Source organism: Amblyomma americanum, chromosome 7 (assembly GCF_052857255.1).
Source record: "Amblyomma americanum isolate KBUSLIRL-KWMA chromosome 7, ASM5285725v1, whole genome shotgun sequence".
NCBI classification, from domain to species: Eukaryota; Metazoa; Arthropoda; class Arachnida; order Ixodida; family Ixodidae; genus Amblyomma; species Amblyomma americanum.
In genome coordinates, this window is record NC_135503.1 from 134,850,065 (window position 1) to 134,994,243 (window position 144,179).

Below are 144,179 nucleotides of genomic sequence, written 5' to 3' on the forward strand. Positions count from 1 at the left end.
GGAACTGCCTGTAAACTTTAAGAACGGAGTACTCTTTCAATCTGATACATTGGAATGAAAAAAAGGAGGCTATAGCTGATCACAAGGAGAGTGCTTAGATCCCTGGCTTTAGATATTCATGCAGATACGGTTGCCGCAAACCAAAGAACATGCTTACTTAGATTCCATACAGGCATGTGTGACAGTTAGTCAGAATGCTTTCAACCTTGTACATTTGCGCTTCATTCTGAAGCAACAATTTCTGATTTTTTCTTATAATCAAGAAATGCAAACAAGCCTATTGTTTTTCCACACACTCATTCCACAGCCTGCCGAACAATGCTATTCCACGGTTGAATGCCTGTTGCTGCTGGCCTAGTGTGGCGCCGGCATATGGTCGCATGAGGAGGGGACATAAAGGATAGGCGGGATCGCCATATGCCGTGAAGGTGGAGCCTTGCACCAAATCCACAAACTTTCCGCACAGGCCACTGTAACGAAGGATGCCTAAATTTTGCCAATGTAGAAGACTGGGCGAGTTGGTATGTACTCATACTGAAAAAACAGCGCACACAAACAGCGACGAAGAAATGAAACGACAACACGAGCGCTGACTTGCAACTGACCTTTATTGGGCAACATGCGCACAATATATAGGAAGGGAGAAAGTAGCAGATGCAATCAGAAGCAGTCAACGTCAGGTGTAAATGGCCATAAAAGCGATAAAAACGTAGAAGGGTGGTATGGATAAAACAAGATGAAATCTCAAAAGAGATGGTAACGGTGACGAAGCACTATGGTTACTACGTAGCGAATAATGTCATAAGGTGTAAAGAGCCATAAAAACGAAAAATACATGAAAAAAACAAAAAAATCGACAAAATCTAACAGGTGGCTGGATATGAAGGTGAGAAGGTTATGCTGACAACGGCCCTACCTTATTAAAAGAGTAAAAGATAACATGGTTGAACAAGGCATGCGCAAACAAATTTAACAAATTTTATAGAAGGCAAGTTTACTCTCATTCAACGGTTTTTGACATGTTACATGCACATTGACACGCTTGCATAAGGAATTAACAAGCACATGTTTTCACATTTTATCTTCTTCCTTTTTTTCGAAAGGAACGTCACTTCTTTGTCTGATAAGATTATAGACGGCGCAGTGATACAGGTATATTTATTAGATTTTATGTTGAAGGCTTCAATCACTTCCCTGGTTAGTTGATCAGCGTGGCGTCCTATGACATTGCATTGTTTGATTTCTGGCTGATAGGCACTGCAGTTTTTTACATGGGCTGCTATATGTCCTTGTTCTCCTTTTTCCACATCTTTGTCATGTTCACGTAACCGGTCATTAATGCATCTACCTGTCTGCCCAATGTATTTGTCACCGCATGTTAAGGGGATTGAGTAAATCACTTCCTTATCACATGGGACGAACTGTTTTTGATGTTTGGTTCTGCATGTTCTTCCTGTATTGGAAGAAGAGTCAACATGATTGCAGATATTAGCCAACTTTTCGGGTGCTGAAAACACCACCTTTACTTTTACATGATTCGTAATCTTTTTGAGATTATGGGACAGAGCGTGGCAGTGTGGAATGACTTCGACTTTTTGTTTCTTTCTGTCCTTATTCTCAAATAACTTCTTCAATTTACCTGCCCTTTCTTTTCATCTGCTTTTGAAGCCTCTGGGCAACGGAAATTAAAAGTGATTGAAGCCTTCAACATAAAATATAATAAATAAACCTGTGTCAGTGCGCCGTCTATAATCTTATCAGACAAAGAAATGATGTTCCTTTTGAAAAAAGGAACAAGAAAAAGATAAAAATGTGAGAACATGTGCTTGTTAATTCCTTATGCAAGCGTGTCAATGTGCATGTAACATGTCAAACACCGTAACACCGTTGAATGAGAGTGAACTTGCATTCTAGAAGATTTGTTAAGTTTGTTTGCGCATGCCTAATTCAACCATGTTATCTTTTTTGTCTTTTAATAAGGTAGTGCAGTCGTCAGCATAACCTTGTCACCTTAATATCCATCCACTTGTTAGATTTTATCAATTTTTGGTTTTTCATGTATTTTTCGTTTTTATGGCTCTTTACACCTTATGACATTGTTCGCTATGTAGTCAACCATAGTGCTTCGTCACCGTTACCATCTCTTTTGAGATTTCATCTTGTTTTATCCTTACCACCCTTTTATGTTTTTATCGCTTTTATGGCCATATACACCGGACGTTGACTGCTTCTGATTGCATCTGCTACTTCCTATATATTGTGCACACACTGCTCAGAAAAAATCAGTTGCAAGTCAGCGATCGTGTTGTCGTTTCCTTTCTTTGTACCTGTTTGTGTGCGCTGTTCTTTCAGTATGCCTGAAAAATACGGTAACTAATAAATGCTCGTCTTGCATTAAGACATATGTGAGGAATATAACAATAAAATTCTTAATTGTGAAACTAGCACATTGAGTGCCATGAAATTTAACCTAGAGAAGAAGGTTGTTGAGTTCTATATACAGATTTTTTATATGCTACGGCACCTGCCTAATATGCAACAAAACTACTATGCCTTGCTATGTTAAAGCAAACACGCAGCACAAAAAAGAACATATTAAAAGAAGAAAGAAGGCACATAATACTTCATGCATATAAACGAAATATATCTACGGTGCACCCAAGCCATACTTCCCGAATAAAACTGGCGCGAGACTTGCTTTTAAACTCGGCACCATAACGCTACATATATATGAAACTCAAAAAGTATTGATGTCTACAATGACTACAGTTTTGGCGCTGTGGTAACCATAGGGGATGTTGTTAAAAAATTTTCTGGCAAATTTAAAGAAATTGACTTTTCATGCTTTTTGTAGAAGCTGATTACTAATAATAAAGTAAATCAAAAAGATAACCGCATGCCACCGGCGCAAATGGATCCCCCACTGTCTGAGTATGCGTCTTGTGGTCTAATTAACTGAGCTACGGTGATGGCTGTCTTTCCTTTCTTTGAAAAATCACTACTTCATTTTTTCTTGCAGTTCATTTAGCGCTACAAAATATGCAAAGCGAAAAAAAACAACAACGTAGACAGGACTGGGCACTATTTCCTGTCTTTTTTTGTTGAACAAGCTGCATGTGTTTTTTACTTCCTCACCGAATACATACAAAAGCACACAGCTCTGCTTACTGCCGCTCCCCATTTAGAATACATATCTTGCCCTTTTATAATGTAAGTCGCGAAAGGCGTGAATGTTTCATTTCCTACATTTGTTTAGATTAGATTATCTGATAGCTTTTAGTCTTTGCAGCAAGATTGTTCAGTGGAATAAATGCCTAATATATACTGGTGTGTGTGATATTCTCTAACTACAACTAGATATTTTCACAATCTACGTAAGTCTGTCTAGTAGCTACACACCTATAATGTAAAGGCTTTAAGGTACGGATCTTGTCCTGGCAGAGCAAACGTGCATGCCAGTATGAATATTTCCACATTTTACATAAACCGAACTCTTCACATGACCCAAGTACCCAAGTATTGTTGAAAGCCTGTTATGTTTCAGAAGTCCTTTCTTTATCCCTTTGAATTATGCATACAGCCCTAGTAACAGTAGGAACTAGGTTAAGCAGCATGAATTACGAGCAATTTTGTAATAGCACTCTTGCTCTCTGACAGCGCATGAAAGGCAGAACAACATGACGTCACACTCTACTGGCATGGCAATGTGTCACATGTTCTGCCAGTGGCACTGCCAACCAGTCCGTAAATCACCCAATTCATGACATTTTTGCGGGCAGAATTGGGGAAACAAAGTACGCAGCTGAAACATCCCTAGTAAACAAATCGGATAAAGTGTTGAAATTTCAAATTTAATGTCTATTCAGGAGCATTTAGGATTCTGAACACATCCTCAGTAATTAGTTTATTTCTCGAAGTTTTTCACATACCTAATTACAGAATATTTGCATTATGTTTATTCCAAATTGCAAAAATTAAACACGTTTCACTCACCAGCATCATGCCTTTGACCAGGGTACTGCCCATCAATCTCACATATGATGAAGCTATCACACATTATTGCTTGATACTTCACAACATGTTGCCTTTTGTGCGCAGAGAAATAGATCGTCTGGTTTGTTGTTGGTCTACAAATAAGCTTGCCCGTGCCGTCCACAAATCCCCAGGAGTTGGAAAGCGGGGCACCCCTACGGTGAACAGCCTGCAACATAACAAGGATGTTCCTATTTTGATTTTTCTTTTAATATACCGTATTTCATTTCATTTATTCCCATGTACTAAGGACATATCCGGCCCTTGCATATAACCCATTGCCGTAATTTGGAACCCCATAAAAAAATAAAACTGGCCTCAAGCTAGGAAGCTACAGGGGCCCTTGAGTGCACTTGAAAGTTATCTCACGGTTCCGTTTTTAACGGGCCTCAGCAGACGCAGGTGCTTTTTTCAGGAACATACATGCAACCGCAGCCGCGAGGGGCCAGTTACCCACTCCATTCGTATTCTTTTGTTTCTTTTTCTTTAGCACGGCGCCCCAGCACACAAGCGCGTACGTTTTTTTTTGCCTTCTTTTTTTATCATGAAATGCGCAGCCGGGAAGGACCCCAGAAGGGGAACAGCGGTTTTTAACAATGGGAGGTCGGAACCTCTTCCGCTTCGTACAGGAGCGCGTATTGCTTGATGTGTACTATCGGGGACAAAAGTAGTATACTCCACGCAGCGGGAGCCGGAGCAACGGAAAACTGCATCGTAAGGCCAACTACAGGCGGCATCTGGGATCGAGACACCCAATGGGAGCCCTTTATTATCTGCAGGCATGTCGCTTAACTCGTTTCAATGTTTCGTGCTTCAGCTCGCCAAATGCCGTGCGGCGCCGCACCAGTAGCAATCTCGTGGCCCTCTTTTTATTTTGTGTCTTCTTTTCTTCCCAGCGCGCGCATTTTATCGCATCATGCAGGTGCGCGCGCCGGCTCAAGCCATATCTCGAACGTACAGTCCTGGTCAAAAAACTTAAGGCCGCTGTGAACGGCCGGGGAGCGGCTGCCGCCACCGGCGCGCGCCGCCGCTCGCTTGCGCCGAGGATAAAGAGGGCGAGGGAAGCATGCCTCTCACTCTCAAAGCCTCCTCTGGTAACAGCGCTCGTGAAAAACTAGAGCGGCGCTCGTTATGCCAGCTCGTCTTGCCGGCGCCGTGACAGGGCGCTTCGTGCGACTAAATTCGGTTTCCTGGGCGAAGCTACCAGCGCATAACAGTACAAAAGTTACCCTAATCATTGCAGTTTTCCATAACAATTTTATCTTGCACATTCAAAGAGGAGAGCGTTCGCATTATGCTTTTAGGTATACATTTCGAATGCGTATCGCAGCGCGGTGAAAATAAAAGATAAAATATAAACCTGACTCCTCTGAGTGCTCCCTAGCGCTGTGCCAAGTTGCATATTGTAATATACGGGCAATTCACTCATTCTTCTTTTAAAAAAGGACGAGAAGCAGTAATGTCTACTACAAAGGCTGTCTTAGGAAAGGGCCTGTGACTCCCGCCACAATTTTTCAAGTACGTAGACCACACTTCTTCACTAAGGAATGACCGCACGTGTGTGTTCGACGTTGAAGTTCATTAAATAAGCCAACATTGAGATTATGAAAACAATTTGGAACTAGAGGACGCCTGTCTGGCCTGAGTAGCCGATTGAGTTAAAGCCTTTCTCGGCAATTTGGAAAATGCCCACTTCTTGGCCTCGTTTCATGTCATAGTGCATGCTGCCTCATTGTCGTTAGGGCTCACTTTCAAGCAGACATGACACCAGCGTAAGTGCATTCCACTTCAACTGGACACCACGCGTACGAGACATTTGAATCGTGAAAAATACACCACGGCCAAAAGATTATAACGTGCTCATCCTGCCTTCTCATAACGAGTGCTGCCCATGCCCATGTCTTATAGATGCAGCCATCCGCAAAGTTTTCGTGATGTTCTGCACAAGAAAGCGCATCAAAGTAGACGATCAGAATACAAAAAAATAAAAATGCAAAAAAATCAGTCAGGGCACAGCAACTGGTCGCAAAGTAAGCTTGCTTAAATGCGCTCGGCTTAACCTTGGCATCGTTTCCATACAACAGAAACTGCGTTTCGGGAAGGCAGCAACGCGCGAAAATGCTAGCTCCGGATGCCTAGGTTTCGATGGTGTTGGTCATTTTGGACTAGGAAGTTGACTTAGACGAAAAATTATTAACTATTTTCCTTAAGTATTGTTTCAGTGATAAATTGGTTGTGCTATTGTTATATTACTGTTTTGTAAAGAAAAATGTTTTGCATAACATATATCTTTTCTACTACCTTTTCTTTTATTCGTCATGGCGATGCGTGCAAACGACAAAAAGCGACCGCTTGCGACCCTGTCCTTGTTCCGCTAATGCTATGTGTGTGCAGATAGGGTCACTCTATGAGCGGTGACGCAATACTAAAACTCTTTAATGTAATGAGTGGACATGAGTGTAAGTGAATGGCAGTGTGAGTGGTCATAAGTGCAACTGAGTGGATGTGAGTGGATGTGAGTGTAACTGGAAATGAGTGCCAGTGTGAGTGAGTGGTTGTGAGTGAGAGTGGTCGTGAGCATGACTCGATATGAGTGCGAATGCGAGTGAGGGGTGGTGAGTGTGACTGGGGCATGAGTGTGAGTACGAGTGTGTAGATGTAAGTGCGAGTGGTCGTGAGTGTAAGTGTGAAGGAGCCGCCCCTCATGGCGCCGAGGTATGAGCGGAACGCTAGATTAGGGGGAAACCAGCTCCCGTACCGACCCGGCGACTGCGCGCGCGTGGTCACGTGATGGGAGGACACATTTTACTGACCTCAAATTTCCGGCCGCCGTGTCTTTTAATCTCGGACGGATGAGAAATGTTCAGATGCTAGTAGTAAGAGCTGGCTCTCTTAAAAGGAAGCGTCTATGCATTCGCGAAAATGGAGCCTTGCATGACGAAGGGCGGGGTCGCAATAAAACAAGGTCCTCAGCGGCAGCCAGAAGCTGTGCTGTCCAATTAACCAGAAGCCATAAAGAGGTTGTCTCTGTTCATTGCCTATTGGGAGCAACCTGATCCCGTAGCAAAATATTTTAAGTTTATTTTACATTTTTCGGGAGAGGCAGGGGAACTCCCTCGTTCAGGGTGCCCGCTAACACTGGTCTCACTTTAGTAGCAACCCGCTGAGAATAGATATCAAAACTTCGGTTCATTCCAGGCCACAGAATAAAACCCAAAGGTACGACACAACTGCTAGTGAAGTTTTCATAATACTTCACAATGTACTGCCACTACGGTTTGAATGCTCGATGTGATTTTTATTGCAACATGATTTAATTAAGCATGATTTTCAATGCAATGAATTTTGCAACAGGAAGTCAGATATCTCGTTTAAGAAGGGCCGGTCTTGAACATATCAAGTACCATGAAACGGCTTTCATGCCAAAATTTTCTGCACTGTGCAGCTGTTGCCAACAGCTGTTTCATCGTCTACTGAGCTGAGCCAAATCCAGTGCGGCAGCGATGGCTGGAGTTGCAGAAATGAAGTTCGCAAAATGTAGTATGCTTGAAGCCGCCGCGAGGCTTGAAAAGAACATGCATGACATGTGTTTAGGGAAAGCCGGTTATTAATTCTCAAAAATATGGTTTTTAAGATAGAGAAATTTTTGCGACCAATGCTGGTGAGCGTCAAAACAGAAGCGAATCAATTTTAACTAGTCAGAAAATTAACTACATTCTAATGATTAACTTTTTAACTATTATCGATAGGTGCCTGAGTGCAATTAGATATTTCTAGCCGGTGGTAAGTAATAGCCACATCAGTTTTTATGATTTAAAAAACGCGATCACCCTCGCCGCGGTGGCTCAACAAATTTGGGTCAATTCCAACACCGGTCGGAAACAGTGCGCGTGCGGGGAGCACAAAGTGACGTCCATCAAATCGCGGCACTCCGCGGCGACGTATACCAAGACACAATCGCTGCCTCACCCGCGCTGGAGCCGCGAAATGGCGAAGAGCGATTTCTTGCATGCCGTGCTGACGTTCCAAATTTTCACCCAGTTTTGTGGCACCAGTACATGTCTGTAAATTTTTCCCACAAGTCAGGAAACAAAAATTGACCCTGTAATTTTTTTTTCTTTTTTGCAATTATTCTGCACGCGATTTCTGTAAAATCTGTAATCGGTGCAGGAATGTACTGATTCGCTGAATAGCATATCTGCAGAATGTTTGGATGTCGGTACGAACTCCTTATGCAGTCTGTATACAGATGCATGCAGTGAAACAAAATATACCATCCTTGTCTCATACCTGTTTATTTCGCTTAGTACCTTTATAAAGCCTCGCGGCAATATGTAATGCAGAACAAGGCAGTGCTACAACCAGAATATTTGACCAGCGCCAACCACATAAACAAACACACACCTGGTTAACAAACCTGTCCTGGTTAACACACACCTTCTTAAACATGCATTGAAGTGCACTCCACTACAACGAGCAGCATTGTGTACTCCTTGAAATCAGTCAGATGGATTAGACTGAGGCAGCAGAATATTAAGCGCTGCTTTAAAGAGAGAGACCTCACCGAGAAGCTAGAACACCGTTCTTCATTTTTGTTATAGCAGCCGTTTTGTGAGGCCTAAGTTTTCGTACAAAAGACTTCATTTTTGAGCCTCGTTTGCAGCCTTGAGGGAATTATCAGTCAGTCCTGAAAAAAAGCATTCAAAAAGCACACGGAAAATATAAGGACACTGTAGCGATGGTCTTGCCTCACACCCATACTTTTCCAAGTGCCCGCTGCAGAAAGTTTTCCCCTTAAGGCGGGGTTTATGGGTCCCCTTCAATTTTTCGACTGACTGTTCTTCTGTGCCTGTCTAATTCATTGAATATGCTTTGCACTTCATCTCCTGGGTGACTTATCAAGACAATGTCATCTGAGAATCGCAAATTACTTAAACATTCTTCATTAACACTTATCCGCAACTGTTCCCAAGCCAATTCTCGGAACACCTCTAGTAAGCAGGTGGTTCATCGTGTGGAAACCGCACTGTACTAAAACAAACAAGACACACTACAAGGAGGAAAGACGAAGCGCGCTTCGTCTGTGGTCCTTACAGTGTGTCTTGTTTGTTCATGTCCAGCGCGGTTTCCACACGATGAACCACCAGCCAGCCCCTGTAGTTGCTCTCTAAACAGATGGCGAAAAGCATTGGGAAGATCAGGTCTCGCTGCCTGACTCTCTTTATTGGAATTTTATTGCTGTCTTTATGGAGGACAACGGTAGTTGTGAAAACGTTGTGGATATCTTCCAGTATTTTGATCAAATGTATAGCGGAATCCACCAATTGGAGTAAATTTGTAAGAAGGGAGTAATTACTCATTGCCATCCATCCAAGCGCAGCCTTACGGCTACAAAAGAAAGCTACAGAGCTTCATCAGCAACTTTGTAGTTAAAAAAAATTCTTCCTGGTCATGGGTTCGGAGCCAGGACCACCGCTTAATCGGAGCAGTCGCTCTACCAACTGAGCTAACCGGGACGGCTAGCACATGGTACGGCGAGAGAGAATTGATCAATAATTCGAAGTGGGAACTGTGTGTGTCCGATGGGTTGAGAGAATTCCCTAAGGTGCAGCAAATTTGCAATAACGGAGCAAATTATTCATCGGCATCCACCCAAGCGCAGCCATTAGGCTACAAAGGAATGCTATACAGCTTCCTCAGAAAGCTGTATAGCCTTCCTTTGTAGCCGTATGACTGCGCTTGGGTGCATGCCGATGACTAATTTCCCCTCTTATTACTTCCAGTAATTTCACATAAAACTGTTCTACTCCCTGATTTTGCACTACCTACGTGACTGGTGAGGTGTCCACTGGGAGTCAATGCTCTCGCCTAATCAGTGAAGGTTATATATAGGGGTTGGTTATGTTGTGTGTATTTCTCTACCGCCTGGCTAGTAGTGAGATAATGATCTCATTGTCCAGTATGCTTTAGGTGCTTGATCATTTCGTTGATTGAATCCTAAGGTGGTCCTGACTGTGTCAGCGATTGCATTAGTAAATAATTTGTTGGGAAAGGACAGTAAGCTGATCGACCTGCTCTTTTTCAAGTCCTTGGCGACTTTTCTCGTGTGAATTAAGACAATGTTAGCGTTCTTCCATGCTTCTGGTACGCTCGAGGTCACAAGGCATTGCGTATATAGGATGACTAGTTATTTTAGCACTACCTCCCCTCCGTCCTTAAACAGATGTGCTTTTACCTGAACGTCACCAGCTGCTTTTTTTCTTTGCATTACTCCTAAGGCTTTCTTACTTCCGCTTCCGTTAATTCAGGATGTCGCACTGCTGTGCGGCACTGCCTCCCTCATAACTGTTGTGATTAAAATGGCTACTGCATAGATTTTTGCAGAAGTCTTCGGCCACTTTAACGATCTTATCCATGTTGCTACGACAATGCCCTCTTTGTCTCTTAACGCATCTGGTTTTTACCTATGCCTGATTTTCTCTTCACTGCTTTTAGACTACCTCTGTTCTTTAGAGCTTGCTCAATTCATTCCAGATTAAACTTCGTTAAGTCGGTTACCTTGCACTTTGATAGCTCTGCCAGTTATATTCTGTGTGTAGAGGTTTATTGCCCTGAAAAAATAAAATTTACTTTTATAGCTTGACTTTCATTCTGCAGAGTGTTTACTAAAGTGTCACCTAAATCCTGTTGTTTTGTTTGCCTTGCGAGGCGATTATGAAAAACTACCTCTATCAGGTACCCCTTCATCTCGTCATCGCTGTGGCCTGTAACGACACTAAAATGAGCAGTCAGCCAGATACGTGTAGACATAAACAGTCTTTTATCCCAGCCACAGATAAAGAAGGCACAGTACGGCGAACTGTAATCAGAAATCGAGGAGCTCGAGAATGAAATCTTTTTTTCAGGACGTTTTCTCTGAGCAAGCTCTAATAAACTATGCTGGTTCCGCATGGACTTTGTTTTCTGGTCGTTTAATCACTGAGGCTTTATGGCTGGCTGTCCCATTGCCAGTGTTTCAGTTACTCAGGTCTGGCAGCATGCACACAAATGCTTTCCATAGGAGCTTTTTATTCCGTTTTGTTCCTGGCTCGATGTGGTTTCATGTGAACGATAAAAATGAGAAAAACATCCAACAGGCATAAGGCAGCTTCAAATACATCAAAGAATGCCTTTTGAACATTTAAGGCGCCAGCATTATGGGTCCCGATTAACAATGTTGCGGTGATGAGGCGTTCGTTCGAATGAATGGGCCGTATGCAAGTTAGCAGCGGCCGCTTTGAAACCGGACCATGGCAGTTGCCACCACTATCAGCTTTTGGCTTCTTTATATTTCCTTAAGGAACCCGTGAACTTTACCAGTATTGTCTATGTATTCGCGATTTTTTTAATACAGAGTTTATTCCTGAAAATGTAACCTTGCATCACAGCACTCTTTTTGGTCCACCAATTTTCCGATCGCTTTCTGCTAACTTCTAGCGCAGGTCATTCACATGGGCTTTGTGTTCTCTAATAGTACCGCCTCAGAGAGAGTGACTGTGCCTGCATCAACATCTGAATAGATACCGCCGCATATATTCAATTGTTTATATAGGTTTGCCACACACCATACTTGCGTCCTCTTCTTGGCTGAATTCCTTTTTGTTGCTTTATGTTCTAAGACACCTTTATCTAGCTACAATGAGTAGTGAGCTACATTTTGAATCATCATGGAAACGCCTCTTTTCTGATTTGCCTTTTTCCAATTTATATACAGTTGTATAGTTTGGTTCTTTGCTGCCATCACCCCAGCGCCCCTAGCGGTACGTAACTGAATTAGCGCTTGTGCCGGAATATTGCCTTGGGAAGTGCAAGTAGGAGGCACTTAGGGCAGAGCGAACCAGACTGTCTTTTTGGATGACTAAGTCGCCTTAGCGCCTCACCTAAATGTCTCATGACCCGCGCGGAACTTAGTCATTCTAGACTTTGCGCTTGCAGGGGATGCTCCGACACTCGACTAGCAAAGACGTTGCGGAAAGCAAGCTTTTTCAGCCTGCCGAATTGCGGAGGCCTTCTAAGAGAGAGCAGCAGCAGCGGTGCGGAAAGTCGCATTTGAAGGAATGCGCACAACACTTGAACATGAAGTGGAGGCGAGATATTTGACGTCATGCTGACCCAGATTTGTTGCGTCACATTCATTTGTTTTAAGTGGTCGTTACATGTCCTTTACATGCGAAGGCTTTATACGAAGATTATTATAAAAGGAATAATTACGAATTATGCTCGTCGCATGACTAAGGCAGGTTTTCCTACAGAGCTGGTGGCGTCGGTCGCTGAAGGCCTCATAGAGAGGATGAAAACTGGGGAACCAACACAGACAACTGAGAAACAAGTTGATGAACGGGCTAGGTGTGTGGCACTGCCCTATGTTGCCCAGCTTACGCGCCGCATTATAAAACGTAGCGATGTAAGGCAACGACAAAGTTGTGTTTAGAGCACCGAACAAAATCGGCAAACTCTGCACAGCTGTTAATGATGTATCCAACAGAAAACTGCCACGTCTAACCAAAGATAAAAAGCCTTCTTGGCCTACAGAACCAATGTGGTCTATCAATTTCCGCTATCATGCGGAAAACGTTACATCGGCGAAATTGTCGATCTAACACAGATAGCAATCGAAGTTGGCCTCACGGAGCATACTACTCTTGCAGCAGCTATATCAGGCCTTGGACACTTGGCGGCACGTTTCAAAGGGTGTGAACATGATGAAAAAGATTGTAACCCATTTTTTGAGCAGGCACGTTTGTTATCTGTAAGTGCGGACCAGAAAGAGCGAGTAGTGCTGGAACCGTTTCTTATTCACGTGAAAAAGCACTCGTGCGTGAGGAAACCAAATGGCTCTCTTTATGTCAAGAAATTGAAATTTTTTATTCGGAGGTGCTGTCGCATATGCGGTCTAATTGTAGACCCTTTTGTGGCATCTGATAATCGCCTATAAATGCGTGGTATTGAAGAATAAAATCAGTTGATGGACTACCGCTTGTATTGTCTTCTTTCCTTTCGTCCGTATTATTTAGCGCTACTACTATGTCCTCTCAATCTAAACAAGAACTGTACTACCCTTCTGCTTTAAATGCCTTGCTTTCTAATACATTTGGCCCTGTCTTCCCTCCATCTTTATGTGTCAATCTTCCAGATAGCCTCGCCATTATGATCGCTGTGATGAATTGCCAGGCAAGGAGGCTCAGCTTTTCGCTCAACAATGGTCTTGTACCGATAAGAATCCAAGCTTTGTTTTCACCGCGCCTTCCCGCCATGCGGCATGCCAAGGGGATCATCAAGATTGAGCGGTCGGAGCTCTGGTGGTAGCTCCCCATCTACAGTTCAGCCTGCGTCTACTTGGTGCGATCAGAACAGCTACCCAGGAAGGCGGTGATGCAGTGTTCAGCACATGGAACAGGAATGTCATGCGTGTGACTGTATTCCTTTCAAAAGATAGTCTGAAGAAGCTGTGTGCATCTAGGATTACAACGGGAGAGCTCAACACTGATGAGGGTGCTGTTACTTGCCTTGAGGGGTGTGATCTGTTCCACAGGACATAACGAGTGTTCTGTATCTCGGACATATGTATTTCACAGAGCCTAGAGGGACGGCAAAAGGCCTTGTTTCAACGGTTAAGACGATCACCAGTCTGACTGATGAGAAGGTGAACGGACTTTGCACTAACGAAGGTGCTCATAGTGTCATCAGGTATGATTAGCACTCCGGGAAGTCCAATTTGAGTGTAAAAACCACTGTTAATTACCTGCAATCTAATGAACTAAGGTTACTAGTATCGGACAAGGGAGGCGGGTTTCTGATCATGCCGCAAAAAATTTCACTCAAAAAGGATAATGAGGCAATTACGAAGACATTTGCCCAAACGCAGTCAGCAGGGCGGGAATGAAGAATCGGGCTCTTACGCTCTGTTGTAAGATAACCAGACTAATCTCTAAAAAAGGAATAAAGGCGGAGCAAAACTTGGCCTGACGGTGCTATTTTCGCCTACAACATACAAAGCGCATGTTCCTCTGGGCGCTATTGTTGCTTAAGTATAATCTTGGCAACGTGTCCTTTCCAGGTTTCACCAAAATAGCATCAAGCTCCTTCCAGGTATCGACACATTTACGGCGGGTAACTCGAAGGAAGTAATTGAATTCTTCTCACAGGAAGGCCTTTCTTCGGGGGCTCAGCTGGTCTTCTGGACTGACATTGAAAATGTTTTCTACTTAATTCACGAAAATGATATTTTAATACCAGTGAGGGACAGCATATAAATTAAAGGGACTGCAGGGTTTCACAATCATGTAGGAATTTGAAAGGGACATTTTTTAACGCTTTTTGTGTTTGATCTTTCTAGAACTGTTGTTAATTTTGAGTGTGGCAAGATTGATCAGCTCGTGGGCGTCTGCAGAGTCTTGTGCATTGCTGCGTTGCCTGGTGAACATTTTTTAAGCCAGTTTTGAGAAACGCTTTCAAACGCGCCTCAATGACAACACAATTGTAAAGAACTTTAGATATAGGGGACGACTTCCTTGAAGTTGGAAAACCTCAAGAGTACAGAAATGAGGATGTAGTCCATCATATTTTAGAGCTTTTCAAGTGCTGTGGCTGTTTTGAAAATTCAGCCCATGAACATGACAATAACGGTAGCGTACAGTTTCTGGATGTTAATTTCTTTGGCGAATCACACGATTTCCGCATCTATCAGCCACAGTCGAAAAAGGAATTTTTAATTTTTAGTCGGCCCACTCCAAATTGTTAAAAAGAGGCATTGCTAAGTTATGCATTTTTGCTGCTCTCGAGAAGTTGCTCGCACAAGGTGCTTAAATTAAACCAAAGCAGGCTCATCGCATGGCTAAGTCCGGTTTTCCTATAGAGCTGGTGGTGTCGGTCGCTGCGAGTGGAATAAACAAGATAAAATAAAATTTCCGTTGGTATCGCTGTGGTTCAACCTGGAGTGACGCGATAACTAGAGCTGACCGATTGGAACTTGATCAGTTGAACTGCAAAGTCAGCCCTTCACCGCACCGTTTCGCTCGGCGTTCATTCATATTCGTCCCACTTGACATGGTGCATGTGCACAGCTGTGGCAGCTCAGTTTCGCCGGCGAGCGGCGCGTTCGGCAGCTGCTCCGCACCACGTGACCAACCACGTGACAGCGTGGCGGCGCAGCCACGCTGAAGGCTCAAAATCCTACCGTAGTGTAGCTATCGGTACAAAACCAGGGAAAAAATGCAGGTTACTGAGCGACAATCTCTTGAACGATGTAGATGCGTGGGACTACCCTTTGTTCATTAGCTTACACACTGCACTAAACAGGTGGCGACGAAAGACAATGCCAGAGTTATGCTTACTGCACCGAACAAACTCGGCAAACTATGCAGAGTTGTTAATGATGTCTCCGACAGAAAACTGCCATACCCCATGAAACATGGAAAGCTGTTTTTAGCCTGCAGGACCAATCCGCTCTATCGGTTTATGCTATCAAGCGGAAAATGCTACATCGGCTAAATGACCGCTGCGTCAACATTCGTCTCATGGAGCACAAGACTCTTGCAGCGACTATATCAGGCTCTGGACACTTGGCGGCACATTGCAAATTGCGTGAACACGGTGTATAAGATTGTACCCCATTTTTGACCGGACACGTGTGATATCTGTGAATGCGGACCAGAAGGAGCGGCAGGTACAGGAACCCTTCTTTATGCACGGACGGCAATCATGCTAGAGACAGCCAAATATTTATCTTTCTGCCTAGGAACCGAAGTTCTTGTATGTGGAGATGCCGTCGCGTCATGCGGGTTGATAGTTGACTGTTTTTGGCGGCTGATCGTCGCTTGCGAATGCGTTGCATTTCTGAGAATAAAACCAATTGAAGTCTTGTGCTTGTGTTGTCTTGTTCTCTCCTTTCCTCCCTGTTATATAGCTCTACTACTATGTCCTCTCAATCTAAAGACCAACTATTCCTGATTTCTGCCTTAAACACCCGTTGACTATTTCTTCCGTGCCGTCCTACGCTTATCATTTTTTTTTCTGAGCAGTGATGTCTGCACAGTCATAATGTGCTTCCTAGTGTTTTTTGTCATTGGCATAAATGAAGCTTGGGCTCCTGGTCGTTTCTTGTACTGCACTGTTTGTTTTGATAATAAAAACATTGAAAATGCAAACGAATTCAGCGATACAAGCAAATAGGAACTAAATCATTAGTATTCGCGCATAATGCTCTGAAAAAAAATTGCATTCTTCGTACGTTCATGTCGGTAGTGCAGTTCAGTGCTGGTAATCAAGGGGACAAGACAACGCGGTAAAAACGGAAAGATACCGCAACCAGGCAATGGTCGCAAATGTCTAAGAGCGACGCAGCCAGGTCGACTGTGAACATGAGCAGAGGTACGTTGGGCGCTTTTTAAGCAAAAAAGCCAGCCGGAGTAGTGCACTCAGTTCACAGCTTCTAATCATTAGGCTAGAGTCAGACAGCAAGCTGCTCGATGAGCAGCTTCCTGGAAATGCACGGAAACTTTTTTTCGGAAGTCAATCTATGTAAGACTATAGGCACTTGCACATGTAGCGATGGTCCCTTAGAGCATCTTTTAATTCATTGCGCATCCACTTAAAGCTAGTTGAAGCTTGACGGTAGCCTCAAGATCCGTATTAAACCATAACCGGAACAGCTGCTCTTCCAAGATTTTTTTAGTAATATCCAAAAACACTTGGCACGGTTTTGACACACGGACGAAGCAAGCCGTCAAAAAGCTCATGTGCAGGCAGTGCACTTGTGTATGCTCCTTGTTCGGAGTTCTCTCCAACGTTACCGAAGCATTTCGTCAGTTTCAAAGCGCGTGTCAGCCGCCTTCAGTTTCGCTAATCTGCTATTGCTAGGCCAACATCCACTTTTACTTGTCTATTCGCATCCACGCATCTTACAGCGGTTTGCTTGCATGCACCACACCTCGCCATCCTGATGATATACACGTTGAATCACCTAAGAATTTACGCAATTTTTAAAAATAAGTATTTTGAGTTACAAGATTGCTTTCTTCCGCACAGCATTGTCAGCGGTGTAGTTCGTCGTAATACGCTTAGGTGTGCTGACTAGCACGTGTGTTAATTAATAATAAATACTGAAATTTTTATTTATTACTCTAAGGCCTCTTTATTATTGACAGGCGTGTAGCCCGCCTTAAATAATATGTATATCAGTTTTTAGAGTTTCGCAATTGCGGTTACCCTCGCCACTCTGCTCGAACAAATGTTGGCTACATCGCACCAAATTGCATGCGCTTTTGAGAAACTTTCAGCCAAAGCAACCTCTTCAACGCACGTAACTCGTCGAAATAGCCAAAATTTGTTCGGCCACAGCGCGTAGTGTAGCCGCTTTCCGAAATTGTAAAAACAATATGGATAGTACTTATGGTAGACTACACGCCTGTAAAATAATTAAGAAGCGTAACAGCAATAACATAAATCAAGTAATCAATAAAATTTAACCGGCCTGCTAGATATCGCATCTTAGCCATATTCCGATGTACTACACCACTGACAGTGCTATGCCGAAAAAAGCGTTCTTCTATCTCATAGAGCCTATTTTTAAAAATTGTGTAAAATCTTAGGTGAAGCACCCTGTATACACTGCACGTAAAGCCCAAGGGCGCTCTCTCCAGCCCCGACGGCGTTATACGATAAAGCATTGAAAAAAAAATATCGAGACCAACCAGCCATACTTGAGGAATTACAAGCGAAATAATTGAAACAAAGTATCTCCATGTGACGACGACGCCGGCTTTGTGGTGACGTCGACACAAGTAGTACTTATCATAGGGAACAAAGAGCTACTTATGACCAGCAGAGGGGAAAAAAAGCGCTCGATTTAATGACGTTTATTCTCTGATTTAGACCATTGCATTTTAAACGCACTGCGTTGTAGATATCTCATCACGCATGCGGGCCAGTCAACTTCTAAAGTCATAACAGAAAGAGTGCAGCAAGACTTGTTTATCTAGACTCAATGCAAGACTACATCGTTTACATCCGTAAAGGAACGGCTTTTCTTCTTGGCCCCTTTCACAATGTGTACGTCATGTTGTGAAGAACAAATAAAAATGAATGAATATGTTTTGATTGTGTGACTTTGAAGCGTTCTTTGATTTTTTTTTTCCTGCACCTTACCTAAGCCGTACTCAAGGAAGGGCGGTTTATCACATTAAGGAATGGATGTGCTTATAAATGGGGGGTAAATGTCCGATTGCTTTTGTGATGCGAACTGTTCGAAATATATCGCATGTTCTTAAAAAGCTATAATTATATAAAAGCAACCAGGGCCACAAATTTTCCACTGCTAAAATCGTTATGCTGTGTGTGCTTCCTTTCCGACTGCGAGAGAGAATAATTTCCAGTGATATTCACAAAGATACTGCATTCTTGAGGCAGCTTTGTTTATTATTACTTTGCTGCATTGTTCTCGTATTTCTTAAACTATTCGGTCCGACTTTTTCACTTTCATTGTATTCCATCTTGCCAGCTATTTCTACGTTGGTACTTTTGACCGCCGAAGTGGCTTAACAATTCTATTCGGCTAACAACAAACGCTTTTGCTTAATTGAACTGTATAGAAATCTCTCAAGAGACTCCCATTCTACGACCACCTTAGCTCCTCATCTAATACAAAGCCTAAACACGGCTGAAGAGTTGGAGGACCGCCAATTCCTTCTCATGAGAACCTTGACTTCAAGTGCCTTTCGTGGATAACACTCTCTGTTTTAGGGAGCACAGATTGTGATTCACGGGATTTATTTTTGCAATTAAAGCTTACAGGTGACCTCACCCGTGTGGATGGTTAAACGTGGAACACGGAGGAAAATGATAGTAGGTGCGTCTCAATGCCGGACCAGTTGTATTGCATGACACCACATTTTTCACAATTGATATATTTGTGGCGCTGCCCTTGCAATGTAGAGGCCAAAGTCAATTCTCCTTTAAAAAGACCGCTTTCATTTTATAGTTATCCGGTAAACATGATGTGAACTCATGACGCCTGAAACTAGAGCCCATTCCAGAAGTGAGCTCACTTTTAATATAGTACAAAAGTGAGCTCAAAAGTGAGTTTCAGCCGTTATGACTTCAGGCGTCATGTTCGGTTGGCTAAGACTAAACCGCTTTCACTTAAGGGCTTAACGCCCATGAGTTCGGATCTTGTTGGCTAGGCGTATATAAGTTACTTGAGCATCGCGAGTAAGGCCTTATATTTTATTCCAGGAAAATTTCTAGCTGTAAACACATAATGTTGTTTATGTTCTTTTCACGCGCACCGTTTACAAGGGGTGGCCGGAGCGAAACTCTTTTGATATGGGCAACGAAAAAGCTATAAGGGCGGTCTTATGTGGTAATTACGCGTACACTGGACACGAATCCACCTACATCACAGTGAACGGTCTGTCCGCTAGTGTACTCCCCTATCGAGGCTCGATATACTCGGTTAAATGTGGCGTTGATATTCACCTCAGGAAATACAGAGAACTTACGGTTAGCAACATGAACGAATTTGGGGCACATTTTGATCCCAAATAATATGTCGTGCTGATAGTTGGCAACTGGAGGAGATATTCCACCAAACTGTGCCCTTTATCCGGTTAATAACCATGGCGGTTGCCAATACTTTTAGTTTCGACTGCAGTTAGTAGTCACAAAAAGCACATCACGGTTATATGCCTCGTTTCGTTTCCGTAGAGTAAGCTGATAAGCTTGGTGCCGTGGCGGCGGCATTGTGTTCATGCATGACGCCACGGTGTCGCCACAACGACATCCAGGATGATGCGGGGAGGACAGCGGTTCGAAGCGCATTCCTGCATGACGCTTCCACTGTTTCTTACAGCGCTTGTGCAACTGCTGACGACAGAGGCAGAACGGTGGTAGTTGGTATATCACACCTATTAAGTAGTTTATATAGCGTTTTCTAATTACGAAAAAAGAGGCAATCAAACCTCACGTGTTTGACATACCCACTAGCACCCTCCCGCTTTTATCACTACGAAATCGTGCTTTATGGAACAGGTCCAAACGCTATTGTCGTGAATCGGAAGCGCGTCCCCGACTTTCCGAAAGGGTTACTGATCTGGAGTTCCCGGGTTCGAACCCGTCCGCGGCGGCTGCGTTTTTATGGAGGAAAAACGCTAAGGCGCCCGTGTGCTCTGCGATGTCAGTGCACGTAAAAAATCCCCAGGTGGTCGAAATTATTCCGGAGCCCTCCACTATGGCACCTAATTCTTCCTTTCTTCTTTCACTCCCTCTCTTATCCCTTCCCTTACGGCGCGGTTCAAATGTCCAACGATATATGAGACAGATACTGCGCCATTTCCTTTCCCCTAAAAAAACAAATTATTATTATTATTTCCAAAGGGGAATATGCTATCGCGTGCAGGTAGGAACAAGAGAAGAGAACAAAGAGATTAATAAAAAAACGAAGCCGTATTTAGAATTTAAAGGAAAATAGCCAATTAGAAAGGAAAACACCAAGAAAAACACACACACTACACGCGTACAACACTACAGAACAAAGGAAAGTGTTCGCGAGGAACGTGTTCGCCTCGCACACACCTTTTGCACGAGCGCACGCGCAACGCTGGGATGGCACGCGCAGCGCTCCGCTGTCCGACGCACCACTATCGACGCACCGTGCGTGTTTACAAACCCTCCGAGGATATTTTGTGCACCTCACAGCTATGCAGGGTGTTTCACGTAAGAATTAAAAATAAAAAAACAGGCTTCTGCAATTAGAACAGCCCTTGTTTTGGCACAACATTGTCAACGGTGTAGTACATCAGGATACAGCTCAGACGTGCTAACTAACACGCTGGCTAACTATTGTTGAATAGTTACCTTTACTATATACTGTTGAATAGTAATAGTTAACTATTAACGTTCGGCTCCTTAATTACTGAGAGCCGTGCAGCCCAGCGTGAGTAATATCCTAATCAGTTTTTATAATTTCGAAAATGCGGCTACTCTTGGTGCTGTGGCCCAAAAAGATTTGGCTATTAATAATAATAATTGGTTTTGGGGGAAAGGAAATGGCGCAGTATTTGTCTCATATATCTTTGGACACCTGAACCGCGCCGTAAGGGAAGGGATAAAGGAGGGAGTGAAAGAAGAAAGGAAGAAGAGGTGCCGTAGTGGAGGGCTCCGGAATAATTTCGACCACCTGGGGATCTTTAACGTGCACTGACATCGCACAGCACACGGGCGCCTTAGCGTTTTTCCTCCATAAAAACGCAGCCGCCGCGATTCCGACTTGTTATTTGCTCTGGACGAGTTGCATGGCCTGAAAGCTTCTCGAAAGCGCATGTATTTTGGCTAGATATTTCCGAAATTTTCTGGGCCACAGCGCGGAAGGTAACCGCGTTTTCGAAATTATAAAAACTGGTACGGATATTACTTATGGTGTGCTACATTCCTCTCAGTAAGTAAGGTGCATAACCATAATAGTTATGAAGTTATTTGTTGAGTATTAGTTAACCAGCCTGCTAGTTAGCCGACAATGCTATGCTGTAAAAAGCGCTCCTCTCAACAGAAAACAGCCTACTTGTAAAACTCATGTAAAGTCATAGGTGAAACACCCTGCATACAAAAGCGCATCGGACCGCGCGCTCTGCCTTTGCCTCCTTCTCCTGGATGCGTAGATGGCGGGAACGTAGCGCCTTGCATACACACAAAAGGTTTAGGACAGCAGGAACTTCAGGAACCATGTAAAAGACACATACGCATTCACGCGCATTCACATAAAATAAACACGGCATATCTAAACGGAACACACTAAATATTTGAAGGCCAGCTCGCTACACAAAGTTTCTGAGCGCAGAAACACACGTTAACAAACTATTTCTTGGAGTCTACAGCGACAATTTAGTGCAACAGTCATAAGCAATGAAAAATAAAATGAGAATACAGCAATGAGAATGAATGATTAGATTGAAAGCACTTGCAAATATGTACGCTTGCATTTCAATCAAACTAAGAAATAATGGTGAATGCCTAAACGAAAAGAACGTGTGAACCAGGTTTTGCCTTGAGTTGGGGCACTACTAACAAAAAATAAGCACATGATGAAAGGACCAAGTACAACGAGCATACGCATTCTGTATGACGAGAATAAAAGCACTCATAAATTTCGCATAATGAGAAAATGAAGTATAACGTTCAAAAATAGGTTCTCATGTCAACCGACCAACATAAAGGACTTATTAATTGTTGAATAAATAAATAATGTAATTTTGTGTGTGAAAACATATTTCCATCCAATCCGCTATCACTATAAAATATTTTTCTTCGTTGCAGAAGATAAGGATGACGTACATACAGAAAAAATTAAACCGATCTGACAGTGTTTCCAACATGCTGCCAGACCTAGAGAGAGATTTTAATGAATACAGGACAGTGTCACATATAATAGGAAGTCTAAAATAAAATTATGAAGGAAAGAGACGTGACGAAGACGACGTGAATTAACCGAAGATGTTTCGGCGGCTACGCCGGCATCCCTCCCGAGTGCTGCTAGTAAGAATCATTCCATGTCGCCTCCTACCGTGCCCCAAGTACCGCCTGCCAACAGCGCTCCTGACAGTGTCGCTCACGTAGATCCTTGTAGTATGGACGTTGAAATGCTCACCACTTCCCAGAAGCGTCGAGCTTCTTCCTCACCCTCGAAGTCAGCTGTTCCGCAAGTCAAAGCAAAGAAAGGACCCCCCAAATTAATTCCCCAGACTGATGTGCTGAAGGAGGCTGTTGATGCCTCTTTAACCAGTCGATAATCATGGCGGGTCTAAAAGTTATGCAGTGGAATTGTCGTTCCGTACTTTCTTCTTTACCGGATCTTGAATTACTTCTTCATAAACATAATCCAGATATTGTGATTTTACAAGAAACGTGGCTCCCACCACTTAAATCATTCACATTTAAAAAATTTCGTGTTTTCAGGGTAGATCGCATTAATGGCAGGGGTGGTGGGTTAATAACTATGATCTCTACGAAAATATGTCACCGGGCATCCATCTCGCAGACAGTTATGCGCCCTGACTGTGAGTTGTTGGCGGTTGAAATCTCCCTTCCACAGTGCGCCAAAGTCACTATTGCTAACGTCTACTTCCCAATCGGTGTTCACAGGACAGACTGTTTGGACACCTTACTGAGCGGCGCAAACAGCACAGTCATCGCAGGAGATTTTAATTCGCACCACAGTGCCTGGGATAGTCGCTCTGACTCCTGCGGCCAGCTTCTGTGGTCCTGGATGTCAATGAATGCAGTGCGCTGCTGTAATTCCGGAGCAGTAACCTTTATGCGTGGAGGATCCCGTTCAATCATAGATTTAACATTAGCATCTCGTGGGGTTGGCGTATCTGCATGGTCAACTGAAGAATCAGGTACATCTAGTGACCACTTTCCAATAACCTTTTCTATTATATCCTCGCCTATCAGAAAAGGTGGTGCAACCATGAAATTTCTAAACCACATTATGTACAAAAAATTGGTATCTGCCTCACTCCCCTCCATAGTTAGCTCAGGTCGAGCACAAAGAGCTCAGCGGACAATTACCTTTCTGCAAGATGCTGCTGAGAGTTCTGTATTCTCGGTGTGCACTACTGCTCCTGCCAGACAGCCGTCTCCTTGGTGGACGGAGGAGTGCGAGAAAGCTTATCGTCGTAGAAAAGCAGCCTGGAAAAGCCTTTCCTATAATCAGAGCCCAGGTAATTGGATAAATTATAAGTTCTTCTCTGCATGTTTCAAACGAACTGTTAAAAAGGCAAAGGAGGATTATAATCAAAATTTAAACACGTATCTCTCAAAACCCCAGAATAAGAAGGCTCTCTATAGATTCATGGCGCAGAATAACAGCTCTCCGGCCTCCAATCGCATAAGGTCAATGGTAATGTCTCCGCAGGAGGCTAAGCAAAACCTTGAACGCATCGCGCAGGGGCTGGCCTTACGTTTCCAGGTACAGAAAGCAGAACCTTTGCACACTCTCACCCCCAGCTCGGACTATCCTGAGGTCGACGTGTCGGAGCTCCTGCAAATTGTTTCCTCGATGCACTCTGCTGCTCCGGGATCTGACGGGATTACTGTGGGCATGTTAAAGATTTTAGCGCACGACTTTCCAACTCACCTTCTAGATATTGTAAATGCGTCATTGGAAACCTCTTGGATTCCTCACAGTTGGAAAATTGCGAAAATAATTTTACTTTTAAAAAATGCAGACAATGGATTTCAATTAGACAATATTCGGCCGATTGCTTTAACCTCAAATTTAGTAAAGCTAATAGAAAGAGTAGTACACAGTCGCCTCACAAAGCATGTTCATCATATTAACGGCCTCAGCCCCGCACAGATTGGCTTTCGTCGCGGTTGTTCCATATGGTCCGCGCATGTGGATCTCGAGAGCCGAATACGACTCTCAATGCGCCAGAGAGAAGTTTCGGCCTTGGTGACGCTTGACGTTGCGAAGGCCTATGACAGCGTGGAGCACACAGTCCTCATTAACAAGCTTGCTCAACTACAACCACCGCATTACCTCTACGCCTGGATTTGTGAATTTCTAAAAGATAGATTTTTCTTCTGTACAGACGGATCTTTTTGTTCTAATACCTATGGTCAATCAAGAGGTGTGCCGCAAGGCTCTGTTCTTTCTCCGCTGCTTTTCAACATATTAGTTCGGGACATCCCCATTCATCCTAACGTTACAGTTTATGTATACGCAGATGATATAGCTTTTTTCGCATCAGCAAATGATATTCATGTGCTCTACGGGTATTTGCAGGCATATCTGAATGCTCTTGAAGTCTGGTTGGACCAAATCAATTTATCACTTAATGTCAGCAAATGCGGCGTGCTGGTATTTCCACCCGACGCTCCTATGTACATCTCGCTAGCCTACCGCTCCACTCCAATTCCGCAGGTGGAGTCGGTTAAATACCTAGGTGTTACTTATGACCAAAATTTGGACTGGCGACACCATATTAAGAATAATGTTATTAAAGGGGAACGTGCACTGGGCCGTTTGACCCGAGTTGGCAATAAAAAGTTTGGCATGCGTCGTGACACGCTACTGTTGCTCTATAAGGCTTATATGAGACCGATTCTGGAATTTGGTTGCCCCTTGTTCTCTGGTAGCGCGAACTACAAGCTGCAGCCATTAGCCTTACTGGAAAGACGTGCCCTACGGCTATGCCTCGGGCTCCCAAAATCAGCTTCCAACGCTGTCCTTTATCTGGAAGCGCGTATCCCCAACCTCTATTCGCGCTTCCAACTTCTAACAGTGCGTACTTTCCTCAAGTCTTTTGACCCGGCCCCAGGCGTTAGTGTTCCAATTTTTGTATCCCAACCACACCTTTTTTTGACTAATCACTGGCCACGTTATCAGCTTCCGCAAGTTAGGTTCACGCAGAATCTGTTAGCTCCGCTTCAGGTTGATCTGATCTCCTTGCAACGAGTTGCTGACACGCAGGCTGATCCCGTCTTCTATTACGACTTTATTTTCCCGTCCCATGCGAAGCATATGCCCGCACATACCCTAAATGGTCTTCTTTCTGAACACCTACAGAATTTTCCACATCATACTGTTCTCTCCACTGATGCCTCCGGCAGCTGTGAGAAGGCGGCGATTGGCATATATTCGCAGGATCTAGATTGGAGCTACTCCGTTCGTATCCCTGATTATACTCCTATATTCTTCGCAGAGTTTCTGGCCATTGGTTTGGCTCTTCTCAAAATTCCCAGACATGTCGCACGGGTTCTTATTCTCACAGACTGCCTTTCAGTTATTGTCTCTCTCCAAAATTCGGAAAAATCTTTCTTGACTCGTTCACTTAGGTTTTTTGTTCCGAGCACAGTGCGCGAGATCCGTTTGGTCTGGGTACCTGGGCATTCAGGCGTCTATTTTAACGAGGTGGCTGATTTATTGGCAAGGTCAGCTCTCAGCGCACCTGTAATATATCCCGTCCCTCACCTCATTCTGTTAGCAGCTTCACGTTTCCAGCGGTTCCAACATATTTCAGCCACTTTGAGTGATCCGTTGCTGAATACCGTGGACTTTCAACACCTAAAGTACCCATGGAATATCCGGTGGTGTAAGTCAAGGCTTTGTGAAGTGTCCATGACGCTCCTGCGATGTAGAATCCCTCACTTAAACTTGTACTTATGCAGGTGCGGGTTCGCTGCGACAAACCTTTGTGTATCATGTGGGCAAGTTGAATCAATCGATCATTTTCTCCTCTCTTGCCGGCGGTTCGCGGTTCAGAGAAAGCAATATCTGGAGGTTCCTCTTTCGAGACTAGGACTGCCTCTGTCTCTTACAGTTCTTCTATCGTTCGGTGCGAGTGCCAAGGGATTCCCGTTAAGCAGTGTATGCGGCTACCTTCACGATTACATAAGTGCAACTAATCGATTATCCTGTTAGCTATACACAAAATTCTTTCGCATGTCCAAAAAGGCTAGATTGATTCTATTCCGGATGACTCATACCTCTTGAATTCATTTTATTTTTCCCAATTTTTTTTATCTTGATTCAGTCTTCTGACGTTTCCTTCCCCGCGCAAATGCTTCATTGGCATTCTACCCTATACCTTGGCCAATCCCCCCACGTGGGTATGTGCCATATTACTTGAGGAGAAGAAGAAGAAGAAGAAGATTAAAGAAGATGAAGAAGAAGCATTCGGTGAGGTGCAGAGAGATGATTGGTGGAGAAGAGAAGAAGGAGAAGACGACGACAAGGCTTACGGTGACTAACGCCAAGGCTATAAAAGAGCGAGGGAGAGCGAAGCACGGGGAGGAAGAACAGAGAAGCGGAGGCTCCGGCGGGTCAGGGACGCTTCGCCTGGAAGAGAGCGACGCCGGCTACTGCTCCGGTGAGCTCGCGTTCTACGGCTCCTCTTCATGGACTTCCTGCCGTTCTTGAGCCCGTTCCGGGGAGTCAACTGAGAACGCTACCACCTGCTACGGCCAGTGATGTCTCGAGCGCTGTTGCCACCCATCCTGGTGGTGCCCCCAAAGCCAACAACACCGGCATCTTATCCACCGGCGCTTGAACCGGGAGCTTGTACGACGCAGCCAACGACGCCGCGCGACGCCAGCCCAAGCACGTCGAACGCCACCTCGACACCGCCTACTGGACCTACACAACGCCGCAGCCGCACCGAACCAACTGTGAGCACGAACACCGACCGCTAATAGTAGAACGCTAGTAGTAGACGCTGATAGCAGTGTTACTGGGTCGTGTGTATTTATAGTCTTTGTGTTTTGTGTTAGTTTTGTTAGTTTTGTGTTCTAGTGTGTGTCACGTACGGTTTATTAAATGTGCGTCTGTGAGGGCACACCTGTCGCCTAGTCCATTCTTTTGGTCCGAGTGTTCTCCGGGGAGATCTGACAAACAGGTCTCTCTGATCGTTAACCTGGCATGTTGTTCCAGAGGAGCGAGAAGGAAGAGGTTGCAAAATTGGCGGTGGTTTAGCTCTGGTTAATCCTGGAGTGACGCGATAGCTACAGCTGGGCGAGTGGAACTTGCTCAGTTGAATTGCAAAGTCAGTCTTTCGCCGCTCTGTGTTGCTTGACGTTCCTTCTTCATCTTCATCACACTTGACACGGCGCATGCGCACAGCTGTGGCAGCAGCAGCTGCTCTGCACCACGTGGCTGGTCACGTGACCAACCACGTGACGAACCACGTGATCAGCCACGGCGCCGCGCCGCCTACAGCTGCTCCGCATCACGTGACCAACCACGTGACAGCATGGCGGCGCGGCCACAGGGTGGCGGCGCCGCCATGCTGAAGGCTTGAAATGGTACCGTAACGTATGCAGCTATCGTTAGAAAGGAGGGGTCACATAAGCTCCGCCTTAATTAAGGGCATGACGGGATAAGGGAATGGAATAATTCTGACACATGCAGAAAGGCACCCTCCACTTTATATTCATAGATCCATGGGAGTCATCATTCCCCTCTTACCGCAGTTGTGCAGCGGTTAAGCGACGCGCCAGTGCTCTGCGATGGCAGGCGCTCCTGGTGGTGGGCGTCGTGCGACACAGGTTGCTCTTCGCGAGAGACGAATCAATAATTTCAGTGCCATTTGACACGCTGGGCAGTTTCCTCACTATCCGGTGGACATGCTGTTATGCCGCCGGAAGGTTACGTGACCTAGGTGACCCACCTGACAGAGCCATTCCCGTGATTTTGCGCTCAAAACGCCGATGCCGACAACGCCGACAATGGATTTTCTGTAGAACGGGGCCTCTAACAATATTTCGTTAAAAGGATTGTAAGACGGCTACGATAGTCGATAATGCGAAGTTAGAGAGCAGGTCTTCAAGAAATTTAAAGCGTGAGACTAAGTTGCCCCGCTGAGAGAAAGCGCGTCCGTGTGTGTGTGCGTGCATGGTGTCAGTCGAATGTACCCATAAAAGATGGCGTCCTCGTGTAAGCTGGCAGGTAGCGGTAAATTAATGATTGTTCGCGCCAGGTTGCTCTGGACAATCTCCATCGCTCAAGTCCCACAGCTGGCAGCACCTGCTATCGCCGGGCAGTGGCGCACCGCTTAATCGCAGCACCACTGCGCCAGGATTAGTATGACTCCCTGGGATCTATGAATGCTAAGTTGAAAAAAACCAATTCTGTATATACGGGAACTAACACATCGGCTATCGAATCATATCCTTAAGGCGGAGCGCGGCATGTGGTGCGACGGCGACATCTTCACGAATTAAGAGCGCAGGTCAGAAGAGGTGCGGTGGCGGCTACGTAGAGCCATGCAGAGGTAGAATTTGCAGCTGCGTGGCATCGGGTTACGTCATGGCGCAGCGCGCGGCGACTGCGATCTCAAAGTGAGCGGCCGGGCTTATATGCATTCTCATACTTTAGCATCGTTAAGTGTCTCTGCCGACTTCTTATTTTTTTAGCCCAAAATTCTCAGGTTCAAACCTGGAGGCAGTGGTCGTCATTTCGGTGGACGCGAATTCCTAGAGGCCCGTGCATTTTGCGATGTCAGTGCACGTGAAAGATCCCCAGTGGTCAAAATTTTTTAAAGCTCTCCATGACGGAGTCTCTTATAGCCTTAGTCTAACTGGGAAACACCGTAAAATCAAACCAAACCAATCCAATTATTTAGGTTTTCTCCCTTCCAGGTCTTCGTGTGGCAGCTGCCCATTGCTCCGCTTTCGCCGTGGACGGTGGCGCTTCGCTCTGTTACTGCCTGCCTGCCAGGTGACTGGGTGACAGGGTTACCGGTGACCTGTCCTTTGGCGTGTCACGCTGCTAGCCACCCTCCGGGATCTTCCCCTGGCAGCCATCTTATAGGTGACATTTTGCGCTGCTATTGGATAGCCGGTGGCGGCGATAGCGCCGATGACTTCAGCCTAACACGACGAGGAAGCCAGTAGCGGGCGCCTAAAAGCTGCGCTCTAAAAAAAGAAATAAAAGAAAAGGTGAAAGGTGACATTAAGCATACACAACACGAGCGCACTCAAAAACACAGAGAATCATCACAGAGTGTCTTTAATCCCGCGTCCCTGAGATACGCTATTAAAGGTTTTGACCCACGCGCAACCGAAGGCGCATCACTCGAGGGTTCAAAGACATTCGCCAGGCACAGGGAGCCACCCTGGCGGAGTCCTGAAGTACTTAGCAATGCCTTGTGGTCGGTACTGAAATTTTTTGAAAGCAGCAGAACCGGTCTTCGAGATCTACGGGAACGCCACATGTCGGGCAAAGAGGGCTGCTTGATGAACCAATTTTTTTAAGAGCGTATTTTGTGCAAGATACGTCCTAGCGAGTTAGGTGCTGGCAATTGAAGTCACACCTACCTAAATTATGTGGCATGCGAATGTCCCAAGTGCGGTCGATACGAAATACTGACGCTCCGGATCACACCGCAGAGAGCGTTGCGTCCGCCAGGATTCAGCTGCCGCAAGTCAGGCGCCATCACTACGGGAAAGGGGAATTGGACAGCAGCACCGAGGTATCGCCATGCGCCGCTTTCGCTGCCCCGCCAGCGGGATCGTTGCCTGCACGGCCGCAGTGAGGGGGCAACCACTGCAGCATAACACGGCGACGTAGCTCACAGACCTCGGTGTATAGCCTGTTCATGTCGACGACGAGCAGCTCCTGAATGCGCGATGAGTTTAACGATTGCAGTGCCGCGCGACAGGGGAGTGAAGATAACCCGCGCCGTTGGGTGTTCTTGCAGAATATAAGCAAAGGCTACTTGCACAGCAGCCAGGTTAGTAGCAGCAGCCGAAGTGGGGCGACTGTGTGTGGACAAAATTGTGGTGCGCTTTGATGCAATCCAAAGGCCAACTGCTGATAAGACGTGCATGACAGAGCTATCAGCGTAGGTCTGGCAGTGCGCACTGAAGCATAGAGAAATGCGCTCAAGTGCAAAGTATTTAGGTGCTTGTCCGAGAGTGTTCTTTTATTCCAGACTATTGTCCGCATTTGCCATGCAGCAAATTTCCAAGGTGGTGAGCAGGCCGTGACAGCGCGCTTGTAATGCGTCGGGAAAAGAACGGACTCTTTATTTATGCAGTACGTTGTGAGCGGATGGCTAGGTTCACGCGCGACAACCCGCACGTGGGCACGTAGCGCCTCCTGGGATAGCAGCATTGATAGAGATGTATATTCTCTGCTAGAGCACCCACTCTGGAGGTATTCTCGGGAATGCCGAGGCGAACTCTCAAGGTTTTAGCTTGCATGGCATCGAGGAGTTTGATGTTTCTCTGAGAGATACTCTGAAGAGCTAGGAGACTACAGGGCTGTAGGCCTTCACATAACGCTCCGAACAGCCATAGTAATGATTGTGTAGAGCAGCCTCTTCTGGTAGCCGATAGCATACAAAAGATAGAGGCGTATGAGCAGTTTGATTTCTAGCTGTTTTGCACGAGGAGACCATGAGAGCGCCTTGTCAAAGGTCACACCTATAAATTTCTGGCTTGTGGCATATGGTATCGGTGTGCCAGAATATGCAATTGCTGAGCACTGATCTGGGGATATTAAGAGGCCCCACTTACTTAAAAATAATTCAATACAGCCTATTGCTCTCTGCAGTTGTTCATGAAGAATGCGCCTCTTGCGTCCGGAGCACCACACACGGATGTTAACTGCGTAGACGGAGATTTCAACTGTATGTGGCAAGCATTTGTCCAAACCAACGAGAGGGATATTGAACAGTGTGGGACTAAACCCCCCCCCCCCCCCCCCTCAGTAACTCCACGAGGTATTTGATGCAGGGCTGTGTCGCCATCACATGTTGACATGAAAATCAATCTTTTATGAAGATGGTCACACAGCCAGTTATACAGTCATCCACCAGCGCCAATTGAGTGTAAGTATGAATGAATCGCTTAACGTGTGAAGTTATCAAAAGCGCCCTTAAATCAAAGAAAGCAGCAATGGCCACAGACCGCTCTGCTTTACTGTGTTTGAGCCATTTGGTAAGGCAAATAACTGCGAATGCTTCTGCGTCCTTTTTAAGTAGACAGACATGCTCGGCGGGTAAATTCTCCTATACCTCTGGTTAAGGCGGGAATGAGCTATTTTTTTTCTATCAGTTTTCTGACACAGCTTGGAAGTTCAATAGCGGGGAAGGCGTTTAAGTCGGCAGATGTCTTTCCAGGCTTGAAGACAGGTTTAACACGCGCTCGCCTCCAGCCCTTTTCAAGGTGGCCGGACTCCCACGAGGTGTTATAAACTGCGAGCAGCTGAGCCTATGCCTTACTTATTAGGTGAGAGAGGGCATCGTAGCTGCCTCCGTCCGGTCCCGGGCCGGACGAAGTCAGCTGATAGGACTCGTAACTGCCGGAATTGGTAAATGCCAGAAGCGCGTGGAGCTCTTCCGTAGTGAATGGTTCGCTAAGGAGGGCAATGGGCAGTGTTAGGAGAAGAGGTAAAGCTTATAAGACGAAGTGGCACCGATACGGATGTTAATGAAGAAATGATCTTGGAACAGAAAGCTTTCGCTGCGTCGAGACGACAAAAAAATAGTTGGCGGTTTAACATTGCTAAGCAAGAATATTGTGCAAAATCACATTTTTTCTGAAGATTGACACCACCGCCACGCAGCTGTAAGCTAGATACAAGTGTTCGCTTATCCACGGAGCCAGTTATGCTCGTCTTCAACTTTTTTATCATGAATGCCGATTTTCCCAATGTACGCCGGAGGCCTATGCGGCGCTTCTGTAGGAATGTTGTCAACGCCAATGCGTATTGCTCTAGTGCCATGTTTCTGCCACAGAATTGTACACTCCAACGCATGGCAGCGCTCATCTCTCTGTCACTATACCATCACGCAGCTCCAAGTGTGAATATTAGTTTGGTAGTAGTCGTTCTTTCTGAGTGATGAGAAGTGCTTTGTGATGCTGTGGGTATGTGTTGGAGACTACGTGGTCGATTAATTTACGCGTAGATGTGCTAAGACGTAGACTCAGCGCCGTCTTATATGCCTTCGATAGCATACGACCACGGGCAGCGCCTTACTCACACAACTAGACTAACCTGACAGCCACAAGAAGATTGAAGAGATGGAGGACCTACCGGGCGATATCAGGTCGAGTTACACAGTCCTACTGATACCTAGGCACATGCACCCAGAAGTGCACCAAGGCAGGAGGGAAGCAAGGGCTCGGATGTTGTAACAGCGCACCACTGGCAAAAAAAAATAATCCGTCTTTGTAGACGCGGCCATCTTTCCAAGACAGAGCCACGGTGGCAGCAGTAATTGACTACGCAGAGCAAGCTAGCGTCACCATAAGAGACTGTACCTCTACTAAAGCAAATAGAGGATACTACCAATTGCTCCCGCAGTCGTCAAAGGCAACAGAAGAGGCGAATCCCTTGTAATCATCTCGGACACGCAGACTGCCCATCGAAATTTTCTGAGGCAGGTTTGTAACGAATGGTCTTCACGTGTGCTGACCAAGATGGCTCAAGCGAAGAAAAACATTTCATCACGTCGGTACCGGTACATGCCGGCCAAGCCGGGAACCAAGCAGTGGAGGGCATCGCTCGAGGACATGCTATTCGAAGCGGCTGTTGCATTGGGACTCGAGCCATTTACCCAGGCGTACGGCGACATACTGGAACACGTTAGAAGACTAATGAGGATCCATCCTCCTCCCCGTAGCCGAATCAATAAAGAGCAGACTGTAAGGTGGAGGCAGCTCCAAAAAACTTATAATCATGCGTATTAATTTTGAATAAGATTCACCCCACTACATAAGGCCCGCATGCCCGCGGTGCGGAGAGACTGCCATACTATATTACACCACATGGGGATTCCAACATAACACTGCAGTCTTAGTCATACACAATGTCACGCTGTAGCAGTGGCTTGTAGCGCTGTCCATGCTGGGAACCCGGAGATCAGCTTTCACTCGTCGAACGTGCCCAAGCTGCCGCAGGAGTCCTGGACTAGGTACTCCATACATGAAGACTCCCATGCCCCTAGGAGCAATGCATCAACGTTTTATCTCTCTGTCTCTCTCTCTTTCTTGACAGTGGTATTAGTTTTTTTTTTATTCGGGAAGTGTGCCATGAGGCATAAGTTGAAAAAAGAAGGGGGGGGAAGGAATGCACGGGATTGAAAGTTAAAAGAAGGAGTGAAGAACCGTTGCGCTGAGGTAGTCGCAGAGGTTGCTAATGAAACGGTTGTCCATAGTCCACTTCACGTAGTGGTATTAGTTGTAGAAGAAGACGTGTTCAATGCACAGCGTGAGAGTTTGTTACGGTTGACACGAGGCGTGATCGGTTGGGGCGATAGCCTCATTGCTCAAGACCTGATATCGAGCGTTTCAATTGACCTTTCCCGAGTTTCGTGTGGGATTCGTCTTTTGAATAAATGAGACGTGACAACCTTTTCCTGCCTGTAAGCGCTGGCGGCTTTGTTATAGTGCACCTGTATGTCCAAAAGTTTGTTTCCCGTTCATGTTTTTCCGAGACAATGTACACACCCAATAGTGCGTGCATTTTGCAAGGAAATTTATTTCATTCTTTACCGAGCCTCATTTTGTACTCTTATGTTTCTGATCGTCTGTGTTTGTGGGCATTCATGCACGAGCTTTATTTGGCTGTTCGTTTCCTTCTTGTTTCTTTTCCCCCTTAGTTTTCAAGAACCACGTTGAGCATTCAAAAGAGACAAACACAAGAAAGCCCAAGAAGACGGAAAGAGCGCAAACTACCAACTGAGTTTATTTGTGTGAAGGTGCCTTATATATGCAGAATCGCAGAAAAGAGACAAGGATAATGAGAGAGGGGGGGGGGGGGGTGAAGCCAGTCATCTCCTGATCAACAACACGTGCGCCTGTGCCTGTCTTGTGGGTTCTGTATTCGCATGAATGAACACGAGTACAGAACCCACAAGACAGGCACATGGGAATCTGGGGCTGCATTGTCGCGAATGGAAACACGAAGATCAAGATTCTGGCATCGAGAGCCAGTGCGAACCGGACTTTGTACGTCAGCTGTTGCGTGATCTGCAGGCACTCGAACCAGATAGTGCCGGAGACTGTGAAGGCTGCGGAGATATCCACGCTGGATGATAATTGTGTTAGTGCCCCTTCCGTCGCCCTGACAAATGCAGGGTTTCGTTTCTTGACGAGGTGATACCCATGCATGTAACGTATTTTTCTTGGTTATTTTTGACAGCAATATATAAGTAGCTATCTCATCTAATAAAAGTCAGTTGGAAGTCAGCACTTGTTTGTCAACTTGTCTCTGTTTTCCTCTTTTGCTCTGTTGCGCTGCTATTCTTCATGGCGCGTTGAAAGCTGCTCATACGTTACGCTCACAATATTTCCTCTAGTACGGTAATTAAGCGTACGAAAAGGTGCCATTTCAAACTGACTATCTTAGAAGATGTTCTATTGCCGTCAGTTTTTCTTTTGCGATATTATGTACTAGTGCTAGTGTGCTAGTGAAATGAAAACAAACACTAGCGGCCTCGCAGAGTGTTGAACATGGATGCTTTTAGAAATCATGTTAAGCTCTGGTGTCATATCGCAGTGCTTTCAAAAAGGGCACATTTGAGGATTTCGGCACTGGATTCCTAAATACTCCTAGAAAGTTATTATTCGCCCCGTCCCCCCTCACCTTGATTTAATCTGCTCAGGCGTCAGTAACTGACCAAATTCCTGTGGTTCCTCAGAATATAAATTCGCTGAGCTTCCGACCATCTAATCAAAACTCTCGAGGAACTGCGCCCAAGGCTACTATGAGCTGTGCAGCATGCGGGTATTTTTAACTTGCGCTCGAAGACGCACTGTTGTTAGGCTAGGTAGCGGTCAGGTATTCCACATTGACTCGACGTCTAGGGGCCTTCAAAGCTCATGCAGCACACATGCGCTGTTGGGAAGCACGAGAAATGAGTAACAAGTAATCGGGCCTCGTTTTTCTTACCACAAGCACTTCGCGCATACCCGCAGTGGGCTCCTCATCCTTCAGAGACGTCGAAGATGCGACCACTCTCCTGCATCGCCTATATCTCTCTCTTACCTCTGTAGCGATATAAATATCCTTCGCTGGAAAACCCACAAAGACAAACCTCAGCCGTTAACTTGAGCCACAGTACTCGCAATGAGGGGTCAGCTTGGTCGGCAAAAGCGCGCCAACGTCGGGAAGCTCACCCAGCAGACTCCGCCGCTGTTTTCAAAAGCAGCCGCCAGAGGCATCTCCGTGGCGACGCTAGAGGCAGCACTCATGTCGTATAGAGCTGTCGGAATGGTGTGAGTGAAAGAAACGCATGCGTTCTTCATATAACAGCCAGCGCATTAAAGTGGTGTAACGACTAGTTAGTGCCAGGGTGAAATATTGAATGCTAGTCGTGCTTGCAAGCTTGCGTAGTTTAAATTAAGCCCATTTTCAGTAACTACCGCCAGATTAAGAAGCGCGATGAAGAAGCTGTAGCACCAAAGAACGGAATGCCGTCCTTGATAACCAGATAGTGCCGGAGACTGTGGAGGCTGCGGAGATATCCAGGACGGCTAGGACTTCGTCACCTGATTGATTCAGTGTTCTATTGTCCATAATTGGGAAGAAATGGAGCTGTATAAGTGTATGGCATTGAGTGGATGCTCATTGGTGGCCAAGTGTTTAAAGCGTTCGCCACGTAATCTGGGGGTGGTGAGCTCGTACGTCAGAGGTGGTACTCTTAGCAGTGGTGCCAAGGGTAAACTTACCTGTGGCCACCGGCGGTGAGCTTGCAGACGCTAATGCCAATGATGCATCTCTGAGCTAACATCTAAGACCAAGTGAAACTTTAATTACTGAGGCACTGCAGTGGGACCCAGAGATTTAAATATCCACCTCGTATGCGGAACGTGCTGGGCTCGCATGCCGTAGGTACATTTATACAGCGTTTGGGGAGCATCGAGGTGTATTTTTATTGGAGATATATGCATGCTCAGTGGTTGGCAGTGCGCACTGCGTCACGGACATCACCTTTTTTAGGACCGACCTCAGAACAGCTTATGCTGTAAAATATTTGCAAGGCACAATACTTTCCAAGCAGTCCTTATGGAAAGCGACGCAGCAGATATCACCACTTTCGGCAGAGCGTAGCTTGAAAGTTTAAAAGCTAAATTAACCAAAAATACATTTTTATCTAGAGGACAACGCAAAAAAAAAGAAATGGGAGGTGGCCTGTATTTATATGTAGAGGATACCACATTAGAATCACACAGAGATCACTCTCACACGAAACGAAGCTTTTACAAGCTACAAAATGCAGACAGAAAAAGTGGCCGCCACTGGGCAATTTCTGAAGTAAAATCCGCATTTTGGGCGCGGACTCAGAGGCTACGTAGTAGATCGCATACACGTCACAACAGCGGGAACCCGTCCTTTTCGGCAACAACGAGATCAGTTGAATCATCAAGCCAGAATGCTTTGAAATCCGAGTTTGTCGGCAACAAACCCGTCTTTTGATGGATAACAAATATCATCATATACAGATAGAGTCAGCGAATAATTTTTTTTAAATGATAACTGGATGAAGTATTTTAATGTTAAGTTCTTCATAGTCTGACTCTCAAAGACGGAACAGGGTACCGGATCTGAAGAGGCATTTTGGTCCGATTATTGTTATCACTCGATTATAACAGAGATATTGTGAATAAATTAATCCAGGTGAATGGTTTATGGGCTTAAGGGGTTTTAAAGTCCCAAAGTGAATCAGGCTATGAGTAACACCTTAGAAGAGGGCGCCTGGTAATGGTGACTGTCTGGGGATCTTCAATGCACCCTTACATCGCACAGGACACGCGCATTTAGCATTTAGCCATTGAAATTGGACCACCGCGGCCGGGATTGAACGCGCGTATTTGGGGTCAGCAGGCGAGCACCATAGCCACTGAGCCATCACGGCGGCTCAAATGAAAGCATGTAATCCAGCATATCTACAGACAAATTTCATCGAATCTTTCAAGAAAATTTTAATGACAGCACTTGTACCATGAGATGTCTTCAGATACGGAATCGAAGATGTGGCCGTTTCATCTAAAACGCATCATCTGGAGCCAACACTGCACGTTATTGTCTACTGAGCAGTAAAAGGCTTTCAAGCGCTACCCGCGGTAGCCTTGAGCAGCCCACGCGAAGCCCCAGGCTCACCGTCAAAGACTCCTGGACAAGCTTTGGATAGATGAAGGTGGATGGCATCGCGGGCTGTGCAGTTGAAAGCCTTCGCGAAATGCTGAGAAAGCGCAGCAGACAGGTCGCAGTGCCGCAAGCTATGCGCCGTCGTCATCGCTCCGCGGCAGCGGCAGCTCGCCACGAAGAACGCCTGTCTCCGGCTGAGCCCCGGAAGGGTCGATGAACGCGACTCATCCAAGTCCGGATCTTCGCGACTGAGAGCTGCATGCATTACGCTCATTGCCATCGAGTGAGATAGCGTCTCCTGCGCACTGCTACCCTGAGTTGCACCGAGGCTCTCCGTAACCCTTTCTATGGCGTTCAGGCATCGACCAATGTTGTCTTGAAATTGTTGGCTTACGAGTTTATGTTGCCCCTGCTCTGAGTCGTGGCGAATCTGCACGACGTGTAGAGCGTACAACAGCAGTCGCTGTGCAGCATGAACGCCAAGCGAACCGAGCGCCACTTCGAGGGGCGCACCCACGCTAAGTAGGGGTTCTAGGTGTTGATACCACGGGAGGAGGATGTGACCAAATGCGAGTAGATGGTAACGCCGGTTATCGTGCAGCTGAGGAAGATGCGCGCTTGGACGCAAATGCTTCAGCCTTTGAGTGTAGTTTGCTGTGGCACTACAAAGCGCCAAGAAATCAGCGAAGAAGGGCCCCGCTACTGCAGGAAGGTGTTGGTAAGCAAGCTCGACCTCTTGCCAAGTGAATTGCACGTCGAGAGGATGTAGGGATACCGGAGCCACCAGACGCTCAAATATAGCCGCACTGCTTTTGTCCAGTTCTTCAATTTTTGCTACGATAGACCGTTTGGATTCTTGCAGGATACGCAGTCCTCTCCTCCTAGCTGATTCGCTTATCATTTCCGATATTGCCATCCAGGGCACCAAAGGCGCCGTATGTGAGACGAGATCAAGGCAACGCTCCAGCTGGTAAGACTTCAGCTGTGCTGGATGACCAGCGTCTTCCATGAGGTGTCTGGTCAGGCTAGAAGACGTGAATGGCAGCAGGTACCAGACGACGTAGGCTCCAAGGTAATCCATCATAGCGTCTTGGAGTGAGCTGTTTCGGACCAAGCCCCACAACTTCTCCATCCCAGGGTCTAACAGTTTTGCCATGCGGTCCGTGGGCCACTGCTGGAGCTCATCCGGGAGATGGCGATTCACCGCGCGTCGCAGAACGGAGTCACTAAGATCGACGGTGGAGTAGACGGTGTGACCCCCACGGTGAGGTTCAACGTCGCGGAGCACGAGGTCATGAGTCATCAGTACTGTCTCTATCATCTGCCGGTAGGAGAGACCTCCGCTGCCGACCTTCTCGGCGCAGCGACGTAGATAAAGGCGCACGTGTCTATGACGTGTCATGGCCTGCATGTGATGCACCCAGGTGTGAAAATTTTCGTCACTCGTCAGTAGCACCAGCGGCTTGATCAAGTTTCCAGGCCGGCGCGCGACCGAGAACTTCAAAAAGACCGGTACACCGTTACCGAGAGATATTCCTGTCAGGACATCCAGTACAGAAGACCCGTTCTTGCGAGGAGCTGAGTCTGGCCATGGAAGGTTATTGCGCATAAGGAACGCCCGCAGCAGGTCCCTATTTTCGTGAGGTCGGAAGCACGCTGCCAGGTGAGATGCAACCTTGTGCGCAGAGCCGCCTTTCGCCAGTCGGCGCGTCAGCACCACTCGCAGTACCGCTTCGGCAATGCGGCTTGCATGACGACTGTCCGGTGTCGCAAAATCAGGCTGCTTGTCCGACCAAGCCCCGCATGCGAAAGCGTACAAGCTCTGACAAGCATTGGAGCCAATGTCGAGACCTGCCCTGAGCTCCGAACTCAGGTTCTGGGCCATGGTGTGGTTTAAGCGCACTGACGTTGAAAAGAGGGTGAGGGGCACGGCCACGAAGACAAATACGGCTGGGCCTGAAAGGACACATGCCAGCCCGGCTCCCTTCCAGCAGTGATGTGCGGACTCGTAGTTTTGGGGTGAAGGCGGAGGCGTGTGAGTCGGCGATGCCCGCTCAGCAGCCAGCGGCGAAGCAAAGTTCGCATTGTAGATGCGCCGCATGGTGTAGCGACGGTGACTGCCATCCAAACTTCGGAGGATATGTGTTCGCTCCCTGGGAGACATCCAGGATGGCGAATATGCAGGCGTAGCCATAGAGAGCAGAATTGGAACAGCGTGGCAGATGGCAGCCGATTCTTCTTCATTATAGCTTGCTGCCTGCACGTGTACCGGCCTCAACCCGATGGTTTTTTTAGTAAATTTCTGAAAATATTAGTGTGCGTCTGAGCGTTGCAAGGCGTCTTCATATATCGCTTCTTTAGTGTAAACACTATTCCATTCGAACCATGGCCGATATCCAAATGCTGATATGATCTTTTAATCGCAGACGACAACAATGGTGCTAAAATTGCAGCGAAAGTTGGAGTCCTAAAGGTAAAAAAATTGCCAATTGAATCGGAAATTAAATTGGTGCTTTGATGAGCAGACTAAATTTGTGATGCACGGAGTCAGTTTGTACACGTAGATGTTCCTTTATTATCACCATCAGCTTAAGTATGCACAAGCAGAACAAAGATTTCTCGATGTCTTGCGTCACAAATTCAGCTTCTTCTTGTCCCTTAACCTGCCTTAGGAGTATATGAATGCTCCTTGGTGAGCTTTTCTCAGAGGATCACATACAATGCTGAACCACAAATGCAACAGATTTCATCATTCATTCTTCATCTGATGTAACAAACAAAACGGCGCTGTTCCGAAAAACCTTTAATGCGGCACCATTTAAGCTGTCGTCGAGACAGAATTCTAGTTTTCTGTTTTACGAAATTCAGTGACTGGTCTACAGAGTTGCGATGTCGTGAAGGTAACGTGACATCAAAGAAACACTCACATGATGGCGCCCAATTTAAAAATATATTCCCACCGGAGGAGCTGCGAGACAGAGGCAGTGTATGACAGGGTGCCAGACTGTCAGATTGGCGAAGGACGTAATATATAAATGTGCTCGTGATTGGGTTGCAAACACGTAGCTTGATCAGATCAGCTTCCCTGGACACTGCGTTAGAACATAGAACATTAGACCACCACCGCAGCATTTTTTTTATTGCATGAAAGTACAACACATCTCACTGGCTTCTAGCCATAGTTAACCAGCCCTCATCCTGTGAACCCGTCACACGTGGTAACGCCAGCATCCTGCTATCACTCTGCCCACACTTCAACATTCTGGGAGACAGACACATGCATCGAGTAAGGGCAGCCAGACAGAGGGCCGATCTTGCGTGCCAATTACCCCCCACACCAAAGCACAATTCTTTCTTAGCAGACACTTCAGAGACCATGGCGGCTCTGCGTGGTGATCTATCATTCGGGTGTTTTGCGGGCTGAACAGTCCCAAGAGTAGGAAGAGATCCAACGAACTTTAGAGACTACAACTGTACGGAGAGAGAGAAAAAAAAACTTTATTTGGTCCTTTAAGGACAACTGTACGGAAAAATGTTATAGTACAGGGCGTGATCTTAATGTTCTTCGTGAGATTCAGTTGTAGAATACCCCAAAAAAGACACGGCACGATGAAAAAACACGAAGCAATGGTCGATAGTCTCTGCCTGCTCGCACAGACGACAGTTCATTGACCATGGCACAAAAGTCTGCTTAGCACGCAACCACGTTCTGACGCTTAAGGTTGGCGTGTGCAGTTTCAAAAAGAAAGCCTTTGCGGCCTCTTGAACCGACAATCGTTGCACCCGCTTTAAGGCACAGTGTCTGGAAGGGCGAAGTAAGGCTGCCATTACGTCGGTACAGGGAATAACGCCTCAGAACTTTCGTCGCCGTAACTCAACATCCTGCATGTCTAACTAAATCTCCCACGCAGTGATTCGGATGTCGTCGTCTTCAACGTCCTTCATTCATGCGTAATGGGCCCACAAAGCACTGCAATCGCATTGCCCTCAGTGGGTAAGTAAAGCGGCCCCATGTTTTTTCGATAAGTTAAAAATTAAGTTAAAAAATTCTTTACATGTGAAAGAAAATATGGCGCCTGACCAATCAGCTACTTTAAACGTAGCTTGAGTAGGCCCGAAGCCCCTGGCAACACATGAAAAACTTGGCAGCAGACTGCATAAAATAATCATAATTAATAACACGCGCTGCGACTACATGGGCGACGCAAATTCATGCTCAAAAACAAACAACCAGATTCCTCCCTCCCGCGTAAGTCTGTAACGAAAGATCAAAATGCATTCTACGGTTCGTACAGTTTACAGCGCAGAAGCTGCACTTGCACTACGACGGACGTCATATCGAAGGGCTCAGTATTAAATTGGAGCATATGATGTCCTAAAAGTTAACAGTGATATCGCTCATCGTACCCGCGCTCATGGATTTGCTTATGCCAGCGAATCATCATGCCACCTCGTGTCGAGCTGTGAAGCACTATAGATCTGTAACCGCGAGAGGTTAAATGTCATTCACTTCCCTGAACAGGTATTTCATTAGTTAAATAAAAACACAAAAGAGTTTTTCGGAAAATTTTCATCGGTTCTGCATCTGCAATAAATACCCTTTTTTGGCATCCCTTCGATCACACGAAAACAAGTGCACTTACAAGTGGGTACGCTGGATAAGCGCCTTACACCCCCCCCCCCCTTCCTTCTTTACTTTGAGTTCTCAAGGAACTTATTTACTTCCGTATGTCTTCCATTAAAGGGACTAAGAAATGGCTTCAGAGACTGCTGGTAAATGAGTTCAATGTGTATAAGAATGCTTTTGAGCATTCGTTACGAGAGTTTGGAAATTTGATCCTTGGAACTTAATACACATTTTGGTTCAGATTAACTAGTTCATGTTGAACATTTAGAAAGAGCTTAAAGAAGACGTGGACGAAGAAAAGAGCACTGACAGGCAGGACGGGTGGTGACTACCAACTCATTTGTTTTAGCCATCTGGGCATATTTTATAGGTACAACCATCACCTGCGCACATCTATTACACAATCAAGCGATAAACTTGTTTTCTCCGTACGGTCATTCTTATTAACACCACATGCCACAGTTCCACCCAGCAAAAAAGGAAAGCTAGAAAACAAGCACAGAATCGGCTTATAACTTGTAAGAAACAACAACTAACTTGTTTATACAAACGAAGCGTAGTATATCTCTTTCCAGGTTGCGTCAAAAGAAAAAAATGGAAAAAGGCGAAAAGAAGACACCAGCGTAGACAGAACCATTTGTAGCAAAACACTGTCAAAAACTAAAAAACATGATCCGAGCCGAAAGGTAATCAAGGCACATGAAAAACGCGGAAAAGGTGGCAGGAAGCACCTTCCACAAAAAAAAAAAATCAACTTACAGATATCCGTCCAGAAATCACAGCTTTTTACCCAGGAGCGACACCTAGAATGGGCGGCCACACTTCTCTCCGGCTTTTGAAATAAGAAAAGCTTCGAGAAGACGCTGTAACGATGGGGCCGGAGAACACAAATCTAAAAAAAATGAATCCGGTGGTTTCTTAGCAGAACATTGTAAGATATGTGGCTCTAAACCGCCATTGAGCAGCAAGTTTCTTGCATACGGCGACGACCAATTGAAGCGAGATATTAGAGAGCTATAGCGTAATGTTCTCATGTTTACGGAACCGTTTACCGCGTTACTGAACGCTGGACGCAAGCCAGAGGGCGTTTTAGCACACCGTCTCTCACGTAACAAGTTATCGCACGGCTAAAACGAGTGATGATGATGGCAGATGGCCCCGCTTCTGTTGCACACAAAAATAAAGACGCACCGCAAGCATTTCTATGCAGTGAGAAGCTATACGTACTTTATTAGTATTTTTCTCTGCATATCACCAGCATCACGAGTGCAGTAGAAAATCCGCTTTAGCCGCATTTCAACTGCGCCCGTGATACTTGACATCTTGTCTACCCTGGCCAGTAGACAATTTTACTGCGCAGAACTCAGTACGCTGGCGTACGCAGCGCTCATTTCGTCGGGAACGGTGTAAAAAAACGCAACTACGATACCTTCTGTTTGCCGTACCGCAGCGTCGGTCCTTGGGATGTTTGGATGCATTGCATGGTTGTAAACACAGTGGCGACATCTAGTGACAGTAAGTCAAAGCGCCTCAACTCCGAGCTGAAGTAACTTTATTTTCCGCACTTGCTGATGAATATGGTAATAAAATTACCAGATTTTTTCTCCAAGGAAGAAAACTATGAATATATAGGAAAATATTAAAGGGGGCACAAAGGTGAACTGCACTGTTGTCGTTGCTCTTTTGCGTATGTACACAATAGCGCACCATATACAAGACATATAATTCGGCTTAGGTGCTGAAAAATCGCCAAATTATCGATAAATCATGGGGTAGTTGTTACTTAAACCTCGACGTACGAGTGACCGTATGTGAATTAAAAGCTAATGCCTTCATTTCTAGCGCGTTATTGCGCCGAATAATGCGGCGACTGCGCTGTATTTGGTCCGTAGCGGCTGTGCAGGGCGCCGCGAAGTTTGTGTACGAGCGAACGCTAACTCTCCGCAACGCTAAAAGAGATCCCGTAAAGTGCTAGTGGCCTGGTAATGGCGTTGCATGTGCAGATGTCGCAAGCCGGGACCGGTAAACGGTAACGCAAGCACGGTAACGATATGCTATAATTATCTGTTATACAAGCTTTTCTTATTTCTAAAGCGGGAGAGAAGTGTGCCACCATACGCTCGGTTTCACTCCTTGATATAGAGGTGCGATTTCTGGACAGACAAGTGAAGGCTGTCTTTTGTTTGTAGGAGGTAATTCACGCCGTTTTTTCTGTGTTTTTAATGTGTCTTGAATCGCGAAAGTAGTCTCCTCATGTTGCTGCGTGTACTTGACGGGTGCGCGCAAGCAGCGTCAATGACTTCCCGTGCGTGGTTAAGATTTTCCGCTGCCGCATTTTTCTCTCAGTAGCTCCAGAGTCATCAGCCGTGTACGCCTTGTGCGTCCGCTCCGGGTTCACTATAGTCAACAACCGACAAGAAAGTCGCGGAAAGACTAGAAAGGCTAAGGCCAAAGCAGGGGAAAGGGCGTGATAATCGGAAGCCGGTTAAACCAAGGGGGGGGGGGGGGGGGGGACCGATAATCTTTTCCTGGGTGGGGCCAGCAGGACGCAGGCCCCAAGGTTTTTTTTTTCTTTGGTATCTCAGCTTGTAAAGGTTGAGGGGCAACATAGGAGCGTCATTTTTAATCGCCGATATCTTCGGTTTTATTCAAGCCGGAGCAAAACTTATTGCTGCAGTGTCAAGTCTGATGGAATACTTAAAACTCACTTCGTTTACTTAACCTGGTTTGGTTTATGGGGGTTTAACGTCCAAAACCGACTCAGGAGGCTATGAGGGACGCCGTAGTGAAGGGCTCTGGAAAATTCGACCACCTGGGGTTATTTAACGTGCACTGACATCGCACAGCACACGAGCCTCTAGAATTTCGCCTCCGTCGAAATTCGACCGCCGCGGCCGAGATCGAACCCGCATCTTTCGTGCCGGCAGCAGAGCGCCATAACCACTCAGCCACCGCGGCGGCCTTTTTACTTAACCTGCGAAAGTATCATTTCGTAGTTATTTTAAATGCCGATGTTGCGGAATTGCCGCATGCGGATTTCAATCAGTGTACTCTTTTAGAGGTGGAGGTTGCATATAATTTTTGATGTAAGTACGTTCGCAGTGGGCACGAATGAGCGACTTTGAGCCAGCGCTGAAATCCTCCAATCTTATTTAGTGAAAAATGTTATGGGAAGAATACGAAAAAATATTCTTGCATAAAAAGGTGGATAATCTCACTAAGCCTTCGGTTTGCTGGTTGTGGTTCCTGCTTGGTAGGGAATTTACTGCGCATTGAAGGCACATTTTATTTCTTTAAGGAAATGTGTTGAAACACGTGGGGCTCTTCGGCCTCTGAGACATACAAACAGCGGTCTTTTTCCGCCAGCAAGCTGGAAGCGGGAGCAGCACCATTGCATATCACCAAACGGTTAGACACGATCAGTGGTGCTGGAAGCGCATTGTAGCGGCTGCAATGAGAGAGATTCGGCGAAAACTACCCGCAGCAAACACGTAAAGGTATTTCTTTCCATCGCACCCCCTTTATTTCCTCTTTTTCAGGCCAGCCGCAAATCAGGTGCTTCAGGATTCGATGGCAGATGCCGCGGCTAGCAGCATCATTTACTTCCTTTGTTTTATTGTTAGTAAAGAACCACTAACAATACTAATAGCCGCCGCAGTGGCTCAGTGGTTATGGCGCTCGGCTGCTGACTCTAAAGACACGGTCTCGATACCGGCCGGGGCGGTCGCATTTCGATGGAGGCGAAATGCTAGAAGCCTGTGATTGGTGCGATGTCAATGCACGTTAAAGAACTCCAGGTAGTCGAGTATTCTGGAGCCCTTCACTACAGCGTCCCTAATAGCCTGAGTCGCTTTGGGACGTTAAACACGCATAAAACCACTGACCTAATAATAGTAATAATAGTTAACACTTTAAGAATCCATTTTTTTGGGCAAGCCGGTCCTACATTCGTAAGTTAAGTATAGTTAAGTCGATCGTAAGTTAAGTATAGTTCACACTGCATCGGAGAGTCGGCGCCATCAGCGCTTGCGCGGCATCGAGCACAGGCCGTGGCCACCATGGCCGTCTGCGGATGCAAGTGTCTGGCGTTTTTTGTTTCCATTTAAAGCAAGCTGTGTGTCTGTGAGAGTTTTAAAGCGCAGCTCTTCAACGCCTGTTCGGGGTTTGAACGGCGTCTGCCTCATCGGAATAGCAGGCAGAAAGAACGAACTCCGCGGAGGAAGAAATATAGAACGCAGAGCGCAGCGGAAGATGAAAGCACGGAGATAAAGTGGTTTGGTAAGGAAAGAGAAGATCGATCGGCGCACGTAACTGTTCACCGAGCTAAGTGGTGTCACCGCAACTGCGCCAGGCTGCAGGGGTAGGCGGAGATGGGATTAAAAAAATATAAAGCACAGGCGAAGATGAGGGAGATTCTCAGCGTTGCATCGTGTACTTGCAACAGGCTCTATTTGACTAAGGTCGCTTATATAGGTTCATTTCTACATTTTTCACCATGGCACTGGCCCAAAACGTGTCACCAGATATGATTTAGCAGAATAAACCTTTAAACAGATATGAATCAAGAAGATGTATTACACGAGTTTACAGATATTTGTCATTAAACGACATATCACACCCGCGAAGCACAACAAAGGTATCACTGTTACAGTCGTTTCCTCGTTTCTTGGTATAAAACGCTTCTACTAGCTCTCGTGTTCTGACGCTGCTCTTCAGTCAGACAGTCGGAAAACCCAGCCCTTCCAGGCACCAAGCCAATCCAATGGCGAGAATAGTTGCTTTCTTCAAAGCGAGTGACCTCCAACTTACGCAAGCATACTAAGAGAGCGGTTTTACCGTAATGCCGTCAGGTCTCTTCAACGAAAAGGCAGCCGAAGAAGTGACAAATAACTTAAAGAACGTGATAGTGAAAACAACGCGCGTGAAGAACAGCACAGTGTCACTTTGCAAGGAACTGCAACTAGATAGACTGGCCATCGTCATTAGCAAGCCCGAAAAGAACTACGTTCCCTTTTTCGCCGTGAAAACGCACAAGGGCTAAATACCGCTTCGGACCATCGTAGGCAAAAGAAACACCTGGCAACGAGAAATCAGTCAGTTTCTACTCAAGCGCCTGGAGACACTACAAGTTGAAAACCTGTATGCTACTGAGAATTCTGATGAGGTGATAGCCTTTCTACCATGTGAGAGAAGCATTACGCCTGGTTTTTGATTGATGTACAAGATCTTTTTTACTCTATACCAAAACAGCGTCTCTTTACTCCTGTGCGTGATTGCATAGAAACGAATGGCATCACAGCCTTTCAAAACGCTACCGGTGTGAAAGTGGACAACTTCATGTATCTACTTGCGCTTTACCTCATGCCACTTTAATTGCTTTTAACAACCAGACGTATCTATAAAAAGAAGGAATTTGCATAGGCTCCTGTGTAGCCCCTGTCCTTTTTAATATCTTTTTATCTGACATTGACCGCTTTTTCAGCCAAGCCTTTGACAAAGGCCGTATAGCCCACGTCTTTAGATATGTCGATGATTGCCTAGCACTTTTAAATTGAAGCAATTGAACCTTTCCCCCACACATGCTGGCGGAGATACTGTTCATGCGCAAAGAAATATTTCCTACCATATCATTCTAATCAATCTAAGACTGTCAAGAGGGCTACCGCCTCTGAATGCAATTTATCCTCACTTACTACGTCCTGTCCCCAAGCTATGCACGCCAGCTTTATGTCACAAGCCTCCAGGCCGCAGAAGGTACATTTCCCGCCTCTCTTGTACTCGCTGTAACGCAGTCCTTTTTAAAAAATTAAAGGACCGCAAACAGAACAACCTTCCACAAGACGCAATGAAGCGAAGGTCGCACAGGAAGGTCGCACCTTACGTTCACCAAACCTGCCAAACCTAAGGCAGGTGACCAATATGTGCAGTGTAGAAATGATATTCTCTGGTCCGCGAAAGCTCGCTGGCCTGTGCTCGTGCATTGGTAGGAAATAATGAAAAGTGCAACAGTGCGGTGTAAAACACTAAAACCCCACGTAGCCTGCAGGAAATGAGTTGTTTATGAGTTCCCGTTTACATGCGCCAAGTTATAGTGGTGGGCTAACCGGACGATGTCTTAATGATCGGCTGCGTAAGCGGAAGAATTCACTATCAAAAAAAGTTCCCATCTATCAGACCACGGCCTAGCCTGCACGAAGAATAGTCGGGTAGTCTGCGGTCCTCGCTTATGGGATTGCAAAGTGTTACAGAAGAGCCCCGCTAAACAGAACGAGAGCTAGTAGCAGCATTTTATATCAAGAAACGAGAGGACAACTGTATCAGTGATACTTCCGTTCTGCTTCGCGGGAGTGAAAAGGCGTTACTTGACACATATCTGTGAACGCCTATAGTGGCCCCACTTCTTTATTCATATCTGCTGAAATGCTGATTCCGTTGATTCATAAATGGTAGCACGTTAGGGGGATGTGCCTTGATGCATGCATCGAAATGAAGCCATATATAAGCGATCTCAGTCAAATAAAGCATGGTGCAAGTGCTGCGCTTGTCTTATTACCTTACTAGGTCCATGCTCGCGTTTTGCGCTATACTGTGTCTTTTCTGGTTGGGAACTATCTCCCGGAGAGATTTAAAACTAGAAAAAAATAAAACTTCAACCAAAAATAACAAATAAATAAATAAATAAATAAATAAATAAATAAATAAATAAATAAATAAATAAATAAATAAATATACGAAAAGGCGGTAAGACTTCCGACGACTTAGCAGTGGGTGCTGGTGAGCCGAGCCGCAAGACCGGAATCGCTAAGAAACCAGAGCAAGCTTCGGAATGCCTGGATGTTGTATCGGTAGCTAAATCATCGTCCCGGAAGCCACGGGACATGCGCACACAGTCGGCTTCTCTGGGAGAGGAGGCCGCCCTTCTTTCCAGTAGTGGCTATAAAACTAGGGCGCAGTAAAGCCATAAGTTTCTTCCCCTGCACACGTGCTGTCATGTTTTATCGCCGGCAGCAGCCGATACATGGTGTCAGAAGTGGGATTCAAGTGGCATACAATATTCTAATTTGTTTTTAACCGAGCTTTCTTTCTTTTCTTCTTTCCAAACGAAGGAGGATGTTTCGGTAGCTAAATCATCGTCCCGGAAGCCACGGGACATGCGCACACACTCGGCTTCTCTAAGAGAGCAGGCCGCCCTTCTATCAAGTAGTGGCTATAAAACTAGCGCGCAATAAAGCGATAAGTTCCTTCCCCTGCACCCGTGCTGTCATGTTTCATCGGCTGCAACAGCCGATACAGATGTTGGAGGATAGGGAACCGCGCAGGGAGAGGATTTCTTCCTCCTTGGAGCAAGGAAGACCCAATCTCTTGCAGGATGCCACTGAAAACGCGACGATAGCCAAGAAAGCAACCCGCCGCGGTGGCTCAGTGGTTAGGGCGCTCGGCAACTGATCCGGAGTTGCCGGGTTCGAGCCCGACCGCGGCGGCTGCGTTTTTATGGAGGCAAGACGCTAAGGCGCCCGTGTGCTGTGCGATGTCAGTGAACGTTAGTTTCCCAGGTGGTCGAAATTATTCCGGAGCCCTCCACTGTTGTTGTTGTTGTTGTTGTTAGCCTATCAAAAGATGGCACATACCCACACTGGGGGATCGGCCAAGAATCGGGTGGCTATTCACCTGAACGCAGTTAACAAAAAAGAAAAGCGGCACCTTCTTTTCGTTTCTTCTTTCACTACCTCCCTTATTCCTTCCCTTACGGCGCGGTTCAGGTGTCCAACGATATATGAGACATACACTGCGCCATTTCCTTTCCCCAAAAACCAATCATTATTTTTATTATTTTAAGAAAGCACGAGGAGAAAAGCGGTGAAGGGTGATAGGGCGGTCGTGTCAAGACGGGGTCTGCATCGGCTACCCGCGGCGTGTGCTACTGCGTCGTCTATTTTACGATGACGTAATCGGTAGAGTATGCGGCGAGCGCGCTCAGAGTGGAACTTGTTGCTGCCGCTCTCTCAGAGATGGCACCAGAGTGTTGATCTCCATAGGGTGCCTCGATGGCAGCGCTGTCATCGAGGCACCCTAGATCTACGTAAGAAGGTTTAGCGCGCTGTAGGCTACCTCGAAAGGATGCTGCATCGAGATAGTGTTCCTGTATATGCTACAGAAACACTACATCGAGGCACACTAGCGCTCCGTCGTCCTACCATAAATACCTAGAGCTGCGCTCAAATTTCGCGTTACCGAATATCGTTATCGTCGGCAATTTTTTTTGCGTCCCATGCTGCTGTACAACGCGGACCACCTGCTTTTTGTGACAATGCCAAGGTTAAATGTGTTTTGTAGCGAAAGCTTTACTCTGCACTGAAACTCCCTCGGTCAAGTTTGGTTCGCGTATTACCTTGAGCCAGCGAAGCGGAGTTGTGGCAACTGACGTCATACCACGTGGCTCGCTGCGAATAGGCGCCGCAGCTGCGGTTGCTCGACGCCTCGCTGCTGCTGTACCAAAGACTTGCGGGGATATAACAGCTCCTTCGCTGACACTCGGTCGCTGTTTCGTCATGGATGGGGCGCGCGCCGGACTGACTCCAGCTACAAATCGCGCGTAACCATGCTTAACAGCGATTTCGCTCGTATCACTAGGTCCAGCAAGCGCGAAACCTACGCTAGTTTTTTTTTTTCGAGCTACGTGGCTTTTTAAGTACCTTAGGCTCAGCACGCCTGCCGGTGACAAAGTGAAGCCGGTGGTTGCGGCGCACATAGTATTGCATGGTATCCCACTAATTCTTACGGGGGTGACGTTTTTATGGCTCCAGCAGCGCATAACTTGTTTCGGTGATTTTTGACGATCGAGAAAAATGTTTTCAACTTGAAAAAACCTGCAAACGTTGGAAGAATAGCATCTCGTAATGACCGCATGGTGATAAAGATTTCAAAGCAGCCAGAAGAAAGGTAACGCACAGGAGTAAATGGTCAAACTTCAGGAACTTGTGCGTCGAAAATTACGTCCTTTGCGGTAGTCAGAGCCCACATTGCACTCATACATTTGTTCTCAGTGCGCCTCGGAAGCATTCTGTGAGCGTCTGGATAGAAGTCCGTGTTGTGGCCACCCCCGTGCTAATAATTTTGCCGAACAAAACGCGCAGTTGGCCGTGCATTCGAGCATTAAGAAGGCGGAGGATAAAGGCGGGTAAAAAAAGAATGCTAAGAAATAATTGGACGATTCCGTCGCCGTGTAGTAGAGTACGTATAGTATTGTATGTGGTGTATCAATGTTGTGCACGCAAGGTTCGTGCAAGCATGCTTCTGTTTTCGTACTTTCGTCCATCCGCCGTTTTCGTACGTGTCGCCTATTCGCACAGATTTGTCGAAAATTTGATCAGAGTGACACGTGCTCGAAATTTACTTTTTCAGCTGGTGCCGCCCAGTGCGAGTGACAACCGTTTTTGTGTGGCGTATTGCCATAAAAAATGCACTACGCATGATAATCCCGGAACGAGCTTAATATTGCGCCCAACGGTGATTCCAACTGCACGTTTGTTTTTATTATTTATTTATTAAGGAGGCTAAATGTGCCACACGGCATAAAAGGTGATGCCATTATTGAATGTTATTACGTTAATAGGTTACAAAAAGGCATGGAGTCCAGTAAGGCGTAAAAAGTCACATAATCTTCGGGCATAAATGTTTTTAGTTATCCACTAGTTGAAATCGGAGTCATTGTTTGAGGACAGGCCTGCCTCTTGCAGAACGCGAGCGCGCACCACTTGCAGAACGCGAGCGCGCACCAGCGAAGTTCCTGGGCAAGTCCACAATAGGTGGTGAACAGTGGTGTCAGAAGCAGGTGTGTCGCAGTGAGGGCATTTTTCTGGCGCAGGAATCTACTCACTTTGCCACTGGTGGCGAACTGCAGGCGTAACGGCCACTCCGACACGCAGCCGCCTCAGAGAGACCTCCTCCATCCGTGATAGGTTGAAAGGAAGGGGGTGGGTACACGGGGGAATAAGAGCACGTGTACGCCGCCTGAGGGAGGCTGAAGATGTTAAATGTGTCAGAAGTTGATCTCGTGGCAAAGAGGCAGGAGGTGTTCGCGGTACGTCCGCTAAACGAGATGACATGTCAGTTGCGATGCTATCGACATCTGTTCGTGCTTGAAGCCAGTGTATGAGTATAGGGACCGGGTAAGATTTGCAAGCAGCATGTATGTCCTGGGAAACCCGAACGGTACCACGCACTTTCTTTAGGTACTTTTGAGCGTCTTGGGAATGAGTGAATATGTGTACCTGGTTATAAGGAGGGTCGTCAGGTAAAGCTGCTATGGCATTTAAAATCGCTTGGAGCTCCAAGAGAAGAGGTGATGAATTTTCAGTACAGTAGGTCTGGCGGCTGTAGAGTTGAGGGTGTGTCAGGCTTATAAAAACAGTTGATCCCCCCGTTGAGGTTATGGCGACATCTGTGTACAGGATGCAGCCATCATGCTGGGTAGAAAAAGTTGATGGTAATGGCGGAGAGGAGAACTCCGACTTCTTATGACAAGCTGGCTTGTTTGATGTAATGTGGCAGTAGTCCCATGGAGGTGGTTGAGGCTCGAACATTGGACGAAGAGAAACTTTCCGTGCTCTCTTGGTTTGTCGCTGGGTAATTAAATCTTCCAGTGTGTTGAGCTGCGCAGACTCCTGCAGCAGACAAATAGGAGTTGCTCGGGTTAGGCCAGTAATGAATCGCATGTCTTCGTGGTTGAGTGCTTCGAGTGTAGACCACTGTCGTTTCGTAAGTTGGTGAAACTGAGCCTGGTATAGGAGCCGAGGTTGAAACACAGCACGAACAAGTTGACGAGCCGTATCGGAGCGGGCACCTCCAGAGCGAAAGGCTATTCTGCGGATGAGGCCAAGTGAGCAAAATAAATGCCGATTGCACAAGGCGGCGTCTCATCGCGGAATGCCAATATATGAGAAGCGCCATGGCACAACAGCGTTGATAGTCGGCAATAGCACTCGCAATATATATTTCTGAGCATCTTACTAGAGTAAAATAATTTTAGCACGTAAACACTAACAGACCATACAGAAAAAAGGGCAGTGTCATTAGGGTAGCGATCACAACCGCGAGCCGGTGCTGACATTCAAAATGCGCACACCTAAAGCAGAAACTGGAAGTTGCTACTCCAACTGCTTCGTGCGCTACAGTTATCTGGGGCGCTGGGCTTTATGGAAGTGTCCGCTCTTTAGGACTTTCTTTCTCTGCTACATAAGCGAGTCCCGTCGGGGATATTCTGGCAGCAGCGCTATTGGGGCGCAGTCACGCTGGTCGTGGCCATTTCCACCCGCCCAAAGGTTCACGCATGACGGAGCGCCACTTTCCTGTCAGCGTAGCGACGGTGTCAACCAGCTGCAGGTCGGAAGATGGAAACTGTAGTTTGCGTAAGAGCGCCAGGTTTTCAGCCCCACTCCTTGCGCCGCGTCGTACTCGTACTACAGTCGGATACAACTCAAAAACGAAGCGGCAGATGCACATTAAAAAAGAAAACTCCAGCCAATGCCGTCGACAGATTTTCACGACCTGGCGGCTAATTCGATTAAGCCGTGGTAATTCCCCAGTCGTCTTCCAACCCTTGCGATTTCACGCTCGTCAGTATTTCGCTCTACCATGCGTGTTTATTACTTATCCTATCTTTTCAGGTCAAATCAGCCAGTCATACCGAGCCACCTGTCCCAGCTTGACACACAGCCTTTCAAGCCCATGCCGGCTATCTCTCCACGCTCCAAACCTCCAGATTCCTTTCTGCTGAGCTGGCTTTGTGCTTTTCGCAGTTTTGCAGGTCAACCGGTTAATCCTCTTTAGCAGCCTTCATGCCTAGACACTTTTTTCATTTCATTTATTGATCCCTTAAAGGCCCGAAGGCATTACATAAGGGGGGGGGGGGCATATTGGTTTCCAACGGCGATGATGGGAACATGCATAACAATAAAAAGAACAAACATACAAACATACGCACCTCACCTTAAAACTGTTCTCAGTTCATGCTCTCCTCCGCCTCACCGGGTCTTAAGTGTTCCTCGGAGTGAAGGCTGTATTTAAACCTCGCCAATGATGAACGGTTTGCTCAAACGAAGACCAGTCCTCTTGTCGAAACGTTGGCAAGCGCCATGAGGCTTTCCCCTCCATTGTTTGCTTTTTGTATATCGAGAAACCATCTACCTGTCCTCTATCATGTACTTCAAACATTGATATCATGAGTTTTTTTCAAAGTGTGGGTTTGATTAGCTTGTAAAAACAAACGCGATGCAAATATAAAACAGTTACTGACTTCCAATTGAACTTTATTGAAAAATTTATACCCTGTGACTCCTGCAATTAGCAAAAGAAAGCGTAGCTGGAACGATGAACCAGACAAACTGCCGGTAACTGTGCTCAGATCCAAAAACGCTTCATTTCATTTCATTTATTTTATCCTCAGGGCCAAAATGAAAGCAGCATATCGGTAGGCTGCTACAGATAGAAAGTTACAATCATTTATGGATTTTGTGTATGTGTGTGTTTTCACTTTTTGTAGTTTTCTAATGGGATCTTAATATGGTGCGGCTATGTGATCATTTTGAGCTGGAAGTCAGTGTCTTGTGTGGTGGTACCCAAAAGCATCCTGTCTTTGTGCATTGCTGCTACATAAGCTACATATAATGACCTCACCATGGACAAAAAAAAAACACTGTTTTGCATTGTAGCTCTTCGGTGTGCGCACGCCATTATATTTCTTGGGCAGCAGCACTGATTATTGCTGGTGGTTACCAGATGATTGCAAAACTGCAAATGTGGTTCCTGTTTTCAAAAGTGGGGACGAAACAAAATCCAGAAACTATAGACCAATATACCTCACTATAGTGTTTCATGCAAAGCTATAGAACACATTATTTACTCCAATTTGACGGCTAATCTCTAAAAAAACAATTGTTTTTGCCCAACACAGCATGTTTTCAGATGTGGACTTTCCTGCGACACCCAGTTAATTGAGTTTCTCATGATGTAGCTCTGTCAATTAATAATGGTAAACAGGTTGATTGTATCTTTTTAGATTTCCAGAAGGCGTTTGACTCTGCAGCGCTCAATTTGTCAATGGTAAAACTACCTGCACCGAATATTCCTGCTCCTCTCTTAGGTTGGATTGGGGCTTATCTAGGTGACCGAAAACAGTGTGTAGTGCTTCACGGACCAAGTTCATCACACAAAGTGTCCTCTCAGGTGTCCCCCAGGGATCTGTCCTGGGGACCCTTCTTTTTTTAATATTTATTAATCATTTACGTGAACAGGCATCATGTCGTATCACATTGTATGCTGACGATTGTTGTCTTTAGCGTGAAATGAATGGCTCACATGATAGTGTACACTTACAAAGCGGCCTTGACTCTATGTTAGCGTGGTGCGAAACGTGGAATATGACACTGAATTCTACCAAGTGAAAAGTGGTCCAGTTTACTAACAAACGTCATATTCTTCATATTACATACTCTCTCGGAGGCGAAAATCTGTCGATAGTATCAAGTTATAAGTACTTAGGTGTTTTGTTTAAAAATGAATTTGCCTGGAATGTCTATATTTACTACATTGCAGCTAAGGCCGGCCTTGTCCTTACCTTTTTAATAATAATAATAATTGGTTTTTGGGGAGAGGAAATGGCGCAGTATCTGTCTCACATACCGTTGGACGCCTGAGCCGCGCCGTAAAGGAAGGGATGAAGGAGGGAGCGAAAGTGGAAAGGAAGAAAGAGGTGCTGCAGTGGAGGGCTCCGGAATAATTTCGACCACCTGGGGATCTTTAACGTGCACTGACATCGAGCAGCACACGGGCGCCTTAGCGTTTTGCCTCCATAAAAACGCAGCCGCCGCGGTCGGGTTCGAACCCGGGAGCTCCGGATCAGTAGCCGAGCGCCCCAACCACTGAGCCACCGCGGCGCGTCATTCTTAACTTCTTAAAACGGGATTTCAAGCAAGCCCCTGCTAGAATAAAAGAAACACTTTACTTTTCAAGCGTGCGCACAATATTGGAATATGGATGCTCCGAATGGTACCCTGCCACGAAAAAGTGTATTGCCGAATTAGAGCGCATACAAAACGTGTCGAGTGGTTTGTCTCCTAAAATTATAATTTCACCCTAAACTCATCTGACATAAGAATTCATCAGGGCGGGCCCCTGCTGCAAGAAAGAAGGAAACACATCCGCCTAAAGCTATTCCATAAAATTTATTCTTGTGCAACGGATATAAGGAAAGAAACCTATATACTTGATCCTACCTACAGCTCCACCAGAATTGATCACTCATTAAAAGTTCGTGAATACAGGTGTCGAATAAACATACAGAAAGATGCGTTTTCCCCAAAAACAGTTCACGATTGGAATAGTTTTCCGAAGCATATTGTGTCAGCGTCGTGCAGTAGCTTTGACGGTGCTCATGCCGAACATTCGTTTATTTAGGTATCTTGTAACTTGTTCTTCGTGTGCTTTGTATACACAACTGTAGTTTTAAAGCGAAAGCTTTACTGGCCGCGAACTTGCGATTTCGCCGTGGCGGTGCTCCGAGGAGGCACATGACGTCACAACGCGTGCCTCGCCGCGGATATTTCTCTTCCTTTCGCTCCCTAGTCACTACTGCGTATGCGCCACTAGTAGCACCGAGCCACAGGTGTTCCGCCGCTGCGCAGCGCCGCGGCTTTCCTCAAAATTCAACTTTCCATTTTCAGTTCTTCCTGCTTTCTCTGATCCGGAGTTCCCGGGTTCGAACCCAACCGCAGTGGCTGCGTTTTTATGGAGGCAAAACGCTGAGGCGCCCGCGCGCTGTGCGATGTCTGTGCACGTTAAAGATCCCCAGGTGGCCGAAATTATTCCGGAGCCCTCCACTACAGCACCTCTTTCTTCCTTTCTTCTTTCACTCCCTCCTTTATCCCTTCCCTGTCCGCCGATTTATGAGACAGATACTGCGTCATTTCCTTTCCACAAAAAACAATTATTATTCCTTTTTCTCTCCATCTATTATCTCTTCCGTTACAACGCGGTTCGGGTGTCCACCGAGGTTTGTGAGACGGTTACTGAGCCATTTCCTTTCCTCAAAAACTAAATAAAACAAGTCAGCCGACGGCCTTCATAAAGTTCATTGGCGTTGACAACTTTGCAAAGGCCGTTGATTTTCATTACAAGAGAGGCGCACAACCGGCTCCGTGGGTAAGTGGAGACCTCAATCTCGCTTTCACGTGCGTGGCGTTCGTGTCCAACCGCAAAAGCCTGCTTTGACTGCGTTCCGCACACTGGATAGGCAGCGCGCCCTCCCTGCCACCTTGGAAGGTGGCACGCAGTTAATGGTTGATCGCGAGAGATTGATCACCAAATGAACGCTGCAGCCTAGCTATTGCTGCAGTGCCGCATGTCAGCCGCAACGCTGTCAGCGCTAATGCATTCAGGCCACATCTCTCTCTCACCACCGCCACATGTATCAAAGCACGAATGAGGCGTCGTCATATCCAGGGAGCCAGTTATGCGCCCTTCCTTTGCTCAAAGCCATCGCCGTCTAGAACATTGTCAACGCCAACGCCAATGAACACAGTGAACGCCGGTATCTTTCGCTTTGTATATCCTGGATTAGCGGAGCTAATCCACATTAATTTTTTATATCCTGTTCTCGTATATCCCTTGCTTTTAACATTTTCTGTTTCCTTTGTTTTTAGTGTTTGTATCCACTTTCTTGTTTGAATACGTTGTGTATCTTGCGTTATCTTTTGAACAAAGAGTTACATGGTTTGTTGCCGAATTGTGCTACCTGTATCATTTTTCTGTTTCGCCCCTGCAATATTGCTCGTTTCCAGGCGCTGTAGGTATCGTAATAAATAAATAAATAAATAAATAAAAAAATAAAAAAAAAATAAATGTTATTTTTTCAAGTGTTTATCTCCTGGGTCGTTCGATAGCTCCACTTGCTGTTGGGCGATTTGGTTTGTTTCCATCCTTGTAGCACCTAGCGCAAGAAAGAACGCACCAGAACAATGAGGACGACAGGATGGTGCGCTCAACTGTCAACTTTTATTTCGAAACTTGACGAGCCCATATTTAAAAGGTTCATATAGGCCACTTGACCGAGGCAACTGAAAAAGGATTTGTCTGGTGCTGCTCGGCTTATTTATGGTGAAATGCTTGGGAAATGCGTTTTTGACCCCACCTTGAGAAAATCGAAAATACCTTGTGCCATGGCGCTCTTTGGCCTCAAATGCCCTTGCACCTTAAAAATTCATCATAATCATCATCATCAACTGAAAAAGGAAACTAAACAAGATAAACACAGCTGCAGAAAAGCAGGACTCACAGCTGCGTGGCTGAATAGAAAGACAAGCCATGAACACACATTGTTTACAATGTGAAGCTCTGACAAAGGATAGAACTGCAGCTCAGGTTATCTCCATATCTACCACTCACCAACACAGCAATGAACTTCGAAACGTTTTCTTCGCAGGACAAAAAAGAACGCATAAGGGCCACCGAAAACACAAAAAGTTGCGAGATAACATAGGAAGGTAAAACAATGAGAACATCAAATTTTTTGTGAGGAGCAGCAAAGTAATTTCCAGCAGAAAACATGGCCAAAGTTTAACAATGCTAAATGGAAAAATGCTAAAAACGACCATTAAAGCAAGGGTAACAATTTTAAGACTAAACATTTCGCTACAAACATGATTGGTAAACATGACGCAAAAGGATAAAAACCCAACTAAGAACAGCGCAAACAAGCGGGTAAAACACCGATAATCGACTAAAAATCTCAACCGACCAAGAGTGACCAAAACAGTGTTCCTACAATCTAGAATTTTATGTGGGAAAAGCTACTTCTTTTTCTGACAATGAAATTCCTTCTGTGTATTCATTTATGATTTTTGGTGCTTTTTTATTGTACTCATGATATTTGATTTGGTAGCCTCCGCAGCCTTAACCATGTTTTCTCAGCGCTTGACGACTTTAATTTTAACTTATGTGAAAATAAAATTTTGTTAAATCTCTTTTAACTCAGACTGTGAGCAAACTATGTACATTGCACAGTACACGGTTGTCTAGAATTTCGCCTCCATTGAAATTCAACCACTACGGCCGAGATCGAATCCGCGTATTTCGTTTCAGCAGCCGAGCGTCATAACCACAGAGCTCGCGCGGTGGCTTTTACTCATGTGGTTCCAGCAAGAGGATAATTACAATTCCTGGAACTGAGTCTTGAATTTAAAGGATGCCATGTTTGTTCGTCATATACCAGGTGTTTCAGGGAAGAGTTTAAGTATTTTTTTAAAATAGGCTTTTTGAAGTAAATGTATGGCTTTTTAGCATAGTATTCTATATTCCAATGTTGGTGGACACCAAAAAAACCAGTGAATTGTTTTAAGTAGTACGTAAGGAGGTAAACTAATTTTTAATATTGCAGCGGGAAAACGACGACGACGACATTGAGCGAGTGAACGTGTGGACGAGGAAGAAGACGAGAACTCATCTCTGGCTGTGTTCTGAGTGCCGCCCGTAGCTGTTCATTCGTTTTGTAAATACCTGTAAATATATTCTTTCCCGCAACATATTTGGTGGAGGCGCGGGGTACCTCTACGCCTACCGAAGACGGAGCTCCGCAGCGGCCGCCAGCTGACTTCGCTCACCATGACCCAAGACGCCTCCAAGCAAACATCACAATCGGCATTGCCATCGCTCGTTCTTTCTTCCCCTCGTGACCCTGGGACATTTTCTGGCACCGACAACGTTGGCGTGGACGAATGGATCAACATGTATGAACGCGTGAGTACGTACAACCGCTGGGATCCGACTCTTATGCTCGCGAATGTCATCTTCTATCTAAAAGACACCGCCCGCGTCTGGTACAAGACTCACGAAGATGATTTGACCAGCTGGGACGTCTGCAAGCAGGAACTGCGCGAGCTGTTTGGACGGCCGCTCGGCCGAACACTCGCCGCTAAGAGGGAGCTTGCGTCCAGAGCTCAAACGTCTACGGAATCCTATGTTTCCTACATTCAGGATGTGTTGGCCCTCTGCCACAAAGTTGACAATAACATGCCCGAATCTGACAAAGTGGGTCACGGGTTGAAGGGGATCGCCGACGACGCCTTCAACCTGCTCGTCTGCAAGAACTGCACTACAGTCGACGGCATTATTAAGGAATGTCGCCGCTTCGAGGAGGCTAAAAGCAGACGTATTAGTCAGCCGTACACACGCCTCCCCAACACGGCTGCGACTTCCTCATGTGAAGACCTGCTGCACCGGCAAACTCCTGCGCCTCCAGAAAATGTGACCCGCATCATTCAACGCGAACTCGAAGCTATGTCCCCTGCCTCCCTGCCTCTACGTGATGGCGACAACCACTTGCTACCATCTCGATGGTACAAGCCGTCGTCCGTCAAAAGCTTGCAAACCTTGGTCTCCAGCCCGTCAGCCCTGTGCGTCCTTCATCACCACTCGACATCACTGCGATTGCTCCAGAACGACCTTCCTACTTCGCTCCACGTCGCCGTAACCCTAACGACTGGCGGACACCCGACGACAGACCCATTTGTTTCCTCTGCCACCGAATTGGCCACATCTCCCGTCACTGTCGCAATTATTGGTCTCGTCGTAGCACATACAGTCATCTAAGCTCTCATCGCAACGATGACCAGCCCCGCCACTTCACGCCCCCTCCAGCCCAGCAGAGTGCTACCGTTGACGGCCAGATTTCCCGCTCCAGCCGCTCCCCGTCCCCCCTGCATCGGCAGTCTCGTTCGCCCCTACGCCGTCGCTCCTCTCCTGGCCCCTACGGACGCTCGCAAGCGGAAAACTAGAAGCTGCAGTGTCTGGAGGTGATGCTGCAGTACAGCCCCAGTCCCAAAATCCTCGCTTAGCCCTTCGCGCACACCAAAATTTGCTCGCTATTCATGTGGATGGAGTCCCTGTGAGAGCCCTGATCGACACGGGCGCGCACGTGTCCGTCATGAGTTCCACCCTACGACGCCGCCTCAGAAAGGTACTGACCCCTGCACCCACAGCCGTTCTCCGCGTGGCCGACGGCGGAACGCCTCCTGTGGTTGGACTATGCACAGCCCGTGTGACCATATCCGGCCGCCATACATCCGTTCTATTCTCTGTTCTGGACCAGTGCCCTCATGACGTCATTCTTGGCCTCGACTTCCTGTCTGAGCATTCAGCCCTCATCAACTGCGCCACCAGTGTTGTCCAGCTTGGCCTTCCTCTTTCTGATGAGTCGCCGTCCCCAGTTGTACCTCGTCTTTGTGCTGTCGACTTTGTCCGTCTACCGCCTCAAGTCGCAACTTACGTTTCTTTCTCATCTGTTCCTCCTGTCCCTGATGGCCCCAACGTAGTCACTCCGGACCTTGACGTTGCCCTCATGCGAAGTATTGCGCTTGCGCACACTGTCTTTACAATGTCGGCAAACCGTGCGTACCTTCCGGTTCTGAACTTTGGCTCGTCTATCCAACCGCTCCCGCAAGGCATCTCACTCGCCACGCTGTGCCCTGCTGCCGAATGTGTCATATCAGTGGTGGACAGCTGCTTACCTTCCACTCATCAATGCCTGTTGCCTGTGGCAACATCACCAGAGAAACCAACGGATGACTACGCCGACATGATCTGTTCTGACCTACCAGCGATGCAAGCTCACGATCTTAGGTGCCTCTTATCATCTTTTCGCGACATCTTCGACTTTGACGCCCGTGTTTTGACTCGTACCTCTGTGGTGACGCATCGGATAAACACCGGTGATGCCTCTCCTCTCCACAGGCGTCCGTACCGCGTGTCCAGCGCTGAACGCCCCGTCATAAATCAAGAGGTCGATAAGATGTTCGCAAAAGACATCATCGAGCCCTCGTCAAGCCCTTGGGCTTCTCCAGTTGTCCTGGTAAAAAAGGACGGCAGCTGGCGCTTCTGCGTTGATTACCGGCACCTAAACCGCATCACAAAAAAAAGACGTATATCCTCTCCCCAGGATCGATGATGCATTAGATTGCCTCCACGGCGCCAAATATTTCTCTTCAATTGATCTTCGATCGGGGTACTGGCAAATTGCCGTAGATTAAAAGGACCGTGAAAAGACCGCCTTCGTGACGCCTGATGGCTTATACCACATTAAAGTCATGCCATTCGGACTCTGTAACGCGCCGGCTACCTTTGAACGAATGATGGACTCCCTTCTTCGCGGCTTTAAGTGGTCTACCTGCCTCTGCTACCTAGACGATGTTGTGGTTTTCTCGCCTACTTTTGCCACGCACCTCGAACGCCTCTCCAGTATTTTGACAGTGTTTCGTAACGCCGGACTCCAGCTGAACTCATCGAAATGCAAATTCGGTCGCCGCCAACTCACTATTCTCGGACACCTGGTTGATGCTTCTGGTGTACGCCCAGATCCAGTCAAAATTCAAGCCGTGAAGGAGTTTCCTCTTCCTAGGTCGTCGAAAGATGTGCGCAGCTTTGTCGGCTTGTGCTCGTATTTTCGACGTTTTATCAAAGATTTCGCCGGCATCGCTCGCCCCCTCACCGACCTTCTTAAGAACGACACCCCCTTTGTCTGGGGCCCTGCTCAAGAAAACTCATTTTCCTCCCTCGTTTATTTGCTAACCTCTCCGCCCATCTTAGCCCATTTTGGCCCGTCGTCTCCCACAGATTCGCACCGACGCCTCCGGATATGGGATCGGTGCCGTGCTAGCCCAACGTCAACAGGGCCAAGATCGCGTCATCGCTTATGCCAGCCGCCTACTTTCCGCCGCAGAGCAAAATTACTCCATTACTGAGCGCGAGTGTCTCGCCCTTGTCTGGGCTGTCGCTAAATTCCGCCCGTACCTGTTCGGCCGCTCATTCACTGTCGTCACTGATCACCACGCTCTCTGCTGGCTGTCTTCACTAAAAGATCCCACCGGTCGCCTTGGTCGCTGGGCTTTGCGCCTTCAAGAGTATTCATACTCTGTCGTGTACAAGTCTGGTCGTCACCACCAGGATGCTGACTGTTTATCCCGATACCCTGTGGAGCCACCTGACCTCGAAGACGCTGAGACCCTACCCTGCCTCTTAGCTATCACTGCTCTCACCGATATCGCCAACGAACAGCGCAACGACTCATCTTTACAACCTATCTTTGATGGCCTCCGCTCTGCAAACCGATCTCCGTCTCTGCAACTTTATGTGCTCCAGAATGGCATTTTGTATCGCCGCAACCTACGCTCCGACGGTCCTCCGCTGCTCTTCGTCATACCCCAACATCTACGTTCTTCTGTCCTTGAGGAATTGCACGATCTGCCGACAGCCGGCCACCTTGGCGTGTCCCGCACGTACGCTCGAGTGCGGCACCGCTTCTTTTGGCCTGGTCTGTATCGTTCCGTCAAGCGTTACGTTGCCGCTTGCGACCTGTGTCAACGCCGGAAAAGGCCCTCCACTTTGCCTGCCGGTCTTCTACAACCCATCGACGTACCTCCGGAACCTTTTCACCGTGTTGGCCTCGACCTTCTTGGCCCTTTTCCCACGTCCCTCTCCGGTAACAAGTGGATCGCTGTCGCAACTGGTTATACGACTCGGTACGCCATCACGCGTGCTTTGCCCACCAGCTGCGCTACCGATGTCGCCGATTTTCTTCTCCAAGACGTAATTCTTCACCATGGCGCCCCTCGTCAACTGCTCACCGACCGCGGTCGTTTTTTTCTGTCCAGAGTGATTGATGACATTATTCGTTCGTGTGCCATGCAGCACCAGCTCGCGACAACTTACCATCCACAAACCAACGGGCTTACGGAACGGTTCAACCGCACGCTCACCGATATGTTATCAATGTACGTTTCACAGGACCACCGCGATTGGGACGCAGCCTTGCCTTATGTGACATTTGCGTACAACTATTCACGGCATGACACAACAGGCTATTCCCCTTTCTACCTTTTGTTTGGTAGGCAGCCCCTATTGCCTTTGGACACACTCATGCCGCCTTCTTCAGTCCCCACCACTGCTTACGCTCAGGACGCCATCGCCCAGGCCACGCTGGCTCGCCAAATAGCCCGTAGTCGGCTTCGTGCCTCTCAAGCTTCCCAGAAGTCCGCTTACGACCGCCGGCACCGGGCCGTCGAATATCACCCCGGATCACTCGTCCTTCTCTGGATGCCGTCGCGTAGCGTCGGTCTCTCCGAGAAGCTCCTTTCTCACTACCGTGGCCCTTACCGTGTGGTGCGCCGAGTGACCGACGTGAACTATGAAATTGCTCCCCTTGCGTCCTCGCCATCGTCCTCTGGCCCCTCTACCGACGTCGTCCATGTATGCCGCCTCAAACCTTATCATGACGCTCCTACGCCACCACTCTAACGCCGAGACGGCGTTTCATCAGCCGGGGGTCCTGCAGCGGGTAGACGACGACGACGACATTGAGCGAGTGAACGTGTGGACGAGGAAGAAGACGAGAACTCATCTCTGGCTGTGTTCTGAGTGCCGCCCGTAGCTGTTCATCCGTTTTGTAAATAACTGTAAATATATTCTTTCCCGCAACAATATTTAACATTTCAACTAAGTTGCGCCTAGTTGCAGATCGAGATTTGTAGCCGGTCATTCGTAATAGTCATATCAGTTTTTAGAATTTACAAAACGCGATTACACTTGGAGCTCGAGAAAATTTGTTTTTTTGACAAGCCACATGCAGTGGAAAGGTTGCTTTGCCTGCATGCTTTTTGAAAGCACATTTATTTTGGCACGATGGCGCCAAATTTTGTCGAGCCACAGCGCCGAGCATAATCGTGTTTTTGAAATTCTATAAACAGATATAGCTATTACTAACGACCCGCTACAATTTTCTAATTGCGCCCAGTTGCCTCACTGCGGTAGGTGAAAAAGTTAATAACCAGAAATTCGTTAACAAGCTCATTGCTTAAGACAAATCACCGGCTTTCCGGTGTCCGCCAACACTGGTAATACGATGCCGCAAACGCCACATTTTTATTCCAAAAAGCACCTGTTTTGAAGATAACTTAGAATCTTCCCTGAAGCTCCTGTTATACCCAGGGGCAATAAGCCCCTTCTTTCGTTTGATTCGATCCATTCAAAACATGAAAAAGCGAATATAGTTGAAGCCGTGTTTAAAATTCTCTCACAAAACCTTGCATTGAAAGCACTGCACAATTTTTCTTATGGCAGACAGCCAGATTAGAAAAAGAAGGCTACCTTCCTAAGCTTCTCACTCGGTTGCTGAAGCTGTGATGAACAAGTCTAAACGACCTGCAAGTGAAGGAGGAGAATTGCGCAAACAGAAATTCGTTGTATTGCCTTACGAGAATCAAATATCCCACAACCTGAGAAAAATTGGAAAATTGGTTGCTGAGGTTGTTTTGAGCGACCGAAAGCGGTTTTCTCCTCTCAGCAGTTGTGTCAACAAGCTTAAACAAGAGATAAGTATTTGCACCACTCGTAACCTGCATCCCTTTATGCAGTGCTCTGTGTCACTTATTCATTCAATTCCTTTTTCACGTAGCGTAAAATACACAAGCCAGCCCGGTAGATGCTTAAATGAGAGACTGAAATAAAAAAGTACAATCTGAGGCTCAAAAGTGCGGCCATCTCGGCAATCACTGGCGGAATTGTAAAGAAGTAGGCTCAGGCTGCTCGCCGGACTTCCCAGAAACCACAGTAATAGGGAGACACGACGATAAGCTAACACATGAAATTACGGAAGCTGCAAGCATACTAAGGTTCATAAATCAGTGCGTAAGGCAGGCAACGATGTCATTGTGAGAAAAAGAAATAGCGTTTCTCGCACGAAAATCTAGATTCTTGGAAGCACTGTTCAGCACTCCTGTTTTTACTCACTCTTTTTTGCGCCTTGAGGCGATTATTTGTGTTTTTCCTTTTTTATTTCCGTTCGTCTTGTTTTTTGGGATTTTTAGTATCGCTATTTATCTGTTTTGTTTTTATCTTCAGTGTTCTTTATTGGGCTTTTATCTTTTTGCCGTCGTGTTTACCAGTCATGTTTCAGGCGAAATGTTTAGTCTTCAAATTGTTAACCTCCTTTCATTGCTGTTTTTAGCATTTCTCTTCTTAGCACTGTTAGTTTCTTGGACATGTTCTTTGTTGGCTTTTATATTTTTTCTACCCATAAAGAAATTTGATTTTCTCATTGTTTAACATAGAAATGTGATCTCGCAACTTTTTTCCTTCGCTCACCTTTGGGTATCTGTTTTCAAGGCAACTGACGCATTCTTTTTTGTCCTTTGAACGGAAAGTTTCGCAGTTCAGGACTGTGTGTAGGTGTGATGATGTCTCTGGAGCTGCAGTTCTATGGCTTATGAGAGCTTGACATTGTTAAATTTTTTTATGGCTTGTGTCCATGATTTCTCATTCGCTGCAGCCACGCATCTTTGTGTCCTGATTTTTCTGCAGCAACGTTTTTTTCGTTTTTGCTTTTGTTTCCTTTTCCGCTTGCCTTCATCATGTGGCCGGATATGCACCTCTTAAGTACGATCCGCCACTTTTCGAAATGAAAGTTTATAGCTCAGGGCTCCGTGCTGTCGTCCTCCTTGTTCTTAATTGTGTTCCGTCCTGCCTTGCGCTGGGTCCAGCAAGCTCGTTCAGTCGCTTTGAAGAGCACAATGAATATCGCAGAGCGCAGCAGATGCTAGAACGGCAGCCTCAGATATTGAGCTGCGGTCAAAGGTCTCACAAAAAAAAGGGAGCATCGAAGCGAAAATTTTATGAAAGGATTTTTGAAGCATACAAGGGCACAGCAGCGTTGTAAGAAAATCCAATGACACGGTATTCAAAAGTGATACCTTTAATACAAATATTGGCTACTCAGTTGGTCATCAAGCTGTTTTTTTTTTCAGATCATGAATGCGCCAGGCATTTTAGGACGATCGTTATGGGAAGCGGCTTGGGACTTCTATGCTGAGTATGGAAAATATGTAGAAGCGCTCTTGCTCATTTATATGCAAATTTCGCGTTTACAAATTTATTGCGCAGGCATAGTTAGCAAGTTACTTTCGTTCCGCAATTATTTTATCTGCAGCGGCACGTATATACTGCTCTCACGCAAAGGTGCTTGCATGAGAAACTATTGGGGAGCTCTGCGAGCAACCAATGTGCAGTTTATACGCATTTCGACATCCGGTCTAAGTACTGAGACCTTAACTGGCGACGCATAATCTTTCCCGTGTCCGTCTTGGGAATGCGCTCCACAAACACGACGCCACCGTGCAGGTGCTTGTGGCTGGCAGCTTGCTCTGCACAGAGAGAGAAGCAGGGAAGCTTTTAAGGGAGTTGGTCAGAACGCTCGAAGACGTGGCTCTCGTCCGAGCGCTCGCACCCCTAACGTTGGCAAAACAAAGTTTAAAAATGTCACAGAGGTGCGAACAACGTATTCTACTTGCTTAAAAGCAGCTTAGGAACTCACAGCATAAAAAAGAACATTTTACACAAATAATTTCAAACATAGCGCTTAGTGCATTTTGCACTGTATACAAAAAATTTGGAAGATAATCCCCAATTATTGCTCGAATTTTGCACTCACGCAGTATTGGCTAATCTAGCTGCGAGCTCCGGAGTATGCTTAGGAATAGTTCTTAGGTGATTGTATAGGATGTCCTAATGAATGATGTTGCATTATGACCGCTCTGATTATTTGCAAGCGTGATATTGGCAATAAGCACGCGGAAGTATTTGTTTCTTTAACTAGTCGGGGAAAAAGAGACGACCTTAGGAAAATCGGTTTGTACTGACAGAGGTGTAATCAGCGTAGCTATCGCAAAGCGAAGCGTTTAATGCCAAAAGGCCTTCTCCAATCACCTTCACCTTCTGTCATCATCCTCATCATGAACTTGACTACAGCCACCGCAGGGCAGAGGCCTCTCTCATGCCTCTACAATTAACGCTATCCTTTACCAGCTGCGCCCACCATATCCCCGCAAACTTCTTAATATCATCCGTTCCTGCTACGCTTACTTTCTCTTGGAATCCACTCCGTTACCCTTAAGGGCCAGCGGTTATCTTGCCTTCGCATTACATTGCCTGCCCAAGCCCATTTCTTTTTACTGATTTCGGCTAGGATTTCATTAACGCGCGGATGTCCATTAGCCGCAAAATTTTCTTCATGTTCGCTGATTGAAGTTTTCCGGCTAGATTCTTATCGTTACCCCATATTACCGCCTTATTAAAGGCTACACTTTCTCTACACTAATTTCCTCTGCTTGTGCTGTCTCCAAGCTTTACCCCTTTTGTGAGTACTAGCAATATGCACGGTTTATGCAGTTTCTTTTCGTCTGGAACTACCGTACATTGTTGTACAGAAGACGGGAATTCCCGCAAAATAAACTTAAGGATACTCCAGGCTTGCTCCAATACGCCGCCGCCGTGGCTCTCTAGTTATGGTGCTCGACAGGCTGCCCGAAAGATGCTGCTTCTATCCCTGCCACAGGGGTTGCATTTCAATCGAGGCGAGGCGAAATGCTAGGGGCCCTTGTACCGTGACGTCAATGCACGATAAAGAATCCCATGTGGTCGAAATTATCTAGAGCCATCCACTACGCCGTCCCTAACAGTTTGAGTCGCTTTGTGACGTCAAACCTGATAAACAATAAACCTAGTCTGCTCTGAACCTGTTTCTGGTTGTTCAAAAGTTCCCAGAATGGTTTGTTCAAAAAAAGGCATTCTAGCAGTATCCTCTCCTACTCCTGACTTTAAGTTGGATATTACTGCTTCCATCGCCGGAAACTTTCATCACATCCTAGCATTTTTTTCACAAACCTAAACGTATCTTTTGTTTCTTGTTTAAATCCTCAATCATTCCGTCTCATCGAATGAAAGCGCACCGCGCACAGAGCAGAGGTAAAAATTAAATCATCAGCTTCAAACTCAACCAACTGCCCCCAGGTAACTGTTCCTGCTGTTATTAATGCAGAAGTACGGAAAGCTGGGCAAGTTGGTTAATACTATCCATGATCAAAAAGCGCGGAAAAACGCGGGGACGGAACAAAAATAACGACACGAGCGCTGACTTTCGACTGGTGATTTATTACCCACTTGTGTACATATGCTATTCCCGTTAATCATTAAAAAGAACAAAAAAAATGAGGGCATGCATTAGCAAGCCCTCATTATCACTGCCTAACCGCGAAATCACCTTTTTGGAGCACGTCTGTAGAAATGCAGATTCAAGATGTTCAGTGATGATGCAGTGTTTCTTCAATATTTGTTTTTGTTCTGTTTAGTGTTTGGCGGTAATAGCATATGTACACTTGCGTGTAATAAAACACCAGTTGAAAGTCAGCGCACGTGTCGTCGTGTTAGTTCCATCCTCGTGTTTTTCCGCGCTGTTTTACCATGGTAATTCATGCCCTGAGTCAGAGAACAAAACACGTGCCTCAAAATGATGGTTCGTGAGTGTTTCGTAAGGGTGTGCTAATATTCGAAAATTTCAAATAATAAATTGACTACCCTTCTATTCGATTATTACAACGAATCAATTAGTGTATTCTCAAAATAATTCAAAACGAAGCGAATGTTGTCTCAAGCTTTCGAATAGTTTTCGTATAATCAGCAGGACGTTCGATTAAGGCCCACCGTATCTTTCTTCGACGACTGTTCCAAACTCGGCACAACCCGGCGCCGTGCGCCATCCTTCGGCGAAAAGTATGAACACCATGACGGGTTCAGCGCCTCGACGCGGTCCCTTTCTGTGACAACGTTCCTAATGACTGCACACGGCCTCTAAGACGGGGCGATGCGGCAGAAATAAGGCAAATTCAGCAAAACCCTGCCTTGATGCTCGATCTGGGTGGCCATGGCTAATACGTAGGTGCCACCAGTAATATTTCCTGCGGTGTGGCTCTGGTGCCGACCCACCTGTTTTCTGATGGGTACGGGTTCCTCCGGCGTGTTACTCGGCTTTTCTGGGGTGAAATGCCTGGGAGAGGTGTGTTTCACCAAACCATTCAAAAGGAAATTTTTCTATACCCATAACTTGACGGTCTTAAAGTTAATATGGTTCCGTGCTGCGCCCTGTCAGTGGAGGTCACTGTTGTCTTTTAGCACCTAAATCTTTAAGTTAATAACTTTTAAACATATAGCACCATACAACAGTGTCAGCACTGTCACTTCAGTTTTTCGCACGAGTGCCCGCTTTGTGCTAATATTTGGGGAAGTAGGGAATATAAGTACTATTATTCGATTCGTATTCGATTCTTATGTGAAGCCCGACTATTCGCATTCTCTTCGGTGTGGAAAGAGTACTATTCACGCATCCTTAGTGTTTCGTCCTAACTCTCACATCATTCTCCACAATTTTATGCGAGCCGCCGCGGTGGCTGAGCGGTTATGGCGCTCGCCAGCCGGCCCGAAAAACGCGGGTTCGATCCTGGCCGCGGCGGACTAATTTCGATGGAGTCGAAATTCTGGAGGCCCGTGTGCTGTGCGATGTCAGTGCACGTTAAAGAACCTCCGGTGGTCGAAATTTCCGGAGCCCTTCACTACGGCGTCTCTCATAGCCTGAGTGGCTTTGGGACGTTAAACCCCCAAAAACCAAACCAAACAATTTTATGCTGTAAGAATTTCTTGAGCGATTGCACTAAGCACCAGGTAAGGTTAAAATGCCTTTTACAGCGCTCGCTCTGCAGTCGAACGTTGCCGGGAAAGACGTTTTAGTGTTTGCCTTGTTCTTCGCCAAAAGGCCTCCATGGTCACGCGCCCAACACGTTCAGTGCCTCACGCTTACTTTTGTCGTTGTCACATGGGGCGTTAGGTCTTAAAAAGGCCATCCGAACTCCTTGAAGCACTGCTGAAGAAAACATCTTTGAAATCAACGCATGGCGCAGCATCCTGCGCGTGTGCAGTAGCAGTCGCGGCAGGTACTATAAAGCCGCCAGCATTGGTGTAGTGCAAGATTAGCGAAGTGGGAGGGCTAAGAATGCAGCCTAGCGGAGTATCGTGCTCTGAACCCTGCATGTATGCGGGCGGAAAAAGCCGCAAACTTTTGACGGGTCGAACGTATTGAGAATGCTCTCAGGAAGCTGACCGCAAACGCGCTGCACAAAACGATGTTGAAGTCTGTGCCATCATAAACAATCCTTTTAACCTTGACACAATGAAAACTCGATTGTCACAGAGTAATGCCTTTCAGCGGCATTCAGAGCAAACGTAACAATTTCTAGCACGCAATGTGAACACGCGAGGGCTGATCATCCTGATTTCCTAAGGTGTAATCACCATTAAGCATTTTTTTGGATCCTTTCTGATCATATTTCCTATTTACTCCTTCCATTCCAGTATAGTTTAGAGATACTAAGCTGCCTAGCTCTCCCCAGCCGTGATACACAGCTCCGCAAGCATTTACACAGAACACACACAGTTCAGTTTGCACGTTTAGTAAAAGAAATAATAATGATATGAATATACAGAGACCTGGTGTGAAGAAACTACACTACCAGCAGCAATGCAGCCCGAGTGCATTCACTGACTTCCGCCAGACCACGGCATCTCTACTCTCGCTTCTCTCGATAACCGTAACTTGAAAGAACGCAAGTGTTATACAAGCACAGTGTCCTATTAAAAACAGAGCGAGGTAAACCAAACCAAACCTTTTATGAAGAATAAAACCAAGTGGTGCTTTTTTAAAAGAAGCAGAGTTATTCATGTACATTATCTTTTAGAGGAATCAGCGTAAGTGCAGCGAATAACATATTGTTTCAAAAATGGCACTGTATAGCAAAAAATTCTCCTCAGCTGGTATGCACGTGGTTCTGCTGTCCTCACTTCTGCTGGATTCCTTGCTTTACGCCGTCGTCTCACATCCAGATAATGCAAGTTCGAAGCACTCGAAACGAATAATTGGAGGTCAGCCTCCTGAAGTGTACACAGAGCCCCCACCGGCCACGATTCGCTTGATCTCCTCCTCGTTGACACTCCCTTCGGCGGAGGGTTTCAAGACCACAAAGGCGGTGGGTGCCTCGCCCAGGTCCGGATGGTCGATGCCCACGACCGCGGCCTCCGCCACCTTAGGGTGCTGGGCTATGAGTGCCTCCACCTCCGCTGGCGCGAGCTGCTGGTCAAGGCACTTGATCATGTCCTTGAGACGCTCCACCACGTGCAGCTTTCCAGTGTGGTCACGGTAGCCAGCGTCACCTGCGAGTCGTTGCATGTACCAGCAAGGTTAATAACCGCTTGATCAGCACAGCGACGGAAAATAGCTGCCATGCGCTTTGAATTCATGTACTCTTATTTAGAGTAAGAATAGTTTATGTTCCCTAATAAATCAAGGACTGAATCATTCCACATCCGACTGAGATATAATCCACGGTTCTCTTCAACAATTCATCCGCCTCTTAGGCTCAGTGTGGCGGCGGCTGCAACAATAATTTCTCTTCTGCGCACTTTTTTAAAGCCAAAGTGTTTTCTTTTGTCGTCCTCCTGAAGTGTCTAGAACACTTATGAAAGTAGGCTTTGACTTTTCGTAGCTAATTCCAAAAACCAAGGTCATTGCAAAATGTTATTTAGAAACAACAAAGCAACACAGCAGAGTGCGATGAGCCAATTGTTTGAGGAAGTTTGAAGAATGTTAGGTTTTCTAGCGCTTTTTAGTCGGCATGATTAGACAATCCGAGTGGAGGAAAGTGAGCATGGATGTTTTAAAACTAGTCGCTGCGAATTTTTTCCTCCAAGCTCTGTTTGTAAGAAATGACCTTTTCACAAGCGCCTGAAATTACGAGACATCTGAGGATTCTGTCGGCAAAGTAAAGCCTAGCTGTTTAAGAATTCTATAGTCTCTCGTGACTGAACAAAACAACATTTGCTGCCATGAGACACCTGAGCAGTAGACAGAGAGAACCATAGTTAACACGAAGAAGAGGGCTTGTCGGCGTTTTATTATAAAATGACTTTCGCAACTCGCCAAATAATCGTGGAGACATGCCCGAAGAAACGAACACGACAAAATGCGAGCCACTGACTGAAGTTTATTTCTGATTCAAGGAAAGGCCCAAAGGCCCCGCAGCTCCTGAAAGTCCTTCGGGTCATTTCCACGCGCAGGTTGTCTGAAAGGCATATCTTGCTGCTTTTGGCGCTCTTTCAAGTTATAATTTATGTTCCTCTTATACCGTTCGCAGAAAATGGCTAAGTTGTGCTGTTTTTTCTTTATGCGATGGTATACTTCAGCAGTCGGAGAAAATCGGAAGATTAATTGAGCGTGCTTCGTCAATTTAAACACTGTAAAACACTTCTTGACTGAAAAGCACCAACAAACAACTTGAGAGTCCTAGAAAATGCATGCTGGCTTTCTCGTCAAATCCCGCGGACTTAGAAAAGCCCCAGCCCGTGTTTTACAAGGCCCATTCTTAGGTTTACTGGCGCGAGGCGTCCTCGTAGAATAGAAATTCGAATAGAGGCCACAAAAACCAGTTTCAGCGGTGCAAAAATGTCTGAAATCGCTGAGTAGCATGCGCGACCTGATCAGCAGACTTACCCGAACGGAACCAGCCGCCTTCAAGAAGAACCTCTGCTGTGGCTTCGGGCCGGTTGTGGTAGCCTCGCATTAAGTGTGGTGCCCGGAAGGTGATTTCGCCCACTTCCCCGGCGTTCAGGGGGAGGCCCGTTTCACGGCTCACAATCTGTAAAGAAGCATTTCAGGGCCCTGTCAGTGAGGATCTCTGCTTTGCGATATGACGAAGCATATCGACTGAAGTGCAAAATGGTGGCGTTTACGCTAGCGTCGCGCCTGTGCGACAAATCATGCGTTCAGAAAGCGATTTGCGGACCCATGGGTATGTTCGTTTGTGCCCAAGTTCAAAAAACCACCCATTATTCAAAGTGCATAAAAAAGACATATAAAAGTGCTAAGTGAAGTTTCCACTGCTCGTTTCAGTTTATGAAAAGAACAACAAATTGCAAGGAAAAGTTATATTTCTATTTATAAGCATCCCAGCAGCTCAGTCGATAGTCATAAATTGCTCAAACTATTCGTTATAAAATTTTTCGTATTCATAAAGCCTTTCTATAATTTTAGCAATGGATCACTTCGTCTGAGTCAGTACTTCCTTAGAAAGGTCACTAAGCTAGAGGCTAGGCTAGACAAATAGAATATTCCTCCTGAAGACAACAAACGTTTCTTTTTTTCTGCAAGGAAGGTTTGCGGTGTTGCTGTAAAGACTGAAAAAGATATTCCTATATTCTTCTACATTCATAAATACCCCAAACAGGATAAGGTTAATTATGTCAGTTTTATGACGTATATTTGCTGAGTTTATTTACTTATTTATTCCACAAAATTCCACGAGCGACATTACAGGAGGGGTTGACAAACAAGCAGGCATTAACATGAATATAGATGATATTTGATAGTTCTTTTAAAATTACTGAAGTTGATGATGGTAGCCACTTGGTATGGAAAGTCATCCGTATCGACTGCTTTGAGGAAAAAGGACTGATAATATCTTTTGGTGCCGATTCGCACGTTGTATAATGCATTGAGGTGACTGTCACGGGAAATCCTTCCACTGGAAACTGGAAATCCTTCCAGTTGTTCTGGACAAAATAAATTCAATTCATTTCAATTTAAGTCAGCGTATGATAGGTGCAGCTGCGGGATTAGCTAAGTACGAGAAAATTTATGATATAAGGAAATACGGGCGATTCTGCGTCGACAGGCAAATGTAGGAAGGTGAAGTTGAATATTTACGCAGAAATACTCGGTTAATACCAATAGTCAGTACAAATGAATCTCGCAGCGCGGTTCCGGAGAAATTCTATTGAGGCATTGAAGCAACCAAAGTGAGGATTATATGCAGTGCACGCATTTCGACAGTACAAATGTCAAGTAAGCACACCGTTTTATGGAACGGGGAGCTCAGTAAGATTACGGCGCAAGTACCCTAAAACAAGCTGATTTAGTTCAATGGTGAACGTGATGCGACAAGGTTAGATCATTACGTAAATGAATGCCGAGATATTCGTAGAAGTCTACAGAATTAATTGGGATATTGTTAATGACATAATTAGCATTCTGGCGGTTGCGCCGCAGGTGGAAAGGAAGAAGGAAGGTTTTATCAGGGTTTGATGACATAAGCCAGGTGTTACACCACTCTTGGACTGGCACAATATTTCTTGAAGGCTGGTGAAGTCGGCTTGGTTAGCTACTGCTCCGTATATGACACAGTCTTCCGCAAATGGCGGAACGATAGAACAGATTTCAGAGGGAAAGCAGAGGGGACCTACCTGCCGCGTAAAACGGCTGCTATAGGCGCACATAATACGAGGCCAAAGTCTGTTTTAAAAACAGGACTCTTCGGATTCTTGATAACGCTTACCGCGCTGCTTTCTCTATATTGCGATGGTATTAGCCCGTTGACGTCAAATAGCGCGGCGCGAGAAATAGGTGAACCCATCGTGGCCGGCGCAAGATTCACGTCACCAGGTGCAGTTGCACGAATCCGTGAGGGGTGCCGCCGCATGTACCTCGCTTTTATCAAATTTTTTTGCTTATGAAAGCTCTGTTTCTGTAAAATCGCCTATTTTTTATGATGTGATGCCAACCAATCAGTGTACATTTTAAGTCCCTTTAAAACCGCATTCAAGCACCACCTTCTACCGCGTCCCACATTCCTGTGACGCATCCATGCTCGAAAAACAGTATTTGTTTGCGCGCACTGTTTCTCCTCACCGCAACAGCTTCTCCGTCTACATCAGGAAGCCCTTGTAAATCGCGTGAGAGTTTTCCCAGCGTGATAGCGCCAAGATAAGCGTTTCTTTTAAAAATCTCACTTTTTCTCACTTCAAGCGGTACAGAAGCTGCTATATTCATCACCAATATGCGACATGCGAGACTAGTTGGAGGCCTGACAGAAAAACGCCTCTACAGTTTTCGCTAACGATATTGGTTGTCTAAGTGGTACGTCGTCTGCTATGTGTAATTTCTTCATACTGATAAAACGCTTTCGACTGTGCTCAATTTTTATCTTGTTTGTGATTTGCCAAATGCATCTGCCGCCACTCGATAGTGGCCTCAATTTCGAGACATCCCCGCCAGGGGTGTCCAGTCTGCAAATCCCGCAATACTGAGGTCGCTATCCGCACCTGCTCTGGGTCTGCACAGCGCTGAAGCAGACGAGAGTCCGGCACCTGTCGGTAGCGGATCTCTCGCCGAGCAATACTTCCTCATATACCGCTTGGATGCAGAGACCGCATCATTGCTCAGTCCTTGGCTTCATTTGATCGGCCTAACGTTTTCACTTATTTACCCATCCTTTTCCTTCAAACCGTCCTTCCATACACCATTCATGCCCTGAGGAAATAAATATCGCTTAAACAAAAGAAATGTTTCTGGCGTGTCCTCGGCTTCTATTGTTTCAAGTTAAGCATAAGGTTCCAAGAATCAGCGTAAGGAAGTGCGCAGGCAGGTCAACATTGTTGACGTTGTGGTTGAAATGGTTGAAACGCGCGAATTTAAGCATCGGTTGAAGCATTGCACGTTATCATCGTTGCTTCGTTTTTAAGCGGAAGAAGACTCGCATCGTCGTCAGCGGTTGTATTCAATAGCTCATTAGTGTGGCTGCTGCGCCTTTTCCACTGATGTTTAAAGCGTTGCACTAAAAAAAAACTAGCGCTGCGGGACGGCGCACTTTCGTTCGCACCGCAGTTAGTTGCTGCATGCACTACACTTAAACAACACGCGAGCCGCGGCCAAATGCGTCACCTTTACTAAACTCTGAGAAGCTGAATCTCCGTCATCGCTACACGGTTCGGACCGGTTTACAGTGTCGGTTCTTGCTGGCTCAGCTTCAGCTAGCGGCAGACATAGCACAGAAAAGAAGCGTGCTCGAAGAAGACGGAGCGGCTTTCTAGAAAAACAAGCAGCTGCTGCTTGCCACCCCTACAACTAAATCAGGCGGCTTGGAAGTGTTTTCAACACGCACTTGCTGATGTTAACTTTGAAATGAGTCATTCGTCATGTTGAAGTACCTATCGAATGCACTTGCATACCATGGACTTCGAGGGCAAGCAAGTTTTAAAAAATGGTAGGGTATTGAGGTATTTAAACCGATTGTTTATACTGATTGGTTTAAGGTTTTTCTTTGACGGGCGTCGGCGCGTGGGGCGATGATATTAGTCTCAGGTTAGGCTGATCTGATCTGTTCGCCCCGGAGATGGAAGTTGATGAAAACGACGATGTACAATGCACAGCGTTGGGTATATGCCATCGCTTTTGAAGCAACAACCACAGCCACAATGACTGTGTTGCAGTTTAACATGAGGCGTGACGGGCTTTGGCGATAGCATGTTGCTCTGGTGCGATGGCAAGCGAAGCTTATCTGTTCGCGCCGCCGCGGGTTGGAATCCCAGTTGCGGCAGTATTTATTTTTTTATTTACTTATTCAAGATGAAGGGTTTCAGCGATGACCCGGTTTTTGCAGCTGTGTTCGAGAAGTAGAGCTCTCGCTCTAAAAACAAATCTACTCCTCCTCAGTTTCAGTAGTTTGTATTACATCAAAAAGATGCATCACCGCGCATACTTGAGGGTGTGATGCCACATTAGTGGAAGCGAGGGCACGGCACACCGAGAATACTGCGTGGTCAAGAAGACTTTGCTAGAGTTTCTAAATATAATCCAACATATGTAAATGTCAACAACTTGACACGTAACGATATTAGTTAGGAGAGAGATCTTGTCGCACATTTATCTCTGAATTCAGTGACCGACACAGCTGCAGCGGTTCGAGGTTGGTAGCTATGGCGCTCTGTGCGCCTACGGTCACGGCCAGTGCATTCTTGAAAGTTCTTCGTTGCGGCTGGAGTCCACGCTTGATTAACACCGACGTATGCCGGCTGATGATACTTGCCTCGCGTATTTAGTCGTGCCCTGAACTACGCATCAGTCTATTCACGCTGCGCCGACAATGCGCTACCGGCGAGCCACTGAAGAATGCACAAATTTTTTCTAATCTGCGCGAAGCTCTGAGTGAACATTAACTGCAGTGAGACGTATCGTGCGGCAGCGCGCCAACCGGTTTACAGCTTTCGTTTTCTAAGCTGTACAGGTTCAGCTATACAGGAGACCTTTATTTCCAAATTACGTTTTGATAACACAGCGTAATTTGGAAACAAATGTCACCTGTATAGATTAACCTGTACAGCTTAGAAAACGAAGGCTGTAAACGGATTGTCGCGCTGCCGCACGATACCTCGCACTGCCGTTAGTGTTCACTCAGAGCGTCGCGCAGATTAGAAAAAAAAATATTCAACTTGAAGGTGGAACGTACGTTGTTCCAGTGCGCACTGTAACATGTTCGCTGAGTGGATTACAAAGCCGAAGTTTATGGCGCAACTTATAAACAACACAGCCACAACCTACACAAGGAACACAGCCGTCTCTTAACACGTGTCTACCCAACCCCGGGCAACGGCTTCGTTTTCTCGACATAACTTAAGATGATGATGCAGTTTTTATGGCGCAAGGGCATCTGCGGCCAAAGAGTGCCATGGCATAAGATTTCTTCTTCTACTTAAGGTGGACTCCAAGACCCAGTTCTGCAAGCATTTCACCCTAAAGAAGCCCAGCACCAGGCATGGATGTATTGTATCCATTGTATCAACGATGTGTAGCCAAAAGCACTAGGAATCGAGCCCCTCACCTCCCGCATGTGAGGCGGATGCTCAAATGACTAGGCCACAGCTGCGGTTCCACCTAACTAGCATGCCGCCTCTAGTTATCGGCGCGTGCTAGAGAAAACGCTGAGCATTTCATGCATCGTTTATTCGCTGCCATAATAATCCATTTCTGTATACCATTTGGATTACGCATGACACGAGTCCAGTTGTTTTTTTGTGGCAAAGCCCTGAGTTCTCAAAGGTTGCTTACGCCATTAGAGAACTCATAACAAATAAGGCGAAGGTACGGAATTTTTTTGTCCATATTGACGCACTCCCCTGCTCTCTGACGGCAACATTGACTTCTGTCATGGCATGCGTTGCTGTTATAGCCAATGTAATCGAATGACTTCATTAGTATGAGTTATGGTGTTTGATTCCATCACAGCGAGTACTTCAGGGAAGCGATAAATAAGTCGCTGACGTGTTTAGTTATTGGGCCTTATTATTTCAATGAAATCTATGAAGATGTGCCGAAATTTAGAGTAGTGTCGACACAGCTGTATCGAGGGCCGCGATAATCACGCATATTAGTGACATGCAAACCAACCTTGTATTCCACCAAGGGCATAGGGTGACCGGCGTCGGCAATGCCGACCGTGTTCGGTGCCGTCACGCAGGCGTACCCGACGAGTTCTGAGAGGCCATAACCATTCCGCAGACTCCTGAGTCGGAATACCTGGGCCAGAGCAAGTGAACATAGTTATTTCCGTAGAATACCTAAATACAAAAATCTGATGTGGCATTCCCGTAATATGATTCAATGCATAGTACTTAAGCTTTAAAGGGTCCGCGTTATCACTGTGGTAGTGTTCTTCTGTAACGGGTCAGGCGACAATGTCACATGATGAAGCCCTTCCGTTGCCGTAATTACGATGTCTGGGAGGAAGGGTCTGAGTAAAAAGGCTGAAGTGGAAAAAAGTCCTTGACAGTCGAATGGTGAAAACAGCCGACCGTGTAACATGGACCTGCTAGTTCTCTTCACGTGAACAGCAACCGATCGCCCGCTCCAAGCGCAACAACAAGGCTCCTAGGGGGCCCATAGGCGCACTCACGACAGTTTGAGAAAGTCCAAGTAAAATATGGGATATGTGGCCTGAGACAGTGTGCAAGGGGCAGCTTCAACTGCACAGATACCAGGTTTGGTTGCAAGATTTATTTAATAATTGCGCGTCCCAAAGTAAAAACAAGCGAACAATAAACAAAGTGATTTCTGGCAATTTTTTAGTTTCACACGAAATGAGTTTGTAAGACCGCTTGAACACGCAAAAGTACGCCCTGGTGGTACTATAAGCTACAAACTCTGGGTGGTGCAAAATTATATTTAATGAGGAGAGGCTAACAACAGTGGTCATTCGACACCTGCGCATTCATATTAAACAATTTATAGTTAAAATGGGGTATACAACGTTTTTCTCAATTCTGAAAATCTGAAATTGTATCCCAGTGTAAAATTTTGATGTTTATTTCCGGTGTTTTTTCATGTAAATAATGCGCCATACATCTTCAGTTCAAGAATAATTGCAGCGTCATGTGTGGATGAAGAACGAACTTGGTGTCAACGGTGCCTGTTTTGTTAGACTTATTCAACTGTTTTATCCGCCCGAACTGTTCATACATCAAAGCAGTAAAATTGTACTTTCTGCTCCTACAGGAAAAAAAGAATTTCCAGAGAGAAATCACTGCAGCGGAGTGATGTGCTACGCGCCTTTGTGACGTCGCATGCTGGTGTCCACTCTAAACAGATTCAACTTTCTCGTTCCTTGTCTTCTTTCACTTCCAGGACGTTGAGGCTCTTCGCGAAAGAATTACTCCTAAGTACTTGCGTGAAAGGTATTTTGATATTAGTACACCGAAAATGATTTAGCATAGGACTCATAGATTTTCCCCTCCAGCATACTTAAACGGGTGGTGAAAACAAGTCTGCAATAAACTTCAACCTCCGCAGGCATTTCACCGTTTATCTATCCCTACCGTTAGAGAAATTTTTACGTTTTAAGATTTTCCGGTAAATATATTGGTACCAAACATTTGAGCTTTGAAATTTATTATAATACATGAAAGCGACGTTATATAAACAACTTTTCTTAAATTCAATGTAGGTTTGTTAAAGTATTTGTCTTTTAATGAAATTTCGTTTACCTAACGAGGCTTCCTAGACTGGCAACAAAAGTTGAAAGATATGTTTACATCAAACAGTTTGAAAAATATAAAGAAATAAACTTTTGAAAATAAAAAAGTCTGCCCACCCGATAGCGAATATGTCTGAAAAAATACCTCTTCGATCTTATTCAGTTTCCGGAAAAAAAGCAATCATTTTAGGCCCTATTTTGGGGCACACCATTGGACGTAATAGTTGGAGGAACTCTTCGCACCGCAGGTGGTATGAAATAAAACATAATTAATGTGAAAACATAATAGACAAATGACGTTCGTAACGTGAATAACATTTTCAAAACAGCGGCAGAATCGAGCAACTCTCAACTTCGTTCCCGATTGATTGAACCAGCTCCCTTCATTTCTTATCGCCTTAACCAGAGACAGAAGGTGACAGTACCCCATTGTAATACACTCACTTATGCGCATTCATATTTTCCGCAGACCTGTAAAGAATAGAATTCTCTACCTGCATTATTAACAAGTATCTTTGATTCCCCGCTATTTCAAAACGTCCAGTCCAATTTGATTACCTTATTGCCGCGTTTGTACTTTGCTCCCTGAGATTTATTGTGTTGTTTTGGTTCACCACCTATTGTCATTTCTACTGTTCCTTAAAAATTTTCTATACTGCTCTACGAAGATTCCTAACGTACTTTCTTGACCTCCATTTTTTGTTGTTGTTGCTATTGTATGCAATGTGCTTTGTCATTCTTTTATTGTTGTAAAATGCGCTTGCCATCTGAAATCTACTGTGTACCCTGAGAGAATTACAAACAAACAAATAAATAAATAAATAAGTAGGCCGTATATTGTAGTTTTTATGTAGCGATATCTTTAGAGACGCTGCCGTTCCTTTCAACTCTCCTGTAATGCGACGTTTACTAGGTTCCGAAGCCTTAATCAAGCTGTTCCTACAGATTTTATCCACGGTTTCCTTCCTTGAAAAAATAAAAATAAGCTGAAACGGACTCACCACCCCAAAAAGAATTAAGCGATGCGCTGCCACTGGTGTCCTAGGCTGGTTCCCTGGGCCTCATTTGGCCTCTAAACTAAAATCGGATGATGAGGCCGTTTCCTCAGTGTCGCTGCTACCTAGAGAGTCGACAAAAACAGCTGTGCACGCAGCCGAATGAGCAAATTTTCTGCGTTTCAGAGCGCGTGCTACGCTACCTGAGGCGGTCATACTTAACTTCTCAGCTCGCCCACACGCGAAAAAGAAATAAGCAGTAGCTTCATAGCGTCCACAAAGATGGAGCACCATGCTCATGAACGGTGTTAAAGTCTTTGACCTTTGCGTTCCCACCAATCATTACCTGGCTAATATTGGACAATGGGTGGAGTAGAGAAAAAGTTAAATACCCGACGATTATCTGCACGCCAAATTTATGTGGCCCTACTGAAGTGTATAATCTCTACTTCGGCGATATATATCGTGAAAGAGAGGCATCTTACATGCCATGAGTGCAGTCATTTCTGTTCTTATATATATTTCATAATATTTTATTACTTAAAGTTTCAACGTTCCTAATAATAAAATCTGCACTCTCATATAATCACAGACCACTCTGCTGAGCGAGATACCTGTCAAACCGTTTATTTACACGCGCACTATCTCCGGCACGTAAATACTTACACAAATTGCTTATGACTACAGAGTTTGCTTTAGAGTAGTGCAGTTGTGTTGTTACGGCAAACACAAGACTTCAAATCACCAGACATGGAAGATGACTTTCCCCCTTGACAATTTTTCGAGCCACAAGGTTGTGTCACTACTTAAGCATGCGCCCCAAAGGGAAGCCTTATGGCCTGGAAGCCTTTGACTGAGGCACTACATACTGAGTCTAGCTCACTGCAGCGGCATAAGGTGCTATGCGCCAACAGCTGCACTTTAATGAGCAGACGTCATTTAACAGCAAGTAAATCATACCACATACATAAGCAAACATCTTGCTACTCGTGGACGCATTCTACGTTAGATATTTGCTCAGCAATGCTAGAAATATTTGAACGCAAGCGTAACAGGGAGTGGAAGAAAGTTAGCGGGGCGGACGAGGTAAAGAAGTTGGCGGGAATGTAGTGGCCGGGGCTGGCACAGGAAAAAGGTTAATTGAAGAGGTGTGGGAGAGGCCTTTGTCCTGCAGTGGACGCAGTCAGGTTCATAATGATGGTGATGATGCTTGAAAGTGAATAGTTCGTAAGACAACATCCTGCACAGAAATCTCATCTGCACTCTCGATCATACCTGCAGAATCTTCTTGTACAGCTCTTCGGGTGTGGATGTTCCGCACGTCAGGATGCGCTTCACGGATGGAACGTCGCCTTCTTTCAAATCAAAGGCCAGTTTCCGGAACGCCGTTGGGAAAGCTGCGAGCGACGTGACCTGAAAGGAGCCCTTAGTTATTTAAAAAAGGGTTTTTATTCCCCTCGGGGCATTGTTTTTGTTTCTCAGCCTTGCCTAGCATTTAAATCGGAATCTACGCCATCAGTTTATTCAAAACCACGTGTTCATTGCTCTGTCAGCAGGCCATAGCTTCCGATACCGTGAACTACATATGGCGGAAACGCTTCTTGTACTACTGCTTTGCGAAAAAGACGGTAACTAATCTATCAGTAAACAACTGAACAAATTAAAAACGCTACAGGTGCTAATAATGTAGGTACCACACGAATTTTTTGCAAAGACCACATTACCAACACGGCAGTTCAATGAGCAAATGAATGAAGAAATAACCTGAGTGTCGGGTTGGAACAATGGTATTATGGGAGAGGTGTAATTGGGCCCGGAATGCTGTTTGTCGTTTCTAAAAGCGCGCTACTAAGCAACACTGAAACAGCGGTAAAAAAAAAACAGAGCAAGGAAGCAGGTCGCTGTGTAATTGTGGTCCATATTTTTGCTCCCCTTCAGTGTTTTTTCTAGCAACGTGTTATAGGAAATGGGTCACTTAACCCAATTGTTCAAAAATACCACTCGAAAACGTAGTCCCGATCCAAAAACTGGTCCAAAGAATACCGTTTCCAATTACAGACCGATTTCTCTCACAAGTGTAATATACTGAAACGATGGACTACATACTGTACAGCGCTGAAATAAAACTGTTACATAACAATAATTTTTTTACCGAATCCTAGCATAGTTTTAGGTCTCGCCGTTAATGACTCTTCATGACACGACTCATGATATGACACGTTCATGACATCACTCTTAGAATTCAGTCACAATCTTTTTTTTTTCATCTGACCTTGGTGTAGAGATTGACTGCATATTTATAGACTTTCAAAAAGCTTTTGACTCTGCTTCCTGTGTTTTGTTAATGCATAAATTATCTTTTCTGTGTCTTCCCCGTTTGCTAATTAGTTACATTCAGCGTTTTCTGCTGGATCGCATGCAGCGCATTGTAATTAAAGGTACACAAACCGATTATGTTGCCGTTACTTCAGGAGTCCCGGCAAGGGTCTGTTTTAGGGCCTCTGCTCTTTCAGGTGTACATTATTGTTTTTTTTTATGATCTCTCATACAAAATACGTCTTTATGCTGATGATTGGGTCATCTAGAACTGCATTAAGTGCTTCTGTGACCATGACTATCTACAACAAAATTGGAACTGCATAAAACGCTGCTGTGTTGAGTGGCGAATGTCTCTGAATCTCTCTAAGTGTCAGTCTGTCTCTTTTACACGTATACGCCATCCATACTTGTTTATTTTTATTATTATTATTTATTTATAAGTACCTCAAAGGCCCCATTGAAGGGGTGTTACATTAGGGGGTGGACTATTCAGCAGTACATTTCTTCGATGGACGATCTGAATCACGACGAGTCGATCTGATCCACGATGGCGTTTGGCAGGTCATTCCACTCCCTTGCTGTATGAACAAAAAATGATGACAGATGCGCAGAAGTGCGGGCAGGGGGAGGGTAGACGGCCTTCCCGTGGTTATACATTATATATACTATACGGCTGTTGCGAGTCAGCGAGTAGAAATACCTTCCGGTTTATTTTTCATCTAAACTAACTTCTGCTAAACATGCTGATATCAGCAAGAGCTCGCAAAATGCTGAATTTTATCGAAGGCAATTCCAGAAAAGCACCTCTTAAAATTAGAGAGCTCCTTTACTGACGTAAGTTCCGCATATGATTATGCCTGTGTGGTTTGGGATCCACAACCTAAAGTTCTTTCCGACATGCTTGAAAGGGTGCAAAAACGTGCAGCTCAATTTGTTTCCAATACTTAACTTTATGGCTAGCGTTACATCACTTAAGGTTGGATTCGAATAGAAACTATTAAGCAGGCGCAGAAAAAAACAGGTGGTTGAAAATGCCCTCAAGAATGCATTTCAGAATAGTTAAAGTAGAGAAACTTTCTATTTGCCTCCTCATTTTACTTCCGTGAGGCGTGATCGTCAGTTGAAAATAAGGTACTTTAGCTGTTGGTCGAATGAATTTTAATATTAATTTTTTTCCACGCACCAACAGGGAATGGAATCAGCTACCACAGAAAATTACTAAATGGCACAGTGACATGCTGTCTCGGGCTCCGTTCTTGCTTATGTAGAAGCTAGCGCGGTGGCTTTTTTTTGTTGTCTGCCGTTCATAAATTTGCTGTTCGGTCCCATTTTTCTTTTTTCATTGCTATGCCATTACTTGTCTTTCTTTCCGTACTTCGGCTTCATGCAAACAAGATGTATTCTTTCCTCCTGCAATATTGCCTTCGGGCACTGCAGGTATTCTAAATAAATAAATAAACAAATAAATGAATATGTAGTTTAGTTTAGTTAGTTTAGTTTATGGAGGTTTAACGTCCCAAAGCGACTAAGGCTATGAAAGACGCCGTAGTGAAGGGCTCCGGGAATTTCGACCTCCTCGAGTTCTTTAACGTGCACTGACATCGCACAGTACACGTGCCTCTAGAATTTCGCCTCCATCTAAACTGGACCGCCGCGGCCGGGATTGAACCCGCGTCTTTCGGGCCAGCAGCAGAGCGCCATTACCACTCAGCCACGGCGGCGGCTTTAAATAAATAAATAAATAAATAAATCTCTTCCTAAACTTGAATAACAGTTAATGAAAATGACGTCATTCCATCGAGATGGCTTCCAAAGAAACAGCGGTTTTCGCCTGTTAAAGTTAGGTCGCCGTGGTTGTTTGGTGGCGATCGTCTGCTGACCCGAAAGAAGCGGGTTTGATCTCAGCCGCGGCGGTCGCATTTCGATGCAGGCGAAACGCTAGCGCCCGTGTACTGTGCGATGTCAGTGTACGTTAAAGAACCCCAGGTGGTCGAAATTTCCGGAGTCCGTCAATACGGCGTCCCTCATAGCCTGAGTCGCTGCGGGACGTTAAACTCCTATAAACCATAAACCAATCTTAGTTACATTCTGCTCGAGATGCTGCCAAACAATGTTCGAATATTTACACTGCACACAAACATGGTGCAAAAATATGAGCCGGCCGCTTTTGTACTCTATTGCCCCATCCATGCTTTACAGTTTCTGAATGAAAAATTTGTTCTCCGCATCTCATTTCACTAATCTGCGGTCTCAGCTTTACGTTAAGGGTGGTCTATTGAATAAGTTCTGCGTACTAAGGCTCTAAATTCCCTTAACATGTATTGTTACTGACCCGAAGATAATCAATATCATTCGTTTAAAAATATGAGACAGTGTACTCTCCACAAACGCATTGCGCAGAAAGGTTGATGGCACGTTCTACACCACCACCATAGCAACCGCCACGTCTGGAAACTGTGGTTTTTGAGCGGACGAAGTGCCAATGAAAACAGAATTCAAGCGACCGCGTTATTTCATCAGTTTCGGGAATCATGTCACGCCCTTGGCTAAAAACATAAATAATAAAATAACACGTTTGGCAACTGCTTCGTTCCTACTGCAGACAGAAACTGCTTGCTCACCCGCGTCGGCTCACCAATTAAAAAACAACAAATTGCGACAGCTGTTGTTACACCTGCCCCTTTCCGGGCTGAGAGTCAGTGAGAACGCAGGCCTCTATTAAGCAATGCTTTGTTTAATTTCATTTACATTAGCCTTAACGGCAACATTTACGAAAGAAACTACAGGTAGGAAAGCAAACGGCCAAATACAAAAGGCCGATCTGGTAGCACCGCTGCCTCTAGATATATCGTCCTGCCGCTGCATGCAGTCGGTGTCAACAACACAGATCACGCGGCTCCTCATCGCCGCACTACATTCGACCAGTTTGCCCCTACTGAATTACGTCCGATAAAGGTCGTGAAGCGTGTAAAACGTATTGCCCTGGTCCGCCAGTGCGATATAAGCGCGGAAACCATGGAAACCATGAGAGTGTTTTTGCAGCCACCAGCATGGCTTCTTTCCACTGGGGCCAGGGACGAAAATGTCAAAGGACAAAATATAAATGGTTGGTTAATCAATACGGCTCGCGCCGTCCTTATCGATTTGCTGCCTGTGGTGCCTCCCGGGGGAACGAACAGAGAAGATAAGGCCCGCACTATATGTCCCCTCGCACCCCTCCCCCTCCCCATCCCCCGTTTCTCTTTTCTTGCGCTGGCATGGGCCGGTCGGCTCGCTGCTCGTCAATCGAATTCTTAAATCTTTCTTGAAGGGGGCATCAAGACCTCTCGAAATACTATAGTAGTGCGTTGGTTGCTTGATCGGTCGGCCGGTCGATAGGCTTGTGCAGTTCAACGTACTACCGGCTTTGAGGGACGTCGTAGTGGAGGTCTCCGAGCAATTACGACAACCTATGGATCTTTAACTTAAACTGACATCAAGGAGGACACGGGTCTCGAGCATTTGAGTTCTGTCGAAGTGCGACCACCGGCGCCTTGATTGAACCCGCGTCTTTCGGGTCAGCAGCTGAGCACTAGTACGGCAATTGAAGATACACCTTTGTAGCTGATAGTATAGCAGCGCTTGACAGCAAGCCTTTGGGTACATGCAAAATGGCCTTTTGGCAGCAGTCCATGGAGGCCTCTCCTGGTTGGCCAAAAGAGTGCAAGGGGGCGGGGGGGGGGGGGGGGGGCACAACCTACTGGACTTTTCAAGTTCGGAAATAGGAGAGCTCGCGATAGGCCAGCGGCCATTAAATCATCCATTGTATGAGGATTACAACAACAACAATAATAACATCATCTCCTTGCCATCGTTCTTCACGTCTCAATCTTTGGCTGGCCGCCACGTAACATTTGGTGGAGCTTGCAGAGTACCACCCGCCTTTCATCCTCCTTGTCATAGCGTTTCGGAGCCCTGTGTCTGCATACTTCCGTCGGCTGCGGGTTCCTGCATGGTCTGCGTCCCCCGCTTGCCGTTGCCTGCCAGACCCAAATCGACCTCACCGTTGCTCCCCTCCCAGTCGGCCGTTCAGACCACCCTGAAACGACAAACTTGAACCGACGCAATCACTCGACGTAACGACATCACCGATTCGACACGCCGCTCTCGTGTGAAGACACCGTGCCGCTGCCCATGCCGTTCGGTGCGTCCAAGTGCTGTCTTTTTATTGTAGTTCACATGAAAGACCTTGGCTCCTGGTCATTTTTCTTACCCGCAACTTTTACTTATTTTAAAATTGCAGTTTGGGGTTTGAGCATCTTAAGCAGTAAAAGCATGCAAGAGAATGCCAATAATATAACGCGAACATAACCGGACGCAAGCCTATATTAGAGAAGGGTTATTTAAAATGTGATGCCGAAAGCTGTCTTTGTCAGTCCACTTCAGAGCGAGCCAATAACAGATAGCTTTCGGGGCTGTTCGCCACTGAGCCGCTCTGTTTTTAGATAAGAATATCTATAAAACCAAAGAGTTCGAAGCCCTGTATCTTTAACAGATTTCAGTTAGGTACGCCCGAGAAAACGTACTCAGTTGTCGCGCAATCTGGACCACGTAGAAGTATTGCCTAGCGGGTAAAATTCGAATGTATTGTTTTGTTGGATGAACAAAACGTGGATCCTAAAGCGCCGCTCTGCCGAAAACTTAGGAAGAGGTACCTGGTGCTTGTTGACAATTTGCACGAACTCGGGGGCGGAGAGGCCTCCTCTTGACGGCACAACCCTGGCACCCGAGCAGAGTGCGGATGCCAGCAGCACGAAGCCCGCAGCATGCGTCACTGGGTTCCAGCCCAGGTACACATCTCCTTCGTAGAACATGTCCACGGCCCTGATGAAACAGAATGCGGTACACTGTAATGAATGAGCTTGGCAGATGACGGAGAAAATCGGAAAGGCGCTCAGCTTGAATGACCGCAACGAAGATACTCTGGTTTTCTTTCAGCGTAAACATTATGCGATAAAGACCGTGCAAAGAAGAATGCATACACATTCAGAAATGCAATGAATGAATCGAAGCGTAAATGTCAAATAAAAACACAAAAGATCCGGAAAACGCGCAATAGAGAAAACTTAAACAGCACAGATATCGCTTCTTCTTTAAAGCACTGCTCAGTCGCTGTCGATCCTAATAAATCTGCATGGAAAAATGTGTATCAGGATACCCAATACCAAGCCAGGGGTATATTACGACTGTATCCGGTTGTTTAATGCGTGCGAAAGCGTCAATAAGCAGAAGTTTTAACCTTCAACAACCATTAAAATGTGGCCGGCGCAATCAGCTGCGAATCTGTGCACTCCTGCACATGAACAGAACACCACAGTCCAATCGTGTAGTATTTTACATGAAATAGTTAGCTCAAAACACCGGATGTTGTTCCATATTCGATTTCTTGGGCTCTTTAACGGGCACCAACTTCGCGCAGCATGCATACGTTTCTTGCATTTCGACTCCTTACAAACGCGGCTGCCGCGGCAGGAATTTGAACACGCGTCCTCAGATCGAAATCACGGCTGTGACGGCCGGGTTTCCACGGAAAAGGTATGAAGAAGACCTCCTTGCACTGTGCAGTGTATGTGTTCGTAAAGAACCGCAGGCGGCGGAAAATAATCCGAGCGCAACCACTGCGACGATTCTTTCTCTCTTGCTGCTTTCACTCCTGTGTTCATCCGTTCGCTCACGGCCTCATTCAGATGCCCACGGAGAGTGAGGTAGTTACAGCGTATTTCTATCATTTTGATTTTATATTAGTTAGCGGGGCTTTGATCGGATTATTGTTAAAAAATGAATTTTACGTCTACATCTTCACTTCCTGCTCTCAGTGCATTCTTTTTCTTCTGTCTGTCCGACCACGCAAAGTCATGAAAACGAAATATACCAGAAAGAATTTAAAGTCTCACCGGGATCAAAACCTGCCCCCATAGGTGCGCAAGCAGAAGCTCGCGTGATGGTCCGAACAGATCAGCTGTCGCAGTAAAGCCCGAAGGTACGATCCTAGGAAACATTTCTAATTTTCCAAAAATACTTCTCTGCGTTCGCCACTAGTGGGCGGTTGCTTTACGGCAAAAAACTAGCGCGCAGAAACGACGAAGTCAAGAACGAGGCGGACGCAGGCGCTTCAACGGTTTATTGGTCGATGAATCTTTTTTCATAATCGTAGCCTGAATACTAGGCCAGAGCAATGCTTTCAGTTGCGGCCGAGCATGCGTATGTTCTACAGGTGACAACACTTCTGCTGGCCTCGCAGCAAAGTCGTTCACTATGCCGATAAAACAAGTCGCTTCTGCAGTTCGACGCATGCGCACGCTTCTCAGCATACGCTCCAAAGAGGCAGCACTTCGAATTTATCCACGCCGAACTTTGCTTGAAGATTTCTCATGGCGCGCGACGCAAACTCGTCCTAGAAGAAGACGATGGTCGATTCTCTGCGGACGTAGCGCAATCAGCTTGAACCTGGCCAATCCCCCACCGTGGGTATGTGCCATCGTATTTGAGGCAAAAACAGCAGCTGAAGCTACGATCTGCGTCACGCAGATAAGCTAAGTCGATGCCTTCGACATCGGCCGAAGCTTCCACTGATCCCACGTTCCACGTAATGGAACGTGATTGCTTTGTAGAGCTTCGCTCACTGACCAGCAGCGAGGCAGAAGCAACTTTGCAGGCGACGAAACACCGCGCAGCACCTATGGAAGGGTCGTCAGGCTAGAGCTAGTGCATAGGTTCCGAGAGTTTCGCCTTTTGATATCTTTGCACCGCTCGCGCCTCCGTTTGCCAAACGTGATCACATGGTTGAAAAAGCATGGAAGCATTACGGACAAGCCAACTTGTCCACATCGTGTAGGGCTAGAGTGCCGTTGACACTCCATTGCTACACTTATTTACTCTTCTCGTGCTTTCGGCATTTCTTTTCATTTGAATGCACATTTTCATTGAAAAAGATGTTTGGTGATAAAAAATAAATGCATGCTTTTGTGACATTTGTTCGCGAATTCTTAAAATGAAAACACTTTTGAATTGTGGCATTTACAAAATTTGGCGCCATCATTACATGTGGCCTGTATAGTAACTCATTGAGGTAGGTCTTGATGCTCCCAATGCATTACTAGCAAGGTGTGTCATTCGCTGCAATAGTGCTTTGGTTAGAATAGAGCAAGTTTGGCAGCCAAAAACAATTAGATTGGGTCTGTACTCGCTCTTGCCTGTCTTCCGCATTCAAGAGCTGCGGTTTCATAGCTGGGTTGTTTGGGGAAAGTTATATGGCAGACCTACGAGCTACTCTGGGAATTTGCACAGCAACTCTAGTGAAGGCGTAGCTCGAGTAAGGCTGCCAATGTTTCTGAATGTCACATATGTTTCCGAGGTGCATGTAATCTACCCGAAAACCGCAACATTTATGAATTGCCGGGCATAAGATTGTATCTTTAAATGGAATGGAAAGAAGAAACCTCAAAACGAAAAGATAAATTGAAAGATACTAAAAAAGTTGTTGAGAAACAGTGCTGCAAAACACGTTTGCTTACTTTCAATCAGCAGATTACCACTTATGAGAATCGCTGCAGAGAAAAAAAGTCTTGAAGCGCAAGTGCGCAATTGTGTACGGGGCATACACGCAGATCTTATTAGGTGTGCTACGCGTATACGAGTGGTCTCTTTCAGGCGGATTTAAGTGCAATAAACTCAACCCAATAAGGATGCCAATTTAAGCCAATGAGAACGCGCAACAGATATTGATTACTACCACGTCTTCCGCCACATTCTTTAGGGAAAATCTGGCCATAAGCAATACTATAGACTATTTTCAAATTTCTAGCTTCAATTGCATCTTCAAAACAGACTGTAACCTACAATTCACACGAGAACTTGTGGTATTTGTTGAAATTCTAACCTCTCTGGCACTTGGTATGTAATTCCGTACCAGCCTGTAAAGAAATATATAAAAAAAACGCGGTCGTCATGACCACCAGCCTGACTACCCCGCTGCAAGGCAAAGGCCTCTCCCATGTCTCACCAATTAACCCTGTCTTTTGCCAACTTCACCCACCCTATGCCTGAAAGCATCTTAATCTCATGTGCCGCCTACTGCTGCTACGGAAGCATGTAGCCGCGCACTGAGTTGAACATTTCTCGGCACAAACAAACGAGAGACACCTCTTTTTTCGTTCTTTATTTACGCGCTGTCTTCATTTGCCATGCGTTATAGTATGGGTACATTCAAGCATTTTCATTGTTTTTGTTCCGATGTCTCAACAACTGAGATGTCGGATCAATATTGTATTGCATTGTTTCAGCACAGGATGCCGCTTTAGCTTCTTAATCGTGCTCTTTTTCACCAAATAATATATAATTTCACGTTTATTCGATATTGCAGTGTGGGGCTCAAAAATATGGGACGAGGCTTCTCACTCTATATTCTGACACGTTTTGTAACTTGCCAGTCGCTATCATGCCCAGAAGTACTGGCTAAGCACATGTTTAGACGGAGAAGTTGTGTATGAACACATTGTTTGGATATATGCTAAGATTCCACTATAAAAATAAACATATCCTCTGATTTCCGCTCGGCATCATGCTTTCGCTATTATCGTTTTCGATATCGCCACAACGTTAACTATTGGTCTTTTATGGCTGTCCTAAATACTCGAAGCGAGCGATGAATAAACTTTAAAAGAAAGTGTTTTGGTGAGCATCTAGGAAGAATAGAGCATTAACTTCAATGTTCAGTAAAGCGGCAGACTCGGCTAGTTGGTTTTGGACATTAATAGAATGGCAGCGCACAAGCAAACACAGACAGGAAGAAGGGGACAAGCGCTTGTCTTTGCGCTGCTTTGCTGGATAAGAAACAAAGTGGGAATTTTTATCACTTCATCGCCATCTAAACACAACGGAAGGGTTGGGTAATTTGGTATAAGTTGCCGTTAAAGAGAACCGACCCAGATTGTTCAGGAATACGGTGAAAACTGTGGCGGTCCCGGTGGCCAACACGACTGCTCAGTATCTTTTCTACCTGTTTTCTTCGCAGATAATTGAAGCTGCAGCACCTGCTGATGAATGATGAATAAGGAAGAGTAAAGTACCTGTGCATGTCCGCTAGCACCAACTGCGCCATTGCCACTGCCGCGTGCTGACAGAAAGGAGTTGCAAGATAGACATATGAAAAGAAAGATCGAAAGAAAAGACACAGGTTGGGGCCACATTGTACGCCAAAGCGGCGACGGCAGCTGATTAAGAAACAGACAAGTCCTCCCACCCTCTCTCTGACTAAACTTGATGCCGAGCATTATCGTTCAAACCCTTGTGTTTCGATTTAATGCATGTCAGAATTGACACGCGGGTTGTACTTGTGAGGACAAACGATCTGGTGAGTATGTCAAGGTCCTTGTGACCCTTGTGTGACGCATATGCTATTGTTCTCTTAGTCGGCGTTCAAGCTTCGTAGAACTAATTGGATGTCATCTATCAAAGCATTCTGGGCACGATAGCTTCGTGAACGGCGTAATTTTGGTTTCTTGCAGTCTGCGGTAATATTGAGAGGGCGTGAGACATCTTTACAAGTGGGAGAAATTCACGCCCACCAAAACAAGATGTCAACAATTTGTCACTGCAGCGGACGCGCTTGCAGCGAGAAATGAAAAGAACGATGTAAAACCTGACAATTAAGTTTTCCATAGTCAATAGCTTTTTGTTCCCAGTTTTTTGGTTGGCGTGGCAGTAATCTGCCCTGATGAGGCAAGAACATCCGAGCTGGAATGCAGCCAATCTTGGCTGTTTCTTGAGCCAGAATTCTCTTGCGAATGCGCGCCCGCTATAAGTTTCACTATGTGGAGCTCTAGCATAGAGGAAAACATTCAACAGCGGAAGCACGGTGGTATAAGCAGGAAATACGTTGTTATTTTTTAATATCTTTACTGTTTCAAAATGTAACGTTTACCACCCGTAGTTAGTTATTATAGTAGGTTGACTATTACTGATGTTTGATTATGGAAGTAATACAAATTTCTTGCCCCGGCGAGGCAGAACAAAAGAAGGGAACATGCCCTCCTGACTAGGCCTTGCCATCAGAGGGCGCCGACAGTGCAGCAACAGTGGCGCGTCAGCATTCGCTCGCCGCACCAGTAGTTACACAAGAACAAGCAACAATATCCAGAATATTGTACTGTGACAAAATGTACATTTGAAAACATAATGACATTCCGCATTTCAGAATCGTAATTTCCTAAATAGAATGTAACAGAGCTGTGCTAAAAGGAAAGCAAAGTAAATAAAAAGTTGGCCAATAAAATTTAACGCAAACAGTGAAGGGCATGATCCGTTCAAGATGGGAGTAAGAAAAAAAAAGAAAATAAGATCGCAAGACTGGGCATTACAAAATCATGCAAACAGTGATATAAAATTCTAGCATTCGTGCTTAAATTTGCGAGCCAGTTTACTTTTCTTTGCAATATCAATCAGTTTAGGGTGAGTCTTGCAGATGACCATGGTATGATATTCCACAGTTTCCTTTCCATAACGGCTTACGAGGACGCTACACTACAACTGAGGTTTGGCATAAAAAATAAGGCGGATCGGTGCTAGGGTATCGATTAAGGAAGCTATTGTGTTTCTCTGCTATTTCTGTGTATACCAGAAGGCATAACCTAATATTGTAGGAGCTTGTAACAAGTTGTACAGCAAGCTGCTTCATTACTTCACCTGAAGTTTGTTTAAATGCAGCCAGGTATTAGGTTCTTGTCGCCAAGCGCATGGCTTTACTCCTATTTCATCAAGGTTAGCGCCAGAGAAAAAAACAATAGTGCCGTCGGTATATAATACAATATGTTGAGTCATTGGAATGTTGATTAAAGTATAAACCACAAGGGACCTAGTATTCATCCTTGTGGTACGCGTATTTAAAAAGCTGCATGTCAGAATGACAACCATGTAATCGACAGACCTGAAATCTTGAGCTGCGGTATTTAAGAATAAGACCTAGGGCTATCCCATAAATACCATATACATCGTTTCTTAAAAGTAAATGATGCTGAATAAAGCCGAACGCTTTACGGAAGGCTAGGAAAATTCCAACTGTATAATGTTCCGGTTTAGAAGTTTTTAATTTTATCTTTCGTTTGAGATAGTGCCTTTTCCACCGATTTTTCTTTTTTAATACCATACTGTTGCTCTGAAAATACATGATTAAAGAGAAGGAAGTCATTTAAACCTTGTATATGTTTCGCTCCACTACTTTAAAGAAAAGTGGCAGTACTGAAAGGGGCATATAGTTTTTTAGGTCAACATATGTGTCTCCCATATGCATTAGAACAACGCCAGCTATTTTCTTCTTGTCAGGAAAGATACTGGATTCAAGAATGCGGTTGCACATATATGTCAAGAGCTCAGATAAGATATGCGAAGCTGCCTCTAGCAGCGCGGCTTTTACTCAGTCATAGCCCGCCAGCTGGTAATCTGTTGTCGAGTATGCATAGTATAGGATTTACTTCTGCAGGAGAAGTAGGGCATGAAAAACTGAATCAGAAATAAGGACGCTCATATACTCTGCTAATACATTACCCAGACACGAAGGAGGTGCAAAGTTTCCTGTGCCTGCTTCCATAAAATGAGTGTTCAATATATTGGCTTACGATTTACCGTAGGAGCATGTGCCATCTATTTCTAATTGTGGTGGTACAGCTGTAGCGTTGTTTCCTGTCAGCTCACAAAACGTTAGCCAAGCTCTGTGAGGGCTATGCAAAGAGTTATCAAACCTGTTTCGGTAATATTTATATTTTGGCATCATTACATCTCCACTCAATTCATTTCGAATGTTCTTTAATTTGTAATATCTGTATTTCTCTTTTTTGTAAAAACTGGTTAAACAGCCAATCCTTCTGTGTTATGCGCTTATAGAGCTCAGTTGTAACGAATGGCTGCCTCGCCTTTTTATGCTTATTTATAGGGATATGTGGAAACACCGAATTACGATTGACTTGTGCCTTTGCAATAAGTTTTTTATAATAACAAGGACTTAGCTCTACAGAAACATTGGATCAGTGGGCATTTTCAGCTAATAAAAAAAAAAAAACCTATGTCCTTACTGTTTATGAGTTCTTTGGTATAGACTGATGTTTCGACGTGTTTGTGATTTGGAAATACAGCAAATATTTGCAAATGATTCCTAACATCTGATCCGAGCACCCCAGAGCAAGTATTAAACTTCATAAAATTGGTACAACAAAAGTAAGTAATGGTATTTGAATATAGATTTCTTTCTGGCTCCTCAGCAAGATTTTCACAGCCATTTGCAAGCATGGCTTCCAATAATTGAACACTTGCATTGCTACAGGAGAATATATCGATGTTAAAATCTCCTAAAATTACTATATGCTCGTACGTTTACCAGCGGCAGGACGTAATCAATGTAATTAGGGAAGCTTGTAAGGATGCCTTGGGTGGTCGGTATGCAGCAACAATTACAATGTCTACATGCATAAGTGCTACCGACTCAAAATCACAACACACGCATGTAAGTTCAATTTGACATTCGTAGAAACAACCATCCCGTATGTAGACACGTAGATACACCTCCACCATGCTTGTGTGTGGGATAAACAGAGTTACGTTTGCACCCTGTTAAATAGCGGACATCTGCACTTTTGATGAACCATGCAGGTTTCCGAAAACGCTAGCAAACCAAATTGATAATAACGCTCGGAAAGGAGGTTTTCAACCTGTTCTAGTTTTTTTTCTCACACTTCTTACGTTCATGTTAAGTACAGAAACACCCTTTGCTGCGAAGAATTTCTCACTGCGAACAAAGCTAGAAAAAGATTTTTGGCATGAAAAAAAGAATTTGCTTGAGTAACCAATCCGTACACACAAAAGGAAAGTGTAGATTAATGATTGTGCTTTATCTGGCAACAATGGCGGCTGTTAACAGACTTGCAAAAAGCACCGCGTTTTGAAGCTCATTTTTACTGCCACATCGAATGATACATGCTGCCATTGCCACTTGCGCTGTTTGCAGTTACTGTCATGGGCATGCTAAGGGTGCATACTCTTCTTACGGAAACAATTTTGCTAATGGAAACATGATCATGACACGCGCCAACCGCAGTTATTACTTTCGTATATGAAAATGAAACGCAACAATTTTACGAGTAGTTCTTCAATATGATGAAAAAGGCCACTAAGAAATCGTTTAAATGCGTAACCTGCAAGCCGAGAGCGAGGCATCCTGATACAGCTAACCTAGCTGACAATTGTCTAGCTGAAATAATATAAATAAACAGGAAATTGTTTCGCATGCTCGTGCTGGAGACTAAAATAGACAAGGTGATGAACATGCAGTAATTGTACAGAATCTCGACAAGTCTTTGCGCCATCTTACTGACTCTTATGGTTAGCTAAAAGACAATCTAATGTGAGGCGGCACGGAAATCAGCGGTTTACAGCATCGAATAGAGGCTATTGAAAATGCAAAAAACAAGAATTCTGTCTACAAGCTAACAGAGGAAAATAAACGAACATGAAGAGCAAAGCGCTGTAAACAAACTGAAATTCATGGGCCTTAGAAGAGCTATATTGAGAACCTGATGAATGAGATTAGCCCGGTGGGCAGAAAACAAGAACTCCCTGACATTTCGAATAGTAATTTCGAACTTAGAGACCGTTTGCTCTCTAATAGTAGAAAACGACTGTAGTCGATGTCATGGCTTTCTGACAGGACCCTGAGACACAAACGATTTTAAGCACGCATTTGAGTTCGAAAACGGCTTTCAGGCGTTGGCTTCACTGAAAACTTTATAAGCAACGAGGAAACCATTGCTAGGGCAGGCGAGGAAAAACGCTAGGAAAAAGACTACAAATTTTCTTGACCTTCTGAGGGTAGCGTGCTCGCAAAGATGCAGGATGAGGAAAAAATTATCAAAACTGCCACAGAAAATGACCAGAGTGAAATTGTCTAGATAAAGACACCGCGTTTTTATCCCTTCAAGCAAGGTGCCTTTCCACACTACTATTTTGCTCAGTGACCTTGGTGAAAGAAAGGAGTGTTTCCGTATTAAAAGGCTTTCTTTTCTTTTATTGAATACAAAGAACCTGGGAAAGAAACAGGGAGACATTGAGCCATACTTTCCTCGCTTTCAGTCCTCCTCCTCATTTATCTTTTTTTTTTCTCAAACTTGATTTTCGACCTGTTAGAGATTCACAACTTCTCCGGCAACATTCATGCTTATGTATACCGTGCGCAATTGCCAGAGCGGAGGGAATCTATGTAAATTCGTGACAGTCATCGCAATGTGAAATTGCATGAATGTGAGGCGACTTTTGCATGTATATGTGACGGCCTTGAATCTGTTGCTGCTGTGTATAAAATATTGGTGTCGCTTACATCGTCTGATCACCCCAATGCACACTGACGAATTTTTTTTAACTACACTGAATAGCTCTTGGATTTTGCGAACTTCGTGGATGGTTTGGTTTGGTTTGGAGTTAGAACGTCCCAAAGCGACTCAGGCTATGAGAGACGCCCTAGTGAAGGGCTAATCCAGAGTTCGACGAAAACTCATCTCGCGAGGACATGATGGCATTCTGAAAAACCTAGCACTCGAAAAGAAAAGGAAGCACAATAGGGTAAATAAACAAAAAAAATTACATTTCGGGACCATTACGGATCCCTTGTTCACATATGAAAACAAAAAACGGAACGGCTGTGTTTATATGAGTGAAGGCTGCTGTAATGAGCATGCGTATGCTGCAGGCATGGGCCCAACTGTCCTATTAAGTGCATGCGTAGTTGATTAGATATGCAATGACCCTAGGTGTAGGCGGGATGATAATGATTTTTCGGTGGATATGAGACTGCCTGCGTCCCAGGCGATAATGTGACCGATGCACATTTGGTGATCTGCCAAGGCGTTTTCCTCGGTGCGCCCCTTAGCAACGTCATTTTTACGCTCCCTGAGCCGTCTCCTGTAATCCCCAGTTTCGCCAATGTTGGCTGCGTCTCAATCCTGACAAGGAATCCTGTACACAACCCCGAACTATCTAGTGCGTACAAGCTTGTCTTTCACTCGCACAAGTTGCTGGCTGAGCTTGTTTGTAGGCACGTGGCAGATTTGAACATCATAGCCATTTTCGGTCACCTGCGCCAACCTTGCCTTGGAAATCACCGAGGCCCTCGCCCTTGCTTCTTTTCCTCGTCGCCCAAAAATATTTCTGCGCTATGTAGATGAGCGTTTTTGCGTGTTGAACCGGCAAGACGCGCCCGCACTACTACACCATCCAGCCAACGATACAGTTCACTGTGGAAGAGGAGAGTTCCGGCCGCATTGCCTTTCTCGATGTTTTAGTACAGCGCACAGCGAATGGCCTCGTGAAGTCAGTCTACCGAAAAGCCACACATGCAGGCCGATACCTGAACTTTGCCACTGCGCATCCGGTTGGGCACAAGCGCTCCCTGTCATCAGCGCTCTCCAAGCGCGCGCAACGCCTAAGTTCATCTCCACAAGCGCGAAGGAAAGAACAAAAAAGGATAAAAGAAGAACTCTCTCTAGAAATGGCTACCCAAGGCAACTTCTTAACTCGTAGCAACGCCGATTTTCAAATTCACTCACAGCACCGAAGCAAGCAGAGCGGAGGCGAGCCGCCATCCCTTACGCGGTTGGTGTAAGCGAAACACTGGCAAGAATCTTCAGTGACAATAATGTTCAAATTTGCCACGTGCCTACAAACAAGCTCAGACAGCAACTTGTGCGAGTGAAAGACAAGCTTGAACGCACTAGATACCCTGGGGTTGTATACAAGATTCATTGTCAGGATTGCGACGCAGCCTACATCGGCGAAACTGGGGACTACATATAGGACTGGTTTCTGTGAATAAACTTCAGTTGATGTCCGGCGATTGTGTGTCTGTTCTTCCTTCGTCCGTGTTTTTCGTGCGCCAGAACGATGTATCATAATGCGACTGTGAACCAACTAGCCCAGCTGTCTACGCTTAGGGACTACAGGAGACGGCTCAGGGAGCATAAAAATGACGTTGCTAAGGGGCGCACCGAAGAAAACGCCTTGGAAGATCACCAAAAGTGAACCGGTCACATTATCGCCTGGGACGCAGCCAGTATCATATGCAATGAGAAATCATTATCATCCCGCCTATTAGTAGAGTCATTCCATATCCAATCAACTCCGCACGCACTTAATCGGACATGTGGGCCCACGCCTGCTGCATACACATCCTCATTACAGCGACCTTCACTCATATAAACACGGTCGGTCCGTTTTTTCGTTTTCATATGTGAACAAGGGACCCGTAATGGTCCTGAAACCTCATTTGTTTTTTGCCTTGTTGTTCTTCCTGTTCATGGCGAGTGTTAGGTTTTTCATAATGAGTGAAGGGCTAAGGAAATTTCGACCACCTGGGGTTCTTTAACGTGCACTGACACCGTACAACACACGGGTCTCTTGAATTTCGCCTCCATCAAAATTCGACCGCAGCGGTCGGGATCGAACCCGTGTCTTTCGGGCCAGGCGCCGAGCGCCATAACCACTGAGCCACCGCGGCGTGTTTACATTTCTTGCGGTGTATAGGAAGACCGCTTCCTCGGTCCGAACCATTTGTTATTACTTCCTAGGGCGATGTGGCGTCTTTTCACTCGCTAATAAACCCATTTTCAGTTGGTAATAGTCAGCGCGTGTGTATGTCTTTCTTCAGGCGCCCGTGTTCAGAAAGAGCTGCTTTGCCTCTTCGTAAAGAACCGACCAGTCCAAATTTTCACTTTGCCACCCCCCTGTCCTGCCGAACGCATCTGCCGAGACTCTCACGTTATTCTTGAATTGCAGGCGAAAAGAACTACAAGCTCGAGAAGTTTTTGCATGCTTAATAATAATAATAATAATAATAATAATAATAATAATAATAATAATAATAATAATAATAATAATAATAATAATAATAATAATAATAATAATAATAATAATAATAATAATAATAATAATAATAATAATAATTGGTTTTTGGGGAAAGGAAATGGCGCAGTATCTGTCTCATATATCGTTGGACACCTGAACCGCGCTGTAAAGGAAGGGATAAAGGAGGGAGTGAAAGAAGAAAGGAAGAAAGAGGTGCCGTAGTGGAGGGCTCCGGAATAATTTCGACCACCTGGGGATCTTTGACGTGCACTGACATCGCACAGCTCACGGGCGCCTTAGCGTTTTGCCTCCATTGCATGCTTACACAAAACCTCTTTCGTGCTAAAGTGTTAAATGAAGTCTTGGTTCTTCAACAATGTGGAAGCTTGAGCATGTTGGTGTGTCATTATCGTTACAGAGCAAAAGACGAGGGCGAGACGATTACATAGACAGCGCTGTCTGTGTACTCGTCTTGTCCTTGTCTTCTGTGCTTCAACGACATTTGCTGTGCAACTATTACTGGCTAGTGTTAAATCACCATTTCACGCCGAAGGGAACTGGTAGCAGACCCCAAGAAATCGAGAAACGGGATGAATAAGAGCTAACGCCCTTGAAATTGTTGTTCAAGGTAGTGGGGTCTGTGAAGCAGTGAAAATATATTAGAGATTAGCTTAAGCTAAAAGCACTTGTTACGGGAAGCAACGAAAAAAAAAACAACGGAAATTTCACAGAACCAGAACGAATTTTTCACGTGCCACTGGACTGTTTCATGTTACAAACACTTCAGTACTATTATCTGAATAGTACTAGAAATTTTGCTATTTTGTCAAAACAAATGCTTACTGGTTCAGCTGCACCGACGCTTTGTACGCGTACATGGTGACCTCCACTCCCTTGGGCAGGCCAGACGTGCCCGACGTGTAGGTGCAGACGAGGACGTGGGCGCGCTTATCATCCACCCTCGGTTCTTCGAAGGTCGTGGGATCCTCGCTCTCAAAGTCTTTAATGCAGTGGAAGCCGTCCACCCGGTCGACGCAGAACACACCCTGCGGGAAGACCCGCGCGCTTGAAAGACTGAACGAGTTCAAGTGTTGCTTTAGAGTGTCTCTCATAGCTTTCCAACGCTTTTTTGATGGCCGATATCAATGTTTGAAACTCATTATGAATTTGATGCTGCACTATCTGGGCATTAAGAACGCGCCTGGAAAGGACGAATGAGCAAAAAAAAACCGTTGCTCGTGCCCGAATAATTAACTTCGATACTATTATTGTTATATGCTGTGCGTTTTCAAAATCATTGACGGTGTACACAAATATCTGCGAAAATTTTATGGACCAGCCTCGGCTACTGCTCCCACACACTATGCTCTGAATCGATGGGAGTTGTATTTAGAAGTGATGTGAAACCTTTTTACGCTAAGCGTTGGTAAATTAGCGAGGATATAGATTCTAAGAACAATGCCTCCATGCTTCTTTATGCGCCAGTAATCCTCGGGAATGTAATCGTATTCTTTCGCTTGTTTTATATGCATAAGCCTTTTCACAACTCTAAAATAATTTGAATTGCATATACATAGTGATTTCTTCGGTAAAAAAAGTTGGACTGCCATCGTGCAATCTGTGTATAGTCATGACGTGCCGGTAATCAGTACCAAGCAGAAATAGCATGAATAATCACCAGGAAAGGTTAAACTTTTTGTGTGCTGACAGTTTCATGTTCCTTACAAAAACCAGATATCAAAATTCGTCCTTTTATTGGATTATGAATCTCAACTAAAAGACGTATGAAAAATTAGAATGGGACGCCGGAGGTCAGGGGATCAACGTAGTTGTGCCCTCCTGTTTTGCTTGCTCAGTGCAAGCAGGAGCTCGGTGCTCAGGCTTTTTTTTGTGCATTTTTCAGCGAGTTCGGGCACTGCTGTTTTCGCTCGAGTGACTAAACTATAATTACTTTATGATAACGGCTAGCGTTCAATTGTGTCTTATTAAGCAGAAGATAGCTTTATTTGCACACACTGCTGCAATCGGTGAATTTAAAAAATCTACATAAACGACTGGAAAGCCGAAGTTACGCTTACATTTCCTATTCTTTCTCCTTAGGCAAATTAACACAACGGAGCACTCCCGGAAACAGAAAACGACAATTTCGTTTTCAGTAACAAGACGAATTTGAAACTTTCTCACCTTGAATGGTCTTGATTTGTGAATCCTCAATATTTTCTCAGCATTTTGAATTTCTGTCAGGATGAAGGTGGCACCGCTGTCTTCGACTTGGTACAAAACCTCTCCTGCGCGAGTGTGAAATTTATACTTTCTGAGACAATGAATAACTCCTACACCTTACCACGTCTACGTACCAAAATAATTGCATCTGCGAAGAAAGCTTCTTCGCTCTGAATTTAGTTAAACAGCGAAACCTGATGCCAGATGCATTCTTGAGGCCCGCAGTTTTTGGTGAAATGCCTGTTTCCATCCTGACCCAAATTTCTATTCCTATGGGTTCTACTTGATGTTTAGTTTATTTTGAAATGTTTCTCTACGAATTAAAACATTTTTGTAGAGGCCGCGCAATGATGAGTCCACCGTATATGAAGCTACATTGCATTTTCAATGACTCTACATTGAGTAGTATAATTGTTTTGCTTGCTGGAGAGACTTTCCGTCAAGTTCATCAGAGCAGGCTGCGAGATAAATCCTTTAATTCTTTCGGTGCTTCTTTCCGTTAGTTTTCCTCGAACAAGTAAAAAGCGGGCATCGTTCTGGGAATGCCGCGTCTCCACTATTTGTCGTGTTTTCCTTTCCTGGGATCCTAAGAAGCGTCAAACAGATGAATGAAAAAGGAGGACCATTAATTTGTTCTGCTCTATACTTATAAAAATGTTTATGCAGGTTTCAATAGAGAGGGAGAGAAGTTTAATAGATTTTTGCCTTAAGGTATATAGTTGTCCTAAATCATAAACGCAACGCTGGATGGGATGTCCTGTGGCTGGCGCCCAGCAAGAGCTGGCGGCCAATCAAGGAAGCCAGTTTTGCCACGTGACTCCCGGAGGGTGACGATTGGCACGAGGGGAGGGGGGCGGTGCTCGCGCGCTCCGAGACTACGTGGTATAGCAGCGGAGTACCTGCGTCAAAGCTGCATGTTGGAGGTGTGTCGCTGGGGTTGCTTGGCTCTCGGTTCAGACCTGACAGGGACGTCTCTGCCTGTATCTGTCGGTACAGAAAAGCCCCTTGTCGAAATAGTAGTCGGAGGGTCGGGGGTTCTCGCAGCGGCACTGCAAGCATTCCGCATAGAAATGCGCTCTCACGATCAGCCCCCGGCCCGCATTTAGCGCGTTCTGTTGCTCAGAGCGACTAACAGCACAAACAGGTTTTTTTTAACGAAAATAACAAAAATCATTTTAACGCGATAGCTTTAAGCAGCTCGTGCGGATGAAAATATCGCATCGTCGTCAGCGTCTTCACGGTTGACGGTTCGCTAAATTTCCCCGGAGAAGGAATCTAGGAGGCAGGTGGGCCACCAAGTCACGTAGCCTTGTGACGTTTTCACCACCTACCCACCAGATTGTGAGAAAACTGCGCACCGTGGCAGGTGGCAGTTCAATTAATGATTTGTCGCTTCAGGTTCCTCTGCAAGAGCAACCTCAATCTCTGAGCAAGAGCAACGTCTGAAAGAGCAACCTCAAGGAGGTTGCTGTGCAAGAGCAAGCCAGGCCGCATAAGCCCAACCGGTGGCAGCGCCTGCCATCGCAGGGTGGTGGCGCATCGCTTAAACGCTGCACCACTGCACCAGGAGCGGTATGAGGATTCCCAGGGATCCATGAATGTTAAGTAGACAATGATCACTTCCACATATATGGGAACTGATCCATTGAGTTATACCGTCTTAGCTATTAGACGGAGCTTAACCAATTTTTTCAAGGCTCGCATTTACGTGCATCAACTGGCACACAATCCAACTGTACTGGAGCAAAGTCAGCGAAAGGCCGCTTGAGGCAATGAGAAGAATATCAGACATGCGTGTCTAAACAGGAAAAAAAAGAAGTGCAACATCCGTCGTCGATAGTGACCGAATGTACCCAAGATATGCTTTGCAGTGCCTGGACTACGTTGTACTCTCTTTTTAGATGGTGTGGCCTGGTGTGGCCTACGGTGCGGGTCGCATTGTTGAAATGAGTGTCGCCCAGCTCGTGACACTTCATACCACACTAAGAATTACTTCTGCTGCCGACCGCTTTGCAGCTCAGAAGGAACCGAACACTGAGGCGCTATGAGTAAAAGGCACAGGCCTGTCGCCAAACACAACTATGACAAGCGCTGCGCCGCTCGGGCGTGAGAGTGCTCCATTCTCAGACCAACCTTTCCTGCGCCCTCACTTCTGTTGGACGACTTCCATCTTATCCGTTCCGAGCGTTGAATGAAGTCACGATAAGGAAATAGAACTGCTGTAACATATGCCGTGTTACAGTGCTTTTGGGGGCAACTTGACCTTCACCTTGATTGAAAGCCGAGGCTCCGAACGCCTACCGTGTGCTTACGCTTCCGCCGCGCTCATAACAAGTTTCTGCAGGGTAGGTTTCTCGCAGGGTGGTGGTCGCGTAAATATACAGGCGGGATTAGCCTTACCGAAGTCTGTGAGCAATTGCACCGACAGAGGAATTGAGCAACTGCAATCGTTCCAGGTTTGACTTCACGTTTTCACTGTCGTTTACCGTGGTCCTCATCGGATGTTCTCCTCAGTTTTCGGAGGACTGGAGCTAAAGCCATTTCATGCTTAGAGCGACGATTCACGAAATATCACATGTGTCCCCTAGAACAGGACTGAAGGTTACATTGGAAGCACAGTGAACGCTTAAAATAGCGTATACGGACTGCTGAGTGCAAAAATGTGGACTGAATCAAAATGCGCCAATATCGTAAAATCATGCACACAGTCATATCAACCCATGCATGCCAAATAAAGGCAGAAAAACGTTTCGAGACTGATACTTCTTCGTCTAACTATACGACTGGTGCGTCGTCGAGTGGAGTATCTGGTTTGTTAGCTTTTTTGCAAGAATGGGTGTTTTAATTGCCCAGTGCGTGTAACGATTTATTTACGCAGCAGTTTGAATCACTGTTGGAAGACTCAAAATTAAATTTTAGACACTGAGAGCACTAATAACATAGGAAGTGCACGTATGGGGGACCCAGAGAAGTGGAAAGTTAATCATTTGGGAGCGCGGGAATCAATTGTGCCATCTTAGTAGGCTGTTCAGAAAAATAGAAATTAAATAAAAATTTTCATCTAATGATATTAATTAGTGCCCGCGTGGGTTAAACGCGGAACTTTATATGGATAAAATATATGGGATTGTACAGACACTGCTAAGCTATATTTGGAACCATACTAAGTTGCGTGTTTCCTCGTATGTCATGGTGTCCGCGGACCATAGAATTGTATGCGGTGGGCGTAGTGGAGGACTCCGGATCAATTTCGACCACCTGGGTTTTTTTGCTACGCACTTGCAATATGCACCACGACTTCCCACTGAAGTGAGCAGCATGCAAACCAGAGATTCCAGTACTATTTGTAGCATAATTCACTGATGTCTGACGCAGAGTTACTTTGTTTTGATCAATTCAATAAAAAGTTATTTAAATGTGTATGTTGTCGGTGGTTATTGATTTTGCTTCCCTTTCACTGCGGCCCGTATAAGCTTAACTACTGCCACGGTGGCAAACAGGCTTGGACGCCCACTCGCAACCGGCCCGCACAGCGCTGTCAGGCGCTATCGCAGCGGCACAACACAATCGCTCCACCCGACCCGTCGACGCCAAACAGAAGTGAGACGGTGCGGCGCGCGTTCGGCCTTTGACAGTCAATGGAGCCAAAACAACAACGCAGCCATTAAAAACTGCTTCTTGTTTCTAAAAAAACTTATTTCATACCACCTACGTTCAGCTTTTAAACCTAAATAGGTTGCATAAACGGAATAAGTACCATGCTTATAAATACCAGTTTCCTAAAGAGTGAGAAAATAAGAGGTCCTTTTGCGCCTCGTACTTAGCCCCATACAGAACGCTCTCGCATAGTAGGCGCAACCAGCGCAATTTTTATTATAAATTGGAAAGACTGTACTTGGCTGCAGCGTAAATTTCATGCCGCCTTAAAACTCGGCTCACAACTTCGCATCACTTTTTGAGTAAAGGACAAGGTGCGTTCATTATGCGAATAAACACCATGTATTGTGCACTCCGATTTGTAGCGTTTCTTCATGGGCGCCGTTAATTTTTATGCCGTCTATCCTTCCTTAAATTTTATTAATATTATTTGAAGAATTAATTTTAATTCGCTTTAACTGCACAGTCGTGTCTCCGTATGATTTAGTGTCAAGCCATGTCTATATTTTCTCACCCGTTTCTGAACACAGCACAAAAGCAAGCTCCTCAGAAAGGCAAATGTCGGTGCAATGGGCCAAGCGGGTCGCGTATGGAAGAATGTGTTTGGTGTATTAACCATTTTTTTTATTACTTTTCTAGAGGTGGAAGCTGATCATTGGAGCATGTAAATCGGCTACACAAAATAAATGGCCAGTGTGGCATTCGTATCGCTTACGTTCTGTAAGTCCAGCTCGAGTCAACACCACAGCGGCGCCTGCGCAGCAGAGGGCGTACACAGCCGCAATGGACTCGGCCGAGTTGGTCACATTGACGCAGACCCGGCTGCCGCAGGAGACCCCAAGTCGCTGAAAGCCGCTCGCATAATGCTCCATTAACGACAGCGTTTCGGCGAAGCTCAGCCATTTTCCGTTTCGTTCCTGCGAGAGCAATAACACTGAATGTTTCCAACGCGCCAAATATTTTCTCTTTCGGATCGGAATTTTTCAACCTATCTGAAAGCTGGCACCTAGGTACCAAATTTCCTGAATGTTTTCAGGTTCGTTTGTTTTCAGGCTACCTGAATGTGCAACTTCCAAAGCAAACTTTAGAAGCATAATTCTAAGTGAAGAATCCACAGTGTGACTGGTTCATTTTTTGTTTATTTTAATTTTTTCTCTCTATCATTACCTGCAGCTTCGCTTTTTCCTGGAAAACCTTCTGCTATTTTCATTGTGGCAGTATTTTTACTTGTTGTGTATATTGTAAGCACTGTGAGTGACCTTCATCTTCATCTCAGCGTAATCATCATCGGTCATCGGGTCGTGCGAAGAAGACGAAGTGTTGCTAAGCTGTGACTAGTCGGTAGCTGCTGCTTCGGCCTACCTGAAGTAAAAAGGTGAATTTGCTGGTGCGTTCTTCTGCCTCACAAGTGGTGGAGGTGACTCCTGATCCCAGCGTCCTCAACGCGGCACCCCCTGGAGCTCCGTTCCGGTCGTGTTCTTGGCGGCACATCAACCGCCATGGCGCAGTCACATCCCCCTGCTCTCACCGTTCCGGCGCCTGTAGCTACCGATGGGCATCCCACGGCTGCCCATGCCACCTCTGCACCACTGACGTCCCAAGGTGCACTTGCTCAGCACCATTTGACCCACCCAACTTGGTCAGTTACCTCACGTCAGCGCGACCCTCCGGTTTTCGCCGGTCTCCGCGGTGACGACGTCGAAGACTGGCTACAGCAGTACGATCGGGTGAGCGCTTTTAACGGTTGGGACGCTTCTATGAAGCTACTCAACGTCTCATTCTACCTGAGTGACGTGGCTAAGACGTGGTTCCTCAACCATGAGGACGCCATTCCTGACTGGCCTCAATTCACGACACAGATCCGCCAGATATTTGGAACTGTTGGTGCTGGTCCGACCTCTTTTCAAAAGAAGCTAGAGACCCGTGTGCAGCTTCCAGGAGAGACATACACATCATACATTGAGGACGTACTCGCCCTTTGCCGGCGAGTTAACAATGGCATGGTCGAGGCTGAACGTGTCGGACATATTTTAAAAGGAATTGGCTCTTTTGCCTACGCAGCTCTAGCTGCCCAAAATCCCGTCACGGTGGCAGACATTCGTGCCACTTGCCAGCGACTTGACTATCTACAGTCGCGCCGCCTCAACAACACCTGGGATCCGAGCCAAATTCCCGAAACTGATCTGCGCACCATCATACGATCTATAATACGGGAAGAGCTCCACAATGATATTTCGTCGGTTCCTGCCTTCTCACGCCCACCTGCTCAATCTACTGGGTTGCGTGGCATTATCAAGGAGGAGCTTACTTCACTCAATCGTCCCATGGCTACAGAACCACCAGCCCCTCCCTACGTTCCGACGTATGCTGAAGTCACTGCGGCTCCTCCTCCTTGTCCTCCTGTCCATCACGCGCCCGTCCCACCCAGCCTCGCCGCCCTGTCCCCGCGACCACCGGTGTATGGTAATTGGCGGCCTCTCCCACCTCGTCCAGTATGTTTCTACTGCGGAATCCGCGGCCATGTAACACGCGTTTGTCGCCGACGACTGCGAGATGAGCGTGCGAGCTATGGGTACGTTCGACGTGACGACGCCTACCAGCTTCCTCCTCGCCAGTACTACACCGATAATGACCTCCGTCCCTCTTCCTCCCCGTCGACTTCTCCTGACCGGTCTAGGACAGCACGGCCATCGCGTCGTCGCTCCCCGTCACCCTTTCGCCGGACTTCGTCGCCCCTTCGCCCTCCATCTTCAGCTTCTGCCCGCCAAACGGAAAACTAACCTGTGCAGTTTCCGGAGGTAAAACTGCACCGCCTGTCGTCGCTCCAATTCCTCCTCTGCTCCCATCAAACATGTTGACTGTATTCCTTGAGGGACATGAACTGGAAGCTTTAATTGATACCGGCGCCGCTATTTCTATTATGAAACTTGACTTGTGTTTAAAACTGCGAAAAGTGCGCACACCTTATACCGGTCCTCCTTTACGTGCTGCAAATGGACAGAATATTAACCCTTGTGGAGCGTGTACAGCCCGAGTCACCATTGATGGCATCTTGCACTTCATTGAGTTTGCTGTCCTATCCTCCTGTGTCCATCAACTCATCTTCGGCTGGGATTTCCTCCAAAACGCCTCAGCAGTCATTACGTGTTCCCCTCCCACTATTGAAGTCACTGAATGCAACATTCTTGCCGATAGAGAACCACTTTCTTCCCGTGTAGTTATGCTTGCCGATCACGTCCTCTATCCGGGCAACGAAGATATTCTATCTGTGACTTCTGACGCCGTCACCGATGGCGACGTCCTGATTACACCCAGCCCTCGTCTCCTGTCAAGAGGTATTATCATCATCGTGTCCCTTCTTCGCTTCTCCAGCGGTTCTTCTCTTCTCGCCGCATTCAACACCACATCAGAGCCCATTCTTCTGCGACGCGACTCTACTGTTGCATCAATTGCTTCCGCCCAGCCTGTCACACTTCTTCCCATTTCCACCTCCGATCGCTCTGATTCATCCCCTGCCTCGCTCAGTGCAGCACTTCGCCACACGATCAGCACCGACCTGACAACAGACCAGACAGACGCATTGCTCGCTGTATTGAACAAGCACGCAGACTCGTTCGACGTCAATTCCGGCACACTGGGTCAAACCGCTGCAGCAACGCATCGCATACTCACCGACGGATCAAGCATAGTTAGACGCCGGCCTTATCGTGTTTCTCCAACCGAGCGCAAAGTTATTCAGGAAAATGTTGCTGACATGCTTGCACGCAACATCATACGCCCATCGTCTAGTTCCTGGTCATCGCCTGTTGTGCTAGTGCAAAAAAAAGACGGTTCGGTTCGTTTTTGTGTAGATTACCGTGCTCTAAACAGAATAACTCGTAAGGATGTGTATCCCCTCCCTCGAATTGACGACGCCCTCGATTGTTTGCAAGGTGCCCAATTTTTCTCCAGCCTTGACTTAAGATCAGGCTACTGGCAGATCCCCATGAATGAAGATGATAAAGAGAAGACCGCCTTTGCAACACCGGACGGTTTATACGAATTCAATGTAATGCCTTTTGGACTCTGCAACGCTCCTGCTACATTCGAGCGTATGATTGACACAGTTCTCCGCGGCCTCAAATGGAAAACATGTCTCTGTTACTTAGATGACATCGTCATTTTTTCTTCGTCATTTCCTGATCACCTTACTCGTCTCGATGAAGTTTTGACAGCACTTTCCAGCGCTGGCCTACAGCTAAACACGAAGAAATGCCGTTTTGCATCAAAATCCATTAAAGTTCTTGGCCATCTCGTAAGCAGCGAAGGAATTAAGCCTGACCCTGAAAAAATCGCTGCTGCGCTGCACTTTCCCCGTCCAACTCGGGTCAAAGATCTCCGCAGTTTCCTCGGCTTGGCATCATACTTCCGCAGATTCATCCGCAATTTCGCCTCTATTGCCTCACCTTTACATGCGCTTCTTCACAACGACACGCCTTTCATCTGGTCTCCTGCTTGCGAAGAAGCATTTGAAACTCTGAAGCGTGCTCTGACTTCGGGTCCCGTCCTCTGCCATTTTGATGATAAAGCACCGACAATTTTGCACACCGACGCCAGTAGCCATGGCATTGGCGCTGTCCTTCTGCAACGCCAAAACACCTCTACAGAAAATGTTGTTGCCTATGCGAGCCGAACTCTGACTTCTGCGGAACAAAACTACACTATTACCGAACAAGAATGTCTCGCCGTCGTCTGGGCTGTTCAGAAGTTTCGTCCTTACCTGTACGGCCGTCACTTCACAGTCGTCACTGACCACCACGCCCTATGCTGGTTATCCACTTTGAAAAATCTGTCCGGTCGTCTCGGGCGGTGGATCCTCCGCCTTCAAGAGTACGACTTTACTGTCACTTACAAATCGGGCAAGAAGCACAAGGACGCCGACGCTCTCTCTCGTTGCCCTATTGCTTTGCCGTCGCAACCCATGTCCTCGCATTCCTCTCCTGTCCCAACGGAGTCAAGCCATTTAAACCCTACAGTTATGCAGTCTTTGAGCGCCGCCTCTATTGCTCCCATGCCAGATATACACTGCAATCTTGCTCACCACCAGAGTGCTGACCCTTACTGTCAAAAGCTGATTGATAGTCTCAGCGGTGTTCTTAGACCTCCAAATGCCCGTCTCCGTCGTCGGCTCAAAAATTTCAAGTTACAGGATGGCACATTATTTTGGCACAACTACAGCCCACTGGGCCACACATGGGTTCCCGTAATTCCTTCTTCCCTGCGTCCTCAAGTTCTACAAGCCTTCCACGACGACCCCACCGCAGGTCACCTTGGGTACCACAAAACCTATGACCGCATCAAACGTCGTTTCTTCTGGCCTGGCCTTTCAACCTCAGTATTAAAATACGTAGCGTCTTGCATCCCTTGTCAACGACGCAAGCGGTCTACGTCGCCTCCTGCCGGTCTCTTGCAACCTCTCCCATGTCCTTCCACACCTTTCGAAGTCGTCGGAATCGACTTGTATGGACCCCTGCCCTTGACTCCAGCTGGCAACCGCTGGGTCGTTACTGCCGTTGACCACCTCACCCGATACGCTGAAACCGCAGCACTTCCTTCCGGCTCCGCTTCCGAAATCGCCAACTTCTTCCTCCACACCATACTTCTTCGCCACGGCGCCCCTCGCCTCCTCCTTAGCGATCGTGGCAAGTCGTTCCTCTCCACCGTCCTCGCCGCAGTGCTTCATGCTTCAGGCACGGTGCATAAAACTACATCTCCTTACCACCCTCAGACCAATGGCCTCACAGAACGCTTTCATCGCACCCTTTCTGATATGCTATCCACCTACATTCACCCTCAGCACAACAACTGGGACTCTTTACTCCCCTTTGTAACCTTCGCCTACAACACTGCCGTTCAACGAACCACCACCTACTCTCCGTTTTTTCTTGTTTATGCCCGCCATCCTACCTTCTCCCTCGAAGCATCTTTCTTCACAGCTTCTACTCCTTCTGCCGCGCCTTCCCACGAACAGTTCGTGTCTCGTATCGCCCACTGCCGTGTTCGTGCCCGCCTTCAAACTGAAGCCACTCAAGCTTCCAGGAAAAGCACGTATGATGCGACTCATCGCTCAGTGTCTTTCCGCCCTGGAGACGAAGTGCTACTCTGGACACCTACTCGCATCCCCGGCCTGTGTGAAAAGTTTCTGAGCCGTTTTATTGGCCCGTACACGGTTCTGGAACAAACTTCCCCTGTAAACTATCTCATCACACCTGCATCGCCTGTTCGCGATCGTCGGTGTCGCGGCACCGAGATTGTGCACGTGTCGCGCTTGAAACCCTTTAACCGCCGACCTTAAGATTTAATTTGCGACCAGGATGGTCGCTTTCGTTCGGGAGGGGGAATGTTGTAAGCACTGTGAGTGACCTTCATCTTCATCTCAGCGTAATCATCATCGGTCATCGGGTCGTGCGAAGAAGACGAAGTGTTGCTAAGCTGTGACTAGTCGGTAGCTGCTGCTTCGGCCTACCTGAAGTAAAAAGGTGAATTTGCTGGTGCGTTCTTCTGCCTCACAATATTAGTAGATAAACTTCCGATTCTTTATAAATTTTAGTTTTGGTCTTTGTGTTTACAGTATATTGTGCACTCTGATAATACTTTTTTCATTTATTTGTTTCATATGTCGGAAAACCTGCCACTTATTTTGTAAATATGCATTTCATTACGAGGTGACTGTCATTGGTGTAACGTTTTATATGGTACGCTGAAAAAATGCATTTCATATTTAAATAACGATTGATTCTGACTGTACTGCTCCCCTTGCTTGTAAGTAAGGAGCTCGAAATGCACTATGATTACACCCTTTGAACAGTAAAAGATACCCTTTCCATTGTTGGAAACAAAGCCCCGTGCGAAAGCAATCACACGGCATTGAAGCTAAACAGCAATAACAGAAATCTGTGAAAAATATTTTTAACAAAGTTTAAGGGCACTATGTAGTTTGGCTGCGTCCCAGATGTTCTTATCCGACAAAGCTCATTACATTTTTGTACAATGAGGTGTGCACTTTTCCGGATGCTTCCGAGAAATTGTCTTTAGCTCTTGGTACGCTGGAGGGAATCAGTTGCAATATCTAAAGCTTGTATACGGCTACCCTTCCTGAGACTCGTTTTTTTTATGTGCCACTGATGTGCAAATAGATATCGGATGCTTCATTTGAAAGCACTTTGCAGGCAAATTTCAAGCGCGCTTCCCTCAAGCTTTCAAATTTCGAAGCAACAGGTAGATTGAACTAAGCCTCCAGGATGACCCTTGCGTAGTTGCTGTGCCGCGAAGTTATGTACACTTAACTTTAAACTGCGCAGCAGCCCAACAACCAATTATGTTTCACACACAGCCAAGGCAACTAGATGGAGATAAGGTGCTAGTACGCCCTCGTTCCTAGGGACACCTAAGAGCTCCGTGTGATGGATGTGTTACGCCGCATTTAATTTTGATGCGAGAGCTTTAAAGATGACATTCTGCAGAAAATCTGGCGCCTTCGGCGGCGGTGTTTTGAGCGCCCATCTGCCAGCTAGGTGACGTGAGTATGTAACGCTATCACAAGCATTCCACCGTGGCACGTGCCAGTTAAAGAATGATTGGACAAGACGGGTTGCTCGAGAAAAGCAATCTGGGTCTCGCAATCCCCACCGAGGGCAGCACCTACCATAGAAGGGCAATGGCGCATAACTTAACGTCTGTACCACTGCGTCAGGATTGATACGAGGACTGTCAGCGTTCTATGAGTTTAAAGTAGGAAAAGAGTAATTCCGCATATAAGCGCATTTACCCATTAATGCTATTGCGTCAGACTTTTAAGGCGGAGTTTAAGAGTCCCCTCCAGTTTTTAGCCCAGGATCCTAAATACACCTTGTAATCCAAAAACTGGGAAGGCATGACCTAGTATGTTAATCTTGCCACACCTCGCCTCTATACTACAGACGCAGAAACTTCTCGCTCCTGCTCCACAGGCGTTACATGTGTACAGTAAGGGTTCCCAATACGCACCAGTGCCGGCTTGTCAGCCAAAGCGGAGAAGCGCTTGCGGACGTACTGGTAGAAGGACTCGTTCTCCAGCAACTCTACGGGCGGGTAGGGCGAAGAAACTATGCCATCCCTGACCGGCGCCTTGATGTCCAGACCTTGGGAGCCCTGTGTGTTCAGCATTGATTCAATGGTCGGACACTTCCACGGCGACGCGATAGCCGAGACTTTTGTGCTGCCGTAGCCTCCCAAAAACAAGGAGAGAATGCTGAGGCCTCGTTCTGGTCATTGAACAACACGGACAATGTTAGAGGTGTTGCAGATGCATAAAGAAGAATCGCCCAGAGCAATTCCGACACCGTCAAACTGTGTCGAACAAGCGCACCAACCGCAGAACCTTTTATTATACTGCAAAATGCTTCCATGGGTAAATTCAAGGGGAACGAAGTGTGTGAGCTCATGTAAAGAGGACGCATAGTTTGAAATTTACACCGGGAATTGTTATCACATCTAATACCATAGCTAATTTTACATTGTCTTTAAGCTTACCGCCATTAGTTTGAAATTGATTGTTCTGAAATGTAAAGCCCAAATATTATCTCGTCAGTGGTAATGGAAGGCGATTTGCAAGCTTTATTCCCTTGATTAAACTGCCGCACAAATAAGCAGGCACAGTGTTGTCAACAAATTTTTTAAAGTATGTGCGAGTGCAACACGTTAAGGTCAGGTTAAAATGCTGTAACTGTGTCATGTCGGAGCTGTGCATACTATTACATGATTGTGGCTTGCGGAGCTGTGCCTCAACACTGATGGGCGTCCATGCTAGAACCCTCCAGCTTCTACTCCGGCCCCCTTTTCCCCGACTGCCCTTACTCTTTTCCAGCCTCGAGTGATATATCTATAGCGTTCGCGTCGCCGACCACTGCGGCCACTCCTCTACCATAGTCCGTCATTCTGGCATGCGCTGGCCAAACAAAACGACCAGCTAGCTTTCGGACGACAAGCTCCGCACACTCTAGGCACTAGACATGCTTTTAAAACAAAGCGGGTCCACCTGGTTTAGTTACACTTCCTCAGAACGAATACAGTTCCACCATATTGAAAAACTGCTATTCAGTCAAGCAATAAGGAGCAAGTGGTGTTTTCTAAAATTATTTGTAACCTTGTAGCGTCATATGTTCTAATATAATGTAAAGAAATTAGCGCAAAAGTATAGACAAAAGGCAAGGGAGCAGACAGATATGACGATTAACAAGTGCGAGTTAATCGTCAAACGTTTCTCCTCCCAAGTCTTTTTCTTAATTTTTGCGCTAATTTCGGTAAGCGCTCGTTAATAGTCGTCTGTTTCCCCTCCCTTGTCGCTTTTTTTGTTCTATATTCTTTACATTATGCGAAATCAACTAGCCTGACAGCCCGCCTTTCTGTTCTGATATAAAGAAGCAGTAAAGAAGCTCCTCGGCTGTTCGCGCCAGCTTTATGATTAATGGATATTTTACGTCTGCTCTTATTACGCAGTTGGTGTATGGAGTTTAATATCCCTATGCAACTCGGGCTATGTTGACGCTGTTGTGGAGGGCTACAGATAATTTCGACCGCCTCGGGTTGTTTAACGTACGCTGACGTCGCACTGTACACTGGCCTCTAGCGTTTCGGCTCCATTGAAATGCTGCCGCCGAGGCCGAGATCGCACCCGCGTATATCGGTTCAGCAGCGGACTGACTGCCATAACTACCGAACTTCCGCGGCAGCTAACTGAAGAGAACATTTGAAGAGAATCATTACCGTACTGGTAATACTCTTCAGCAGCTGACACGATAGTCGACTGGAAATGCTAGCTACCTCATACTGATATTAATATGGACAACTTAATTTCGAAAGCTAGTGCCCACTTACACTACACAGTTTCTTTGAATTGTGTTCACACCATATTAAATTGTGCATGAATAAAACTCAGCTTTTATTACGTATATCACTTCTTAAGTGCTGTCAGCCACTTCTTGATTTTCTTTTCATGTCGTACAGAGCATATCTGCCAAGCTCTCCTCGTTCGTGTGCTGCTTGTATTGAAGTTATCATGCGTCCTTGGTGACTCTCTTTACTGAAACGCTTTGATACTGTTCCACTATGGTACTACCTGATGACACAATGGTACCTTAGATAGATGAGATATAGTCATTGATGTAATGCTGCATATAATTAGGATGCCTCTATCAGTCAGAGGCCCAGTTTCCTAAATATATACATGAGTGAAGCAGATTTGAGTAATCGGAAAAAAGTGTAACAGGTGAGTAAGGAATAGTGTGTTATAGGTATTTGCATTTTATATGCGGCAAGGGTTGGGGGAGGTCATTTATAACCCATCTGGTTTTATTCCATGCTTTGTACAATTTTTCTGACTGCGTTGTGGTTACCTCTATTTTGTTTTACGTATTGCGATAAAAGAGTGACTTGCAGCGGCCTCGTTTTCAATTGAGTCTTTAGTGTCCAGACTAGAAGACTGTAAGTAATAATGGCCTTCAATCTCAGTTTACCCAGTTGTGGTCATTTAAACGGAGAGGATTTAGCAAGCGGCGGACAAACTCTCGTGAAAATCGACATGAGCGGCCGCTTGTACCGAACCTATAGGTACTCTGTCAGTCGCACTGAAGTGGATTGGCCCAGTCTGAGCCAAACGCAACGCCCGTACAAGTGCAATTTGACCATGTGTTTTTCTGAAGCCTTGAGCAATGGTGCACACACCGGCTGGTTCTTTTTACAAAAATTTGATTCCGTGCGTATGCTGTAGTCATCGCAGATTACCTGTCCGACCCAAAAGAACACATACAGTTTGCGCGAAGTATGCGATAAAAGGTCAATGAGGGTGTTGTTCGAAGGAAAATGCGTGGTGCTGAGTTATTCCTTCTTAATTGTTCTGAAACAAATTCTTTGCCGTGATACATTTTAGGATGCTCACGAGACCGTCAGTTCTCAACTTCGTCTTACGGTTTGGCAGAAAAATAATTGAGCAGGTAACACGTATTATACTTAAAGCGATATCATTTAGTGTTTGAAACCAGCCTTATACGGTGACGTAGTTCTGTATAAGAGCGGCTTTCACACAAGCATTTCACCCTTGCAGTAATTATGCTGCGGATCGTAGTAAAACGCTAAATGCCTTGTGCACACGAAATAAAGTGCTGGCTTATTATTGCGCTCGGGGATAAGATAACTGCGAACATGTAGGCTCTTGAACCCAGGCAAGCAGACTAGCGCCGTTGAAGAAGTGCCGCTTGGAAGTGAGGCAAAAGCGAGTTCCAAGAGAGAGTCCCTCGGCAATATAGAGGCTATTGGTCTGTTTTCTTTTTCACGATGGGAGCTTCGAGTGGAAAAGAATTAGCACAGTGATAGAGAGCAATTTTTCTGATGAAAAAAACAGGCTCGGAGAGACAATATGGGCAGGTTTAGACGAGAGGCTCAAGCGATAATTGCCATTGTTTTTACAAATTTACGCCGTTTGTGCTAGGCTTTCCCAGGCAGACAAAAAATGTACCGAATAAATTCTGCACACTATGAGGATGCACCAAAAAGCATTGCTTACGTCACATTAGATTACAAGAAATGTATAAAAAATGAAATGATTTCTGAGTTTCACATACCATAGTAGCTGATTCGTAGCTGCCTGCAGGTTGGCTGGGCGAGAAGCGTCTGTTTTTACATCGTCAGATCCTCCCTGGACCTTATGCCACGTGGCGTGAAGTACTTACAACGTTCAAACAAACAATAGACATCACAAAGAGTATCCGCGCAGAGTTATCGGAAGATATCTTTCTGAACCCGTTCGATCAAACACTGAAGAATCACAAAGAGATCTTCGGTGGCGTATCTCCCCTTTGGTTCACTCGACAACCGGAGCCAACACTGATATGAGAGGTCGTCAACCCGGTCAGCTTAGCGATTTTCTCGCAACAATGGAGCCGTATCTGTCGAAAGTTCATGGCAGTTTTATTTATCTGCTGAGGGAAAGAACCATTCGCATGAAATTTTGAAATACAATGACAAATAGATAACTTAATCGCGATGTCAGGGGCGTCACGACGGTGTAGTATTTCGCATTGCTCTCACCAGGCTCTCATGGCGGCAGGCGGCGAAAACCGGATTAGGCGAACGAACAAGCTATTCCCGTTCTTCCGGTCTAAAACGTGGCGGTCGGTGTGAAACCAGCGGAAACGCTCTATAGACAGGCTACACGTGAATTTTTCGCCGGGTGTGTCACGACCTTTCTATGCCGCATGTATAATTGCTCTGTTACTGGGAACAGACCTCGCACTTATCGTCCGAGCTCCTAAACTGGCCATACTTCTGCAATAAATACGTCTGGGTATACTGACTGCTCGAGTATGCCAATATCGCGGGATCGGCATACTAAGACAGAGATCCGCCAATCTGATGGAGGGCAACGAAATGCGCTTTGGCTCATCTACAACACCCTTGGAAAACACGTTTCCGTGAGCACTCTTCTATGGTGATCGGGTCTTCCAGAGCTTTAGCGGCGTCTCAAGAGCGACCTTCTAGAAATGCTGTTTATTATAATTTAATATACTGTTTAATATACTGGAGGAAAACACAGTCAAATCACTTTTATAACTTCTTTCGAGAAGAACACCTTATCAGCATGCTATTTTTTAGTAAACCATTTTCGATCGGAAGGCGCTCCCTTTCGAGGTGGCCAACTGGGCGTCTGTCAAAGCATTTTAAAGCGACAGCTTTAGGCGCCTGTTCAGCGGAAAGCTTGGCGCTTTCCCGTTAATGTCCGTTGTGAGGCGAAACTCCGCTACGGACTTGGCCACGTAGGCAGGTCGATTTTGCTGGAGTACAGCAGGGTTGATGTGTGTGTGGTGGTTGCTTAATTGAACTTAGTGATGTGTTGATGATTGGAATGGACTGTAGAAATGCTAACTAGTGTAATACTAATTATAAAAATTGGTCCAAGGAAGGTTAATTAGCGGGTAATTTGTGAGCGCGTAGTTTAGAGAAGTGCTAATTGGAGTAATTAAGTGGAAGAAATTTAATCAAGTGGAAATGTGTTCTTAAGCGTCGAGTATGGAGGAAAAACGCTAAGGCGCCCGTGTGCTGTGCGATGTCAGTGCACGTTAAAGATCCCCAGGTGGTCGAAATTATTTCGGAGCCCTCCACTACGGCACCTCTCTCTTCCTTTCTTCTTTCACTCCCTCCTTTACCCTTCCCTTACGGCGCGGTTCAGGTGTCCAACGATATATGAGACAGATACTGCGCCATTTCCTTTCCCCCAAAACCAATTATAATTATAATATATATAAGCGTCGAGTATATTGACATGTTAATGAGTGCAGTGTGGACCATGGTAAATCGGCTTCACTAGACTGTACGCATAAAATTGCCTTTTAATGCCCTGGGATGTCCTCGCGCGCGGAGCAGAACGGAAAGAAGTCTCACTGCGTCAACAGCGATTAAGCCCCTTTGCCGCCTGCGCCGGAGTTTCATGACGGCGTGCTCCCATGACGTCAGCCAGTTGCGTGGTAGATTCCGTCGCGTGTGCACGCATGCTAAGGGCGGTCCCGCTATGAATGGTGTGCCATGCACGAATGCTGGCGCGTCGCCTGAGTCGTGTGTATATATAAACTCCAGTTTGGAAAGGACCGAAAGATGAAGTCTGTGATGAAGTGTGTATGTGTGAGTGTATATGAACTGGTGTGTGGAAACAGTGCGACAGACGACGAGCGTGGAAACTGTATTGTAATACATTGTGCGAGTGTGAACGAAAGGCAGTAACGGTGTGCAAAGAGGGCCTATTGAAGGGACCCATCAACGCTACCGCGTCATGCACTTAAAGGCGAAGCTGGATTGTCTACCTACTTTTTGTCTGCTTTGATTCTGTGCACGTGATTGCAGTATGCGTGATCTTGCCTTTGACGTGATAATCTTCGCGGTGACACCTTTTCGCCTTTGGCAATTGCACAACTGGCTGTGCACTTCATGCAGTCCTTGCAGTTGATGCAATCTGTTGTACTTATTCTTCTGCTGTACTTTACGTGACAGATTATTCCATGCCCCAGCACGAGCCTGTATCCATATGCAATCGTACTCTGCCCACTCATGCTTTATCCTCTTAAAGTCGGCTGGGAGAATTGTAAAATCAACAAATATACATAGCGAACATGTTTCCTCCCTCCAAGAACTATGAAGTACAAGGGGTGAGTAAAAAGACTGCTATCAATGTATCGTTTAGTAATTTATTTTGCTGAAATGGCCTTTTCTCCATCGCGTTCTCATCGAGTTCAACGCCATGTCCGGCCCGATTTGGCAGAGGGTGCAACAGCTGGTGCACTACAAGTACGAGGAGCAGGTTGTTCCTTACCTTTTACAGTGCTTACGTCACATGACAGAAGACGACACAACTCAGGGCTTCAGCTCAACGCTGCTGAGTTCAGTCTCTTCGATTTTTCGAAGTACCTACATTTAACAACATTAAAAAAAATGGTGGTCGCGTTATCATTGCTAAGCACCAATATAGTTTGCCCCCAGGTTTACGTTGGCGAAACAGGAAAGCTCCCCAGAAGGCTTAACGACCACAAACATGACGTCAGAAATAATAATCACACGACGAACGCCATTGCCCAGCATGTGCAAGAGCATACTCATACGATTGACTGGGACCACGCCACTGTCATCGCGAAGGAAAGGAACGTGTCATCTCGGCGGCTGATGGAATCTCTAATCATACAATCGACACCAGCTACCATGAACCGGGTGCAAGGAACCATGCCACCCATCTACGCACGCTCCTTGCGCCACGTGTTACGTATATAAGTCGCGACAATTTCTTGGCCCGCTCAGTGATCAAGGAACCCGTACGAGGTTCCGAAACGTCTTTGAATTTCATGACATGGTCAGTGACCGCATCCCTTTTTCTTTAATACAATGCCTGACCAGACGAGCTTTCGTCGAACCATTGATTATGTTACACCAATATTGTGCGAAAGCACAGTAGTAGTAGTCGCAGTAGTAGTAGTAGTAGTAGTGGCAGTAGTACGAATAGTAGCAGTAGTAGTAGCAGTAGTGCCTGTAGTGGTAGTATTTGTCGTAGTAGTAGCCGAAACGATTGTGCGCAATCCCTCGCCGAAACTTGGCGGTAGCAGACGCGGCAAGGGCCAACCGCATTTCAAATTATGCCTGGCGTTAATTTAGTTCTGCGGTAAGACGTTGGTGGTGCTGTTCACGCAGTGACTCTTGTCTTACACATTATTGGTTTTGCTGTTCCTGAAGGCGAACGGCTCACTGCTCCGGTGTTTAGGCGGCTAACGCGGCCTGACACTTCCGTCTATTATCCGCAAGCTGCTCATTGCGTTCAGCCACGTCCACGGGATTTGTAGTCACGCTTACGCCGTCTTATTTCGCGCTGTGTGAATCACTGCGGCGCAGTCGGCGCCGCTACTGCTCCGATGTGTTACACGGACGCGGCTCGCTTTCAATCATGGCGTGCTTTGCTTTGCGTGACCCTGAGTGTTCGCGCCGCAGATGGAAGATGATGAGAACAGCGTTGAGCAATGCGCTGTGCGAGAGTGATCAAGCTTCGCACAAACTCTATGAGCCGCTTGGACCTCGTAAAGTAGTGCTTTCGCAATAAAACTTGTCGACAGTGAAAACAAGACGTGCGTAGAAAAGCGAGGCGCAATATTACAGGCTACCATGCTTAACTAAGCTGACAGCTCGCTTTACAAAGCACCGCTCGCCTACTTCGCTACACGACACCGGAAAAAACCGCAATGAAATCTTGCTACATGGCATTCCTGTTATTATTGAAATGTTCTGCTTCATTTGGGGCCCCACCATCAGGGTCGCTCGTACAGGTGGACCCAATGCTGGACCAAGTACACCGCTGTGTCCTCCCCCCGGCGTCTTCAACTCTTTTTTTTTTAACGATCTGCAGACTGCAGGCGAACCGTATGCACGATGCCCTAAGTCGATCTGCCCCTAACTCTCACTGCGGACAAGTGGAGTTTGGCTTCACGATGCTTAACTGCATCTTCCAGGAACTAATTGCGGTGCCTGTCTGCGACCGATATTGTATTTCTTTTCTGCTGTTTACAGGGACACTTAGGGCCACTCAACTCAATAATTGTTATCGGTAATAATACATTATGCGGATATTTTGGGTGTGCCAACGCTTGTTCGGCTGCAAAAAAACTACTAACTAAAAAAACTTCCTTGCACTCAATTCAAATTCATGACTCCGACACCAAAAAAGATACGTTGCGGCCGTTTTACAGGGAATGGCGGTGCAGCACAGCTTCTGCGATCGGCAGAGGACTTTAGGCATTGACGCCATAATTCATTTTCTGAATCGACCGAGATGGTGACAGCTGAATTTTGTTCCGAACACTTTTCTACCTTGAAAAAGCCTTGTTTTCGGTACAGGATGGCGTCAATTTTTACTCAGTGTCCATTTAACGGATTGAAAAGATGGTTGCAGCCCGTCAAAAGCACCAAAATGAGCACCGTTCAGCGAAGGCAGCCACATTCATTTCTGCTTTCCCCGAGCCAATTTCTATTCATGCATTTTATGCACAGCATTATGATTCATTATTCATCTCCCAAATGAGAACGCTGCAGCATATGTCGAGGAGAGGACGCGCCACTTCAGGCGCGCGGACCCTGCAATGTCCGAGGACAGAAAGCTGCGGCATCTCATGCCTGGCGTCAAAGCATCTTATTGCTGGCCTTGTCCGCAGGTCTCCGAAAACTGTCGTCGAGTTTCTCGCCGAGTCTTCTGCGATTGAGAAGGTTCTTCAGCAAAGAGCATCCGCGTGCAATCGACCCTTGTCCGCCGCCTCCGTTTCCGGCGAGTCACCATTGTACGGAACCGACGCCTCACTGTTACGCGATCTGATCCGTTCGATTGTACGTGACGAGCTCCGGAAGCTGTATGGAGCACTTCCCACGGCTCCCAGCTCCATAGCAACCTTTTTCCGCGAGGATGTGAAGCAAGCGCTCCAGCCGTCCTTTCCTGCCGTTGAGGCTCGTCCATCCCCTTCTCCTGTCTCGCCTGACCGTCGTCTCACCTACGCCGAAGACCTGCGGTGCCCTGCTCCGGCTTCGGCGTCCTTCGTTCCGGCTCCTGCATAAGTAAAGCGGCCGCCTGCACCCGTGCTGCAGTAGGTGGAAGCTCCCCGACCGTCCGCGCGAAAAGCCGACGTGTGGCGCACATCCGACCGACGCCCACTATGCTTTCATAGCGCGGCGAACTGTGTCACCTCCATCGACGCTACCCATACCGCCATCTGGTCCACGATGGGTTTCCCGCCGATTCTCCTCGACCCAGCTGTGTCGAAAAACCCCGGGCCGTAGCGGATTTCCTTGAAGATCAACGCTGGCTTCATTGTCGTCTGCTGCAGGCTCGATCGCCGTCGCCCTGAGTCGTTCTTCACCATCTACCGCGAGTTTTTCCCGGGCGGCGCAGGGCCGGTCGCCCAGCCCATGGAGGGAAAACTGAAGCCAGCGATGGGGGTGGGCTCGCTGGACATCGCTGTGCGGGAGACCCCCCATCGACGCGGACACGACATGCCGACGCCTCGACGTTTCCGAAGTCGGTGGTCACCGTTCACTCCGACACATCACGCTCACTCGACATAACGACGCTTCGATGGTTACGAGGTCCGCAGTCCCCGATCACTCCGACACGTCGACGCTGACACATGACGACGCATTGACGATTACGAGGCCCGCGTGCACCGATCATTCCGGCACACTAACGCTATTACATCGCACACCCAACGCCGACGAATTACCGGTGGCACGGCTTGCAGACAACGACGCTTGTGCCCGATCATCGCCTCCGGAGCTTCCAACCCGCGAGCGGCTTTCCTTGAACATAGCTCTGATAGTCGATGGTCACCAAGTTCGAGCGATGCTGATTATTCGATTCTAAGCAGCCAGCTATCCGCCATTCTCAAAACAGATTCTCATGCCATAAGGTGGCACACACGTCCGCACGGCGGGCGGTCATCTGATTGCCCCGTCTGGGCATGTACACCACCCGACTTCAAATCCAGTAGTCCACGTTGGTGCTCAGCTGTCTTATTCTGCATAACTGTTCACGTGACGTTACCGTGGGCGTCGATTTTCTGCGTGAATATGAGTTGATTACTGACCTTCGAGATTACAAGGTCACGTTCTCAACTGAGAATGCCGTCGCCTTCAACAATGCGCCGTGACCAAGCCAGATAATTCGTGTTTCTACGGACACTGTCACCCTGCCGCCTCGAACGAGCGCCTTCATTACTGTCGAGTGTGAATCACTTCCGGACGGTGACACCATCGCCGAAACCAACATTTTATTGAAGCTGGCGAAAGGCGTGTGCCTGGTACGTAGTCTGATCCGTCTTCACAATGGCCAGTCACAGGTACTTGTTAACACTTTTACACACGAGCATCGGCATCTTTTTCGCGGCACTTCCGTAGCCTTTGTCGAACGCATCTCCGACGTTTCCGAGTGCAGCCTCCTATATCCTTCGAGAGCCTCGACGTCAAATCCGCGATTTCAGCCAGCAAACGGGAATAGCAGTGTAAACCATTGCTCGAATTCAGAGAGCGTTTCGCCTCCTCGTCGAAAGCGCGTGAAAGTAGCATTAGCAAGCATCACACCGTGACGTTCGATGAGTACACCCAATCCGTCAATACCCCTATCTCGTTTCGTCGACCGAGCACGAAGTTATTAATTCACAAGTTAATGAGATGCTCGAAGATGGCGTTATCCAGCCTTCCAACAGCCCATGGTCCTCGCCGCCTTCTCCATAAAAAAAAAACGACAAGTTGCTTTTTGCGTCGATTACCGGAAGCTGAACGCAGTCACTGAGACGGGCGTTTACCCATTGCCACGTATTGACGACTCTATTCATAGACCTAAAAACTGGCTGCTGGCAAATTGAGGTCGACGAATGGGACCGTTGAGAAGACGGCCTTTGTCACTCACGACGGGCTTTACGAATTTTAAGTTCTACCTTTCGGTCTGTGTTCTGCGCCTGCCGTATTTCAGCGGATGATGGACTCGGTCCTCACCGGTCTTAATTGGCAGTGTCGTCTAGACTATCTCGACAAGGTGGTTGTTTTTGCCGACTCGTTTAGTCAACAGTTTAAACGCCTGCAGACGGTCCTCGAAGACCTTCGTTCAGCTATCCTGACACTGAAGCGCCAAAATTGGCACTTCTGCTACCATGAGCTGAGATTTCTCGGCCATGCCGTCCGCTCCGCCGGCGTGAAGCCCGACTCCGGTAACCTTGCAGTGGTTGCGGTATTTCCAACCCCACATGACAAGAAAGCTGTTCGCGGCTTTCGGGGGCTCTGTAGCTACTATCGGAGTTTTATCGAAAATTTCGCTGGCCTCGCAGAATCTCTGACTCGCCTCACCCGCGACGCAGTACCTTTTGTTTGGACCTACGAGCAAGACTTGGCTTTCGCCGAGCTCCGCCTGCGTTTTCAAACACCACCCATTTTTTCCCATTTTAATTAGTTGGGTGACGCTGAAATACACATCAACGCCAGCAACATCGGCCTCGGCCGGGTTCTCCTGCAGCGCCAGGATGGCGTTGAACGAGTCATCGCTTATGCAAACCGCGCTCGGTCGCGTGCAGAGGTTAACTATTCCACGACTGAAAAAAAAATGCCTCACCATTATTTTGGCAGCTGCGAAATTTCGTCCCTATCTTAACAGTCTCCCTTTCAAAGTGGTCACTGACCACCACTCCTGGAGTTGGTTGGCCAACCTGCGTGACCCGTCTGGATGCCTGGCGCGATGGAGCCTTCGCCTGCAGGAGTTTGACCTCACGACGTCTAAAAGTCCAGACATAAGCATGAAGATGCCGACTAGCTCTCTCGTACGTCTGTCGAACTCGCAACCCCCGACACGGACGTCGACATCAGTTTCATTGGGGATCAATCAATCAATCAATCAATCAATCAATCAATCAATCAATCTTTATTTTTCCCAGAAAGAACTGGAATGGTCTCCTGGGCTAAAAGCTGGGTGAGCAGCTTGACGAGGCCCAGGAGACCGTTACATGGCAGAACAGTGAAGTTGAGAAAAAGAAATAATGTGAATATAAAGCAATGTACACCATACGCAAAAAAAACTTGTTGCGGCAACGTAATACAGTATGTAATGCACCATATTCGCCAAAATGAGCTAAAAATAGTTGAAAATAGTAAAAGTTGACATAAATAACAGTACGAAATTGTAAACAAAGGAAGCACAGTAGAAAAAACTAAGTATAACATCAAAATGTGGTTCACAATGTTATGAAGTACGTGCGCAATTTCTTGGGATTCAGACGAGTTGTGTTTTGGTACATATTAAGCATTGATGGCAGGTTATGTGCTACATCCATTCTTCTGATTTGTCAACCGAGCAGCGCGCCTATCCAGTGTCTCGATTCCTCATCGATTATTTAGATCGTCAACCAGCCACCATTCCTTAATTTTGTTCTCGAAACCTGTCGTCGTTTTTCCTGAAACGAACCGTGCCCTATAAGAAGAACCCTTGTTCCAATTCGCGAGCTTACGTCCTCGTAGCCCCTGCAAATTCTCGAGAGGAAATCCTTTATGCGTTCCACGACGAACCAACCTGTGGCCATTTGGGCCACTCTCGCACGGATGCCAGAATATGCCAGCTGTTCAACTGGCCCAAACTTGCCACGGCTGTTAAATGCAATGTCCAGAGCTCCCAGCAATGTCAGCGCCGTAAGGCCCCAGCCTCCAGGCCTCTGGGACTTCTCCAACCTATTGCGAAACCGCCTGCCCAGTTCGATCAGGTCACCATGGACCTTCTCGGCCTTTTCCCTTTGTATTCGGCTGTAAACCGGTGCATCATCATTGCTACTGACTACCTAAATCGATAAGCCGGAGCCGAAGACTTGCGTCGTGGCACAGCGCCCAATATTTCAGATTTATTCATGAATCAGATCGCACTTCGACGCGGCGCCCCAACCTACGTCATATCTTTACGTCCTAGATGATGACCAAAACTTTTCAACTCAGTGGTACGACCCATCGTAACACTACTGCTTACTACCCGCAGACAAACCGGCTGACATAGTGGCTTAATAGGACCATGCCGGACATGCTGGCGATGTACGTCGATGTCCGACACAGGACTTGGGACATGACTCGGTCGTACGTGACATTCGCCTTTGATACAGCTGTTCAAGAGACGATCCGTTTGACACCGCTCCGCCTCCTCTACGGCAGGGATGTCCAGACGATGCTCAACGCAATGCTCCCTTGCGCAACGGATGGCCAACTTTTTGCTGACGCTGAGCAGTTTGCCCAAGAAGCCGAGCAGCCTCGTCATCTAGCAGGAATTCACATCGCACAGCAGCAAGATAAAGACTCGCGCCGATACAAACTCCGGCAAGGACAAGTCTTCTACAATCCCGGCGACCAGGTTTGAGTGTAGATACTTGGTCGACGGCGAGGCTTGTCCAAAAAACTCATTTCTCGCTATTTCTGTCCTTAAAAAGTCTTGCAGCGCGTTAGCGACACTAATCCCTGACGCGGCACTTTCAATGCGGAAGAGATGTCGACTACCTCCTGCAGAGATCGTCCGTGTTTTACGCATGAAGCCGTATTTTGCGCGGTGACCCGCGAGCTTCTTCGAAGCTTTCTTGTGCGCTTAAGTGAGCTTGTGTGCGTGCGTTTTTATAAAAGGGGAGGAATGCCAGGTGGCGCTCAGGCAAAAAGATAATGACGCTTGTGGCGCTTTTATTGAAGGACGTTAAAGTTAGCCGTCTCCCCTCATGAATGATATGCTGCCAAGCTGTCGGTTCCCTGCCTCGTTGCCAATACCATAAAAATATTCGAGTTCGAGAATCTGGCTTCCCAAAAATACAGAGCCACCACTCAGCCTTCACGAGCTAAAGGGCTTCTGGTGACCCAAAGTCACTAAGAAACCCGTTCAATGTAATAAATCTAGCACTGTATCAGCCCACCAAGAGGTGCACACATACAAACACCCATCTGCTCTTCAAACTCGAGACGCTGAAGGGCACAGAGGTTGCAGAGCACCTACAACGACTAAACGCAAGGATCCCCTCTGTCCAGATCTTAATAAGCTCTCCCTGCACTGCAAACGCCGGTCTCCAACGCATACCCAGACGCGAACATCACTTAAATGGAAGTTAGAAAGGTCCTTTACCACATACTGCGAGAAACAGCGTCGGGAGTTGGTCCGATCACTCACAAGATACTTCGCAACTTCGACAATGTCACCACCGTGAAATTGACTGGCCTTTCCTATGAGCACTAAAGGGCAGATACGCTTCCATCGGCCGCGAAATACGCGCAAATAAATCTCATCCTAAGGTCCGGCATGCCATTAAAACAATGCATTCACCTCAGGCCCATCTCGCGTCAGGCCCACGAGCTGCGTCGGCAAACTGCCTGAAAAGAGCGTGCTCCGCGGCCTCCAACACCTCGAATCAGCGGGTTCCTAACCCCAATCTACTTCGGCTTCCGGCCGCACCTCGCGGAGGCCGTCCTTCCACACCTGAAAGAAGCATTCCTCCACAGGCGCAAACGCGCGATCAACATCCGGGATACTGGCACTCGACGTCTGCAAGGCGTTTTACAACGTAGGACCCGACCATATGCTCCACATACACTCGCCACCAATGGATGTGGCATCATAATAAAGGACAATCTTGACGCTTTTCAAACGACCACATGCTGCATTCCAGCATCGGAGCGGTGCCCACCCCGATGTCCTCACTTCCAAACTGAGGCACCAGGCGAGGTGCGACTCATGAGGCAACTACGGCCTTGGGGAGCGGGACACGTTTCACATGGCGGACACATTCGTCATCGTCGTCAGACAAGGCCCTGAAAAAGCACTGTCTGCGTACTCGTCTCGTTCTTGTCTTTTTCGCTGTAATGAAAATGACACATCCACATGCCCAAGCTTACACGTTGCCGTCTCCCATCCCATACCATAATGCTCAAACAGAAAAGGCAAAGACCTTAATTCAAACGGAAGGCGGTCAAGACCACGCTGCCCATTGGATCCCTTGTAGGACAGTAAAAGCTCCTCCAACTGACTATACACAACTCGGTCGAAGGCATTATAATTTTATCTATGGTAGAAAAAGATTATAACAAATAAAACAAAGACGACGCTTCAGAACCAATCGGCTTCTTCATCAGGTGTTACTGGGGACGAGTTCCAGCTTGTATTTTTAAGCCCTCGTTTAGTCACTGAAACTAGACCTTGGTTATAACAGAGGAGAAGGGCTCCTAGGGAGTGCGTGGTTAACATTTCCTCGCTTCTGCTGAATATTCAGAAAGCAGAAGAGTTAACCTTGAAGTATTTGTAATGCGATACGTGGCACAATAAGTCATCTTGAATACAGTCTGTGGTGTTAAAATTATTACGTTTGAGGTTGAATGAGATGACTTTGAACTGTCATACGTTAGGGATCTTTAACCATGTGTTTCATAAGGTGATTGGAAAGGAGGGCCAGATAGTCATGAGTAGTGCTAAGAGGGCGATAGATAATGTAGTCAATAGCGAAATTTTGCATACATGAATATATGTTAGAGTGAATAATTTCTATAATATAAAGTAACCAAAGTAACACCACCCTGCAGTTTCCCAGCTTGAAACATACTCGCAAAGATTGTGAGATTACTCTCTTACAGTGCGTTGTACATCGAAAGCTTGTCGCATTACTGCCCAATAAAAAAATTGATAGACTAAATCGTTCCTACCACGAACAATTCTGCAAAAGGTTGTCAGTGCGGAGGTGCTCTCACTGCTATTCCACTCTGCGAGCATGGCGTTGATCCGTCAGCACACGCTGAACTAACGGTACTTCCATTGACTGTCCGGGCAACGCCTTGGAGGCCACGCAGCAAGCCGTCTTTGAGTCTCACTGTTATATTCTCCTGTGTTGCATGATGTATAGGTATGTAGTCTTTGAGCCGTTGTGGTCACTCAGTGGTTATGACGCTCGGCTGCTGTGTACTGTTGCGATGTCACTGACCGTTAAAGAACCCCTGGTGGTCGAAATTTCCGGAGCCTTTAGCTACGGCAGCCCGGAAAACCTGAGTCGTTTTAGGACGTTAACGCCCCATAAATCTAAACGTATTCTTTGAAGCTGAACGTAAAAGCGCAAAAAAACAAGGACGAGAATAAGACAGACAACACGAGCGCTCGTGTTGTGTGTCTTATTCTCGTCCTTGTTTTTTGCGCTTTTACGTTCAGCATGGTAAACCAACTCGCCCAAACTCGGCCTTTATTATATTCTTTGAACCAAGCCGGCAGCGGCGTCGGCGAGTCGACCTCAAATCAGCCATTAGCAGCCGCAGAGCTGTGCAGAGGGTTTTCTCCTGCTCGTCGATGCTGCCTTGTCTCGATTTCGCCCGTTCGGGGGTGCCGGACAGAGTAGGAAGAGGTAGTTCCCCGCGGGGGGCTGAGGATCGCGAAAGGGTATGCGGGAATCACAGACACAAAGACACGCCGCCGCATCCTTCGCCGATGCTACGACTGCGGCTGATTTATGACCACAGCCTTTGCCGGTTACTGTGACGTGCTTCCGCGTTTACACATGGTTGTTCGGCGCAGAGGAGGCGCGGAAGAGCAGGGGGAGCTGCGCCTGCAATAGCACACAGCTTCCGTTGTGGGTGGGCTCCTTAAGACAGCTTCTCCCTGTGAAAACCACTTGTCGCTACTCGAGAACTCAAGCTTCAGGTGCCTAAAATAAGAAAACGTTTCGTTAACCAAGCAGCTGTACTCTAATTCTCGCGTTTCTTTTTTTACCACTATCTGTCACTTTTTCCACCAGCATTTTCAATAGGGACGGCGGCGCTTTCCTACCAAGGGAACAACTGATCTGGCAGATCTAATCGAGCGTGAGAACACCACTGCTACCTGGCCTTCTCGATATCAAAACTCCATTTGATTAGTTTCATAATATGGCAATATTCGGCGCTATTGAAAAGCGTTGCCCCGGTGGACACATTATTCAATGAATTGTGAGCTGTGGCGGATACTCGGCTATAATGGCTCCTGAAGGTGCCAAAATGCCTCCCCAGTTGCCGATTGTGTGCCTAAGACACGCGCCGTCAGGCCTGGTTCAGGAAATGGCTTTGAACCCGGCCGTGGTCAGCAGCCGAAATAATCGGAGGGAAACAGCACCGTCTTCTAAGTGTTAAGAATGAGACTACTGCACCGCTCTTTGTTCTGGTAGAGAACAGAAAAGAGAGAGGAAATTAAACTCAAGGAATAGTTCTAAGTGGATACACTTTAGCAGAAGATATGAAACGTGGGTATCTCTTTTACAGGGGCACTTGAGTAGGGCAAGCTAAGTCATGTCATGTTAAAGTGACAGCGTTAAAGCCTCGTTCCCCAGAAAATCCGGTGTCATCGTTGTGGGCGAAAACTCGCGGACATGGCTCCGGCAAGTGATCCCCAGAGAGTAACTTAGGAGACAGGTGGGCCACCTAGGTCACGTGACCTTGCAGCGCCATCACAACCTGCCCACCGGATAGTGAGCAAACTGCGCATCGTGGCAGGTGGCAGTGAAATTAATCATTGGTCACTGAGGAAGAGAATGCCGGTCTGCACAAGGCACACATCTCGGAGCATGTGCCATCGCAGGGTAGTGGGGCCACTGCACCAATGCGCCAGGAGTGGTATGAGGACTCCGAAAGATATCTGAATGATAAGAACAGGATGACCTTCTCCATATATTAGACTTAACCTATTACGCTATCACGTCATACCCGTAACCCTTATCTTAAGTGTTTCCACGCTTTTTTTGTTTTAGATAAAGTACGCCTCAAAAATCTCTCGCTGTGCTCATCACGTCACCGTCCAATAATATGGATATCGTGCAACCACGGCTTACATGCGAGAACTTTCCAGCAAAACGACAGGTGCGCGCTACTGGTTTGAAAAAAATGGCTTGCACTTAAATGCCCGTAGGTTTGCGCGGCAGCATCAACCGCAACGTCAAGGTGAGGTATGGCGAGTTTTTTTGGTGGTCTCACTTTTAGAGAGCTACTTTTTGTGATTCGAGGATAGTGCTCAGCCTGTGTTCGCGTGGTAGAAAATACAACTAGCACATTATACTGGCCATTAACATTCATCTCTTTGTCCGGTAAGCAGCAAACGTGTGTGATCAACACATTCTTTGTGTTTCCACCCACGATTCGTCCTAACCTCTTCTGAGCCTTAGGTCTGTCTCTACGATTAAGTTCTTCACTATTGGCAACAACACCAAGCGCGAGAGCACTACTTGTTTCAACCTATTACTGTGATCATCAAAACTGAGTTTATCAGGTGTGAATTCGTCATGAACAATTTAGTTTAATAGCAGAATAAAGAATGTGCCTATTTTCCAGTGTTATAGCTGTGCAAAAAGTAAGCTGGCATTTCTGGGTTCTCGTTTGGCACTTCCAAAAAAGCTGGACTCGTCGACAGAGAATGTATGTCTAACTACTCAAGCTAACTTTTCCCACTACGTTTATTAGAGAAAATGGAGTGTTGTCATTACTTGCCCCTAAAATCTACACTGACATGTACCGTCTCTTTCCAAGCTTTTTGACATTTTTAAAAGCTTATGGAGGTCACCCAATTTCAGAGTGCTGCAAACCTCATTATCATTACATATGCCATTTTATAAAAGCGACCACCACACTAATGAACAAGAAAACTCCCGTTGAAGTCGGCAGAAAATTAAATCTTCAGCTTAAGTTGAAATCGCCAAGCCTTCGGACTGGCACTGAAAAGTAAAGTTTGCAGCTATAGAGGGGTTAATCTTAGCAGTCATCGACTTTATGGCCAGTTTACGAGATACCAATGATGTTCGTATATGGCAAGGTGTACATGGCGAAGGCTGTTGCGTTAACGAGCGAGCTATAGAGCAGATTTCCCACCCTAGCACGCCTCTGCCGTGCCTTGTGCTACGCCTAAGCCTTGTACTACGAAGCCAACTGGGTGCGATGAATTGTTGTGGTAATAGGTCATATCAAACAGAAGTGACTAATTATTGAGGTGTACTTCAGGAGTATAAGTAAAAAAGGCCGTGTTAGCAACTCATGCATTATCCTGCATCAAAACGAAATCTTTTTTTCAGAGCGCTAGTTTTTACGGTGATTATTCCCGTAAAATATGCAGTCGTTTTTGCAGTGAATAAGTGTTGTGGCGAACACGAAAGACAGTGACCTGCACGTTTCTTCCACAGCCATGCCCGTATTGTACAGAAAAGAGACAGGAAGGAATGGCGTACAAAGCAACAGATAAGCTTCGAGGGTGAAGGAAAAACACAAGCAACGGCGAAAAAGCGAGACTGACTCTCCACATAACCTCTCCACACTATTGGGGATGGAACGCCCACAAAAGCCAGAACGCGCTTAATGACAAGCGACTCGCAGCCATCCGCGGGGCTCGGCACCGGACGCCTGCTCTTGTTGTCCGAAGTGATCTCCGTGATCCAGTTGAAAGTTAAACAATACACGCCGAAAATCCGAAAACCAGAAAGAAAAAAAAAACATCTGAAAAACAAACAGCACACCCGGTCACGGATCCCTACACTGTCTTCGCAAAAGGGAGGGCATCGAAACACATATTCGAATCCTGTCCAGAACATAGCTCTGTTCCTGATATCTTCAGACCCCGCGCTCTGGCGATCGCTGAATTCAGGCGCGCGTAGGACGAGAAATTAGGAGGGGGGTGGAAGCAGGCTGCTTGAGCTGTATCGGCGATTAATAAATGGACTGTATTATGATTGCGTCACCATAGCTAGCGATCATAATCCTGCATCACGCCTGCACCACCCGTATTTTTTTTACATGTTCCCTCATTCTCGTCCTTCCAAGAGTGAGCAGTTCATTATTTTTCCTTTTGATGTTTCCGGCTCAGCGCGCCTGTCTTCGCTTATCTTCGCGTGTATACGCTTACTCGAAGGCAGGCGCTTTCTGTGTGGTCTTCATTTATGAGTCAATTAGCCGAAAATCGGACCCAGTAACTTTTGCTACAGTGGTAGAATGGAATCTCAGTGAGGAGTAAAAACTAGAATTGCATGATGTTCTTTGATGCGCACAGTACTTAAAAGGAGTTAACGGTGTTCCCTTATTAATATTATATTGTATTTCTTTTCAGCTTTATCTGTGCGGGATATTTATCCGGCGTAGATGGCGACTTTGTGACCCCCCACTCGAGTACAGGAAGTCTTCTTTTCAAACATGTGTTGCAGCGCGAACCACAAGAAGGGACGACGACAGACAGAGTGAAAAGAGCGCTGACTTCCAACTATTTATTTTCCTGATAGGCCACGCATTTATACACATTTGAACCTTCAGCAGTTAAGGGCAGGCAAAGCAATCAGCATGAAAGGCATAGGAGATTAGGACAATCACCATCGATCCAGAAACTTCAGCTCTTTCTTGGTTAGAACAACTGATGGCATGCTTACACACCTGTCCTCTGCACGAGCAATACTTGCCGCCTCGATTATCTCCCTAACACACTGATCAATGTGTCGAGCAACGATTGTGCTTTTTTGGAACGCAGGCGCGCAAGGTTTTCTGCGGCGACGTGCAGACTCATTGCCACAATTACGACAGTGCGTGCTAAGATGGCCCTGGTCACCATCATTTACATTCTTGTTGTGTTCTTTCAATCTGGTGTTTATGCACCTGCCGGTTTGTCCAATGTATTCGCGTCCGCAGGACAACGGAACGCGATATACGACACCATCGTCGCAAGTGACAAACTGATTCTGGTGTCTAATCATGCACGATTTTTCCTTTTTGCTGTAGCACGGGTTAGTCTTCTTGCACAGAACTGATAGTTTGAGTGGGGCCGAAAACACAACATTAACGCCTACGCGCTTTCCAATCTTCTTCAAGTTGTGGGAAGTCTGGTGGATATACGGAATGACTGCCACTTTTTTGCGTGCATCCGGGCCTGTCGCGGCATTCTTTTCAGATTGCCGGACGTTTTTCATTTTCTGGAGCAAGCCCTCGGCCACAGAAACCACAAGGGCCTCCGGGTACCCTGCGTCAGACAGGCGTCTATTTTGCAGGGCTAGACTTTCTTTGACCATATGGTCGCAGGACTTAGTCAGGGCATTTACAAAACAGTGCTTTACAACGCTGCGCTTCACAAGCTTGGAGTGGGCAGACACAGCGGGTAATAAACCTTTTTTCCCCCGTGGTTCATACCCCCAACAAACATGGTCATTGCAAAACTTTAGTCTTAGTTCCAAAAATCTAATGGAATTGTTGCTGGGCAGTTCATGCGTCAAAACTAAAGGTGCTAAGTTTCGCTTGAATGTGTAAAGCACGTCTTCGGCTGTTACATGAAAATCCGCATTGGTGTTGTCAGTTATGATTAAAAAGTCATCTACAAATCTAAAGACTTGGACAACACTTGTACCTTCGAGACATCTTTCAATCATTCTGTCATGCATGGCTAAAAACAAGTCGCTAAGGACCGGGGCAATACATGATCCAATGCATATTCTGCGTTTTTGCAGGTAAAAACCTTTGTCCCAGGTGGCAAACGTAGATCGCAGGTACACATCAAGCAATTCTAGAAAGCCACTAACATGTAAACCACAACTGTTCTGGAACGAAACGGCACTCATCCTATCAATGGCCTGTTCAACACATGATAGCAGAGCATCATGCGGCAAAGAGTAAAAAAGGTCTTTTACGTCTATGGAAAAGGCAGATACATTTGCAGTCTTATGCTGCCGCAAGTATTCAACAACCTGTTTGGAGTTCCTAACAAGGAATGGGTCTTCAATTGTTAGCATGGCCAACTTATCCTGCAGAAAAAGAGCTAAACATTTCTGCCACGTTTCCTTTTCTGAAATAATCACACGAAGTGGGCAGCCATCCTTATGTGTTTTTGCGGAAAAGAACATGTCTAAACAAGGTTTCTTCTTGTCCTGAATTTGCTTGACGAGTGTTTGCAATCCTAACCGCTTGCACAGTTTTTTTGCCACGGCCTTAGCTTTCTTTAGTTTTAATTCGTTCATTCTATTAAAATTGCTCTCGATAGCTTCGGAGGCTTTCTTTCGGAAGAGGTCTTGCGGAAAAACGGCAAAACCACCCTCTTTATCAGCCGAAAGAACACAAAGTTGGTTGTTGCACAAAAAGTCAGACACAGTTTTTAACAGTACAGTGCGTCTCGACCTCACTGAACGCTCGAGAACATCCACTCCCTGGGATATACAGCTGCTCTTCTGATCTTCCGGTGCAAGTCTTGCAACTTGTCTGACCATCGCCAACTTTCCTGGCGCATTCATCCTAGGTTGGACGGCACACTTTGGCCCGAGCTGTAGGGTGCGTAGAATATCAGCCGGAATATCCGCGTCACCTTCGATGTGAACAGGGTTCAAATGTGTATAAATGCGTGGCCTATCAGGAAAATAAATAGTTGGAAGTCAGCGCTCTTTTCACTCTGTCTGTCGTCGTCCCTTCTTGTGGTTCGCGCTGCAACACATGTTAGATATGAACCAACTAGCCCGCCAAGCAACCTTCTTTTCAAGCTTAGATGAACAAAAAAATTTCGCTCGGCACACAGTAACCATGATGGTGGCAACACGTTAAACATTTTACGGGCAAAACAAAACGAAGGCTGACCCTAAAGAGCGCGAAATGATAAATGATTTTAAATGGGTGCTAAGGTTTTCGTACTTTCGTACATGGAGAAAGAAAAGCTTAGAAGAGAGCCTCGCTATGCGAGTTGCATCACAAAAAATGTTCTGGAAGTCACGTGTTTTCGCCAGGACCAAAGGGAGCATCTGCCGTTGGCGCAGCCAATTAAGCTTGGGCGAAGTGGCGTTGCCTGCATCATTGAAAGCTGCGGATGCGCAAGGGCACTGAGACGTCAGCCAATTAGCGAGGGAGAACCCTCATTTCCCTCATAGTGCGCAGGTCTGTGCTGCGGCGGACTGACATTGAGCGCTCAGATCACCGCTCGGTGCGCTAGCTGCAGACCGAATTTATCTTCTCTTTCCCCTTTACGCCAGTCTTCCCTTTCCCCCGTGGAGGCTAGCCAACTGGAATACCCTTCTGGTTAACCTCCCTGCTTTTCCTCTTTGTTCTCTCTCTCTCATCGTGACACCGTTAGCAGCTCCAGTTCCTTCTGTTGCAAAGACAACGATACGTTGCTGGTGCACTTCTCAGTTTTTGACAATTCTGGCATCACTCTTTCTTCAGGTTATTTGTCCAGCAGGTGGCGCTTCTGGCCGATTGTATAAAAGCAAATCATGCATCATCCATTAAAACCAGTTGTCAGTTCGCGCTCTTTGTGGTGTGTTTTCGTTTTGCTCCCTCCGTAAAACGTTTAGATCGTTGCAGCCATCGTGACCAACAAACTAATCTCCGTTTTCGCACTTTTAGCGTAACCATAATGGACGGGCTCTGGGTTATCTAAGGAACTGTGCCATCTGTTTCGGTGCATGATATGTTTGCCTAGCTGCTTTGAAACGTTCTTCTCGCCGGATCGCTAAAACAGACTTGACAACCTTAAGGACGAGCCACAGGGTGAAGGAGCTCTGTCGGCAAAGGGGGTGTCGTGCTTAGCCTATGGGAGGAATGGCGCGGCAGAGAAAGACGTGGACAAAAAAAAAGGAAACACGCACAAGTGCTTTTTTTAGTCCAATTTTTCTCGGTCACCCAGTACCTCCCAGGGCATGTCGCACCAACTTCCCCAAACCTTTAAGCTGCTTAGCCTACAGGGGGTGAAAAATATGCCACTGCAGCATCACTTCGTATCTTCGCTGGTCTTTGTACCAGGTTTATCGACTGTCGGCATTTACCCTCCGCAAACAAGATGCAGACAGGCTGTTGCTGTGGCGCCCATGAGTGTCTTCTCCTTCAAATTGGCTCGTCTTTCAAATTTTGCTTAACTTTCTGAAAAAAAAAAACACTCATGTGGTACACGCGCTCTTGAAAGTGGGCGCTGGCTTGTCTAGAGAGAAAAATGGGGGAGGGGGTGATACGCTATCGTAGCCACTTCTTCGCTGTTGAGGACGTCAGTGTGCACGGAAATTTTTCCTCGCAATTTTCCTCGCCGAAGTGGCGCTGTATTTCCGTTTTGGCCGTTAGCTAGCCAGCGCTCCTACACGCGTTCTGAAGCGACTGGAAGCGGCGTATATACTGCAACGCGCTGTCGGTGTGTTGTCGCATTTCGTCACGCGTGAATCTGAGGTTTTTGAAGAGTTTTGTAATGTTGCTGTCGTTTCCTTCGTTGCACCGAGATAATTGCTCGGAAAAAGTACTGGGCGTTGTATCCACAGTTCGTCGCGTACATTCAGAAAAATGGCTCTGTCTGGTTCGTTCAAAGTATTTGTCTCAATTCCCTTTGACACGACTGTTCATACAGAGCGGGGTGGTAAAATTTATATAAAAAACTGTTACAAAATGCTTCATGATAACACGCGCTCAAGAACTGCCGAACTATGCCAGTGCGGGTTATTGGCGTGAGCATTCGAGACCAAACAAAAATCACAAAACGATTACGAGATCGTAACGCGAATGTTGAAGCGTTGATGGTGTCGTGAAATCGAATATTATTTCAGAAACACCTTTTATTGGAGTCGGTTTTTCTTCGTTTTAAGGCAACAGTGACGGCCATGTTTACGCTAGTGAAAAAAAAAGGGGGGGGGGGGTGTCTTTCCTTCGCAGTTGTCCTCCTTCTGCCTTATAAGTCGCTTCGCTTGTGCTTGTCTGGCGCTTGAAGCAGAATATTAGCGGGCTATAGCCGTTGTCGTTCACGATTTTCGGCCAGCCATATCGCTTTCAGATCTGAAGGGCTCCATTCTGCTATTTCAGCTTAGCAACAGTTGTAAAAGGGGTTGTTTGACAGGCAGATTCATATTTTTTAGGGTTTAACCTCACCTGTCACTATACTGGTGGTTTCACGTGACTATGATGTTGTGCAATTTTTAAAAATAGGCATTTTATGTTATAAGAGCGCTTTTATCGTCGTAGCATTGTCAGCGGTGTAGCGGATCAGAATGCAGCTAAGATGGGCTAACTAGTCGGCTGGACAACTGATATTGAGCAAAATTTTTAGCTATTACTGTATTTCTCCTTATTTATTTAGGGGCATGTAGCCCTCCGTAAGTGACATCCATATCAGTTTTAGAATTTTGAAAATGCAGTTACCCTCGGCGCTCCCAACACATTTTGCTTTAATCGCGCCAAAGTACATGGTGTAAGGATTCTGGTGACAGCCCGTCTGGTTCAGCTGCGTAGTCGGCCCGGGACACCTGCAGCCAGGGTCTCTGCACGGCGATAGGCATCTTCGTTCCCACGGCCTGTCCCCGCTTGGGTTATTGGGTTCGAGACGGACGACTCTGCCGCCGTTTGTAAACAACATTTCTACGGAGGCAGCTAGCGACCGCCAAACCGAACAGGAGTGGCTCACCCCTTCAACTGTGCCGGCTCGCCGGCGCCTCGCCCATTCGGACTTCCCGGAAGACGTGTTCGGCTTGACAGCGTGAGAACTTTCGTTCGGACGCGAAGACAACGCTCTCTCTGGTGGGGGCGATTGTCCAGCGGCACCCTCTCTCTCCGGCGAGACATGTGACGGGGGTGTGTCCCTATCTGAAGTGGTGTGTGTGTACGACAGCGCAAGTTAGGCCACGCCCAACCTGGCGAAGACCTCCTCGAATCCGGGGAATCCTAGGGACCGGACCCTTTTAAAACCGGACGACGAGTTCCATGAGGAGGAATCCTCAATCATCCTCAGATCTTCTCAGATCCTCCGACCTTCCCCCATCACCCTCCAATGGGTTCCTAAATCTTGTAAATAATGTAAAATGAACCCCCTGTACAGTTTCCTTCATAAAAAAGTCCGACAACGTCATTCGAAGAAGGGACCTGCAGCGCTGAGTCAGCTCACTCAAGGACCCCTCATCTCTAACAATGGGCTTTCCAAAAGCTTGCTGGCAAAGGAACCCTGTATTGCAAGTAACTCACCGAAATAGCCAAATATTGTTGGGCCGGGCTCTGAGGATCATAAAAAGAAACTAGTATAATAGGCAAGAAAAATATTTCATTTGGTAAACAGTGTCTTGATGACACCCGCCAGTTCTATAGTTAAAAAATTACCATTGGAAAGCGCAGCCTTCCACGTCCCGCACAACAACGAGCGCAACCAATTAGGCATTTGCCAAAAATGACGCCAAAAAACTAACTTTATTCAATATTTTAATGCATGATCCGATTGGTACCAGGACGCGAACTGGAAAATCGCCATATATTTCTTCCATGAATTCCTAAAATTTATAATCCGGAAACGAAGGAGCGAAGGGCACTGTACCGGAGATATTCTTTATAATCTTCGCAGCTTCGAGAAATAAATTACGCTGGTGGTCACATAGCAGCTGCTATTGCTGAGTGTGTGCTAGGCTGGGTGGACCCAAGATAACGATGTAGGGGTCGTGGTTATGGAGCAGTAAGCGAAAATTTGTCATTTAACATTATAATTACCCACTTTGAGTTCCATGTTGAAATAGCAAAATTGAAGGCGCAATTAATTCGCCACTGCCACAGTTGCAAACCTTGACAAAATGCAACAGGCCTAGAGATACTGAATAATTATTTCCTTGCTTTTTCGCGCCTCATTCCTTAACCTCAGCTTCGAAATGAGGCGCGAAAAAGCAGGGAGTTGATTAATGAATATCTACACATATTCATCAATCAACTCCCGCAGAATTTAGCAAGTCAATGCTACGTTAATAATGCATGTTAGAATGAATGTTGCCTTAGAGAGACGAGGCGATGTCGGTGGGAGCAATCGCTGGAACAGGCAGAATCAGAGATTTATCTGCCACTTCAAGTCTCTGCTGAAGAGTATTCAACTTTTAAGGTCATGATTGGTGCAGTGACACTGCATAAACGCTCTCTGTTTTGAAGGGGAATTTCTTCCCGATTGCCGTCACCACACAACCGAATTAGTAAAGCTTCCACTTCTGCGCAAAGTGCAACCTTTCCACCGATAGTCGCGAAGCAGCTGAGGCGCTGGCTCAGGTGGTTAGAGGCCAAGCCTTTGAATTTGTGGAGTCTATGGGAGACGCAAGCACCGTCTACAAGAGCGTGATAAACGGGCAGCCTGAACAACAGTAAAGGGTACTCGACGAGTTATTGGTTTGTGGCAAGCTTTCTGCGCAGTTTAATGAAATGTTCTCAACCCTCCATCTATTGCCTGCGTAGCGGTGCCGGCACCGCGATTACCCGCTTCTTCCACTAAATCGCGTCAAAAATGCCTAATTTCCGCCCACACTATGACCTACGCTCTACCCAACTGGTGCTTCAAGCCCGTGTGCCTTACTGTTCATGACATTCTCGGCTCCACTAACGAATGCATAGCTTAGCGGCGTGCCATTTTCTATACATTTCGGTTCCTCGTCCTACAGCAGAAAACACAACGCTCAGTGCTGCTTATTTAAACCAGTATTTCGAAATTCATTCTGACTTTGGTGACAGGGCAAGAACGCAACCTTTCAAGGCGAAATACACCGTAGTGACAGCTTTCCGTATTTAGGTAAGGACTAAAGATTTTGTTTTTACTGCGGATAACATATGCTGGCTCCGCTCCCCATACGAAATATTTAACTTCTGAACCCGGCTACACCCTGCAGTGGGCGTAGTTAGGCAAATGCTGATGATGATGCCATGCAAGTGCCGCGCTTCATGCAGTCGCGAACAAAATATATGTCAAATGTCACGCATCTGAACAATTTGAGAGAACGAGTCGGTGGCGTTGAACCGAGCCGCATTTTCTCAAGCGACGCAGCGTGGAGTATTCGAGCTCTATGGGCTAATGCATGGCATGAAAGCAGTACTCGTCTAAGTTTCCGTAATCACTTGAGCAGAATTTGTCTTTGGGCATGTTTGTCTAACTCTTTTCGCCCAACTTTTCCATGTCCAAAGCCATAACAACAAATATAAGAAGGTTTGAAGAAGAACTAAGATATAACCGGCTTGAATTCAATACATTTCACTGTTTTGTCAGTCTCAAGGCTATTGAAATATCTGTATTCTGAACGAGAAATTTAGATATAATGTGATCTCTTTAGGGCTAAGTTAATTCTCTGCTAAAAGCAGCAAGCCAGCTGATGCCTAAAAATATATAAAGGGTATTACCATTACGCTGTCTTCCTTTCTGGATGCCTTTCAAAAGAAGCCAGAAACTCCATTCGACAAGTTGGCAGCCGATGTCGCTGCCATGAACAGGGCAGTCTTTATAAAGGCTTCCGCGATGGTAGTTGTAGTAAAAATGCACAACAAAAATGTACAAAGGGTTTCGCTCTGGAGTGTAATCTGCGGAACCGGTTTCAGACGATCACTCACCCAGACACGAGGAATTCCCAATCAGCTAGCATGTACGGCGGATATGGGGACGGATATAATGAAGTCTTCCTCCGGGAACTTATGCACCACATATACACAGACACACTCTTCTGATTTTTTTTTTTGAATAAAGGATTTGCGTGTATTTACATTCCATTGCGTCAAGAAGGAAACAATATTTTCTTAAAGAAACAAACTCATATAATGCAGTGTGCTGAATAAGGTTTCAAGCTAAGGCGCCCGAAATAAAACAAAGGTTTTGGTTTTCCGACCAGATATACAACATGTTCTATGGATTGCCCATCTTCCTCGCGAGGGCGAAGCAATATTTTCCACATTCCATATGACAACATGAACACAGTAGCACACCATATACGATCTAGCACCATAAGGCAACTTGCCGTTCCGACATACGGTAGCGACATCGGCCTGTTTCCCGCAGTGTGAGGGAATTTGACTGGATTTGCAACGAGCCACTTTGAAGGCCATGAAAACAACGGACTGGAAGCTGTTTCTGCACCGACACCCCAACCATCTTAATTCACAAACAATCAGAAATAGCGGCCGACAACGATCTCTCCGTTGCAGTAAAGGCTTTATCATTCATTCGTTGTTTG

General features: G+C 46.2%; 2 protein-coding genes across 2 annotated transcripts in view; both read right to left on the reverse strand.

Annotated features, from left to right (window-relative positions):
* The window catches only part of LOC144098086 (uncharacterized), a 168,995-nt gene extending 129,231 nt beyond the window's left edge, over positions 1-39,764 (reverse strand). Inside the window, exon 1 of the mRNA XM_077630638.1 lies at positions 38,439-39,764. Within this exon, the coding sequence (XP_077486764.1) occupies positions 38,439-39,764 (1,326 nt within the window). The remainder of the gene's footprint in view (positions 1-38,438) is intronic.
* Positions 39,765-67,067: 27,303 nt separating this feature from the next.
* Positions 67,068-118,954, reverse strand: LOC144096603 (uncharacterized). The gene is made up of 11 exons (XM_077629410.1): positions 118,815-118,954; positions 115,204-115,347; positions 107,894-108,095; positions 103,483-103,586; positions 102,142-102,344; positions 89,076-89,244; positions 83,338-83,475; positions 79,486-79,614; positions 73,759-73,903; positions 72,168-72,422; positions 67,068-67,531 (listed from the first exon to the last, which is right to left on the reverse strand). The coding sequence occupies exons 1-11, from the start codon at positions 118,815-118,817 to the stop codon at positions 67,398-67,400; spliced, it is 1,626 nt and encodes a 541-aa protein (XP_077485536.1). The 5' UTR covers positions 118,818-118,954; the 3' UTR covers positions 67,068-67,397.
* Between the last annotated feature and the right edge of the window lie 25,225 nt (positions 118,955-144,179).

Bases quoted from the DNA above. Each gene is read 5' to 3' on its own strand.
- LOC144096603 (XM_077629410.1), bottom strand. The intron at 102,345-103,482 runs GTGAGAAAGTTT...GTCTTCCCGCAG, and splicing joins ACAAATCAAGACCATTCAAG to GGTGTGTTCTGCGTCGACCG. The intron at 72,423-73,758 runs GTAAGTCTGCTG...AACGACTCGCAG, and splicing joins AGGCGGCTGGTTCCGTTCGG to GTGACGCTGGCTACCGTGAC.